The sequence below is a fragment of the Rissa tridactyla genome, chromosome Z (assembly GCF_028500815.1).
Source record: "Rissa tridactyla isolate bRisTri1 chromosome Z, bRisTri1.patW.cur.20221130, whole genome shotgun sequence".
Taxonomy (NCBI): domain Eukaryota; kingdom Metazoa; phylum Chordata; class Aves; order Charadriiformes; family Laridae; genus Rissa; species Rissa tridactyla.
The window spans coordinates 73,557,901-73,702,079 of record NC_071497.1 but is presented as its reverse complement, the minus strand read 5'-3'; the positions used below and the strand labels follow the sequence as shown (position 1 = coordinate 73,702,079).

The window sequence follows — 144,179 nt, the reverse complement described above, 5'->3', positions numbered from 1 at the left end:
AGGGGTGGTTTTGGATAGACTGAAGGAATTGGAAAGGAGAAGAGAAAGTTAAAAGCATTTGGGCAGACATCACCATGTAGATAATTAAACAAAGAGAAGACAATGGCATAACCCAGAGCCGCTGATTACAGGAAGTTCACGGTCACTGAGCAGCAGACAATAAAATTACAACAGGGGAAAGAAAAGACTTCAGGATGCAGTTGTGGTTGCCAGAACAACTCCTGAATCATGGACAGACACAGCGAGAGGGTACAACTGAGCACACAACCAAGGTGGACAACAGATCTAATCGGGAGATGATGCCAGAAGCAAGAAGAATGTGATGAAGATCAGCTGCACATTTATGCAGAAGGGAAGGGAGAGCCTTTCTGCAGTAATTATTACAAACACAGAAATCTCAACATGGCTTTGTAAAAAATTTTTTGCTGCCTTTCTTCCGTAGAGCTCTGAAAGGAGAAAAGCAGGTAATATAAGGCCAATGTTCGTAAGACAACCATCGCTTGATACCTGTGGGGACAATTTCTAATAAAGTAAGAAGCAACAAGAATAAGGAATGAAGCCAACTTTGCATCAGAATCACAGTTTTTAAGTAAATACCTCCTCATTGAGCACCTCCAGATGAAACCACACATCCTGAAATTTGTCACACTGAATATTGTGCCATTTTACAGACTTTTCACCTGAAAATGCTGTAAATATTACAAGAGTTTTAGGATTCCTGTGGCTTTTAAGTTTTTTCCTGCTGACTTAAAGCTTATTAAACAGCTTTTGGTTAACTATCTTTCTAAAATGGCATGTAATTAGTAATTCTACTTGTATTTTTTTTAATAGACTTGTTGAGAAGATGGGCCTTTTAAAATTCCCTTGCAAGAAGGAAGTTTTATTTTACTGAACATCATATTAATTTATAAATTACTCCTTATGCCTCTGTCACTTTTGCAGTCTTTTGTCTCACTAAAAGACTAAATCTATCAATATAAACATACTCATATCATGTAATAAATTATATACAATCTTAATGTATACCTTTATGTATAGTGACATCCATCCCTAATTACAAATTTTGTTTTTAAAAGACTTAAAAATGATAAATTTTGAGACCAGATATGGAACATTTCCTTTACAAATTACTTAAAGCCTTAAAAAAAAATTAGACTTTTGTAATTATTACAGGATTTTTAAATCCTTTCTAATTATAATCATTTACTCCGTCTGATTTTCCTTGTTCATCTGACCATAATCTTGTCCTTTAAAATCTAGACAACTGTAGAGTTCTCTCTTTACAGAAAGATTGGTTTTAACAGTATTCTTTTAATCAGGTGTTGTTCTTACTTCCACATATATATTTTAAAATTTACAGATGAGTTAGATTATGATTAGTTATAAAATATAAACTGGCCAGGAAAATCATGAGTAAAGTGAAGAACTGGCTGGATTTTTAACTGCTCAATGACAGAAAATGGTTTATTTTACTGTTAACAGTTTCCAGAAAGGATAAAGTGTTTCTGGGCTTCATTGAAACACGGTGTCACACATCTTTTACTTAACATTAAGAATTAGCATGCTCTTGGTGAAAAACATCCTGCCTTTCGCATTCAGTTTTCCTTCAGGAAGTTGAGTAGGAAGTGGTTTATAAATGGAACACTCTTTTCATCTCTGATTTTTGGACATTTTAGTAGTTTACATGAAAACTTTTTTAATAATGAACAACTTGTCTGCTATACATTTTGCTACTGTATCACCACATTGGAGCTTTTCTAATCAGCCTTAACAATAATTTATTTGTGAAACCCAAAAGAGATTGGTATCTCCACCTTCAGCATCCAGAGACCTCCAACCTGAGAAAAAGGCATCACAACCACTCTGTAACTGCTACTTTAATTCCTTTAAAATTTTTCTTCTACTGGTATAAGGGAAAGAAGAGGAAATTCAGATATGTAAGCAGTAGATTTTGTATCTGATGATTAACCGCTGCAACTGCACACAGAGGAACATGTTATAAAAAGTCTGAGCAGTGGAAAATTGTGCTGAAAGATGCCAGGATAATATATTTAATTTTTAGTTTAAAGATATCTATTATGTTCTCACTGAAGTCAGTGGCAATTTGGACTGTGACATCAATTGGAGCAGGCAGGGTAGGTATTCTGTATTGCTCCTACACATGTCTTTATGAAGGTGATAATGATTTTTCTGACATTTTGAAACACACAGCTTTTTTAAGGCTCTGGTTTACCAAACCCAAAGAAGCCTGAATCATAATAATATGGTTTTGTATATGTAGAAAGAAGCTGTATGCAAGGTATGCTTCCAGATTTCCACATTGTTTCATCCCCGGTAGATGTAAATTTGTATTTAAGAATGCAAGAAAGCACATGACAAAGAACCTTATACTGCTCCAAGAACTGACAAAAAGTTTCAATTAATGTTGCTTCTCTTTGGATGCTACTATATTTTTTACCTCATTTACAAATTATATCTTTACATTTCCTCCATCGTACATGGATTAGCTTGAGATGATTGATCGTACTGTCTCAGAGATTGCTGAATTCAGTGATCTTATATGCACCCCATTTGCTGTAATAAATGAAACTCTTTGCACTGAAATCTAAAGACACATACTTCAACTTAAGCTCTTCACCAATTTAAAGTTGTGGTACTAAGGAGTTGAAGGAAGCTGATAGTCCCTTCTCTATTCTTTTGCACAGCCAGATGAATTCACTCTTAGAAAATTTAATACTATGATTCTGTTTCCTACAGATCAAATTAAGAGTGGATATGGGACTGAAGAATCTCCACCGTGGTACCATGAGGGTGTTCAAGCAGTCCCAGTTTTCAAAGGAAAAGGCAACTATATTTTCAAAGCTGCCAAATTTTCTAAATTAATACAATTCAATCGGATTCATCTGTTTTCCTTACAACTTGCATTTTGGCTTTATATCTGTGACTAGGAAAACATGACTCTAAACCTGGACCAAGGTGTGAATAATTTTTATGTCAAATTTGGATTCTTAGTGGAAGTCGTCAAGAATATTTGCTTTGAGGTTTCTATCAAAACCACGGTGCTTTTAGCTGGGTTTCCTCTTACATTTTTGTTTGAATTCTCAGTGTATGCAAACCTTATGCAAACTGCAGCCAGAACAAAGTCAGAACTCTTGCCAACAAAAACTGCTGAGTTTCACACAGCTTTAAATATTTTACAAGGTCTGAAGCTTTGTTTGCTCTCATTTGAAAGAACTGTTAGGATACTGCCCACAGTTTGCCTGACCTCAGCCTGTAATTTGGAAGGTTTACTTTCAGGCATACCTGTAACTTTCCACTTCACACTCAGTCTCAACTATTTCGGAAGAATCGAGTGGGCAGAAAAAGGAAGGAGAGTCTCAGTCTATGTCAAAAACGGCATTACTTGTTTCCAAGTCACTGAGAAGTTAGAAAAAAAGTTCTTGCAAGCTTGCAGATCAATGTCCTAAAGGGTAAACAAAGCAATATACTGTGTGGAGCTTGATACCTATCACACTAGTGAACATGATGATCATCACTGAAAGAACCAGTCTTTAATGTGTAGGCTAGAAAGCTGTATTATCACAGGTTGACTTCAATCTGAGAAAAATATAAATAATGTCATGAAGTCTAAATGCAGGTAATGGAGTATTCCCACTCCTAGTGTGAACAGAATGTATACATGTTTATTTTTCCAACTTTTTAATGTCTAAGTATCACTAATGAAATAGTGATATTAATAACATTATAGCAATAATTATCGGTACAAATTTTGTACCTCTAAAGACACTGCACAGACAAAGTAGACCTGGACACTGAAAGAAAAAGTAGCAGTAGTTAAGTGGTAAGAAACTGTAAGTTGAGCAGATTTCCATCGGTGAACAGAAGAAAACTGAAGCTACTAATACAAGTACTTGTATTTATACATCTGTCAGCATTTTTAAAAGGCTAATTGCATATTGCTAAAAGTCAGTGAATCAGCTGCCTGTGAGAAAAATGTGAATGGTAGTGGAAAACATTTTAAGGATATCAAGAAATGTTTGAAAAACAAAGAAATTTTCAGATAAATGTGACAGCAGCAAGGATCTGTATGTATGTCTGGATCTATATAAAAAAATATATACACAAATGGAAGAAGCACAAAACTGTTAGCAAGAAAATAAACTAAAATCTGTGAACTTCAGAAAACTGGTAAAGAAATCAACAGCTCTAAAGAGAAATCTAAGGTCCATAGGGGTAAGGACGATAACAAGATTTTCCATACATTAGGAGCAATGAATAGGTTCCTAATACTGGATATAGACCATTGCCACATAGATACAGTAGAATGTTAGAAAAAGGCAGCATACAATTATTTCTGGTCTGTATGTGTACAAGAAAAAAACAGATGCTTTATGTATTCCAGGAAGATAATTATACAATTCCCATGTGAAAATTAAGCAAGGATATCATACAAACACTAGGAAAAAAAAAAATTAAGTCAGCAGGTCAATGTAATTTGCATTTAGAAGTTTTAAGGAGCTAGAGATTTCAGAGTTATCTGAACCATAACTGTTGATTTTCAGTAACTGTTGGAACACTTCTGTTTCCAGAAAACTGGAAACAAAGCTAATGCTGAACATGTATTTAAAAGATAAGCAGTCCAGATAATTTCATATTTATCAATTTAAGATTGATTCTAACAAAATGAAGCAATGACACAGCTAAATTAATACAGAATCTTTAAAAGGTAGTAAAAATATGTCCCGTCAATAGAAACATAATGAAAATAGAGCCTGACAACCCAACTGACCGTTTTTTTTGCTGACTCCAAGATTGGAGTACTCTTTCTGACACTTCTGTATGACAACTGACACTGTACTGTGCAACGTTTTGGCTAAAACAAAACTAGAAGTATTACAAAGGTTAAGAACTGGTTAATTTGAACAATGTGATGTTTAACACGAATAAGATCAATTCTTTCTCTAATGACTGTTTACTACTATTATCAGTTATCTGGAAGAAAAGGTAAAATTATCATTGCTAAGAACTGTAGATGACACAGTTTGGAGGACTGGTAAGCAATGATAAAGATGAGTCACTAGTACAGTATGGGGTCACTTAATAAAATGGATATACTCAAACAGTATGCAATTTAAGACAGCCAATCATGAAGCTGCATATCAAACTACATTAACACAATGGGCACTTTCTTATCTTACAACCTATAAATTAAACCATCTAGTGAAACTCATCCTTTCAGCTGCTGGGCATGGGAAATCCAGTCAGCACGAGTCAGATTCTAGCCACAGCATTGGATTCCAATTTTGGTATTATGCCATCTGACAGCTAATAAAAAAAGCTGCAAATAGTAACACAGACTTGCAACTCCATTGCAACCTGATAGTAACGACAATACATAGGTAGTCCACTTATCCTCAGTATACCCAAAAAGGACAGGAACAATCTTCCCGGGTTCAGAGTCTTTGCAACATCTGAGAGGCAAATACATGGGTCATACAATTCCTTCTGCTGAAAGTTGTTCCTGACATTGGGAAATAGGGAAATCTCTTCATGCTAGGGAAAACAAACAAAACAAAAAAGATGCATTGTAAGAAGTTACGAAGGACAAGAAGCTTGACTCTAATGAGATGGCAGATGGAAAGTTTGCAAAGATGGGAAGACCGTGTTCAAACAGAGAGACAGCAATATGGCTTTCAGTGCCAGCATTTTTAAAGGATCAGCTCAAGAAAAAGATATCGCAGTAGGCAATGCAGAGTGTAACTGAGGCTTACTCTAAAGATATACAACTGAGAATGGTAAGAAAAAAGGATGCTAAACCAGTAGAAGCACAATAAATGGCCTTAATATGTGAGACAAGGAAAAAAAAATATAAATCTCCCAGTTTGCACAAAAAATAGAAAAGCTGAAGTGTAGAAGGCTTACAAAGTTCAACCAAAATCGAGACCATATTTCCAGCAAAACTGCAGATGTTTTCAAATACCAAGCACTGAATGCCTCACACTGGGCAGAAACATAATACTATTACTAGTGTTCAAGTAAAAGGAAGACAAATTGGTTACATGAGGAGGATGCAGCTTACAAATCTTTGTTAAGCCTTCATACCTTAGATTTGAACTAAATTAATCCTGCTATCAAAGAGTCTCAGGGAAAAAGACTCTCGTCTGGGAACAGTAAGGCCCTGCATTACCACCCTTGCCACCTTCTCCTGTCTCCCTTACTATTCTTTGCATCCATGCAGCACAGTAAAGGAAGGCAGCAGGAGAAGCCACAGGAGAAGACACAGTCAAAACCACCACATGAAAACTTTTCAAAATGGGGTGGGAGGTAAGCTTAGCTGGCCCAGGAGTTTTCTTAGCAAAACAGTAGAGAAAAAAGCAAACAAGGAGAAGGAATCATGGGAATTGTTTTTTCTTCACAGAATCACAGAATGGTAGGGTTGGAAGGGACCTCTGGAGATCATCTAGTCCAACCCCCTGCCAGAGCAGGGTCACCTAGACCAGGCTGCACAGGAACGCGTCCAGGCGGGTTTTGAATGTCTCCAGAGACAGAGACTCCACCACCCCTCTGGGCAGCCTGTCCCAGTGCTCTGCCACCCTCAAAGTAAAGAAGTTCCTCCTCATGTTTAGGTGGAACTTCCTATGCTCAAGTTTGTGCCCATTACCTCTTGTCCTGTCCCCAGGCACCACTGAAAAGAGCCTGGCCCCATCCTCCTGACACACACCTTTTAAGTATTTATAAGTGTTGATAAGATCCCCCCATCAGTTATCTTTTTTCCAGACTGAAGAGACCCAAATCCCTCAGCCTTTCTTCATAAGAGAGGTGTTCGAATCCCCTAATCATCTTTGTAGCCCTTTGCTGTACCCCTCCAGCAGTTCCCTGTCCTTCTTGATCTGGGGAGCCCAGAACTGGACACAGTACTCCAGGTGCGGCCTCACCAGGGCAGAGTAGAGGGGGAGGATGACCTCCCTCGACCTGCTGGCCACATTCTTCTTGATGCACCCCAGGATGCCATTGGCCTTCTTGGCCACAAGGGCACATTGCTGGCTCATGGTCAACCAGTTTTCTATCCACCTTACTTTCCATTCATCTAACCCACACTTCCTAAGATCCCTATGAGGATGCTGTGGGAGACCATGTCAAACACCTTGCTGGAGTCCTTCTTAGCAACTCCAGGAGACTCTTGTTTTCCTTACCTTTCTGATTTCTATTTCTTCTGTTTTCTTCTCCCTCAAAATCTTGACTTAAAAACCATTTTCCTAGAAATGCTTTCTCCTCTTTTTGTCTTTCTATTTCTCCTTACCTCTTCTGTGCCCATCTGCTATGTTCTTTTAATCCTATCTGCTTTAAATAATAACCCTTCAAGGGCAAGAAAATGATCATACTCAGTTCTTCACAAATGCACGTTTAGGCTTATGGGCATGCATTTAGGTGGCAGTACTGAGCTGCGCAGGAATAAAACAGGCCCATCAAACGCAGCAACAGAGCTGGCCTCTGTTCACAAAGCGTCCTGCTAATCATCATGCTCTGAATGGAAATGATTTGCTGTGAATGAAACAAAAAACTTATTACATATTAACAAATAACCTACATAAAATTATTTCAATATAAAACAAATATTTATTTGGTAAGATTGCTGCTCATTATTCAAATTATTGTATCTACATATTTCTCACTAGAACTGTAAAAAGGGATTTTTTTGATTAAACAAAAAAGATTAGACTAGATTTAAAAAAGCAGATTAGTTATCTTTAGTAAAGTAAAGGTTACACATTTCAGCTACCATAAAGAATTGCAAAACTTCAGTATGTGTAGGGTTAAAGGGTGGAAATGTGCTGTAACTTGCAGTGGAAATTTCCACTGCGTGCTTTATTGGCAGAGGAATGAGCCATACCCACGGTAAGGCGGGTGTGCGTGTGTGGTCTCTTCATAAACAGATTGGAATGCTGTGTCACATTATTTTTCCTTCCAGCCTTCTGACCAGTTTTTGTTTTTGATCTTCCCGAGTTTTCTGGGCTCACAATGCACACAGATCCACTAAACGTTGTGGGACATTTGCCTAAGAACAAGCTGCAGGACTCTTTGTTCACTGCTCTACTGTTTTCTCATATTGACACATTGTACTCTCTGCAGTATTCTCCAGTCTTTGTCACCCATTCGGTCATCCTTTTTTATTATTGAATGTAACTGTTTGCCTTTTTTTTTAATTCTGTACAGCCAACACTTAATTATGGATATGGGAAACTGTATGGTTCTGGGGACAAGGACTGTTCTTCTGTCTGTAAAACAGCAGTTCCTATGCTTCCAAGCTGGTAATTCGTTACAGGATACATGAAGAAAGTTAGGAATGTTTGGAGAAAAGTTACATAGAAAGTCCCAAGAAGTTCAGTACTGGAATCTGAGGTATTCAATTTATTTATCAATTAATTGGAAAAGGCTTTGTGTAGCAAAGCAACAATATGTGCTGCACTGTTATTCACAATAGTGAAGAGTAAAGCTGGCTGCAAAGGAACTGCAAAAATACATGTTTGTGTAATGAAATGACAATCACAAGACAGGAAAGGGTTAACAGTAGAGAAAAAAAAATCCCTAAGTATATGAAAAATATAGGTTTGATTGAGGTTTTGGCACGCAGGGAATAAAAATCTTAGTCAACGTGGATAGTTTTCTGAAAGCATTAATTCAGTGGGAATCAGAACATAACATGACGTTAGGGAAGAAATAAAGCAAACATAGATGGCTATGCCTCTTTATAAATTAATTTTATGGGTTAATGAATCCTGAATACTGCTTACAGTTCTATCATCACTGCTAAAGAGAATATTCTGGAAACAGAAAAGGCATAAAGAACTAAGTGACAAGGATGGTGGGAAATTATACAGTTTCCACATGAAGAGAGCCTGAGCAGAGTAGAATTTTTCATCTTAAAAAAGAAATATCTCAGAGATGACACAAAATCATTATTTGAGTGAAAGTAAATAGAAAAGACACAAAATCATTATTTGAGTGAAAGTAAATAGAAAATACTTATTAAATATTTATCTCGATTTAAATACTAGAGGGCACCAAGGAAACCACCCATCAGCAGATTGGATAATCTCAGGAGAAAGTATTTTTTTCAGTTTAACACGGTTCACTAAGGAATTTCTTGCTGTAAAGTGTTGTAGTAGTCACAAGTGACAAAATGCAGTGAATCCAGTGAGCAGTGGTGAAGCTCCGCAGCTTTTGGCTCAGAAAATACTTAGCTGGAGAATGCCCAAGCAGAAGGTACGCCTCCTCTCATTGAGTCTTCCCCAAGCAGCTGCTTTGGAACCACTGTAGGAGGCAGACTCTGACATGAGACAAACCTTTAAAATAAACATTCCTGAAACTAAGCATACAACACTAATTTTAACAATAACCTGATAGTAACACCTAAAACCTGTTAAACCAAGACATTTGTAATGTGAAGTGACAGGGCTCAAAGGCTTGTAGTGAATGGGGCTACATCTGGCTGGCGACCTGACACGAGTGGCGCTCCTTAGGGTTCAATTCTAGGGCCAATGATCTGGATGAAGGAGTTGAATGCACCATTAGCAAGTTTGTTGGTGACACCAGACTGGGAGGTGCTGGTGACTCTCTTGAGGGACAAGAGGCCTTGCAGAGGGATTTAGATAGATTGGAGCATTGGGCAACCATCAACGGCATGAAATTTAACAAGAACAAACACTGCATTCTGCATCTGGGATGGAATAATGCCAGACATACGTACCGATTGAGAGAGGTGTGTCTGGAGAGCAGCCCTGCAGAAAGGGATCTGGGGGTGCTGGTGGGCAGAGGCTCCATGTGAGCCAGCAGTAAGCCCTAGTAGCCATGAGGGCAAACCGCATCCCAGGGTGCATCAAGCCCGGCACAACCAGCTGGTGAAAAGAGGGGACTGTCCCGCTGTATTCAGCGTTGGTGCCACCTCCCCTGGAGCGCTGTGTGCAGTTCTGTTTAAGAAGGATGTGAAGGGACTTGAATGCATCCAGAGGAGGGCAACAAAGGTGGTGAGAGGGCTGGAAGGAATGTCCTGTGAGGAGCAGCTGAGGACTTTGGGCTTGCTAAGTTTGGAGAAAAGGAGGCTGAGGGAAGACCTCATTGCTCTCTACAGATCCCTGAGGAGGGGACATGGAGAGGGAGTGCTGAGCTCTTCTCCCTGGGACCCAGGGGTAGTCTAGAGTGGGCATTGGGAAGCATTTCTTTACCAAGGCAGTGGTCACACACTGGAACAGACTTTTTAGAGAGGTGGTCGATGCCCCAAGGCTGTCAGTGTTTCAGAGGCATTTGGACAATGCCCTTAATATCATGCTTTAACTTTTGGTCAGTCCTGAAGTGGTCAGGCAGTTGGATGATCTTTGGAAGTCCCTTCTAACTGAAATACTTCCATTCTGTTCCATTCCGTTCCATTCCATTCCATTCCGTCACAGACTGAGAATTCCCAAAGAAATGCTAATAGTGCAAAATATGCAAAATGAGAGAGATTTTTAAAATATTTAATATTGATCTAGCACTATTCATCTTGCATCAAAAAGATTTTACCAACGGTATCAGTAAGAGCACAGTTAAGTGGATGTTGAGTGACTGATTTTAAAACTCCCATCTGAGCTGTCTGTGTCACCTTATGGTTAGTAATGGTTAATAATTATCTCTTTGGTGGTTTCTGTGCCTAACCAGGTGTACACAAGTGTATAAAGAAACACCTTTGTGTATTCTGAAAGGAAACATGAATGAAAATATTGCTACCTATCAAGGAGTGTAAATGATAAAGTACTTAGGCTCAGACTATATATAAGTTAAACGTAATATATTTGTATTTTTTGAAGTTGTTTTTTTTCTCCTTGTAATATTTCATTTTATGTAAGTTCTATGGTCTGTGATTTAATAAAATCAGTCTACAGGATTAAGAATCCAAGAAATTACTCTGGCAGGGTCACAGCCAGAGCACATGGCTTAAAGTGCAACAGTTCAACTAGTGTTGTAGATTGTTTCTAGTTACTGTTGGTAAGCTTTCAAAAGCCCTTTGAAAACCAACTTTTTTCACCTATCAACAAAAAAATCATATTTTATATGGGTATTATAGTGATTTTGAGTCCAGGGTGAATGGCCAAGGGACAGGTTGTGTAGCAAAATTGTGCAATTTATGAATATGATAACTGTTATACAAATTGACATTTTTGATCCTCTACCTTGAAAATAACATAATAGAACTAGGCAATTTTGGCACATTCAACACAGATGATGAGACATTTACAATAGAATTAGAGATTAAATAGGTGATGAAACTTGGAAATGTGACAGCTAAGATGAGGGGTATGATTAAGGGCTATGAAATTATGAATGCTATTTGGAAGGTTAACATGGAATGTATTCAAAATTTCTTCTTTTACTAAAAAAAAAATTGGGAATCAAATTAAATTATCAGACAGAAATATTTACACAGACAAAATTTTCCATACAATGAATAATTAAATAACAGAACTCACTACCACAGGATTCTCTGAACATAAACACTATAAATGTAATTTAAAAAGAAATTAGACTAAAAAATGGAGGAAAAAAATCAAGCAAAAGCCTCTAAACACAAAGACACATTGATAAATCGCATTCACAAGTCACATGTTGCCTAAAGCTAGAAGGGCACATCAAAGAAAACACCAGTATATTCCTGTCTTGCTTGCAAACTCTTTCCCTAAACAGCTGGTTTTGGCCATTGGCAAGGACAGGATCCTGGGCTAGATGGACTACTACAATACAAAGATCATTATTTCAGATCTGCGTGCAACATTTGGCCGTGGAGTTTACAGAATGAACATTAACTCAATATGATTAAGTTCATTTCTGAAGATGAAACAGGAAAACCAAAAATAATTAACAATACCTGCATCTCTAATTAGCTCTCAGGAAATATATTAATACATTTTAGGCAAAAGAAATTACAAGATGTAAAATGGGCAACATGGCTTGCTTTAATAAAAAAACAAGGTTTGATTTTTTTCTTAGAAAGCTTTTCAATATTCTTTAAATGTGAGACATAATGTGTGCCAGTGAAAACTTTTGTTTTTTTTCTTTAAGGAGGTAAGTCAAGCAGAATGCAGCAATCCATGCTATATTTCCTTGTGATTTCTTCTCTGATGTCAGAATTTCTTGCATGTTTGTTAACTTAGGATAAATAACAAGTGGCTCCAACTTGTCAGTTACGATTTTTCTGTTTTCTCATGTCTTGGTATATATTTTTAATAAAAAATGTTCTAAAATTAAAGAAGTTATTTAGAGGCATTTGCTGGCATCCTGTGATAAGCTTGCTTCGAATTAATCACCATCTGTCACAAAGAGAGTTGCATCTTTCCTTAGGAATGATCAACAATCCCTGTTACTGCCTATTGTGGTTTGTGAGTCCATTTTCTATTGTTGATTTACAAAGCTATCCAAGCTATCCTTCAGAAAGGGAAATAGTGGTTGATGTGCACTGCTTCAGTTTGGACATCTCTGATGAAACTTATCTCGGAGTATTTACAGTAATTTCCAGCTCTAAGAAACTATGGTATGAATTTGTTATTACCGTGTACCTTACTATGCAGTGTGTGAATTACTTATTCCTTTTTATAATGATCAAGTATTCTTAGGTGAAGATATAAAGAAAAAGTAATGTTTGGTTACTATCTGTTTCAGCCAGTTCCTACCTTGCTTTGTTTTGCTGTTTTGTGGACTCTTAATCTTTATAGAATATAGAGGTAGCTCTTTATTCTATATGTGGCTTCATTTAGCTGAAGACACACAGAGCTCAAAAACTCTGTTTCACAGGAAATTTTGAATTTGGCCTAAATGTATTGTAACTATTTTTACATCTCCCTTTAAAAGAGTTAATTTGGAAAAAATGTTCCGAACAGAGGTTTTCAAAATGAAAGTCCACCCTCTAACTTTAAACACAGCTGAAATAAACTGTCAAACTTGTCAGATTAATTCCGCAAATTGCCAGAAATAGGTCAAGAATATCAGACCTTCCAAACACCTTTGGAATAGAAAAGGGAACTACAGCTATAACTGCGCTTCACAGCAGCTGGTATCCTTAGAATACTGACTTGAGACAGGATTCACAGGTTTTAAATCGACTTTGCCATAGAGCTTTCATCCTCCAGCACAACCCTTCCACCTGGGATATAGAAAGTTATGGAACACAGGCCCAACCATTAGTATTGTTGTAAAATGAGAGAGAATTTATTACTCTGCAAAAATACGAAGAAGCAAAGTCAACAGCTACATCATATCCTCTTGAAAAAAAATCCAGTTTGGTCATAGAAGCAAGGTCAGTGATAGCTAAAGCAATAACTCAGGATGTGAAGTAATATCAAGCATGTAAGTCCCCAAGGATCCGTTTGAGAGGGAGGTGTCGTCTAGGCATCACTGATTCCCTATGTTACATAGAGATGCCTAAAATGTTAAAAGGAGCTATAAATCTCATTTATTTTAAGATTTAAAAAATCTAATGGAATGGTGACAAATATTTTATACTATCTTTGTGTCAGTAGCAACAAATTATGATGTCTTGATCAACATGCCAAAATTATAAGCCAAGCAGAAATGCCTAGACCACTGTTAAAAGAACTGGCTCCTTGGAGCAAGGCAAGCAGGGACATGCATTTAAACAACTTGTACTAATTTCTGTCCAAATGACTTTGAGTGCCATTTAAGCAGATGTATTGAAGCTACTGATGGCTACCGAAAACAACATTAAAATGATAGATACGCTACTCATTAATGATGAAGAGTCAGACCTTTATCCATCCTTAGTATTGTTAAATCAATGACAGCACTAATGAAAACTGGTTTGTCACCTTTCAGTTTAAATGAAGGCTAAGAAACAGAAAGCTTGCTATAATCAAAGCAGGATTCAAAAGCAAAAGTATACAAAATCCCAACACCATATGGGACCATGAAGCTGCCAAGGCTGAACGAATGAAAGATCATGCTTCCTGGGGCAGAAATTAAAATGGTCACAGAGAGTGGTGTTCCTTGTATGATCTCACGTGTCCCTGATGTGACCTGTCATCCCAGATGATGCACATCTGTATGTGAAGAAAAGCAAAGACACAGGATACCTACCTATAATTTGGCCTGGAAGAAATTAAAATTATGCAACAATCACACCTATGGCACACAGTCAGGACATAAACATACCAAATGACCTCTCCACTGCAATGAAATTTCAAAAGAAATTGGCCAGATAATTACCTAACTTGAAAAAGGTGTAAATCTTCTGCTTGGCTTTAGTTCTGTGAATAGGAGATAGGGGAGCATATTGTCTAACAGAATTGGTAGTAAGCTTGGCTAGCCATGTGGTAAGGAATAAATTGACATAATGAAGAAGTAAAGCGGCAGGTAAAGGGCAGGTTCTAAGTGCTGGTACTCCACAGCTCATGCAAGTCCTTCCTCTTGGAACTGCTGCATCATATGGTGCCACACTAAATGCTTTCACAAACAGAACTATCCATACACAGCAAGGTTTCTGCTGAGAAACAACAATGCCACCATCAGATTTCTTAAGAAAACTGTGTACCTGTGGCTCATCAAGAGTTCAGCAAACATTTCCATGCTTCTACTAATGAGATTTCAACCCTTGTTCAGGTCACATACAATTCAGTCATGTCAAGAAAAATAGGGCAGAAATGTATTCAGAACTATGTTTTAATGATGAATCCTACTACTAAATCATAAAAACATTTCTAAACTGATGAAAACAGAGGTCAGAAGACAACATTGGATTTCACATCATATTTCTGATGTCAGGAAAGATTGGGCTTATTTTAAAAAATAACATTGTTGATATGATAAGTTACATTCACCTAAAATTGACACTTCAATGTCTTGGAAATTGAGACAACAACAAAGAATTTGTTGAGTTGCTGGTGTTTGGAAGCCTTAGACCCATTGCAGCTTTCACCTCAAATGTGAATGTGAAGCCTTCAGTCCTTTAAAATATATTCTTCTAAACTGGTAAGATTTTTTAAAAACAGCTCTTACAGTAATAAATATAACTGAAATCATGGCAAATAACTTTTAAGGAAAGATGAAATTAACAGTCCGAAAAAAAGTCCCGCTCAGAAAAAGTTTTAAATTAGTTGTAAAAATTCAGATCTTAACAGATGTGCAGTGACAGATTCTAGTTCACGCTGACGTTTTTATCAAAAGGCCAGAGGCAGGCAGGGTATCTGGAGCTAAGGCACATTAGAAGTGCTACCCTACTTGTGGTAATAAGAAAAAGTTATATCCAGTGGATACACTTGGAAATGACGAATATGGTTACTTTGGATGGAATATTTTAGAGACTTAAAATAAGTTATTACAAATGTGCCTTCAAAGGTTACACGTGAGATTCACTGTTTTTTAAAGGATGCAAGCATCTGATTTACCTGAAACAATTACAAAAGGTGCTTAAATACCTTAGAATCTGACCCTGTCCTCACTGTAGTGATTGTTCAAGGTTTGTATCAGTAGCATTGATATTCTTCATTTCTGATCTGATCACACACATCCTTAAATCAAACGTGTTCTAATCCGTTCTATAAAAGAAAGGCAGTCAGATAGTGTCATATTTTTATTAATTTGATACATACTGTGACTATAACCATCTCTCCCGTATTACTCACCTTGCGTGTTTTATGGTTTACTACACAACTGGAGGGCTTGGTGGATGAGGTGGGTTGAGATGAGGTGGATGAGAGCAGTGAGTGGTGTTTATGTAAATTTCAGTAAGACCTCTGACACCGTCTCCAAAAACATCCTCAAAGACAAACTGATGAAATACAGACTACATAAGGAGGCAGAGAGATAGGCAGAAAAACTGGATGAGCTGCCAGGCTCAAACGGATGTCGTAAGTAGCACAAATCCAGCTGGCAGACAGTCATTTTGATACGGTATCTGGTGATATGGTAGCCTTGAACAGCACAAAACACTGGGGTGGAAGGCCACTCAGGCCTTACTGATACCGAGTTAAAAAGAAAATATGGTTCCCTCCTTACTGGAATAATGTGGCTAAGTTTGAAATACTTTGTAAGCGGATGGGTTAAATATCTGCTAGGTTTAGTTTGATAAAAGGAAGCCTTGAGACATTGTATTCTTGGGTAGAATAGATAGGGAGAAATGCTAGAATAAGCTAGTTTTGCAAAAACAAGAGTTGCAAACTAGGCCAAAAGACGAACTGAGTATGCACGAAGACCACGTTCAGCCAGTGGACATGGTGAGGAAGACTATCGATGACCAGCAGAGGACCCTGGAAGACCACCAATGGACATGGATGCACATGCATCAAGGACATTTACATATATTGAGTTCTAGGTGATAATATGAATATGTTAATAATTTCTGGGAAATGTAATGAATATGTATATTCTGATTGCTTATAACCTTTGTAGTACAGCAACTCGGCGTGCACACTAGGCGGAGTGATCCCCTGTGCGCCCAGCACTGCAATAAAGAATGCCTGCCTTTCTAACACTCCAAAATTGAGTCTTAGAGAGTCCTTAATCACTGGCTTACAGTATCAATTTGACCCTAGGGGTCAGTACTGGCACTACTACTGGAGCGAGTCCGCTGAGGGGCCAGGAAGACAAGTTGGAGTGTCTGAATACAAGGAGAAGCTGAGAGAGCAGGGACCGTTCAGTCTGGAGAAGAGAAAGCTCAGGGGGATGTTATCAATATATATAAATACATGGGGGTGGGGGGGCGGGGATGACAGACTACAGAAAATGGAGTCAAGACTCTTCTCAGTGCTGCCCAGAGACAGGACAAGAGGCAAAGGGAAGAAAATAAAATAGAGGAAATATTGTTTAAACAGAAGAAAAAAAATTTTTACTGTAAGGGTGATTGGACACCAAAACAGGTTGCCCAGAGAGGATGTGGAATCCCCATGAAAACCCAAATGGACCCAGTCCTGGGCAGCCTGCCCCAGCTGACTCTGCTCTGAGCAGGGAGGTTGGACAAGACAATCTCTAGAGGTCACATCCAACCTCAACTATGCAATGATTCTATCATCTAATTCGCATCAAAAATTGCTCTAAACAGGCACCTTACTGTCCTGTATGTTAATAAAGTATAATGTGACAATCTACAGAAAATTCCAATGACTGATTCAATTACACTCTGAAGGCTAGAGGCTGTCTGCCATGTTTCCCTAGCGGGACACTTGGAAAAGGAGAGTCTTGTATTTTCTCTGGTATGCTTTTTTTCAATTATTACCACCTGCAAAATATTAACTGAATAAACAACACCCAATAATTTAAAACATCTGCTTTTTGTGAGCAAATCTGAAAAAACCAAACTGAAGGCTTTCTAATAAAAATACTGTCTTATCAGCATAATCTTGAAGAAGTCTGACAAGTCGCCCAGTTCTTTCAAGGCTGGTGCCTTTTAAAACTACTCCCTGATGTGCAGCAGTTTCTTCAGTTCCTGAAGTCTGTTTTGTCTTGCCAGCATTACTCTCCTTGCTCACAGTTCAAAGACATGCCATGCAAAGCACAGCATTTTTATGACATTAACAATTACCATTGTTTATTATTTTATCTTGCCCTGAATGCACCAGATATTTCTCAGAAAATGTACCACAGAACACATGGGCCTGCCTTTACCTCATTGATACTCTTCATGCCGAATATGGCACATTTCCTTTTTGCCATGTTGGTTATTTGGTGGTACAGAAATAGCAGCTTCTTGTGTTCATGAAATCACTTCCCGTATCGTCTAGAAAACTCAGGACCTGCGCAGCCTTCTCTCATAAGTAATTGCCATCTGAGCTGAGCTACAGACTGGGACAATATAATGAACAGTCATTTTGCTCTTTCCCTGGGATGGAACAAGATAAGACATTGATTCATTCCTCTCTCTCTAGCCCCTGGCTGGTGGCAAGTTCAGTAAACCTGAATTACTAAGTAACCTGGGCATCCCCTTGGACTCAGACTTTGTTCAAGAAGGTTCCACAGTCTTACACTAAGGCTATGTTTGATTGCCACCAATTTTTTTTCTGAAAAGCAGAAATCCCTATTCACTTGTTTAGCAAAACTCTTCAAGCTTTATTACCACATTTCTGCTAGGGCTCTTCTGCCTTTGACAGACGATATGCTCATATGTATGAAGAAGAAAACTTTTTTAACTTGTTATTTTGGCCCTGATACAATGTTCTGGGCAGTTTTTCACTGACAGTTTTTCTCTTCTCTAGAAAATATAAGCCACTGTCCTCTTTTGCCATCTCTGATTCATTTGGGGCCACAGCCCTATCTACCATTTCCCATTTTTACTGAGATATTGACTTCAGTATTCCATCAGCTACCTTGTCCTGAAATATCCCTGGTGCTTATAAGCAACACTCTAAAACAGTCTTCACTAGACTGCCTAGAAAAGCATGATAATTCAGTTTGTGGTTTGCTTATCATACTGACCCTCAGTTTCTCAATGTCCTCTTGTATTTGTCTGATGGTAACTAATGTCACTTGTTTTATATTGTTAGATTTTTGACCAAAAAGAATTACAGGGTGCACTCCAGGTTCATGAATGAGGCTTACTGGCATTAAAGTAATGCTGTTATCACTGTATGAGATAACGTGAGTCATTAGGTAATAATGGTCATTACAACTATATTATTATTAAGTCATCATCATCGAGACATTTCTTTAGCTGTTTATCTTGCTGCAGTGTAAAAACTGACAATATTATAGAGTAATACATTCAAATACAGACTTTTAGTAACAAACAAATGGGATCTCCTCTGTTTCTATAAACCCTGAGAAATACTACCTTTTACCAGGAGGTGGTGCTTATGTGCTACTAAATAAAAACGACGACACGGTTCTCCAATTTCAGGCAAGTTCCCACATAGCAGAACAAAAAATAAAACAATCATTTATGATTTCTGTGCTTTGTTTTGAAAAGATTCACTGAACTGTCAAGATAAGGAAACAATTATTCTACAGGAGATGACTTTTCAAAGTTTTTTAAACGGGCCTTTCATCTCATTTTACGTGCAGACTGACAGTGAAATAGGCTTTTAGTGCTGTCAAGTATTAGTCCATGCACAAAACAATGAGAAATAATTTATAATTTTTTTTTAAAGAAAAGAACATGTAAGGTATTGTAAGGACGGATTATTTATGTTTGTACTACATAAATACTCGATGAGAAGGTGCAGTTTTGATACCTGCTTTTTACTATTTTGGATTAAGAAAATGTTTTTTAAAGCTGAAAAGTGAAGATAAAAATGTATTCTCAAAAATTACCTCAAAAGGGGCTCTTTAGAATTATGTCGTGAGGTGTCTCGGTGTAAAAAGAAACCAATTTCATTTAAAAAACAACATTTTCATTTATGCAGGATCTTTCATCCCACAGGAATACAGAAATTGTTTTCTAGGCTTTGGTACCTAATATTTAGAACTTCAAAAGTTCTATTTAGAAAGCTATTTTGGAGAGGTGAGGATTATATGCTCTCCTTCTTGTAAGTTCTTAAAAACTACCTGTCTTGGTCTGAAAATTTACTTAGTCTGTCTTAAACAAATAGTCTCATTCACGGATTTCAGATACAGGAGACTGAAGGCACAAGATACCAGAAGTTGCTCTTCTGTTATGTCTGTGCTTCCACAGATTAGCTGCTAGCCCAGAGCACAGCATCTCCCCAGGTACCTTATAGTGGCCTACCAATATCTTAAGGGGGCCTACAAGAAAGCTGATGAGGGACTTTTTAGGATGTCGGGTAACGGTAGGACTAGAGCGAATGGACTAAAACTACTGATGGGATGATTCAGATTGGACGTTAGGAAGAAGTTCTTCACCATGAGGGTGGTGAGACACTGGAACAGGTTGCCCAGAGAGATGGTGGAAGCCCCATCCCTGGAGGTTTTTAAGGCCAGGCTGGATGGGGCTCTGAGCAACCTGATCTAGTGGGAGGTGTCCCCTGCCCATGGCAGGGGAGTTGGGACTGGATGATCTTTAAGGTCCCTTCCAACCCTGGCAATTCTATGATTCTATGATTCTGTGATGCATAGCAGTGCTATGGTTACCACAGTTTTTCCTGGACATACACCCTGGTTCTTGCTCTGTAAGCAGATAGCCTTCACTGCAGACCTCTGTGTCTTGCTCAAGTTCTCTACTGAGTAAGCATTTAGTTGAGTTTACAGACTGGATGGAAACTCTGTAATGAATCAGGCAGATACCTCTCCAGTCTCAGTAGGGTAGTGTCTGTCCGTATCTTTTTCTCCAGAAAAAAAAAAAGGTAATTACAACTAAAGGGAAGAAGGCAATCCAGTATAATTTCAGTATTCAGATTTGGATGTTTGTTACACTAACTACCTGCTTTCTTGACAGAGCCTATCATTTTCACACTACTACGTTATTGTCACACTACTGGGCTGAAAAGTTAGCCAAAATTCAGGGCCTTGGTGGGTTGTTTCCGTTAGGATCAGGAATGGGGAATCTGAGTCAGGTAGTCTCCAGACCTATTTACAGAAATATGCAGTTGAGGTTCTGTTTTCTTGAAGATACTAAAAGCAGTAATAGGTAGATTTGTCTGTTAGAAGCTGCCTAATGCGTTACCCTGGGAAGTTTTTTGTTCAGGTTCACATTTACAACTATTTTGCCTCGAATTTAAGTAAATTCTATGCCTATTCTGAAAGTTTTGCCATTAGAAGTTACTTTGACTTGCTGCTGAATATGACCATTAGCCAGAGATAGTAAATCCTGCCCTAGACCCAGGGAAAAGCGGGGAGGTCCCAATGGACTGGAGGTTAGCAAATGTGATGCCCATCTACAAGAAGGGCTACAAGGAGGATTCAGAGAATTACAGGCCTGTCAGTCTGACCTCAGTGCTGGGGAAGGTTATGAAGGAGATCGTCTTGACCACCATCATGCAGCACATAAAGGACAACCAGGTGATCAGGCCCAGTCAGCATGGGTTTATGAAAGGCAGGTCCTGCTTGACTAACCTGAACTCCTTCTATGACAAGGTGATCCACTTAGTGGATGAGGTGAAGGCTGTGGATGTTGTTTACCTGGGCTTTAGTAGAGCCTTTGATAATGTTTCCCACAGCACTGTTCTGGAGAAACTGTCTACTCATGGCTTGGATGGGCGTATGCTTTGCTGGGTGAAAAACTGGCTGGAAGGCCAGGCCCAGAGAGTTGTGGTGCATGGAGTTAAATCCAGTTGGCGGCCGGTCACAAGTGGTGTTCCCAAGAGCTTAGTACTGGGGCCTGTTCTCTTTAATATCTTTATCAATGACCTGGATGAAGGGATTGAGTGCACCCTGAGTATATTTGCAGATGACAACAGGTTGGGCAGGAGTGTTGATCTGCTTGCGGGTAGGGTGGCTCTACAGAGGGACCTGGACAAGCTGAATTGATGGGCCAAGGCCAGTGGCGTGAGGTTCAACAAGGCCAAGTTCCAGGTCCTGCACTTGGGTCACAACAACCCCATGCAATTCTACAGGCTTGGGGAAGAACGTCTGGAAAGCTGCCCAGTAGAAAAGGACCTGGTGGTGTTGGTCGACAGTTGGCTGAATATGAGCCAGCAGCATGCCCAGGTGGCCAAGAAGGCCAATAGCATCCTGGCTTGTATCAGAAGTAGTGTGGCCAGCAGGACTAGGGAATTGTACTCAGCAATGGCAAAGCTGCATCTCAAGTACTGTGTTCAGTTTTGGGCCCCTTACTACAGGAGGGACATTGACGTGCAGAAGTGTGTTCAGAGAAGGGCAAAAAAGATGGTGAGAACTCTGGAAAACAAGTCTTGTGAGGAGTGGCTAAGGGAACTGGGGTTGTTTAGCCTTGAGAAAAAGAGGCTGAGGGGAGACCCATAAGTCCATGGGCCGTGACGAGATGCACCCGTGAGTCCTGAGAGAGCTGGCAGATGTTATTGCTTGCCACTCTCCATCATCTTTGAAAGGTCATGGAGAACAGGAGAGGTGCCTGAGGACTGGAGGAAGGCCAATATCACTCCAGTCTTCAAAAAGAGCAAGAAGGAGCACCCAGGGAACTACAGACCAGTCAGTCTCACCTCCATCCCTGGGAAGGTAATGGAGCGATTCGTTCTGGATGCCATATCCAAGCACGTTCAGGAGCAAGAACTTATTGAAAGTGGTCAACATGGATTTTCCAAGGATAAATCATGCTTGACCAATCTGATAGCTTTCTATGAGGTTATAACTGGTTGGCTGGATGACAGCAGAGGGAACTACTGGAGAAAGTCCAGCATAGGGCAAAAAAGATGATTGAGGGATTGGAGCATCTGCCTTATGAGGAAAGGCTGAAAGAGCTGGGACTCTTTAGCCTGAAGAAGAGCAGGCTCAGGGGAGACCTTATTAATATTAACAAGTATCTAAAGGGTGGGTTTAAGGAGGATGGAGCCAGACTCTTTCCAGTCGTTCCCAGTAACAGGTTGAGGAGTAACAGGCACAAGCTGGAACATCAGAAGTTCTGATCAAATATGAGAAAAAACTTCTTTAAGGTGAGGGTGACAGAGCACTGGAACAGGCTGCCCAGGGAGGTTGTGGGGTCCCCTTCTCTAGAGACTTTCAAGACCTGCCTGGTTGCAGTCCTGAGTAATGTGCTCCAGGAAATCCTGCTTTTGCAGGGGAGTTGGAGTAGATGATCTCTAGAGGTTCCTTCCAACTCTGAAATTCCGTGATTACGTGATTCCATGACCTTATCGCTTTCTACAACTACCTGAAAGGAGGTTGTAGCAAGGCTGGGGTCAGTCACTTCTCCCCGGTAACAGGCAGTAGGACAAGAGGAAATGCCCTCAAGTTGTGCCAGAGGAGATTTAGATTGGATATTAGGAAAAATTTCTTCACTGAAAGGGTTGCCAAGCATTGTAACAGGCTGTCCAGGGAAGTGGTGGAGTCACCATCCCTGGAGATATTTAAAACATATGTAGATGTGGTGCTGAGGAACATGGTTTAGTGGCAACTTAGCAGTGTTAGGTTAACAGTTGGACTTGATGATCTTAAAGGTCTCTTCCAACCAAAACTATTCTATCATTCTATGATTCTATGATCACCCCTATTTCCTTTACCTGCCTCAACATGCACATCCAATGAGTGTGGATACAGTACTTTACCCAGGGTATAAGCAGCTGGACTACATTTTGTCCTTTACAGAAAAAAATAAGAAAAGAAAAATATCCTCAAACAACTCAAATGTGCTATCTCAATCTGTCATAGGGCAGCAGAAAACTACAGAGATAGACAGCACTGTTTTGCTTCTTATCCTCACTCACTGCTTGGTTACCAGCTGAGCAGGCACTGATACCGTTGAGAGGAACTGGGCATTATATGGCAGTGGACTCTGAGCTTGAAAAAGAGTGTCTGCAAAATAAACAGCATTTCTAGCCCTGTATTATTTGTTGTATATGCACTAGCAATATGGGAGTTATGCACTAGCAATATGGGAGTTATTTTCAAACACGGTTTGGTAGAAGGCCAAAGGACAAAAGGAACGGGCTACACGAGGAAGAAAAATTACATCTACCAGAGTTGTCCTCACTTTAGTTTGTTTCCTGGAACCAACTCTTCTTCTTTTGGTAGAGCCTAAATGATTTAAAGACTGACTGACATCTACCTTGACCTTGCCCGTTCCTTGTTAGGAAATTCTTTTCCTTCTCCTTCACCTCTTCACTATGGAGCTCAGAAACATGGTATCTTGCACTGCTGCAGCTGTGCAGTGTTTGCCCCCTTTGAAAGAATGGTATGAGGCTCCCTATAGAAGCAGCCAATCTCAACAGCTGCTCCAGATTTTGGACTGATTTCTTGAGGAAACCAGACTCACAAGAGATCACACTCTTTATACAAGTCCTTGTGAGCTAAGGATTGTCCTCTGTTTAGGCTCTCCACTATCTCACACAATGCAAATTTCAATTTTCCCACACCACAGATATTCCTAGTATTTTTCTCTCATTTTCTGATGTCTGATAACGGCTGAGCTGAAAACATGATTCAGTAAAACGGTTACACAACCAGTGCATACAGGAAACCAGGCTTCACTAGGTCCAGCACACACTGAAATACTTCTTGTTTCACAGAGTCACCCCAGTTACCTCTGGTAGGGATGTGGCACTGCCTCTCATCCCCCCTTTCCACCTCTTGCCCTCAAGTCCTTCAGTAACAGACAGTAGGTATTTCTTTCCCAGAGTTTCTCAGGAAGGGTGGCCTGCACAGTCACTGCCCTCTCCTCACAGCTACTTGATCTACCAACAAAATGGGATTGTAGCATTTGTTCCTCTTTAAAAACTGGCAGAAATGCACTTTTTATTCAAGGGTTCTTAGGGGAGCTTCTGCTTAGCCACACTTCAGCCAGCAGAGCTGAAACCTCTGGCCAAGAGGTTGGCATAAGGTATTGTGGGGTGGTTATTGCAGAATTGTTAAATGCAACAAGAGCAAAGGCATGTCTATACTGGATGTGGAGTTATTCACCCCACACCGAGCTGAGGACTTGCTGCCTCATACGTGGAGGCATATTGGGGTACTTTCTTAGGAAAGATCTGAACTGCAGATTTTGGTTTTTGCCAGTGTACACACAGACTGCTGACTAAACCAAAATCACAGCCTCCCCCTTAAATAAAATGCAGTATTTTTTATAAAATAAGGGCTTTCCCATCCTAAAGTACCCTAAGTAGACAAAATAGCTTAAAACATCAATATACATCCTGTTCTTTCTTTAACTGTAAATCTTTTGAAGGATTCTTTTATCAGCAGTTCTGAGAGGCTTCATAACACTATACATGATGCAGCAGCAATATGAAGGTTACAAGAGTACCCTGTGTTGGACAGTTCTGGATCCCAGTTTGCCAAACACCTACTTCATATGTTTACATGAAGGTTTATACATTTTTTGCTGACTTCTGACTTCTAGTAACACTACATTTGCCTAGTACTCTTATGGTTCTTTTTCATCTTCAAGAACTCCGCACACATTAACTAACATAATCCTTTTAATCCTCTTAATTAATCACTTCCATAATTCTTGTTATTTTTTTCCTCTCCAGAAATGTTAAGGACCAACCTGAAGAGTTGGTGCTACAGCATTAACTCCATGTCTTAAAGAAATTGGCACAAACCTCACCAACATGCATGTAAAACACTTGATTCTATTGCAGAAACATTTGAGGTTTTGCATGAAAGCAGTGGAAATTTGCAGTACACTAAAAAGAAATTTTAGTGCATATAAGATAATGAAAGAGTTTTCAATAAAAGGTTGTCATTGCAAAGGAGTTAGAGGAATTCAAGAAAAAAATCTCTAAGAGAAAGTAATACTCATGAAACACTGGTGACATACACACACATGTAATTAAAATATCATTGTTGTATGTGCTTCAGATTTTACACAATATTTAAGTATTGAAAAGCACTTCATATTGAAGAAATAGGTTCATTCTCTAACCTAATACATAAGACGTTTTCTTCAGAGGTAACAAAGATGAACATGGAGTTAAAAGGAGAAAGGACTGGTTAATGAGGACAGGCAAAGTTACAGGTTTTTCTGAAATTGTAACTTGAGCTCAGACAAAATGCATTAGCCTTTTAAAAACATACAGAATGTTTGATGCAGGAGACTTCTTTGAGGAGAAAAGGATTTTCAGAGAAGTCACATGCTTGGGGAGAAAATGAAACAAAGCTAATTCTAAGAAAAGTTTGAAAGCTTAGAAAAGAAAACCTGCCTATTCTAATAATGTTAAGTGCTGTCAGTGGGAATGTTAGCTTTCCTTTGGTTATAACATTTGGATCAGACTGGAAAATAAAGTGCTTGAATTTTAAAGACTGAGACAATCTTTAGAATATTTTCTGCAATTATGCTCTGCCTGTAATTCTTTCTTGAACTTTATCCCAAGTAATTTTCACATGCGTGCATTGCATTCTAAGTCATTAAGGGTTTTTTTTCCACCTTGTTTTGAATGGATCAAGGACCTGGTCCAATAGAGCAACTGCTGTACTCTAAATCAGTAGTTCTTGAACTATTGTTTGCAGTCATCCACAGAGAGCTGGGTTGTCACATGGTGCTGGCTGTAATGTTGTAAACAGAAATAAAAGACACTAAAAAGATGTATTAAATACTTTCCCATGACACGGTCTTAGCAAATAAAACTGAAGTGACCATGCAGTGCTCTAAGAGAATTGGGAGTGTTCTTTGACAAATCTTGGATGCTGGATGTGATTTTGTGCACTTCTAAACATTCAGAGCCTTCCACTTTTTCCCTGGAGTATCAGAACTACTTACCACAGAGAAATCTGTTATAAGAGTAACAGTAAAGAGCAGTGAAACCAAAGAAAGGAAGGCAAAATAAAAACAATAAACTTCAGGAAGGTAGAGTCCGGTAAACTCAGGGAACATTAGTTAAGAATTTATCGCAGGCAAGTTCATGGGGAAAAGGAGTTAAAGAGACCTGGCAATTCCTCAAAGAAATGGTATTGAGGCACAAGCACAAACTGGCCCAATGCAGAGGAAGGATGGAAAATGTAGAAAGAGACCAATCTGGCTAAGTCATGAGCTTGTTATTAACCCCAAACACAGGAAGAGAGCACAGAGAAAGTGGAAATTAGGTTAGACTGCCAGGGACAAATATTTTTCAGAAGACACAAAACTCAGGCCAAGGTACAAACAGCTGTAATTAGCAAGGAAGACTAAGAGTAACAAGAAATAAATGTATAACAAATAATTACATTAGTAATAATAATAAGAGTAAGGATAATAGAACTTTGCTCCATAGGAGAGATGAAAAGTTACAGGGCTTCAGAATTCACCAAAGAGATAATTTGTGAACAAGAAGCTAACACACTTAATTGAGTGATATAACATATGACTTTAGCTTAAAATAAGGAAAGAACAAGGTACGCAATTTTTAAACATGTTATAAATAAAGCATCTTAAAATAATTTTCACGTTAGTTTGATCCACTATCAAAATACCTGATACAAGCTCAGGGCAAAAGCAGTCCTCTGAGTAAATTTGATAGAAAACTGAGAGATGAGAAGACTCTACAGAGGGAAAATGCAATATACAACTTTAACAGGAGAGGAAGGAGATGGAAAGAAGAATTACATTTTCAATTACTGGAAAAACCCAACTAACAACTAAACAACTTGCAAACATTGTCAAGCATAATATTTTAGGTAGTCCTGTGAGGAGCTGGGAGTTGGACTAGATGATCCCTATGGGTCCCTTCCAACACGAGACATCCTATGACTCTGTGGAATCATGTCAAGTCTTTCACTATAAAGTAACAGAATTTGCAACTGAAGATACAGCAGACAATGCCATGTTTCCAGACACTAATAAGGCTTTTGACAACTGTCCCATATGACATCCTCACAAACAACTTAAGGAAGCTTTTTCTTGACTCTTCTAACATAGAGTGGGTGCATAATTTGTTGGAAAATCATACCCAGAATGTACTTATTTCTGTTTAGCTGTCAAAATGGAAGGAAGTATTGAGTGGTGCCATGATTTGATTGAAGCTCAGCAGGCATGCATAAAAGTACTATATGAAAGCAGCAGTAATCAACCAGATACCAGACATGGAACAGCTGGCTAAGGAGAAACTAGGGGTAAATCGCGGAACATGACCCAGGACTGGCTTGCGGTTACAGAAGAAGCAAAGCTCAGACTAGGTTGTGTAAATAGAATATAGACCACAAAACAAGTGAAGTAATCCATCTAGTCTGATCAGCATTGATAAAACCACTGGGTATGGAGAATAGGGTATCCAGTTTAGGGCACTGCCCTTCAAGAAAGGCTTAAATTCACCGAGCAGACTCTAACAGAGAGCAACAGGATTTTCAGACATCTAGAAAACATAACCTATATAAAACATAACCAAAGAATGAGATAATAGCCAATAATATAACTATTACTATAAAGTGATGTTTTTCTCTATACCTGCATGCAACGGCCATCAGCTGATGGACCAATTTTTCTATGTAAGTATACCTATTTCCAAATATTAGGCACACTCCTATGCTTCCCATCAGGCATTAAAAAAGTACTGTAGAAAGCAAACTGATGTTGTGTTTGTGCTTTCATTACTGTAATGAAAATATCTTACTATATACCACTCATACCATCATACTCAGCTCCAACTCAGAACTGTCACATTCCTCAGCCCAGGCAAAGTGTAATACATATACAAATATTGCTACCAAATTCTTCATATTTATTTAATGCTTCTTCACTTTCCTTTTAAGGCAACATATCACCCCAAACTTAGTAATGCTGTTCCTTCTAGCTTCCTTTCATGTTCCTCTCTCCCCTGCCAGTGGCCATGAAAAATGTTAGCTAGGTACCTTTAATAACCTCTCTTACACATACGTGGAAAGCTCTTTTAAAAAATCTTTGAATAAAATAAGAGTGCTGCTTACTCTGATAGATCTGCTTTCACAGTTAAGTTTGTGCAACCAAAACAGAACAGAAAAAATGGGGAACATTCACAGCAGACCAACTATGAAAATTCTCATGCTTAAATTTCACCTTAGAATGCGATTGATTGTGATAATGGAAAATTTGTAGCTATCTCAAATTCTAGTTTTTTAAGATCAGGTTTATTCACTGGCTAAAGACACTGAACACTCAGGTTTCATGCAAATATAAAGCACTTTACAGTATAAAATGAACTGCTTTTACAACACACTTTTCTTCAGTTCTTCTCAAAGTGTTTTACAAGGCATTAAATTAACTACAACAGAACACAAAGTCAAGTAGCTCACCTGTGCAAAACAAAACACATCTTAAGGTTGAAGGCCAAGCCCACTTTTGTATCTCAGTGTACAAATCCCATTGAATTTTGTGTTAGGGATAATTCTTAGTGTTGGGTTTTTGGTTTTTTTCACAAAGGAATGAGAGAGAAATCCAGATCCAAGAGACATCACTCTTGCAACGGTGAGACCTAAATTACTTTAATTTCCAAAACAGCTAGACTGACAAAGACATTGTCATTGATACATTACACAGTGGATGCACAGAAAGAATTCTTGGAAAGAAACTAAGATTCATGACAACTTTGAAATACTTGAAATAGTCAGAAATGGTTCCTATTTCATAAATTCAACAAGAGAATTAATACAGAATAACTCATACTGTGTTTTGCCTATTCAGGCTAACATCTTTGCTCTTTAAAATCACAATCTGAAACCAAGAAGAAGAATAGTAGAAGAATTATTTTTTTTTTTAAACTGTTACTCATTTAATGTCCTGATAAGAAACGAAGATTCTCAGATCTCCTCTGCTACTGCATTTTGAAGCATTAGTTAACAGATATGCAACCAGGTGCTACAGAATTTGAGATTTCAATATAAACTACTACTTTTTCTGCTGTCACCAGCAGGTAGCAAAAATTCAGCATCTCACAACACATAAGTGCAAGAGCACATATAAGGGCACGCACACATGAGTGCAATCATACAGGTACAAGAGCACAATAGAGCTCTGCTTATTGCATGAGTGATTATTGTTGTGTTCTTGAAAACAAGGGGCTTTAAATACTTAATAACAATGCCTAAACAACAAGCAAATGAGTTAGATGCAGTAGTTCTATATTTAGGAAATAGCTATGAAAACTTGACTAACATTGCAAAATTCAAGAACTGAAGAATTAGGAAATCCCCTCTGCAACCTTAGCTTTTACAAGTTCACAGTATTTTCACAATGAATATCCTCACAGACATCCTGCTCCAACAAATGGCATGTTCCTGACCCAATAGGCTTTGAGCTTTTGTAATAGGATGTAAGGAAAAGATACATTCTTGTAGTGTCATTTTGGCAACAGCTGAGATGACAGTCCTACAAGAAATTCCAGACCAAGACTCTTAGAGTTGGGAAAAATTCTGAGCATTGAAAAAGAAGATTTTATTAAGTTTTAACAGAAATGTGAGGTAAATTTGTTTATAACAATTATGTAACATACACACAGCTGCAGGCACAGACAGACACAACTCTTCCAGGTTGGCAGTAATAGGAGAGAAACTTTGTGCCATTCTGGCAGTTACAATACTACTGAAATAGACAAAGGTATCTTTTGTAATTTAAAAAATATTAATGAAGTATCCCTAACATAAACTTGTTCTGTAGGTAACATCCAGGCAGCTTGATTTTTGTGGTGACACTTAAATTCTGATTGGATATGATAAATACATTTTTTCAATTTAGACCAGTGTTACCTATATCATGCAGCGATCTGTGTAATACAGTATTCATATTTTTTTTTTTTTATTTCTATGTGCTTCCTTTCTCAAGGCTTTGTTCTCTTTTTCATGGTGAATCACTTACAAGTACCCTGGCAGTGCTACATCTTGCAAATAATCGGAAGACTTACGCTCCGTCCCTTGTTTTGAGGGTCTGTAATTTGTGTTTGGTGCAAAAAGGATGACAGTTACTTTATGTTCAACTGATTTTTTTAAGGACGGATTTACCGATTGTCTAAGAAAAGGGTAAAAACACATACCTGCTACTAAGCAGATCCTGATAAAATAAGGTCTTGTTCTCCTTCAGACACGAGAACAAGCTGTAGCCATTTCTAGTCAACAGTCATTTAAGAGAATAGCAGGGCTCATTTGAAGTTTAATCCAGGAGGATCACAGTAACAGCACTAGTTCCAGTGTGCTGGTCATGTTTCTGTCCTCAGAGTGACCCTACAGGGCTCCTGTTCCCTGTCTCAGCATCAATGCAGGTGGTCCCCTGAGGATGGACACTCCCTGATCCACCTTCGGGAGGCTAGAAGGATTAAATAATAGATGCAAGATTTATTTACAGGTAACTGGGATGCTGCAGTGTTACATTTCTGTCCCACATGGTTCAAAAGGTCTTACATCAGATGATAAGGCTGGCAATGAAAGGAGGCAATTCAAGTAATTTATGTAAAAAGGAAGGAAATAGGTTTTCTGAGGTCAAGTCACAGTTCCTGCAAAATAAATTGATTCGGTGTGAGCAGCTATTCACTCTGGTAAGGTAACTTTAGTTGTTTGTAAAAGTAGCTCTAGTGCGCATTTACAGATTAAGTAAATACAACTGAAGTTCATATCCTAATATTTAGAGTTTTCCCATTGTTTTGGTGAATGAATACACACACTATTCCACTATTCCTTTAGACCTCAGGTCTTATTTTACTTACTAAGGACATTTTTGAGGAAACGAAACACTTCATTTTAGCAACAGAATTCTTATATACTAATATTTCTCTTCAACTGTAGTCATGACACCAGAACAGGCACAGCAAGTCTCTGAGCTGGAAAGAACTGAGTGATTGTTAAGGGCACATTTGGCTTCTCTTTCCATTCTCCTGGCCTTCATTTATGACAACTGCTGGAGACAAGAGTTGGATGGACGCTTTTGGTGTGGCACAGAATGGCCATTCCGATATTCTGATGTGGCCCTCCTTCCCTTCAGTAACAAAGAGCAACTGCTGTGATTAGGTGCAGTTTAGCAGACGGAAACTGCAGTGCAATATGCTAATCTTTGGTTCAGTTCAGACATTTGATGTTGCCTTAGCTGTGTTAATTTACACTAGTCTCAAATCCTGGTCTGTAAAAATGCAGGTTATATATCTGGGAGGCTTAAATCAATTCATGACATTATCATAAAAACAGAGGTCCAGCTAGTGGTTGCTTCTGCTGTAATTCCACCTGTCAAACCTAACTTGCTATGGGAACATGGGTTTATGTCTGTCTACACAACTTAGAGGTAAAAATGTCTGTGCTACACAGAGGAGTGTTGATTTATTGTACTGCTCCTTGTGGTGTCATTTTAGTAACATACTTTTACTGTACTACTGAGCATAATGTAGAAGAATAGCTATAATTAAAGACGAGAGAATGAAAATTAATCCTAAGTAAAAAGATCTGAAAAGTTTCTGAACACATGGCTTACATAACCACCTTTTTCTAAAGAGACTTCTGAGATATTCACTCTGTACATCCACATAGTCATTGGAATAAAGTTAAGATGCATGTTTAGACATAAAAAGTTATCCGCAAGAATATGTTAAACACTGTCCAAATCAGGTACTTTTAATAAAAGTAAATTAAAGAGCATAACGTTGGAAATGGAAGACTATTGGAAGCTTTAGAAAAGTACATATTGTGAAAGGAATATAGTCACAATACCTTGATTACTGGTCGTTTTAGGAAAATGTTTCGCAGTGCAAAAGGAGCGCAGTGTTCCATCTCCTGCCTAGCATGCCTAAAACTTCCAACTTCCAAGCAATAAGAGGAAATATCTGAAGGGTCCTACAGAAGCACAGATCCACAGTCTTTGTTTGTCTTGCATCTCTAGTGTGACACTTTTATCATTTATTTGAATGAAGTATTTGAATTGCTTTTATTGCAAGCGTTTGCTGCCCTTAAGAGTCGACAGCTCAGTTCCCATAGCGCTGTGTACTTTCTTAAAAGATGTTTCATACATACAGTATCACATTTCTGTGGTTGCTATGGTAATGAAAGTACTTGTCTTTTACAAAACTGCAGAGTGAAATACAGGGATATAAACCACAAAGACTAAAGAGCCGAGTTTTAAGCTAATTTCTGAGGGGCGTTGGCTAATTTGATAACTGATGTATCAGTGGACTATACTTTTTTTCTGTTTAATATTAACATGAAACTGAAGTAATATAATGAAAATAACTCCTTTATCTAGACAACAGGAGTTCTGTCTGTTTGGTTCATGGATTATTTGCACAAATGCGTACTTGAATGTGTATGTTTGTTAAAAATGTCTCAATAACTAGTCAAAAAACAAGTATCTCATTATTTCTGCATTTGCCTGTACAATATACTCATCCCATTACTTTCTAATGCATATCTTTATTAGTGTGTTTACTGAACAATGGCGATGCAGATATTTGGTCCAAAGCTAGAACAGAAAGCAATTCCTGCACTATAAAACTCATACTGTGAAACTTAAATGCTCCACCCAGTCTCATGTAAAGAGGGGAGCACAGTGCCCCTCATCAAAGGTTACTAACCTACAGAGGAAGAGAACCAACTGGGATACTGTATTTTGCAAGAAATCCAAATATCAAAGGTGGTAAGGAAACAAAGGACAGGGAGGCTGACAAACCAGAAGTATAAATACAAAATAACAAAATAAGATCTATTTGGGGAAAATAAATGCGAATCCATGGAAGTGATTCAGCAGCTCACACCCACACATTGTTATATACCTTCTATAGAAACACACAGAAACACATGTAATCATAGTCCTATACACACAACGTATAAATGCAGCATATACCTAAAAAGGAATGAGAAAAAGTGGCAATACAGCCAAATCAGATAACAGATAGGAAATAAGCTATGAGTGTGCAAAGAGATACAGCTAAAAAACTAACACTTTTTGAAGTGCTTATACCAAAGTAAGCTGACATTAAGCAAAAAAGGACTATTTACACTCTGTACAGTTCTATTGCAACCAAGCCTGTAATACCGGATTCACCACATTTGGCTGTGCAGCACACTAAATCCTTTTTCATCTGTTGGAAACAGCTTTGTCCTAGAAAAGTTTTCAACAATCTAGAAATACATTACCTTACACTTCATACTATCACATTTCTATTACTCCGGTCTCAAGGCCACTCAATATCTTTGTGTATGACCATAATTAACATCAGATGTCTCCATCTTATGGCAGTGCATACAGGCATTATAGAGGTTCTTGCCTTGGCTTTATGGCCTAAAATTATTCTGTAAAAGAGAAATTATATGAGAAACTAGATGAAAACTCAGGCCACTGAGTCTATGTGAGTTAACTATAGTGTCATACAGCATGTCTGTAACTAAGCCAAGACGTGACCCCAGATCACCAGGGTCTCACTGCAAAACACTGCTTTGTGGGTAGGAATAATGCTAAGCCAACAGGTCCCTAACACCATCACTGGCATGACAAACTTGGTATTTTTTTCTTCCTCTTGATGATATCAATGGTAACAATTTTATTTGCAATAAATATTTGTTACATATAGGCATTATCTTGCATTGTTTACAAATCACAAACATTTTTTCTGCTCATTGAAATAATAACGGAAATGTTGCTTACTTAGTAGTAGTTCTAGAAATCATTCAGCACACACTACTAAAATCCTGTCTGGCAACAGGAATTATTACTTTCCTTGTGTCTTTTTCTCTGGCATTTATTAATATAATATCTAAGCTGTTAATTCTTGTTAATTTAACTTTTATGACACTCATATGAAATGAAGGGGGGATGTATCACTTTACAAATACAATATAGTGGTTCAGTAGATATTTACTAATTCTAGGCAATTACTCTGAGGCATGCATTATTTCAGGCTTTCCCTGAAAGCAAATAAGAAACAACAAATAAACAACAAAAAGCCCCCCACGGTTTCATCATGGGGGTTCTCTTTTTCTTTTTCTTCTTTCTTCTTTTTTTTTTTTTTTTGTCAGTTTGTTCTTCTACAATTTTTAAACCAGGAGAACAAGAATTTTAGACTTAATGGCACAGCAACTGTGCTAAAGGAGTAACTCACATCATTAGCAATTGCTGTCCTTAATAAGTCCCTGAGAAGTACCAAGACAACCTGCTACTTGATGAGATACATATATATTTGTTGAGAGAGAAACAGTGAAACACAGAAAACGTGGACATGAAAGTTTGTTGATATACTTTTTTTCACATTTTCTCCTGTTGTCTCCATATTGCACTATGCTAAAGGCTGCTAAATGAATGCTATGAAGAACGTCAGGTATTCATACTCACAGACCTTCCAAAAACTGTTAATCAATCTATATTTCATCCACCCTTTGGAGGTAAACAGTTCTAACGATATACTGATATTTTCTTAATTTCAGTCCCATTGCCCTTTCCTTACCCAGTCTATCAAAAACTGAATGGTGTTATCTTTTGTTCTCCCCTTTTCATTTCCTCCATGTTTTGACTTATGGTCCCTAAGTATACAGTGATAAAATCAAAAAGGAAGTGAATTCACACTGGTAATTCACCATTACCAGCAAAATACCTAAGTATCAGTCAAATCCCATTGCCTTCTTAGACCTTAACATTTGTTGTTTTGTTCCAGTCAAACTTGCTTCCATACTAAATCTGCTGAGATTTCTCTCCCTTGACCTGCAGCCCATGCCCCCACCATTACCCATACCTTTGATCAGCCATTTCCAGACGCCCAACAATTCCCTTTGTGAACTAAGTTCCACAAAATACACTGAAAAAACTGCCACAAAAAGGGAGATTTTCTCAATGACTGCACTTTATTATCCTCCCCTCTGTGCTATGGACTACATCCTCCTTCCACTTACTTTATATTGGAATTGGCAATTGTTGGACCCCTTGAATGGTCACTTTAGTCTCCTAAAGTTGCTTAAGAAAAACTGAATAGGAAAAGCTGGGTAGGTTTCTGCTGAAAGTAGTGCACTAAGGCAGCTAACAGTAGCATCATCAGCGTTAAGGCAAGGAACAGCATGATGTACAGAATGCAAGAAGGGGAAGGGGGGACAGCAGGAGGGGAGTGGGAATTAAGGGATGTGGCACAGATGATCTCAGTCTTGGTTTGCTCACTCTCGAAAGGAACTGCAGCCTAGATCTTGTTTGTAACTGTCTACCTCAGTCTTATTTCTTATCAGTTTCCTGCCCATAATGTTGTGTCATGTGAGTGTCCCACTCCCACCCCCAATTCAGTATTCCATTACCCTTGCCCACCTGCCCCTCGAAAGTCAACACTCAGCTCCCCACACTGCCCCTGGTTCAATCCTTGCCTCCACTGCAGTCCAGCCAGCTGTCTCCTGCCCCTGCACTGTCTGCGCAACCGAGTGCAGGATAGACCCCACTGCCCCCAGCATTTGCTTGCCTGAAAAGTAGCTGGCCCACGAGCAGATGGGAGTAACTATGCCAAGAGAAGTTTTGTGCCTTGGCCACTACACAGCATGCACAGCTGTGTTTTTGGAGTGATGTGTACAGGCTGGCCAGCATCAAGAACTGAGGTCGTCTCCATCAATCTTCAGATTAAGGTGCTGAACTCTTAAGAAGTCCTGGAGCATGTTCCAAGTGAGGCAATTCAAAGCATATCTTGGCTATGTGTGGGTGGAGCTCCATGGGAATAGTTATATGCACACTCTGCTAAACTGCAAATACCGTAGTAAAGAGAGGGCAGTGCTTTTCAAAGAAAAGGTTGATAGATATATTTTTTAATTTGAAGAAGTTTCTTCTGTCTGAATAGAAGCATTACATACAAAAACATTTCCTCAAATATGCAATTTATGTCTGAATATGTCAGTAATGCCTTATGTGTGAAATGTGAGTAAAAGCTTGAAAAAGATACAAGCAACCAAAGGCTGATTCTTAATAAAAACGTCAGTCAGCTTTCATAAATGAAAGTGCTACCAGCCCTACCTATAATTACAGTTGTATACGTTACAGCTATGTGGTTGTGTGTTTTCTTGCAAGCTTATACAAGTTACCGCCTCTTTCTTGCAAGTTCAAGGAAGTGGGTCTCATGGAATTATCTGATAAGAGAAAATAATTTTACAGGAATTAGTTTAGGCAGAGCATTCACACAAATTTAAAAAAAAAATACACCACCAACTGTGATGTTTTAAGAAACAGTCAAATCCACAGTAGAAGTCAAGACCATCAGCATTTGTAATGGGGCAATATGATATAAGTCTGTGCAGACAAACAGGGAGTTTTCATAATTATGCAATTATGAAGGACCTGAAATGCATGGACAAGAACTGTAGATGATGGGCAGAAGTTAGATGATGATGTTATTCCAAAAGATAAGTAATGTTGACAGACAGTGAACTAGAAATATTTCATTAATTGCTTTGAAAGCTGTAAAGGGTTATAGTGTATGTACTCACAAGGCTTGTTTTACTACTAAAGTAGTCTAGCTTAGAGCAATTTACAAAGCATACTAAGACAGCATTTTACATTTAAATTTTACATTTAGACCTCCTTAAAACCAGACTTTCCTCCAATTTTTAATAGCTGACCTTCAATATGACCTGGAAAACCAGCCTACCTATGTGAAAGGTTACCTCTCTTTTAGACTTGTTGCTAATAAAGTTTGTTCATCTTCATAGATGGAATTTATGGGAACTAGACACCAATGACAATATTCTTGGTATAGGCATAAATTAAGGGAGGATTCCACTGACAGATGTCTAAAGCTTTGGATGACACAAGTGGAAGCAAGGTAAGCTAAGGCCAATATTGACTGATTTTGAAAATCTTTGCCAGATTGTTTACACTCCTGGAATTTTTATTCCTTTACCAGCCTGGCAGAGCTTTACACCAACATAGCATAAAATCAATCTGTAGAACTGAGTGAACAACTCATACTTTGGTTCACTGGACAAACAGAAAAGAGACCATTTTGGATGTATCGAAACGATTTGTTGGCTAAAATAAAATGCTTTCAAGTGTTTTACCTTTTTTCAATTAAATGTAGAGAAGTGAGGCATTTCAAAACAATAACAGAAATAGGAAATATACTTATAAAAATCTGCATTCCGTTTTCAAAATCCTTGAAATGACTTGCTGAGTCAGACAAGTTTCACCTGAGATTAGTATTTCAGATGACGCTTTACTTTCTAATTTTTCCCCAGCTGTATCCATTTGTTGACTTCTGTTTTAAGTCTTGATTAAGCTGATTGTGATTATTTGAAAAATCACAGATTTAAATAAATTCTATTTGGAAAAATGCAAAGTGGAGACTTCTCTTGCAGCTTTAAGAATTTTGTTCACCTGTAAGCAGTGATAGATGTAGTGGAAGGAGTACAAAAGAAGAAAATTCCCAAATATAACAAATTAGTTTTAAAATTTTTGTTACATTGATTGTCTGTGTTCTGCATTTCTCTAAAGAAATGTATGATGAATGAGGAAAGCTAACAAAGATCAATAGCAGTAGGCATTGGTTATGAAAAGTAGCCAGCACTCTATGACTGAACGAGAATCTTTTTTGTGACAAAACCAAAAACTGTATAGTTGTAATGCTGTTGGTCATGAACTTGATCAAAAAACAAAATGTGACCTAAGATGCTCCAATCTTTTTCTTGTGAAAGTAACAGAAGTATTCATGTGTACGACACTCCATTAACAGAGAAAATACTATCATCCATTGTGGCCAGAGTATACACGCAGTCTGGATTCTTTTGAATTCCTATTGAAAAAAAAAAAACCAAACCAAAACATGATGGAATGAGATACTTGTAATGTTCCTGTGGGTTTTTTTAGTTTTTATTTATTTTAAATAGAGTTTATGAGAAGTCTCATTTTGTTGAATGTGGTAAGATCAAACTACATCAAGTAATTCCTTGCTCTCGAGTCCAAGATTATCTCTTCTGACAGCACGCAGAAAAAAATCTCTTATGCTTTCTGCTTGCTTGTATCACAGTATGTGTATGTTTCCACCATCCCTCTGCTCTTTAGATATTTTTAATACATACACACACCTTCATCCTCACCTTCCCTTTCACAGATATTGTATGAGACACAGCAAGTACCCAAAATCTCAGCGATCTACAAACAACTTAGCCTGAGGGCACTCAGTCATCATCCTTCATCTGCCCAATTAATCGCTCACATTGTAAAACTCAGCATCACTGAGAAACAGCAAGAGAAGCTGGAGTCCGTATCGCACATTAGCAGCATTTATGCTTCAAAAATTTCTGGCAAACTTTTCTTTCTTAAGTGGGGAAAACAGAGTGGCCTTGTTTACAGATGAATCCAAATCATCCCACAGGTTTTGTGTTTGGATGATGTCTCTCTCTGTTTTAGCCATCAGTCAAAGAACAATAAATGTAATACTTGTTTCCACATTTTGACTGAGTGGGTGGCAGCTAACATACCTATCAGTTTGACTGAAGTCTGAAACTTCCCTAGATCAAAAATGCACTTAAAAAAAACAGTTCAACATCTAGCATAACACGTTATATTTTTTCGCTAATGAGCTACAAGCAAAATTCCATCTGCATATTTGTCTGTATTGGAAAAGATGAAAGTCATGGGAAATACCTGACAAAAATGCAAACTCAAGCTGATCGAAGTAATTAAACTGCTTGCCCAGCCAAAAGAACTTGCTGCAAGACAGGAAGACCCAGAGTTGCACAGAACATCTGGGGAGAAAATGAATCATAGAATCATTTAGGTTGGAAAAGACCCTTGGGATCATCGAGTCCAGCCATCAAACCCACTCCACAAAGTTCTCCCCTACACCATATCCCTTAACACGACATCTAAATGACTTTTAAACACATCCAGGGATGGTGACTCCACCAACTCCCTGGGCAGCCTATTCCAGTGTCTGACCACTCTTTCTGTGAAGAATTTTTCCCTAATGTCCAGTCTAAACCTACCCTGTTGCAACATAAAGCCATTCCCTCTTGTTCTATCACTAATTACCTGTGAGAAGAGACCAGCACCAACCTCTCTACAATGGCCTTTCAAGTAGTTGTAGGGAGTGATGAGGTCTGCCCTCAGCTTCCTCTTCCTCAAACTGAACAGTCCCAGCTCCTCCAATTGCTCCTCATAAGATTTATTCTCCATGTCCTTCACCAGCTTCGTTGCCCTCCTCTGCACTCGCTCAATACGACAGATATTGAGGTGCCCAAAACTAGACACAAGGTGTGGCCTCACCAGTGTTGAGTACAGGTCGACAATCACCTCCCTACTTCTGCTGGTCACACTATTTCTAATACAAGCCAGGATGCCATTGGCTTTCTTGGCCACTTGGGCACACTGCTGGCTCATGTTCAGCCGCTTGTCAATCAGAACTTCCAGGTCCTTTTCTGCCAGGCAGCTCTCCAGCCACACTTCCCCAAGCCTGTAGCGATGCATGGGGTTGTTGTGGCCCAAGTGCAGGACCTGGCACTTGGCCTTGTTGAAGCTCATTCCATTAGCATTGGCCCATTGATCCAATCTATCCAAGCCTCTCTGTAGAGCCTCCCTATCCTCATGCAGATCAACACTCCCGCTTAACTTGGTGTCACCTGCAAACTTACTGATGATACACTCTATGTCCTTATCAAGGTCATCAATAAAGATGTTAAACAGAAATGGTCCCAACACCGAGCCCTGAGGAACACCACTTGTGACCGGCCGCCAGCTGGATTTAACTCCATTGACCACCACTCTTTGGGACCGTCCATCCAGCCAGTGCTTGATCCAGCAGATCGTATGCTCATCCAGGCCATGAGCAGCCAGTTTTTCCATGAGAATTCTATGGGGAACAGTGTCAAATGCTTTTCAAAAGTCTAGGTAGACAATTTCTACAGCCTTTCCCTCATCCAATAATTGGGTCATCTTGTCATAGAAGGAGATCAGGTTCATCAGGCAGGACCTGCCTTTCATAAACCCACGCTGACTAGGCCTGATCCCCTGGTTGTCCATTAAATGACTCGTAATGGCACTCAAGAGGATCTGCTCCATGACCACTGAAACAGAAGCACCAGTCTGTTCAAGTTTGAGACCAAAATGATGCTTGAGACTGAATGGACATTGTGGAGACTGAATACCATCACACGTTCAGCCACAGACATGTTGAATGTTAACAAGTGCCACAACTTGCCTGCTGTGCAGCAGCCATGACACTGCCTGGGAGAGAAGCTGGGCTGGTCAGTGTAATGGTTTCTCACACGACCTCCCTGTCCTTCAGCAGGGCACAGCACGATCTAGGAGGAAAGTCCAAGCGGGCCCATGCTGTCAGTGCACACGAACGGGATGGGGCTGCAGCGTCGCCCCTGCCACCATTAGCCCTCAGGGGTCTCTGCTGAGTCACCCCAGCAACCACAGACGGGGCGGAGAATGCCTGGTTCTGATTGGCTCGAATTCCCACCTTGCCTGCCCATTGGCTGTTGCCATGCTCACAGCCTGCCCTTCTGGAAGGTTCTCCACACATCAGCAAGGCCACAGCAGAGGGCAGCCTAGGTAGAGGGGGTGATTTGAGTGATCGTGGGGGACCACGGTTTGTACATTTTTGTTCACAGGCTTCATTTAAGGAGGGTGGACCCTCCGCGACACGGAGGGTACATTCACGGGTTTGGGTTACCTTAGCAAATTACTGCCCGTTGTCTGACCCAGGGTGACTGACAGCTACGTTTCAAGCTGTTGTATAACTGCTCTATTAATAGTTACCACAATTTAAAAAAACTAATAACTGTGTTAAGGTATGCAGTGTATTATGGATGAGATAGCCTGAGACCCACCTGAACGCTCATCTGCTTGAACACCTTTTTCCATATTTGAGTCATATTCAATAATGCTGTTACATTTTTTAGATAATATTCAATATTTGGTATATGTTATGAACATCCTTGTTTTCAGCTGTAGAAAATACAACATACAAACAGTCTGAACTCTATTCATCCTTTTCGTTTGCGGTGTTACTGTGTAACGTATGAAAATCTTTCAAACTAAGCTACAAAATAGCGGGTAATAAATTGCAATTCCTGCCATAGGAAGGTGAACAGAAAGCTCTCGGACCAAGACTCAAAGCCAGACACTGTACTTCCTGTCTTTTAGATCTTCTAACATGTAAATCGACCGTTACAAAGAGGATTAACTACTAGAAGTGTACGACTGAAGCCCAACATTCAGCCCCGCTCTTTATTCACCGCCAGAGCAGACCAGGTGTCCAGAATCCTAATGCTTAGCTCTGCAGTTGGGGTTTATATGATCTGCATACTAAACACAAGTCGCCATTGTTTTCAGGCTTTAATTTATTGGTGGCCTTAACAACTGGCTATTTTACTGCTAATTGTACTTTAAATTGCTAGTACAAAATCAAACAGCAACTGGGACTCTAAACACACACTTTCATGAAGTACAGTTATTTTTAAAAACATTTTTTTTTTAATCAGAGAATCAGATTTATCGTCAGAACCCTCAGGCTTTTTCACAGAAAATTACCTTGTGGTATTTTAGTTATGTTAATGGCTTAAGCTTATCATTATTTTCTTAGGAAAGCTTTATAGTATGTACTAGAAATGGGGTGATGGTGTAAGAAAGCGTTTTCAAAAGTCGCAATAATTTAATCACAGGCATATCTGTGTCATTGCAAAATGAAGCCTCAGGCATTTGTGAATCTCTTAGCACTTCTGGCAAAAACAGGCCCAACTATTCTGACAAATTATATTTTGGAAAATCTCTTATTTTCCAAAAGTCACCACATGGCTTCAGTTTGTAGTTTTCAGTATATCTTGTCCTGGTGGCTGTGGGAGCCGAGGGTTTGCAGGGAACATGAAGTCCACCATGTCTGACTGCAGATATGGATGTTATTCTGGTACAGTCTAGTCCATATCTTCTAAAAACTAACTTCCACTTGGAGGAAGTGAATTTAAACTACATGGCTTGCCAAGTATTTTGGGATCTGTTGTGCTGAAAGACACAATTAAATAATAGGTAGCTTCTCTCCCTGGTGCTCAGAGCATTTTACAGGTCTAGAAAGAGATGACTCTTATTAGTCCATTTTTGTAGATGAAAAAAGCCTTAGGTTTAAAGATTGTAAGTAAGTTATCCTGTGTCACGATAAGCACCCGTTGCAAAGCTGGAAGAAGACACTCGATCTCTCGTTTCTATCCTGTGCTCCAATAACAAGACCATCATTTTCCAGTAAAAACTGAGGGTCATCTTGACCTACCAACGTTGGCACATAACTCAGAAACAAGATCCACACTACAAAGTGCAAGACTGCATGCCTACTCTTCCAGGGCCTGGCTTCATTTTTCCAATTAAAAATACTGTCCAGACAGAGTTGACAGAGTCTTTGTATTTCTCTATGTTTACTAGATGTGCAGTTGCCCATGATGAAAGTATAATTTATAATGTTATGGGACTACAAGATCAGAAAAATACAGCGAAAACTATGGCAGCCACGTAGTCAACTCTTGGTTATATGTGAATAGTTCCCTGCGTTGATCTGTACTCAAACCTTGCCAAGCAAGCCTGAGTCCTTCTGCTATCAGAATGTCACACAGTTGTTCTTTCCATCCTGTGAAATATCATCCTCATGTTGCAAGCCATGGAGTAGCCTGTGATGCTTCTAACAGCAGTGAAGCCGTTTAAAGTGCTTGGTATAAAAGAATGAAGAAAATGAGACTATAAACATGAAATTTAACACTGAGAAAAAAAATACTAAACCCAAATTGTGTATCAAACATCAAAAAAGTAAAATCCTGGTTGCAAGTACCACTTGTAAAATTACAAATTCATTACAAAATACTTCAGAAGGATATTTTAATGAAGTTCTTAAAAACATCAAACCTCGCTTGAAGTCTGTAAAGATTTGATGGATTTTAATATGTGATAAGCAGCAGATTTAAAATTCTCTAGGGAATGTGTAAGCTTGAGTATGGCCTGCTGCTTAGCTCCCAGAACTGAAATCCTCCCCAAACAGATTGGAATCTCTGTAATGTACTTAAATGAACGCACCCACTGATGAAATGCAGACCTCCCTCCTCAGCCCCTGCCCCGTGAAGAGGTGCGCAGTGAAGAGTGGGAAAAAATTGTACAGTTACTTCAACAGATAGTAACCAGGCTGGATTTTCTTTTCTTTTTCTTTTTTTTCCTTTTAGCCTTGGTTAAGACACAAAGGTAATAACCATACTTTTATGAATAGTGCTGTAAATATTTTAATCATTCAGATGAGGGAATGGTCTTGATTTCATACTTCATTCCAGTGGTACCAGCAGCTAGCATGCTATAACATTGCTGAGACTGTATGTAAGACAATATCTAGCACAGAGAAACTGCTACAAGCTGAAATGCTAACATGGTAGCCACAGCAGCAACACTTTTTCCAAGTTATGATGTCCGGCTATTGAACCTATCAGAATAATTTGACTGACTGACAGAATAGATTACAGACTGACATAGGATTTGGTTAGCCTATGTAACACCTATAGCATTTTCTCCAATGAGAAAGGGTTGAGCAGCTGCAAGGTGACACTTTAAAAAACAATGTTAGGCTTGAAAAAAGTTATTAATCATTCTTGCCGCTATTCCACTTTCAGAGCAAGAAGAATTAAACCATCATTATTTATAAACCCTGACAAATGTAAACAGAGTACTGAAAGTTTACTGAACTTAAGTTTTCAAGATTCTTGGTTATTTGTCTTTAGAAATTTGATACTGTCGCGTGACAGAGGCTTGGCAGAGCTCTACTTTGTTCACAGTCATTCTTTTGTTGGTATCTAGAGCTGAATTAAGTTGTAAGCACCAACCTGTGATTCTTTCCCATATGTTTAAAGTGTGTTGTGTGTAAACAGAAATGAGGAAAAAAAGCCTGGAACAGGGATACAGTGATTCAACCTGCTAAGATTGAAAGATACACTTATTTTATGACAGCTTAATTTTAAAGGTCAAGAATTTATTTTCAATGTCAAGAATTGTACCCTTTTTCAGCCAGGGAAAAAAAGGTTAGATTGTCACTCTGGCAGATATATGTATTTATATTTTGACTTTGTTGTCACTTTTCCTGTTCTGTGTTCCTTACTTTCTCTCTGAAAACCTTAGAGGTAACTCAGCTACTGTTCAGGTTACTTGCTGATAATTCATGTGTCTAAATTATGTGGAAGAGATTTCTGTCTTTATAATCTGGAATAATACACATTCATGTGGCACTTCCCACTGGAGGAGAACTAAGTGCTTTTCAAAGATTTGTGATCTGAGGTGAGGAAGATTTTTTTTTTTTTTGTTAAGGAACAATGCACAGAAAGACTGTATTTCAAAACTTTCCCAAATAGCTGTGAATGGTTCATTTTTCAGAAAAATCACATGAAATATTTATAGGGAGAACCTGAAGCTCAGCCTCTATCTCATTGCTTTGTTTGAATGGCAGCTGCAGATACTCAGTCCTGTTGAAAATTAAAGAAACAGCACTGTCAAATGATCTATAAAAACAGTGGGCACTTTTGAAAGTTTTGAGCTACATGGTATCTCAAAAAATACACAGGAGTTCTGTGAAATATTCAGGATCAGAACATAGCTCTTCTGAGTATGATTCCAGCTCCAGAATTCTCCTATACTGCCTCATTATTGCGCTCAAAGAGCTTTTAAATTTCCTCTGTGGTGGTCAGCAAAAGGTACAATGCACTTGACGTATGCAACCCAGCTGCTTTAACAGAAGGAGTCGCCCCTTTCCATTATGATGTTGGCATTTTACTGCTGAACAGACTGAGTGAAGGGCCTTCTCATGAAAAGCTATTTAGTTTAAGGAGTCAAACAGGAGAACAGAAAATGTCTTTTTCTGAATCTATAAACGCACTTTTGAAGTCCTAGTTCTTACCAGTCATTTACTAAAGGATAATCTTTCACATCCCCTTTTTCAAGTCCAGTGATAAAGCCAAGTCAGTGAATATGGTAATTTTAATAGCACGTTTGAAAGTGGTCTGAAATAACAGGAGAACATCTGTCTCCTATTTATGTTAGTAAAGAGATACATATGCATGCCCCAAGTGATTTATATGGTTGGGGTTTGTCCATATCTTGTAGAAAGAACTAGAAAGATTATCGTTGAGTAAGAGAATTTTACAAAGGGAAATTTACTCTCTAGCTTACCCAACCAACACTGGTAGATTTCAGTGGGAGTCACGCATTCATGCACACATGGAAAAGAAAGAAATAGAGAAGAAGCCCAGAAACATAAACACTGACTCTATCTGTCTGTTTAAGTATAAAGAGTTATACTAGACACTGGTAATCTAAATAGAACACTAGACTGAGGAATAACTTTATAGAATTGCTAAATAAATGAGAAATAAACAAAATTAAGACTGCAGAGACTACATCTAAGTTTATTCTAAGCTATATACTTATTTGTATTATAGATATAGCTTCTATTTCAGAACAAACTAAGCTGCTTATAGACATGCAAGAGCATCATAGTTTAAAAGCTAAAACACTCAAGTTTCTCATATTTAAAAGCCTGTACCTCAGTACGAGGACTCTGAAATTCTGTAGAGGTGTCTTTACTCAGGGGGAACAACTCAAGAAGCTTCTTTTAAAAAAGTCCATTAAGTTCTGGGTTATAACAGCTGCAGGGGCTAAAAATGTCATAGATAACTAGTCCCTTCTGTATCTGGGTGGTTCTTTGATTATTCTGTTTAAATGGCTGCAAGTCAAGCAAACCATCTTTATTTAACAAAAAATTAATTTTTTCATTTTAGTTAGACCACATATTCAAAATCTTTGCTGTCATGGGATTTAACTTCTGTTCATTATCAGTCCAGAGATCTCCAAAATATTGGCAGTGTAACTCAGATAAATGCAGTTTACAGGGAAACAAGAATGTAGCTAAGCTCTCTAGAGATTCCTATTTCTGTCCTGCCCATTCACTACCCTAGCCACACATCTAAATTTTTACTCAATTTAGAACCAAAGTTAGCTTACCAGCACTGTAAGCGTGCACCCCCTGTTACTCTCTGTTTACTGAAGTCGTAAATTTGAAAGGGGGATGCCTCATTTCCATAATTCTTCCCTCCCTGTAAATACTATTTGTGACAGGTTATTTGCCAAGTTGAAACTTGTTCTTCCATTTACATAGCAAAACCAGTTTGTGACATAAAATAAATGAAGCCACCTATGCTAGAGAAGTGCTAAGAAATAATCAACTCCAAGTCCTTTCTCCTCCGTTCATTATGGTTTCTCCATCCGTAAAACGAGTAAAAGATACTGAGTAACTTTGTGAAACGCTTTCAAATCTGCAGATGGGAGAGTTACTTGAGAACTATGTATTATTTTTTATTATAAATAATGCTAGTAATATTGAGTAAAATCTACATTTTGGGAGACTAGTTTACACACAGAAGTTTTGTTAATTTAGACACTCTACAGAGACGCAGGCAGATGTATATATACATTTACTTTAATATCCTTTCACATCATAGCCTGCCCCAACAACTCTAAAGTAAGTGAGGATTTAACAAACTGAGCTTACAGCAGCATTCTTTCAGACTCTACTAGGAGACAGATTCTAATGGGATTTTGCTTTGGTGTCTTGCTTTTACATGTTTGGACAAAAGAAACGTAGTAAACACTTGGGTCATAAATAATTTTCAGTCCATTCTCTTGCCTAATTCTTTCCACCAGATTGACACTAATCCACGGACAGTGCACATGAAAGTATAGCCTATCGAGTCAGTGAATAGAACAAAAACTAATCCATACTTTACTGGTACTGGAAGCTATAAGTTCTGTGAAGTCTCAACTGTGACTTTGTTAAAAGTTCCAGGTAATTGACTACTGTGCAGGTATGCTGCCTCAGAATCCCATCTGAAATCAAAATATAAATCAAAATACTGCAAATCAATCACTAGGTTTCTTCCATTCCATCTCTTTAAAGATGTCAAAAACATTACCCATGCCTTCGGCAATTTTTGTACCATTCTATAAATTTGCTGAACATACTTTTGTCTCAATGCATATAAACTGTTCTCTCTAAATTAAATGAGAAACTATACATAACATATACCACGTCCCAGATTCAGATCTACTTGCAGATTCAGATTGCAGTTAAATTTAGATTTATTTCATGAAAGGCTTTTGAATAACATAAAAGTTCATGCTTTGTTCTTTCTGAAGATCAAGAAGATTTTTTTCCATTTGAGAAGGCATTATTTCTGACTAGCCAGGTGAAGAATTTATAGCAAAAACCACAATGCAATTCAAACATTTTCTGCCAAGAGTTATCTGTGAATTATAAGACATTAATAGATTTGTTTGTTGCTTCTGATATTAACTGCTCAGTTCTTCATAAAATTACAGATTTCAAACTGATTTTCCAGATTCTTTTAATATTTTTTCACTAGAATGATTTTTATTATTGGCTGGTACACAAAATCACATTGAATCATTTCTGGGTGGACATGTATTATACAGAAACGCTTTTAGCATGCTTCATGAATATTCTGGGGTATATATTGGTGAAAAAATTAAACTGATACGAATCTTCTCACTGCTGTCTTTTTTTTCAGAAATTTTCTGATGAAGCAAAAGTATCTTTCATGTGCCAGTCCAAGCAAACAGTACTTCATGACAGATATAAAAATCTACCTTCAATATATTATCTGCTGCATATTTTGTGATATTTCCTTTATGCTAGGCTTCATAGAAATATAGGACCTCCCTGCCATCTAGTTTACTAGTAGACTGTGCTAGTAACGGATGGAAACACACCTAAGCAGAGCACAGCGACATACTGAATGAAGCTGCCCTGTGGCAGACCAACACATATTATATAAAATTACTGCAGGAATTCAGCCAGTGAAGCTGGGTTGCCTGCAGCTTCTAAACATGGCTGAAAAGCCATAAAAGGTAGGCAGAATTAAAGAGGAAAATGAGACAGGTATGTAACTTCCTTATACGCTCTGAAGTAGAACAAATACCACCAGAAGGGTGGGGATGTCCTCCAGTAAACTTTGCTGCGCTAATATTTTAGTAAATGAACAATAGTGACAGTCCTTAGTAGAATTTGTGTCCTCCAGCAATACAAAATCAAGAATTTACACCTACTACCTATTATCCAAGTTGTCAGATATTACATTTTTATGTGTTATATTAAGTGTAAGTCACACATATGGGTTTTGTGCACCTCTCTGATGGAAAAGTTTTACAGAATTTTATATTCGTGTAGGAGGCCTTGAAACCATGGATATAAATGGATGCAAATAGATGTTTATTTATTTCAAAATTATTTTTATATAACTATATCTGTTTCACCCTACTAAATATGTTGATACTTGCAGCTTCTTTTTTAAATAACTGGGCTTTTTCTGAGATCTTTGTTTCAAAATTAGAATCACAGAATCACAGAATGGTTTAGGTTGGAAGGGACCTTAAAGCCCATCTAGTTCCAACCCCCCTGCCCTGGGCAGGGACACCTCCCACTAGACCAGGCTGCTCAAAGCTCCATCCAGCCTGGCCTTGAACACCTCCAGGGATGGGGCATCCACAGCTTCCCTGGGCAACCTGTTCCAGTGCCTCACCACCCTCACAGTAAAGAATTTCTTCCCAATATTGAATCTAAATCTACCCTCCTTCAGTTTAAAACCATTATCCCTTGTCCTATCACTACGTGCTCTTGTAAAAAGGGATTAGAAGGCATTAAATTCATTAATGTTCAAAAAGCGTCTCAGATAAAATAAGACGTGGAAAATTTTGCCCATGTTTGAATCTTCTGGATTTCTTCTTTATAAAGCCATTAGTACTAGCAAGTCAGAGCATGTCTCCCATTTATGTCCTGACTTTTTCAACTGTAATTTCATTGCAGTATTCTGCAAATCTCCCTGCAATGTCAGCCTTACGATTGATTTTTTTAATAATTTTTTATGTAAGATTTTCATTTCAGCAGCAGAAAAAAACCTAGGACAGAACCAATCTCCATAGGTAGAACTAGCACTTGATATTAATATTCAGATTAGTAGAAAAGATAGGGTCAGGTTCCCTTTTTTCGAGGGAGTTTAATTCTGAGAGTGGTAGCTCTTGTTAGCTCTTGTTCCTGGCATACTATAATGATTTGCCCTTTTAAAATACACTTCTATGTATTCAAAACACACTTCCACGCTAAAGCAAGCACAAGAATCCACAAAGAGGAATTGGGGTGCTTGGTTCACACACCTCTTCCACACACACAGAGGCTATCCAAATGGAGCAGCTACATAGCTCTCTTCCAGCCCCAGCAAGTCAGGAAACTGAGGGAGAATACATTGTGTCTGAATGTTTTCAGGTTTCAGGTGCATTTGTGATCCCTTGTAATTTATTTTTTTTTCAGATTCATCTAAGCATCGATTGTTTCATACTGAAGGCTCTTATACCACATTACATCTTTGATATAATAAAACCCTGGGCATAAAATGCAGCTAAATTACCAAGAAAATGCTAGACTTTTTTAGTTGATTTTTGTATTGATAAAAACTGCAACTTCTGAATGTGAACTTCAGAATCCCTAGGAGAGGAAAAAATGGAAGAATTATTCGTGGAAGCATATGGGCCTATGCTACCCTGTCACAGCAACAATGAGGGGCAAAATCATGAAGCAGGTTCTAATAACTATTATTTTTCTCTGTGCACTGGTACATTACAAAGCAGCCTGAATGGTAATTCCAGAAAAATGCAACAGCAGAAAGTGCGATTTTTTGTACAACAACTGCAGTTTTGACTATACTGTAACTGAATCCTGTTCCTCACAATGACCCAGGGAAACCCTATTCATTTTTATGTGCCCCTTAAGGATGGTGAGTACTCATTTAAAAAAAAAAAAAAACCACAACAAAAAAACAAACAAACCTTTCTTTCACTCCTCCACTCCTCAGTAGAGACAGGAACTGCCCACAGGGCTGCTGTTTGTGTGCTCTGCTGCTTCCAACTATTGGTCACATAATTCAGTTGTTTACAATGACTATGGCAACGATGACTGCTATGGCAACTCCTAGTAAACTGTGAAAAGAAAAGAAAGGAAAAGAAAAAAAGAGAAGGGAAGGGAAGGGAAGGGAAGGGAAGGGAAGGGAAGGGAAGGGAAGGGAAGGGAAGGGAAGGGAAGGGAAGGGAAGGGAAGGGAAGGGAAGGGAAGGGAAGGGAAGGGAAGGGAAGGGCCTTAGTTTAAAATCAGCCATTATCACTGTTTTTACAAGTTACATGGTTCATACAAGTACTTAAGTACTTGTTTGAGTAAAGTATCAGACACTTATCTGAGTGCATACAGTGTAGTGAATTGCAATCAACAGCAAAGGCACAATACCACTTTATGCATCCTCCTAGACATGGCAAACGTGAATTCAGGGCATTAACTTATAGTTCAGAAATGCTGCATGAGAGACATCATGGTATCTTAAAGCCTAAGGTAGAAGTCATGGAACTCAAATCTACTACAGGAATGCTTCATCACTACTGTGTTCAGTCTCAAAAGGCTTCAAACAACCTGTATATAGTATTTTTGTTCATGTAGTAACCGGTTACAAGCATGGCCATATTATAAAAGTTCTGAGTTTCAATTTAAACTTTAAGTTTCAAATTAAACTCCAGCTCAGAGGGTGGGAAAGACTAGTATCCTTATTAAAAAAATTGATAGTGGTTCTGTCTGTTGCCTGAACAGACTTTTCAATCCAAATAGGTACTGCTGGCTTTAGATCTTCTATAAACTATGTAGAAGTGGTAAACACTCCCCAGAAGGTCCTTATTAAGGTATGTTCACAGAAATCCTAACTGAAGATGAGAAGGGTGCAGATTAAGTCTGAGTAAGAAGGCAGTTTGAGGGCAGGGCACTGCATTCTTATGAGCTTTGAAAACTTGAACACAGGACCCTTCTGAGAGCACCCAGTATCTCAGTGAAAATCTTAAGGGTGTCCAGGAGGTAACAGCTTCAGCTACCTGCACAGACAAGTCTGGAGGCTGTTATATGTGAAAGGGAGATCTTTAGGTGAGTAGGCTAGAGGTTCTTTGACATCAGTGTGACAGCAAGGAAAGTACCTAAACTCCAAAAGTCTCTCACAGAGAGTTTGCAATCTATCATGTCTCTTGGATAAAAAAACAGTGGGGTTTTTAGTTTGCCAAAGAGAAAACCAAGAAATGGCAACTTTTTTTCTTCTCATAACCATTTTCAAGAAATCTTTATCTGGTTTACAGAATAAGCAGCACAGGAGTATCACACAAAGGTATTTCTAGAAGTAGCGTATGCAACTATTAAGAATACATGTTTTGTTAGTGTACCATTTAGTAGGTCTCAGTCATCTTGGAAAGAAGATACAATTATGAAATCAAGCAAGCAATTTTACAACTCACAAGCACAATTAACAATAGTTAGCAATGGAATTATAAAATATAAGGAGTCACAGAATTGCTTGCAAATACAGTACTCTCTGAGTTCCCCAGTATTTCTCCAGGATATCTAATTGCACTGCCCAACCAGACATTTTTTCCATGATTTATTATATGTAAAGGAGCTAATGTTACAAGAATAGGATGCCATACAGAAGTCTAAATAGAAACTTTGCTTTCTGCATCATTTTAAATCTGTGAATATAGATTGTCATTACACATAAATCATTTAAATTAAAACCTGTATGAACATGAAACAATTTTACTGTCACTAATACCTACTCACTGCTCAAAAGCTAGTGGAATCTAGTTAGTCAGGATCAGCAGAAGAATAAAGATGTTCATGTGAGAGCAGGGATGAAATCTACAGCCTAATGTATGATGGCTAAGTAACGGCTGGATGGTGATACAGGAGAGATTTAAGGCACAGAATTATGAAGAGGGGCGACATTATTGTATGGTCATGAAAGGACACTACAGTGAAAAAGCTCCATGAAAGTAACTTTGCTATGGTCACGGTCTCTTGCAGAAAACATTTGAAAGTAGCTGAAATAAAATAGTAATACGCTGTAGGAGACTGACCTAGATCCTTCCCTCTGCCTGCTGGGTATATATGAGAAAGCAGTAAAAGGGAAGAATAAAGAAAGAACAATAAATAAAATCCACGTCATCTCTTTCCATCTTGTTGAGAATTCCTAAAGCTGTAAAAATGGGGATGCTCTGTGGAGCAGACCTATCAGCCAGAATGACTCCTGCACCTGTTGTGCTCTCTGGAACTCAGCTGGAGGTGTGGGGTGCACAGAGTCATGCAATCTCCATTGAGTCTTCTGTCTATCCATGTTGGGGGAATACGCACTGTTCTCAGTTTTTCCGACTAGGGAGCATCCCTCCCCTACAGTCCCGAAAGAAGAAGAGTTCACCTCCGCACATCCTTGCTCAGACTCTCCTATTCTGCCACCTTCTGTTGTAAGGAGATCATATAGGCAAAAAGTCTCTCTCCTCCATCTCATCTTTTCGGGTTATTTCTAATTGCTCTCCCCAGCTTGCACACTGTGCCTCATTCATAGCTGGCTCCTATCAAATTCTTTAAATGCTTTATGTTCATCACTTTCTTAAACAAAACCATACTACTTGCATATATCCCAGCTGCATTAGTAGGATAACCCCACCACTAAACACACGCACTCCTACATTATTGAAGGAAAGTTTGTGTCTTTCCAGCATAATGCCAGGTACTTTCTGCCTTTTAGATGCTCTCATAAAATAAAAGGACGTGTTGTTAGGTAATACTTGACATTTACCTCAGGAAAACAACACATCAGAGAGAAAACCAAAAACTGAAATTGGGAAAGTACCTGTGTCAGAACGAAGACAGTATAAGAGGCAGACAGGGAAGACAGTTGTTACTCTGCATCTTCTGCCTCTGAACAGCTGTTATGCCTGTATCATTTCATATCAATAACTAGCAGTGGCAAATAGAGTAGCAAATCTTTCATCTGCTCATCAAAAAGAGATCTTTCCAAGGGGTACTGGTATGAGAGGGAAAATCCAGCTCTTTATACCCGGATTTTCAGAATGCTTAATTTACGTACAATGCAGGTGCAAGTTAATTAATTATAGAAAAATTAATATTTTTTTCAAAGCATTGTGACCAAGAGGGTAATTTTTATATTGGTATCTTTGTAGACAGGAGTCTAAACTCAGGATTTATGCATAAGATTCAGGGAGGCTATTTATTCCACATATATTCATATTATGCTGTTAGCAAACAAGCAATCAAACAACGCAAACCCTAGTTGAGAAAGTAATATAGACAGTAAGGAAAATCAGATGATGTTATAGTTTTTATATGTTATATATAATGAATGTATTATATCAGATGATGCCACATTCTGGTATCAGCATTGTTCCAAACTATAGGCTTATTTCAAGAACTATTCTCTGAAAAACATCTTTAAGTGATGTCAGGTCTGAGCTGGCATGATACAAATTACCTGAACTTCTTTATAGGCAAAAGTAATAACACACAAATATTCCATTCCTTTTCTCCAACCCCCTCCCCCAATAAAATGAGTCACTAAAGTTTTGGAATACTTTCTATAATCTTTCCTGAGCTGTCCTCTAATCTCACTCATTGGGTGAGATCCAAAAAATGAGTTTGGTATTGAGATGCTTAATGCTTCATTGCCTATGAGTTAAAATCCAAGATACTGATAAATTCCCTATATAGTGACTGTGAGGCAGTTACATATCTAGACAGCAGCAAGTGTACAGAGAAGGCAATACCTAGCGCAGGTGGCAGGAAATGCTAAGGAAAAAACTGGTCTGGAATGCTGTCCCTTGCCTGTCTGAAAGCTGCAGTTGTGACACTTCAGTTCAGAGCTCAGAGCCCTTGGGCACATGTTACAGCTGGCACTTAGGCATTTGCCTGGGGAGCCACTTTCAAATCAAGGAGGTGACTGACCTGAAAACTTGCAATCTTGTTATTGATGCCACAAAGTTATTTCTCAGCCAGATCAGTCTCCAAAACCGTCCAACTGTTTAGCTTGGCTAGAATTCATTCTGGCAAATAAGACTTTGGGCAGCAGCTTGAGCAAAGGCTTAAAGAAATCAAGAAACTGCAGCTTAAGGCTATGGTATGATGGTACAGCTAAGTGCTTCTGATAGCTGAATACTGCCAACGGGCAGAACAGCTCTCCCTTTGGCCCCTGTTGGTATCTTTCTACTCCTTCCTTTGCATTAGCAACGGTGCTTCTTGACACATCAGTGATTTGGGTCAGGAAGCTAAACTGACTTAAACTAATATTACGGGGGAAAAAAAGTTGCATCCCTATCAGATCTCACCACTGTCCCTGTATCCACTTAGATACTATGCAAAACACAGAGGAGGGTGATGGGGGTCAGAGGAGTGGGGTGAGGGCAGGACACAGGGAAGAAAGTGGAGACAGGCTGGACTAACTGCTGGAGCAATCAGAACTGTTTGATGTAGATGTTAGATCACTTCAGCTGTTGACAGCAAAAAGCAAAGCCATGCATTTGAGTGGCTCACAGGCCATTGCTTTCTCCTAACGATGTAAAGAATGTAAGTAGGGACTGGCAGTTTTGCCTTTAAAATGGCAGTCTAGTGATCTGAGCATTTTCACTGTCATTATAAAACGTTGGTCATGTTCAAGGTCCCCTGTGAGATTTTCAATGATTGTGGCGCTTTTTTATTTCAGTCTTGTATCACACTTGAAAGACAAATGTGAAATGAGTACATGAAATGTTTAGGAGTATTTTGGTCTTCATAGAGTGATTAAAGATATTTAACTAAAGCATTCAACAGTTCATCAGATGGTAAATGAGGTAACTGCAGAATCATGTGGGAACCAGAAATGAGATTTTTTAAATGCGTACGGAGTCCATTCTGTAAAGACCAAAGCTCCCTCTACAAAATAAATTCACTTTGCATTGTGCTTTCTATAATGTTTTAATGTTTGTTCTGTCTAGAATTACAGTCTGTCCCAATACAAGAACAGATACATCTAAACAGATTTTTTTGGATTCTGACCAATCCGTGCAGTACAGCTATGACCTTATCTTCCTGTTCTTTGGGCTCTTGCTTTAGTTTGGATACACAAATCCCTGAATAGCGAGTACAAAATAGCGTCTCTTTTTCACTTTCCCTCAGTTTTGCAACTTAATATGCAACATTAGTTAGCCCTAAAAACATTTCTCCAGGTTTTAAGGCATTCAGCCCACTGCCTACTTATTGTTAGGAGTCTTTATAGACATCCAAGTGCTAACCAATGGAAAATAAAAGAACCTGTTTTTCATGTTGCCAGAGGAAAACTTCAGACCAAAGGAAAAGCAGGAAAAGGAATATTTGTTCAAGATTCTCTAAACGTCATTGAGAACGTGAGTTCTAGTAATTGAGTTCCAGTAATGGCATTTCCTGCATTTTCACACACATCCCTCAACTGACACAATTTATGTGGAAGTAAAATTATAGTATGTAGTCATTGCTAATGCTTTAATCATGTTATGCAGATACCAAAGTCACAGCTTCTAGGATTTCTCATTTTACCTCTTCAGAAGAAGCAGCAGAGTAGCAGTACATTTCAAACATTAATTAAATAAGCCCAGTTTTCATTTTTGCATCTCTCATGACTCTAAGTGTGGTTGCAGGAAAAGACTTGTAGCCCTAACAACGTTGGGGGAGGGCTGGTAAAACATATTTAAACCTCTTCCCTTATTAGTCCGCATCTTTGGCAAAATCGAAGTGCTTGTCGGCACTAAAAGTGTAATTTGTGCAGAATTTAAAAGCTTATGTTTCTGACAAGAAACATCTGCAGTATCAAATATTTTAAGCCAACACTTTTTACCTGTCCAAACTTGACATACTCTGCATTCCAGATGCACTGTCAGCTATTCAGCTCTTGCCTGAGGCAACCTGGAACTCACAGCAAGACATCCCTGTGTCTATGTCCTCAAAAGAAAAAAAAAGCCGGGGGGGGGGGAAGAAAAAGTGTGCTCTGCAGTAGAAAGAATGAAGCTAATATTTGCCCTGAGATGGAAATTCTGAGTGAAGGGAAGAATTTGTCCCGAGGGTTTATGCAGCACAGAAAAAGGTGTAAATTATCTCATTCTTATCTTCTCCAAATTTGCCCCAGTAATTTGAATTCCTTCTAGACCACTGAATTAGGATATCTTAGCACTAAATTATTCCTGTAGCTGGCACGACTAGTTCCCAAGCCTCTTTTATTCACAAGATCAGACTACTCCTGATTTATTCCATGATGAAATATGAGTTTACAGAAATACAAAGACAGAATAGAATTCTCTCTCTAATCCTGTCTCCTAAAGACCAATATTGTCCAGGAACCTTAAAGAAAATACAGTGGCAAAATTTTTCTAATTAAATCCTGTTGAAAATTCACTTGTTTAGAGCATCTATTTTGTATATATTTAGATCAGTCTCTATAAAAAATTTTAAATTTGATTTCTATAAATTAGAATCATAGAATCATAGAATCTTCAATACTGGAAAGGACCTTTGAGATCACCGAGTCCAACCATGCACACACAAAAAAACCCAAATGCCTACAATCTCTGCCAGTGGAGCATGCCCTGAAGCGCCAAATCTACACGTTCTTAAATACCTCTAGGGATGGTGACTCACCCACCTCCCTGGGCAGGCTGTTCCAGTGCCTGACCACTCTTTCAGTAAAGTAATTCTTCCTAATATCTAATCTAGACCTCCCCTGCTGCAACTTCAGACCATTTCCTCTGGTCCTGTCATTATTCACCTGGGAGAAGAGGCCAACACCCACCTCTACAACCTCCTTTCAGGTAGTTGTAGAGGGCAATGAGGTCTCCCCTCAGCCTCCTCTTCTCCAAGCTAAACATGCCCAGCTCCCTCAGCCTCTCCTCATATGGCTTGGTCTCCAAGGCAAACCTAGTTCTTTTATTTGTGAATTACATGTGCTACTACAAACCTTCATGCACAAATGGCTGAAAAGGACCCAGCCAGCAAACGTGCTGAAAGAAGTTACCAACCAACCAAAGGAGTTGTTAGCATTTAATAGTTATGATCTGACAGATGTGTCTAACATGGAAGAACAGAGCAAAGAACCAAGATGTTCACGGTAGGTGTGAAAACTGAGATCTAAAAGTTTGAGAACAAAAGGGACATGCCACCTGAAAAAAAACAATAACAAAGAAAACACTATAATCTAAGAAGGAGGCCTGAAGCAAGAGGTGAAGTCTGTGTGAATGTTAAACACTGAATGGATGTTTTACCAAATCCCAACAGTGGAAAGGAAACAGAGACACAAAACTGTATATAGGTATTTCACATATTACACAGTTTTCTCTATCTTTCACAAGACAGCTGAAATAATTCCCCCCTCCTCTAATTCTAATTCATTGTTAGAATGTGACACTAGCTGTACTGCGTCAGACTGAAGATCTCTCTAGAGCAACATTTGTTTCTAGTAGTGGCCAAAAAGAGGATCCTGAGGGAAGTGTATAAGAACAGAACAAACATCAAAGCACAGAGCAAGCACACAGTGACTTCACCACATACTCACCCAGTGTTACTGCCTTATACTTGCTCCAAGTATGTCTTAGAGGATTGTACTAAAACCCTAAGGCTCCACCGTGGACAGGGTTTGTTTTTTAAGCAAAGCAGGGAATTTGCAGGGTGTTCAACCCTACATGGCAAATATTAGTGGTGAAATGTAGGACTCTCAGGGAGGTGTCACACAGAGGATCTGTGATTAAATTATGAGACTAGTAACCAAAAAAGCCCTTGCAGGCCTTTGGTCATTCAGAAATCTCATGTATTTGTCCCCAGAAGGAACACTCAGCCCGCGTTCTAGTAGGAGCCAGATGAAACTGGTAATTTCCCTTGAGCTTTCCAAGTCCTAGGCTTATTCACAGACCTACCGTAGGGGAAGGAAATCTTACGCGGGGTTTTGGCCAAAGTTATTACTTACAGATTGAAATTGAACAAGTAACCTGGTGAATATGGATTTTATTAAACGATGTGGCTGCACAGTTTCATGTAACTCATGAAAAGATGGGAGAGTATAGATTTTATGCCTGTACAGAACTTCTTAGTGTGCAGACAGCTAGTAGAAGTCCGTAGCAAATTATATAGGAGGAAAGTAGCCAGCACAGTCCCTCCTTCCAGGCTCTGCAAAAATCTTTTGTAAACTGCCAATAGAAGAGAGATAAAGAGACAGAATCTAATTTGCTCTGTAGTGGCAGACCCAGTAAAGGTCGATGTTATCTAACTGCTGCCTCCATTGACTCACTACTTTGACCAGTACAGTTTTTCATTACCATCCTAAAATTTACCCTGATTTTATTTTATTTTTACAGACCTTACGATGATGGAAAAAGCTCTGAAAAACTGTGTGAAACCTGGGGAAGAGGAAGAAGGACAAAATATGGCATAAAGGCCATATAGTGCCTCAGCACAACTCTCATCCACATGATTAAATGCCCATCCCTCTTAAAACAGGGCAGTGTAACAGTTTTGTTATGCAAGTTTTGCATCCTGACCTGTGCCCAGACACAATATATGGAAAAGCATATCCAGACGTTCCTGGCACTTAAATACTGTATTCATGTTTTCTTGACTTAGTGTAACAATTATGAAAATTTGTTACTGCATCACTTACGCGGGCAAACTTAAGCAGCCTCTGTTACACTATGACAATAAACATATAAAGATGCAGAAGAGCATTTTAATTTTTTCCTTTGATAAAAACCCAGAAATTTATAAAATAATTTCTAATGTCATTCATGATGGAATCATGACCAGTACCAGAGGAATTTTCTTGCACATGTGATGCTCCTCTAATATTCTGTACAAGTAAATACAGAGAAACCTCTATAACTACCCACATCAATCCTCACCTTGTACTTCAGTTTAATTTTGTACAAGCTTTCATAGAGAAAAAACTTTACAGGTCAATTTAAATCGATGCAACTGGGATGATAGCTAAAGGCAAGTTTCACTGGATATATTGTATCCCTGTATAAAATACTTTTGTTATTTCAGGACCAAACTGACTCACTTTTTTTCTTCATCACATATTTGCATTGGTGTAAGTTCACTAGCACTGTGAATAGATATTGTTATAGTGACTGAGATACAATTATATCAGTGGAAAAATGAACATCTGGAATGTAAGAAGCAAAACATCAGTGCCCTGCAAGATCTGAGCATGTTTTCTTCCTCAGTTAATACCGAAGGTTTTGCTTTGTGTATTCCTTCTGTGTCACCCATTACATTTTCCAAAAGGCCAGTATGGCAGTCCAAACAGACTATGGCCAGCACAAGTACATCCCCTGTGGGCTACACACTGATGCCTCTGTCTGCCCTGCTGAAATTCAAGAGTGAGAATGGAAGGAGAATTTGAGTCCATTTTACAACAATGCACAGCTCAGGCCAAGTTTATATAACATTACATTCATTTCAGCAAAATATAAATAAATTCAGTAGCTCAAGACAGTTTTGATCCCTGTTACTCTTTTGAGCTGGCTTATGGTCTTTATCTGTAGTCTGCTGCTGCACAAATTGCATCCTACTGTGTCTTTCAGGTAATGCCCTCAACACAATGACACTGTGCAAGGTCAACGGTATGTCAACAGAATGACAGACCTGTGTGATTTAAGGCCTTTCCACTCAGGGCCTCATCCCATTGGATTTTGAATATCTCTACTGATGGAGAGTCCACAACCTCTCTGGTCCCCTGTTCCAAAGTCTATCACCTTTGCAGTAAAAAAAAACACCTCTCATATGAAATCGGAATTTCACTTGTTCCAACTTGTGTCCATTGCCCTCTTGTCTTTCCACTGTGCACCTCTGAGAAGAGTCTGCATCCATCTTCTTTACACCCTCCCATATTTGAAATATTTGAAGTTAGCAGTAAGATCTGCCCCCTTTTGTCTTCTCTTTTAAAGGCAGAACAATCCTAGTTCTCTCCTCATCTGTCATATGCTCCAACCCCATGACCAGCTTCATACCTCTCTTCTGGACTTGATCCAGCATGTCAATGTCTTTCTTGTACTGGGGAGCCCAAGGCTTCATGCAGTAGTCTGACAGAGGTATCACTAGCGCTGAGGAGAGGGGAAGAAGTTCCCTTGACCTACCGTCTACACTCTAAAAGGCAGTGTTAATGTGGTTGGCCTTCTGCAAGGGCACACTAACATATCTGTGAAAATACATTTCTCCTAACAGAGGTGAAGATACGTACGCACTGACACTGAGTTACAAGGCCAGTAAAAACAAAGATTCTCTTTTGATTGTACACTGAAATGTATCATCAGGCCTTTCTTATTCAAATTCCAAACAAAACAATTATGCATCTCTCATACTTTACTGTTCAGATTAGGAGACATTCTCCATTCAAGACGGCAACTTACTCCTTAGCCCCTAAGGGAAAAATAACAGAAACGGTATTTGATCCCAATGACTAAAGAGTGCAATAGGAAGAAATGGTTCAAGGGGCGAGATGTAATGAGAAGCAGCAAGGAGAAATAATGGCATGGGAAGAAAGGAAGAGGGACTAATGAAAGGGCAAATTGAGAAAAGGTGGGGAAAGTGTTATTTCTAATTATTGTAGAGGTGAAAGGTAGGGAAGAAATAGTCTTTAGTCTTTATAAGCATCTGGAAAGTCTGGCAACACTAGCAAAAGCCTCTTCTCAAGCTCTAGAGCCTACTGCAAAAACAGACCCTGCTGACCTCCTCTTTCAAACCCTTTTAAGGTTTTAAACGCTATAAAAAGTATCCTAGTGTTTCAAATAAACTCAATGACTGCTTGCAGTGCGTGAATCCTTGATCAGTCTTTTGGCTCTGCACAATCAACTTTCCGCAGTACACTGAGGCTCTGGCGTTGCTTCTCAGTGGCCAGTGCCAGCAGCAACCTGAGATTCAACCATTTTAAATTTGGAAGGATTAAGAATTTAAATCTAAATCCAGTGACTTGTTTGGCCTAAAGGGACATTTTATACTTCAATTTTATTTTTTTTTTAACAAAAACACTCAACAAGTCTAGAAGTTGTCCCCAAACCAGCTGATTTTCTGTTAATTTCACTTTTCAGCTTTCAAACTTTGTGTTCAAACTGCCCCTCTTATTTTTTAGCCATTTGCCCCAATAGGATCAAACAGGGCATTTTTGTGTAATGAACTCCTTTCTCCATGACCACAGCTTTCACTGTGGACAGCAAGAACGTTGCAAATAGGGCTTTATTTATTTATTGTATTTGTTATATAACACCCATCCCCATGTATCTGGCTGCCCTACAAAAGTTAAAGACAAGAACAAATAAAATAAGGCTATACCCAGTGGCCAGAGAGAGGCAGCTGTTCTGCCAAGAGAAGAGCCAAGAAAAAACAACTCAGAGAAAAAGAGCTGTTGAGAAAATCAAGATAAAATGATCAAAGATGCACTGTCCAGAAAGGTCAGCAGAGTTTATTATCGAGGCTTTTGCATGCCTTGTCTGCTTGATTGCCGTATATAAGCATTTTACAGTCATCCCTGGAGGCTAATGCAGGTGGAGATGCTGTGCAAACCTATCAATGGAGCCAAAAATGCTCTGCAGCTGTCCAAAAGTCACAGCAGTGTGCAAAAAGAAAGAATCACGGCACTCAACTGTAGCTGCTTAACAAAGATGAGGATGGCTTACATTCATTTGTTAGAGTCACCACCATAAACAGTCATGTGAAAGTTACTGTGATTGCATAGCAGGAACCAGACAAAAGGAAATTAAATTTTCCTTACTACTAAAATTAAAAGTTAATATCAAAAGTACTGTAGAAAATTAAGTTCTCCATGGCACAAAAACCCCATCTAAATTCCAGAGAATTAAAAAAAATTATTAGCACTCTATTTGTCTCCAATGCTGGCGAGTCTCTTATACAGCCATTAGTAAACTGTATTTGAAATATGTCACTCCAGAAAACAGTGGGGGGTTGTCCGATATTCTATTTGTTTAACATCACAGAATGCAGAAAATGGATTAATTTTGAACCCCAGCAGTACAGCCACACGATATTAAATTCCTGGACAGTGCAAATGCCAGCCAGATCCTCCCAGTGCTGTAGTCAGTGTGACTATATGAAGATGTTGAACCCTGCCTGGAAGACATACAGACAGGGTCAGTTTACAGCTGAGCTGAATTATGTCATTTATACCACTGGGCAGGCAAAGAGACTGTTCTGCTCTTTTGCTGTTGCTTTTCCCTCACATTCTCTGCTGACCTGGTGCGTTCCACTGGAGATATCTACTCTTACAGCAGCAGAATATGAGGGGTTTTAGTACACACGTAGAGTATGCATCTTTTCTGGCAGCGGCTGTGCCAGCTCGAACAGCTACAATTCCTGTCCACTCCTGGCAACTCCCTGGTGCACCCCTTGCAGCCTTTACCACACTTTCTGTCCTGCCAGCAGAGCTTGTCTGCTAGCACCTCCTAAAATATTTCAGTCAAACTGAGTCAAATTCACAGGATTCAGTGGGAATCTTACATGTGTGCCTAGTTGCTAAATAAATCATAACAGTTCAAAGCAGCATGGGTCCAGGCTAATTTATAGCAAATAAAATACACAAAGTCATGACACCATAAATATTACTTGATGTTATAAGAACTTTACATTCTCTTCTTTTTAGCTTTCATCACCAAAATCCTAAGCACAATTAAAATTCCTTCTATGATGATACTGTGCTTTGGAAAACCTTCCTCTTAAAATTCCAATAAATAATTGGAAGTTACTTTATTTCCACCAAATGCCTCCGTAAGGCCTCAAGCTCCTGGCAAATTTCCAGCTATAAAGCTTTTGTGGCTGTTTCCCCTCCCTGTACTCCTTTTAATGCTCCTTCCTTCCCAGTCTCCAGACTTAGAAGAAAAACAGAAGAAACAGAGTGCATTCCATACAGCTCTGAAAGCAGGGCAATTCCCTAACAAATTGATTTCTTGGGTACAATCTACCTTTATTCTGTGTCTTCAGAGAGAAAGCCCCTCAGGGCACAATCTGTCTCTTTTCTGTGCTTAAAGGACACAAAAGGCCCAACCCTCGCTGGGAACCTGGATGCTATCTGGATTCTAAGAGGTGATTTGATCTCCCTCTGTTATCAGGCTATCCCTACAAGACATGGGGCCCAGACTGCTGAGGCTTTTCTACATCTGTCATCAGACATGAAATCCATATACAAACAAATGTACATCTCTTCTTCTTTTAAAAATACTCTTTGACCTTATTCTCCCTGTATGCCAGCCCGAGCACAATGAGTCCATCCCTTACAGTCACTGAATCTGTGCTCACTATGCACCACACACAGACCCCTGTAGTTGCATGCAGCCTAATACCAGCTGACCTCGTAACCAGAAACAAAACCTCCCAATACACGCATTCAAGTACGGATTTTTGAGCATGCAAAAATTGTAGATACAATAGTCATAGTGTATGGTAGCCATAGTACATGGAACACAAATCCCTGCCAGCGTTTTGATTCCACTGTCCATGTGGAGTTATGAAATCACCATGCAAATACAAAAGGTGTTTTCTAAACTGCTCATCATGCTAGGCCCAAACTGAACTCATGCAGAGACTGAACTACCTCTTGTCCATGAAGAAAATATTGCTTTTGATCGCAGGGTTGAGGTTTTTGGCATGGTACCAGGGAGCTCCCAGTGTGGCTGCCTGTATCACACAGAACTGTACATGGCTAGAGGGCAAACACAAGATTCCCACTGTGACAACATATCAACCTTTGTAAACAAAAATATGGAATGAAAAATAAGAAGCAGCAAGGCTATCATGCCAGCAGTACATGCCGTATTTATTATTCTAGTGCATATGCTCTGAATAAAAAGATCTTTGTAGGGGTTCCGCTGCCATTCTCCTTCAAAATTAGGCGTTTCTAAATGCACAACAGCTGATGAGAACACTTTGCAACTTGAAAAAGATCATATATGGAGAAAAGTAGTTTAAGAAGTCCATGGGACCCGATGGGATACACACATGGGTACTGAGGGAACTGGCGGATGAGGTTGCTGAACTGCTCTCTATTATATTCCAAAAGTCATTGCAGTCTGGTGAGGTCCCCACTGACTGGAAAAAGGGGAAACATAATCCCCATTTTCAAAAAGGGAAAGAAGGAGGAACCAGGGAACTATAGGCCAGTCAGTCTCACCTCCGTGCCTGGTGAGATTATGGAGCAGATCCTCCTGGAGGCACTGCTGAGGCAGAAGAATAACAAAGAGGTGACTGGGTACAACCAACACGGCTTCACCAAGGGCAAATCGTGCCTGACAAAGCTGGTGGCCTTCTATGAGAAGGTCACAACATCAATAGACAAGGGGAGAGCAACTGACATCATTTACCTGGACCTGAGCAAAGCCTTTGACGCTGTCCCGCATGACATCCTGGTCTCCAGGCTGATAAAATATGGCTTTGACAGATGGACAATTCAGTGGATAAAGAATTGGCTTGACGGCCGCACCCACAGAGTGGCTGTCAATGGGCCCATGTCCAAGTGGAGGCCAGTGACAAGTGGAGTCCCTCAGGGATCAGTACTGGGACTGGTCTTGTTTAACATCTTTGTCAGCGACATGGACAGTGGCATAGAGTACACCCTCAGCAAGTTTGCCAACGACACCAAGCTGTGTGGGGCGGATGACGCGCTGGAGGGAAGTGATGCCATCCAGAGGGACCTTGACAGGCTGGAGAGGTGGGCCCACGCCAACCTCATGAAGTTCAACAAGACCAAGTGCAAGGTCCTCCATCTGGGTCGGGGCAATCCCAAGCAATGATATAGGCTGGGCAGTGACTGGCTTGAGAGCAGCCCTGAAGAAAAGGACTTGGGTGTGCTGGTGGATGAGAGGCTCAACATGAGCCGTCAGTGTGCACCTGCAGCCCAGAAAGCCAATTGTATCCTGGGCTGCATCTGGAGAAGCATGGCCAGCAGAACGAGGGAGGTGATTCTAACCGTCTACTCCACTCTCGTGAGACCCCACCTGGAGTACTGCATCCAGTTCTGGAGCCGCTACTACAAGAGAGATATGGACGTGCTGGAATGTGTCCAGAGAAGGGCCATGAGGATGATCAGAGGGCTGGAGCACCTCTCCTGTAAAGACAAACTGAGAGTTGGGGTTGTTCAGTCTGGAGAAAAGAAGGCTCCGAGGAGACCTTATAGTGGCCTACCAGTATCTTAAGGGGGCCTACAAGAAAGCTGGTGAGGGACTTTTTAGGATGTCAGGTAATGGATGTCAGATGTCAGGATGTCAGAGGGAATGGATTAAAACTAGAGATGGGTTGATTCAGATTGGATGTTAGGAAGAAGTTCTTCACCATGAGGGTGGTGAGGCACTGGAACAGGTTGCCCAGAGAGGTGGTGGAAACCCCATCCCTGGAATTTTTAAGGCCAGGCTGGATGGGGCTCTGAGCAACCTGATCTAGTGGGAGGTGTCCCTGCCCATGGCAGTGGGGGTTGGAACTGGATGATCTTTAAGGTCCCTTCCAACCCTAACAATTCTATGATTCTATAAGAATGTCTATGTTTTTCCTACAGCCTTTTCAGTTTTTATTTTCTCACTATAGTATACCTCAAATCACTGTCAGCAAATTCTATCCAAAGGGTACCCTTGCAATGCAGCGTTTGAGGGCAACAGCTCTCACAGCTCTTCAGTCACCAGTGTCCTGCTGTTGAGCAGGTTACGGAGAAGGTGCATACTGTAGGAATAGAATTTCACATAAACCATCCATGACAAAAGAAATGTTAACCCTTTGAATTGTCTCTTTTCACAGTAATAATTTAATTAGAACTTTAATTTGAAACAGATCTGAGGAAAAAAAATAGTTTTCTAAAGTTGTTTTGATTGTTCCATTTTTGAATTTTCATAGAAGACATCATAATGATGATAATTGGATAAATGTTTCAACCCAGTTTCCCTCTTTCAATTTGCTTACATCTAAGTTCTATATGAAATTTCTTCACAGTAGCCCTGGGAAGGAATTCATAGGTCTTACCGCAACCTAAGTGAAATGTCATTTTTTTTCTCTGAGTTTGCCCAGAGCCTGCACATTTTTCTGAAAGTAAAACAGCAAATTTCTATACTTCATCTGAATTACAACTCTCACATTCTCATGTGCTCGAAGACTCTACTTTTTACTTTTCATTCACAAAGAATCTAGAGGCGCCACTGGAACGAGAGCTGTGCCAGGGGTAACGCAGCTTCAGGATCAAAGTGCAGATTTATCAAGAAAACAATGAAGACTAGGAAAACAAAACCACTTTAATGATACAAAGTCATTGTATGTTCATACCAAGAAGATTTCACTCATTACCACATTTGTGAACAAAAGGGAGAGGCAGGCATAAAGAGGAAACAGAGAATTACGTTAATGAGGTTGCAAAAAGGTAGCTGAGAGATTTTTCCCTCAAGTTTCACATGTGTGTAATATAATCAGTGATGGATTAACATGTTGGAAGTGAGAGGCTAGGAAGCTCTTCTAAACCCAGAGGAACATCTGTTTTAAAAACAGTGCTGCAGCCATTTGGAACAGTCTTCCCCAAAATTTTTTGAGGGTACCTATGGCAAAAACATTGCAGTATTAAACTTTTCTAATAACTTTCCTGTTTTAATCTCAGTAGAATTGGCAATGAGAAAATACAAGAGTACTTACAGGGAGAAGGAAGTTAATGTTTTCCTGTCTGCAAGACTCTTGTTCAAATATGCTATAGAATACTATACTGATGGCCCCAAAATACTGTAAAAACATTTTCCAGATGACACGATCAAGTCAGTTTAACAGAATAAGCTATACTGGCAGCAAAACTAGAGAAATAGTATGTAAAGGTGGTCCTAATGCATTTATTCTTTGAGGATTCCTTTTAAGACTTTTCTGTCCCAAATCCATCAGTCCAGAACTTTTCTATTTGCATATTTGCTGACCAGTTGTGCAGTTTGCATGTACTGACTTCCCCGTGTATGAGTACAGAAAAAAGCCGGGGAATTATCTTACGTATACTGTTAGAAAAGGAGAAAGCATTACTGGTAAGAGGGAGGCTCTTTTTGCTTGTTTGTTTAGGAAAGGCCAGGCTGTTTGTGATCCAAGTCAGGAAGAGAAGGATATTATGAGGATAGCAAGGTAGGCACGATGTAAACTACTCGGGTCTGCCTGCTTTCATTAATTCCACGTAAAACTGTGTCTACTCTCTCTGCCCTGTGATAGAACTAACGTTTCTGTGCAGAGACTGAAAGACCTTAAAGATCTTAGCATAAGAAGAACAGTTTTTAGATTAACACATGTAGCTTATTTAAATATCCAAGCCAAGGTGCAGAGTCACAACATTTGTACTCACTCTATGGCAGCATCCAGATTTCACTGAGTATTTCTCTCGCTCAAGAGCTATTTGATCTGTTGATAATGGCAAAGAGTGGCAAGTAAAGATATAAAGCCCTCAGCATTTATCCCGTTTCAGAAGCAGAAGCAGATTGTTGACTAGAAAGATGATAGCCAGGTACCCCTTTATTTTCAAAAACGTGCACAAGATCCTGTTTCACTAAGTATTAAGCATATGAGCTAATAGGTAATTTCCAAGTTCAGGAAAGTATACATTTCTAGCGACAACCATTTTCCAAAGAAGCTCTGACTCTCAGCTGCCTAATAGGATTGTGCTCATCACTGCTGGTTGTGTTTTGTCTCTCTCTCTGCTCTTGGCAAACACATGCATCAACAACTACAGCCTGTCAATCCTGCAGCCTCGTGTGTATAACGCGCCAGCCCGTTCAACACAGCCTCTCATGGGAATCTTCCACCTCAGCTATCGCTTTGGGCTGCAGTTCCTGTTCGTTCATAAAGGAGAATATGACTATTCCTTCGTTACCATCTTTTTCAAAAACAAAACCTATGACATTAAAATTTTCTATTATTATCATAGCAAACACAGACATTATCTTATCTATGACCAAAAAAAAATCAGCACTTGTCATTTATGAGCATTGTAATTTCAAACCAAATGATAAAAACCTGTACTACCTAGGGATATTAAATAAGAAATTAATAGACTTATACATATAATCAACTGTTTACAGCTTTCTGAAAGATATATTGAATTTGCTTTACGCACGACACCAAAGCTGCTTTTAAAATGAAGTTCATTCGAAAGGCATTTCAAAAATTACATGAATGACATTTGAGAACTGTTAAGGCTAAGTCTTTGACATGAAAGCATTTAGTATTGTAGTCAAGGACTGACATACAAATAAACAATGAATAAATAATGGAAAACCAGTGCTGTGAATGTCAGTAACCACAACATATGCTTCAACATGCTCCTTTGCTTCCCTGGAAATATTTGCATATCCCATATCAGTTAATTTCATATGATGGGTGAGACCACCAAAGAGCACAGCTCTTCCAAAGGGTCATCTTCCCTCAACTCTGCCCACCTTCCAGCTCCCAGCTGCACTCTCCTGTCTTTTATTCTTACCTGGCTCTGATGCTTGTTGGATCCTTATGTGATTTTGTTCATGTTACAAAGCAGCAAGGAGTTTTGAAATAGGAAAGTTCCTAAACAATTTTTAGATGACTTTGTAGCCCAGGTTATATTCCGGTAATCTTACTTGTTGGTCAAGGATTCATTCAAAAGCCACATATATCTCTTAATACAAAACTGCAAATTTTGCAGGCTCATCAAAGGCAAATACGGATGTCAGAATAGTCTTCCCCTCTGCAGACTGTCCCTAGCAAATTATGTGATCAAATGGCCACCTACAGAATATTCATGAGGGTAATGGTCTTTTTTAAAGATCTTTTCTTAAGAAATATCCAAAGCAATTGATGGGTACCTTAACATGTTATCTCAGATTCAAGAATATCTTCTGAACAAAATACAAATCAGCTACTAAACAGAAGTTTCACAGCACCCTTCACAGTGACACCTTTTCATAACATCTAGCTTTCAACACAGGCAAAGATACTGAATTATACTAAAATCATAAGCTTTTATCTTGAAGGGATCTTAACACTACAGTGTAAAAAGTTGGATTCATCTATACTAGGAAGAATGGACAGTTTCTGCTATTTTTCGTTATGCTTAAAAATTACCTAAAAAACATCTAACTCTCAAATTAAATTTAACATGTGGTAGAAGTCAGCAGATAATTTCACCATAATTTCTCTCATTTTACATTTAAAAAGGAAAAGTTCATACCATATAAGGATTGAATAATATACATTCAAATAGTTTAAATAGTTTCAATAGTTAGGCCCCTGGGTGAATGTGTCTTGTGTCTTCTTGTTTAGAAACTTGTCAAAATAGTGTCATATATGGATAACATTGAATTTTCAGATTGAGATGATTATTCATACAGATTTACACCTGTGTGGTTTGTTCATACAACACTTTCCATGTAAAGAACAAAAGTCGCATCATATATAGAATATAATTGCCAATGTTCCACAGTAGATTGAGATTTCATCTTACTATTTGATTTTACTCAGCTTATGCAGAAATTTTATACTGGTTTTCTTTTTAGTAGTTACTCTAAAGTCATTTTATTATAGTAGTTACTCTAAAAGGCATTGTTTTATTAAACTTAAAACTGCTGTAAACTGCTGCAGGTTCTAAGGTTCAAATCTGAAAAAACAAAACACCAAGAAACACACAGCTCACTATGATTTAAATAGCACTTCCGCAGTTCTATTTTACAAAATATCAACCAAAAGAAAACCCATTTTCCCGTTTGGGCTCCTTTTGTGGCAATAATATTTACTTACATATATTCTGAGACCTAAGACCTACTGAATGTTACTCTGTCTTCAAAAATGTTCTACAATGTCAAAATGTACTTGACTGCTTTATAGAGACAGCTTTACTATAGATAGCTGTGAAGGCTACATGCTGTTTTGCTAAGAGTGAAAGATACCAAAGTGCCATAAATGGCAATTTCATTTTTTAAAATTTAAAAATAACTTAGTGAAATATTATTACTATAGTTTATAATGTCTGTTATTAAAAAAATAAACAAAACAAGAAAATAAAAAATAATGAAAAAATAACTGAAAATTTACGTTCATTTTGCTACACTCTGCTGTACCATAATCTACAATGGATGGAAACCTGATACCTGGCAGATCTCCACCCCAGAATACTGGGTTAAATGCCTTTCCAGGATCACCTAAAGATTCCTATTTAATAAATTCCACACTAATACATTAATCCGATAGATAAGCAATGGGCTTGCTTCGTGACTCCTACACTGCGCTGGCACTTTTGAGGCTTTGAGGGGCTTGTACTAAACATCTAAATTTTTACTGTAATGCAGGGCGAGTTCTGCAGTAGGCAGAGAGCTGCACTTTGTGGATCGCTGCTCCCACATCTTACAGAGCAGTGAGTCACTTGTGGAAGATCGGTCTCGTTGTTACAGATGGTTCCTGGAGTTTCTGGTAATGCAAATGAAATATATTAAGGGTTGTGCTTCATATCTATTTAAAGTATAATTTTATAGTACATTGCGAATGTGTGAAAACCAGCCTCCGCTCAAAATGTTCACACAATAAAAATTAAATACACACAACCTCCACAAGCATTCACATCAGCGGACGTAGTGGGAACTGAAATTAGTAGCGTTTTGCACTTTTGCACTACATTTAGAGAACCTTCAGGTATCAGAGGAGAAAACAGAGTGAAGCTGTTCATACATCACTAATAAAAAGGGGGAAATAAATACAAAATAAAAAAAATTTAATGAGGCAAAGCATATTTGGTTTTCATGGTATTCACACAGGTCCATCAAAGTAAAATATTCCTACAATTTAAACAAGATTTCAACTGTTCTAACTGTGTTTTGTGTGCAAAGGGGAATTCTGAGTTTTATTTGTTACTGAACCATTGTAGACTTTAATAGCTTGTGATTATACAAAGTTCACATAACTTGTTTTAAGCTGTTTGAATACAGCATGACAAAAGCAGCTTAACGGGATCTTCTCATTTCATTCATCTCTCATATTATTCTCCTATTTTGAGTTACTGAATCACGGGAATTCTCTCTTTAAAAACTTATCAGGAACCCGATAAAAGAATTAAATGCTTTCATATTCCTGGGCTTAGAGGAAGTCAAGAACAGCAAATACTTTTCAAGAAGTATTCAGATCTCAGAAAAAATACTGCTTTATGGATACTTTCCCCAAGACGACACATTCTCATAATGTTGTGTTTTTAATGTTTAGGCTTAAACAAAATTCCTGGCTAATTCTACAAAGAATTTGATAGTGATTTTACAGAATTCATTAATGAATCATCAGGAAATTAATATCAAAGCACAGTTGACTGGGTTCCTATTCAGCACTTGTGAATCACTGCTCATTGAGCAAAGCAATCACTGGACAATGGGGGTTTTGCCTGAGCAAAATGTGAGTCAGGAGACCTGGACTCCCATTGTCTTCACTGGGAGTTTTGCCTGCATATGGAGTGAGCTGGGACTTCTGGTGAATGGGAGCCATTCACAGAGTAGCTAAGTAAAGCACCCAATACATCACCATTTTGAAGTTAACACTAGGTGGTAGACATAACTGGAAGAAATACAGACATTTTTGGAGCCATGTGAAAGACTTGTATAAAGCAGCACTTCAAATGCATTGTCTCTTATTTCCCCCTATTTTGGCCTAAAGGTTTTTATTTTGAAAGGTATCTGGCTGTTTGCTCCGACATTCCCTTTGGTTTAACAAATTAATTAAAATAATATCCTTTTTGCATCCAGTCTGTAGGCGGAAGAGGCATCCCTGTTTGGAGGGGAAGAGTTGACATCCTTGCAGCTGAAAACAGAAATCTGTTCCACTGTCCATACCCCCTAACATTGTTTAGTTATTTAGAGATTTCTAACTAACCAGTTCTCGGCATGCTGCTATATGAGCGCATATCCAGATCTATAGAGACACTCACAGCTAGAGATTTGTGATAGATACAGCCACCTCCATGAACACATGTCAGTATGAGTGAGACCTTCAATCCCATTTCCCAAGCCAGTTGAGAGCTGGTATAAGCAGAACACAGGGAAAGGCTAAAGGTGAAAAAGGAAACTGAATGAAATAAAGAAAAAGAATAAAATAGCAGGACAAGAAAGCCTACAGGGAAAAGAGAACATGAGAGAACAAAGAGAAAGGAGTGTTACAGACTGCACACAGAAGGAGCATAAAATAAGGGATGGTTTGGAATAGGTGACTGAGAGCCAAATAGGGTCAAGATCTGAACTCCCCTCAAAACTTGGATTCACCGATTCAAATGAAAACAAGACCTAACTTTAATCATTTTACTCTGACTCAAAGGAAAGTGGTGTGGGCTAAGGAGTAAAAAGGGAGATAGTCTTAACGGAAGTAAAGGGAGGAGGACAGCAATGAACCTGCAAAAACATGAGGAATAGTTCCTCTACCAAGGAAAAGAGGACAAGGGGGGAAGGTAGCACTCTCTTGGGGTGGAAGTTCAGAAGGGAGCAGAAGGGTGGAGTGAGTGACTGCATGAAGAAGCAAACCTGTTACGTATTATATAGTGAATCTACAAACGAAGGATAGGATACTATACTATGGCTGAAATATTTGATTTACATTCTTCTTTTAACAATTTCTGGGTGGAATGAAAAGACTACTGTTTGTGTTCTTTGTACAGATGCATTTATAATGTATTTCAGAAGAGCTTTCATTGTATACCAAATAAATCTAAATAAAAATAATGTACACTGTATTAATATTTTGTGTTCTTACAGAAAAGACAGTTTTAAAATGTGTACTCAGCACATTTTTGTTTCTTTATTTTTCTTAATTTTTCAATTGCAATTTTCTGAATTTCTTTTGTACAACAGTAGTATTCATATCCTCTCAGATACTAAGTGAAGAATCTAGTCCTTCCAAACAGAACAGATTTCAAATTTTCTTTGAAATATACTTGTTCACTCTGCTATCTAACGCTTAATGTTTCTATAGATCTGAAGGCAGGCATTTGACCAAGTTTCAAGAAAAAAACAATGCGTAACAAATGTTAAAGGACTGTTCCTATTTTTAGTAAATTTTAAGTAAATTGCATATTAACAATGAGTTCTGTGGGCCCTGGATCCCAACAGAGAATGGAATTTCAGAATGAAAAACACAGCAAGAAAATAAATGCTGACTACTGCACAGCCACAGTGTCTGGGTGCCAGGGGTACTCTGAAACACAGACATTTTGAAATCTTCCGCGGGGTCTTAAACAGACATCATCCAGAAGAACCTAATGACTTTAAATCGTCTAGGCCCTATGCGAACTGGAAAGACAGAAGCAAAGAAGACTTTCTGCCATTCTGTTTTCCAAACCTGATGCTGCTTTTTCTCTTGCTGAAAATTTGCATGTTTTCTCAGAGCCTGTTTCTTTCTCACAATAAACAATGCAAAGCCATCCTGCCAAAAAAATGTCCAAATGCTAAACAGTTGCTATTATAGTCATTATTATAACAGTAACTTTGAGCTGTGTGCTTTTAAATTATAATTGTTTTTACAAAAGATTTTATGTGTCTTGATTGCAGTAATTATGATTCCATAGTAGTAAATGTGTATTTAAAAAGTCACGTTACCTTACTGATCCAAATGAATGGGTTTCCTTAAATGAACTTCATACAAATGAGTGTTTTTCTTTGTATTTATCTTACTTGCTATGCTAACAACACACTAGGATGTATTAAACAGCTGATAAACCATTGTTTCTTTATAAAAATTACTACAGACAAAGATGTCAAACAAAAAGCAATGTTTTACATGAAATGTGTTTTACACAGATAATACCAGATTCTAATTCAGAAATGCGCATTACTCTTTACTCTTGATTCTTACCTACCTGCCTTTACTTTGTTTAAGGAGACCATGCCAAGAAAATAAAGCGATGGAAAAGGGAAAAGGAATCTGAGCCCATGTTTGTTGTATGGGCCAGCACATGTATTGTGATAAGCCTGTACCCTCTGTAAAGAACATCCAGTATAAAGAGCACCACAAGATCCAAGAAAGGGGCTTCTTCAACAACCAGTCTGGTAGGGAATAAAGGCAGAAAACAGTTCAGCCAGTGGGACACCCACCAACGGTGCTATTATCCCAAAATAGGACCTGTGTGGGATGGTTGCTCTGTTGCTACTGTGACCAGCAGGGATTGGAGGTCACGATTTAGAGTACCCGTGACAGCGCGTACTTCCAGACAGAGCTTCCAGGGGACTCACAGTAGCTCAGTTGATTCACAAGCTACTGACGTTTACAGCTGATCAGAGAAAAGATTTGAAAAAAAAAGAAATCAGGAAGAGGAAACAGAGAGGAACCTGAGAGAAAGAGGGTAGCAGGTTTCTGGCTCCAATGCCACGCTCTTTTGTGACTCACCACAATGCTGTATTAACTTTTCAAATGAACCTGTCTGTCCCTCAGCACCCATTTAAGTGGTTGCCAGTAGCTGTGGGAAAGCCAGTGAAGCTGTACTTACTATACAGCGGTTTGGATCTGAACTGCAGTCGGCTATCAGTGCAATCCCATTAGATTTCTTACAATGACACAATCCCATCCTATCTCCCATCCCTCCTAGACAACCTTGCCTATTCTTCGGTGAGAATTGCTCCATTGTACATACAGATATTCACATTCTTGATAAGACAGTCAGGGGAAAAGGTCATGAGCCACATCCTCTGCTGGTATAACTTTATTTCCCTTCCCCCTTCTTCCAAGAGTGAGTGGGTGATCTGACACCCTGTGTTGAAAGGAAACAAGGTTGTCTATTCAGCTGCAGTCAGACATACAGTATGCGTTAGGGCCCAGACAGCCGGTGATGCTGAATGGAGATAGTACAGGTTCGTGTTTCTCTGCTGGGAATTTTCACAGAGCTGAAAAGGAATGCTGCATTTTTATTGTAAAACTTCTGACTGACAACTGACAGAGCTCGAAAGCATAAAATCACAATTATTCTCATGGCACAAGACCTCAAAATGTAGGGAAAAAAAAGACCAACAGAATTTATTGGCTGTTTTGAGTGAGTGATGTTAAGACTGTAATGGGACACTAAATAGAAATGTAGAAACAGATCACTGAAAATCTGAGACCTGCTGATTAGACTGGACATTAATACTAATCATTCCACCTAATCTCAGGCAAAACACTTTGCTTTTGAAATATCAGTGTGATGGAATAGTGACATTTTATAATAATAACTTAATCTTTAACATCAACAGAACATTTTACAACATAAGTTTTATTGATAACTGAGCTTGACCAATAACTTGCAATGTATCAAAGGTAAACTCAAGTTCAGCGTAACCAGTAAAGGAAGTTTCCTACTAAAAGTGACCAACAGGAACATTCTTTGATTCATATCATAGAGTCGTCTTAGAAGGGAGAACTGGATTCCTTTAGGAGAAACAAAATGAGATCATATAATCCAAGCACTAATGGGTGTTTGGGCCACAAAGCAAGGTCAGAACTAATCCCAAGTAACACTCCTGCGGCATGTACACTGCAAAAGTCTCGTCCTGAATACTAACTATTGATCTACAGATCTTGTCCTGCAGATCTTCAAATTTGCTAACAGAACATAGCCTATGTCTTTTTTGATCTATGTAGTGCACATGCAAGTATATAAATTACAGCTCACTACCTCTTCCCACTGTCTTCAATAAAGCAATGTGTTAACTTTCATTGCGTCAGATCTTAATAAAAAATAAAATATTTTTTTCACAGTTGGCTGACTAAAACTGAGGTATTTGTCAAATCCCACTATGATAAACAGAATTGAAAAGAAACAAACACCAAACCTCAATTTATCATACTCACTTTAGCGTGCTCAAAAAAGCAAGAGCCAACCAAGTATCTCAGGAAAAAAACATACCACAGTCCTGTGGAAATACTCAGGAGCCCAAGCCTGTGTTTTAGCTCTGCCAACCATTTGCTAACTTGTATGGATTAAATTTGACTTCTCAGAGACTCAGTTTCTTCATTGGTACAACAGGGTATAATGGTAATTAACAGTTCTAAGCTGAATTGGAGCTTGCAAGGGAGTCATATACATTCTTATTTTGTCCAACTTAACTGAAGACTGGGGACATACCAACATACCATTTACCATGAATAAACATATTCAGTCACAAGAATTTTATTCCAGTTTTGCCATTGTGGTTTCAACAGTGCTTCACTGAGCTTCTACCTAAAACTCCAAAAGTTCAAAGATTCAGACAGTATTATTTTATAAGGCTGATTTATTACTGTGAGGACTGGGTTTCTTTGAATGTTAAAAAGCTTATTTCAGCTGGGATCCATGCACTTTTCATACTGGATTTATTACTCTCTGGGAAATGAAATGGTTGTACAACTTGTTGCTTCATTTCCACTTGTGCATTTCCTTCAACTGACTTCCCTGGGTTTTTGTTTGATAGCTCTACTCAGATGAAAGTAACAATACTTTATGTTTGAACAGCAGCTTCCACTCTGATACCTTTACTTATTTTACAAAGGCACTCAGATACTTTGCCGACATGCAAAATACATTTACTGGCTGATTTTGTTAGCCACTAGCAAACAGGGCTTGAGTTTACCACGACATGTGATTTCAGCTGGCTGAACCCACACTGCTTGTGAGGACGAGGTTCAAGTTGAAGCCAGTCCTTACCCTATACTTGCATGTCCCTGCTTTGTAAGTCACCTGGTGCATTGTCAAAGAAGGGCTGAAACTGAGACCCAAAGCACAGTTAGAGGGCTGGGCTAATATGACAACACAGACAGGCTCATCAAGGCATTAGGTCATTCCTTGTCAATTTTTATGAAAATGAAGCATGTAGAAATAATTTTGTCGGTGTGAAATTGGTGGTAATACCAATGGCTGCTGCTCTGTGTTGCTCTACAAAACATACCAATGCTTTTGTACACACTTCGTGTTGGACAATCCAATCTAAAGTCTACAGGGTTTCTAGTCACTCTTATGTTTAAAGTTGCTCATCCTAGAAACTAATACTACTGAAACTTTAGTTAGATAGAAGCACTTAACAAGTAACATTTTAAATTTGTCCTAGTCCTCGTATTAAGTACTGTATACTAAATCTGTTAAATCTATTATATATATAAAAAGGAAATTCCAGTAAATTGTAATTTCATGTATTGCAGGTTGACTCTGTACTATGAACTATGACTCATTTATTGCTATCCAGGGATCTCTAAAATACCTGTTTATTATAATATAAAAGGTAGTACTCTTTATATAGTATGGTTTCCTTATTTCACCATCAAAGTTAAAATCAATAAAAGAAATGGATGTTGGGAAAGGAAGGAGAGAGGAAAAAAGACAGAAAGAAAATTTTGAACCAGAACATGTTGCCAAAAAGCTCTTAATGTTCTTTTTTTCTAAGCACTGTTCAATAATGTCTGCTGCTCACTGAGAGCTAATAAAAGTATCACTGCTGAAGTTAAGCTAAGCCGTGAGACTGCTTTTTGTCTGTTTTCATTTTATCTCACTGAATAGCTAATTCTCTTACAGGATTATCCTCATTTCTCACAGACTACATTATAAATGAAAGCATTAAATGATGACATAATTTTGGATCACCTCGTTTGGGGCCTGACCCCCCTCCCATTGAGGCAACTGGAACATTACTACTCATATGAAGAGAGGGCAGAATGAAGTCCTTATCTGGGAGGTTTCACAGAGAGCATGCCATACTCCAAAAAGAAAGATGAAACATGCAGATTGCTAAAGGCCAAAGGTCAGTTACGAGGTCAGTTCCCATCTCCAGGCAAAATGGTGAAAGTATTTGAAAACTGCACTGTGAAAAATAAGAATGAGATAGATATTAAAGCCACCAGGTGTAAGAAAATCCAACATGTGCTTCTAACTTTGCAACACAAGCTGTCAACATTTATTCTTGCTTTTTAAAGTCAATTAATAACTTAATTTAGATGTTTACTTCCTTTCTTAAGCTAGATAACTAAGATCAAGATTCTGTGGTATACAGTTCAATCTCAAACTGACATTAATCATGAGCAAATTTGCATTATACTGTAAGATTATTTTTCTCTACATTATACATCATTATTTGAAGCACACTTAAATTAGGAAACACTTTAGCAACACCATTACTGTGATTTTGTGGAAGTAATGCTGCTCTTAATTTTATTTCTCACCTAACAATTTTGTGTGTGTGTTGTACATAAAATAATTCCTGTACACTTAAAATGGCTTTCCAGGAAAAAAAATATTAAAAGCCACAACATCTATAAACAAACTTCTTAAATTATATGTTTAGCATAAATGTATATAAATTTCCATTTACGGTATTTGTTCCTCTTAAAAGACAATATACTTAAAAATCTCATGAAAGGTGCACTGAAAGGTAATTATTGAATATTTTAAACTGACTTTACCAACATTTAAAGCAAAAGTTTTCCTCTAAAAAGTCAAAGATGGTCTTTGGAAATTCCCCTGACTCTCTTCAAGTATCTTTTCAATAGTACAAACTTTTAAATGCTAAAAAACCTGAAGGCCACCGATTTCTCAAAAGTGGATGTTTTATGCGTTTCCCGTCATCATTCATTCCACGCTATTGAAACAGGCTGAATGGCGCTTAGTACCAGTGAGTTTGAATCGCTGAACAAGAAGCAAGTCCCAGCGTGTTTTTGAATATCTACAAGAAACATACAAAGAATCATAGCTGATTATGTTTTTCTCTGTTCTTGATAATGCTCCAGTTGCTTCTGAGAGATATGTTTGGTTCTTCCCCACCCTGGGAAGAGTACATCGTGAATAGCTGTCTTTAAGAATCAGAAAATATGTGACAGCTTCACACCATGTCCCTTTTTAGAACAAACTCGCATGCTCGCACATTTTACCATTTATTTTAAAAAGCACAGGAATAGTGTTATATAATTATGCTTAGGCTTTTCAGATTTCCAGTCTGGAATACCTAACGAAGAAGCGCCTGCCCTGCTCTGTGTGTGTGTGTGCGTGCGCGCGCGCGATCCTCCAGTTCTTCCTGGCTTCTGATTTTGCATTTCTAACGAAGCTGAACTGACAAAGCGCGAAAGTGGCCTAAAAGGAAAAACAAAGAAAGTGACCCTGCTTTCACTGTGCCAAGACTAATCAATATTCAGAAGCTCAGCTTTCCCCTCTCTTCTGATGTGTTTTTATTTTTTTTCTCAGAGTTGGGTGAACAGTCTCCTCCCCTTTCCTTAAGTTGCGGTGATAGTAAGCTGCTGCGTTCCAGAGCACATGCAGATTGTCAGTTTTCTCTGTCTCCCGCTCGCTCCACTCTGCAGCTCGCTTCTATCTGCTGGGAAACCCCTACCTTACCTGCCACCATCCTGTTCCTAGAGAACCGAAGGTCTGAAAAGGTGAGACGATCGTTTCATTCGGTGGGTTCTGAGTAGGGAGTCTGAATTTTTCACTCTCTGCCTCTGTATGTTACTTCTATGTAACGATCCTTCTGGCTGTATCCATGTTGTTTCTTGATCTGAATTAAGTTATAAAGGACAGATTATCTGCATTAATCATCTTGGAAAGAAAAGGCACTGTAAACGAATCTTTTTTTTTTTTTTTTTTTTTTTTTTTGCAAAATACTAAAACAAATTACTCTGGAAAAAACCCTGCTTGCACACAGTAGTCGTGTCCAAGCTAAAATACTCACTAATTTAAAAATCTAGCTCAGTCTTAGAATGTTTCCTCTCTGTAAAGAAGCACAACACGTAGCATTCTGTTAAAATTTGGAGACAATACTGCGCCGAAGCGTCAAACTTGAAACATATGGTAGAAGCAGCAATCAAATCCCATCAAAATTAATTTGTTACAACACGGTATTTGCTTTAAAACAGACTGCTTGAAAACCCTGTGTATTTATATTCTAAGTGTTTCCTAAAAAAAGGACTTTTGGGCACTAGATTTATTAAAAGTAAGATGTTAGAGTCGGGCTGTGTATAAATGGAGTGAGATTTCAGTGGAAGCATCTAACTGTATCCATTTATTAATTTCTGATTTCTTCATAAAAACATGCCAGTGTATTAACTAAGTCCTCCGAAAATGGGATTCTCAGTCTAAAATTTTTCTGAAACCTTTCTGCAGCTCCGTTATTAAATGAATTCATACCAGGCAGCCACCAAAGAAAAAGAAAAAAAAAAATAAATGAAAAATAATGTCCTCGTGAAGGATTTTTAATATTAAAACATTTTAAGGTTGATTCAGTGTTTGATTTTGTAAAATCAGATTATATCTCCATAATTGCCGTCAGGTCAAGCTAAGCATTACTTTGCAATGTGAATTTGTATCACAGTCTGAAGCGTCAAGCTAAGTGGGATATAACTCCTGATGTTTTACAGATGTGCTCTGAATAGTTTATACACTTCAAAGATGAACGTTATCAACATAAAACTGTCAAAGGCATATCTTCTAAATAGAGGTTGAGGGATAAATAAACTATTCCTGCTGCGTTTTGACATGTGAAAAAGAGGAATTCAGCCAATGCATTCAACCATTTAAAACCATCTGAAATGCAGAACATTTTAAACCTATCAGTTTAAGCAAAATATTTCTCTTCAATGGTTAACGTGAAGGTGAGCCAGAATTTTTTTCAGATAAAATGGGCCTGCTAAACAGATGAAAAGCAAGCCTAACAGATAGTTTTAAATATTATAGCACCTTATGCTTCTACAGATTGTACCAATTTGACATTAGCGTATCTCTAGCAATTGCCAAAAACAAGTTACTCCTGGGTTTTACAGCATGACAGCAATTCAGATTAATCTCTGAAGACATGGGACACATCTGATCACTCCATGTAATCCTTCTTTCAAAGAGTTCTTTAACAGTCATTGAGGCTATTTATTAAAAACTGCAAGCAACAACTTCAATATTACAAATAATGTAAGTTTTACTGAAACATGAAGAATATTTACTTCCATGCAAACATATGGCTAATCATTCCTCTAAAATCTTACTGCAATATTTGGTATTTCTTGTCTTGCAGGTTTCTCTAGTACCTCCCACAGAAAAGTCTTCCATTTTTTGAAGGGATATTGACAGAAGTTATTTGTAGAAGAAAACTTTCTTGAAGATAGATGACTAAAGGTAACGGAGAAGAGCCAAAAACTGGAAGTAGGATGGAACGCATTCAACAAGGAGTCCGGAAACGTACACTTTTGGCTAAAAAAAAAGTGCAGAGCATAACAAAGGATGATGTTAAAAGTTATTTATTGAGGAATGCCTTTGTGCTCTTCACCGTTGTTGCCGTGGTTCTTGGTGAGTAATTTGTTCAATAGGAATATTCTGTTCTCCAGTGCATTTGACAATGACGATTTGCCTGAGCGATTTGCATTACAAATGAGATCCCAAATGCTTCTGCACTGATAAGAATGTTCTGGCTTGGAGAGTTTTGGCTTTGACAGCTGCGTGTTGAAGTTTAGGGAAGAGGCATTTTAGTTATTCTAGTATTCCTCAGCTGAATTTTGGTGAAAAAAAAAATAGCTAGTTTATGGATTCTTCTCTTAAAGAATCAGATTCAATAACTGAATTGAATGTTTTCAATGAAGTCTTTTTCTATGGAAGCCATCTGCCGCGAATGCTCAGGATGTAACTTTCATTTACCTAATCTATGAAAAAATAACACCTTGCAATGACAAACAGAAATCCTCAATGAATGAAATGAAGTGACATTTCTACACAAAAGTATATATTAGAGCCTCAATCTTTTCAGCTTTCCTTTGATAAAAGCAAACCAATCAAACCTAAGTACAAGTTTATGCTCTCTCAGTCACTCACAATCTTACACATGCATCCTTCAGATGCAATTGGGGCAACAATGGCAATGCTACCTATTCAAAGGACTGCAAGATAGCACCTGATTAAATGCCTTTTTACAGTATACGGAGAGGAATCCAGGACATCAAACAGCATGTAGATTTGGAATGCACCAAAATGTAAATTTAAAATATTGCTAAACATTTTGATAAGAAAGAGAATCTTCAGAGAAAAACATACAATTTTTTAAACACGTTTTCCTTTATATAATTACACAATCACTTTTGGTAATTTTCCCTTAACTACAGATTTTCTAAATGACACCATGTGTTTCATGAAATACCCTTCTTTATGGTGTGACCAAGAATATTATGGCTTTACTGTAACACTTTCATTTTTATTTTCTAATTTCTATGAATCTGCTCATGAAAACCCAAATGTTAGCACTTAAGGGTATATATCCTACACCTATGTAGGCCCTAATGTCCTTGATAATGCTGATCTATATAAATCTGCTTGCTATGGTTCTACAGCTTTTTTAGGAACTAAGATTTTAGGGCTTTAGCATTATTGTTGCTTGATACCACATCTGCAGGGTTCTTTTAAATCAATTTCAGGTTTGATGGTCTTTTTCTGGGAGACAACCATATTAATTTGCATATTGGTAAAATAAAGTAGTTTTTTGCTATAACAGAAACGTGAGTTTCTCATATTCATCAAGAGTATTTTATCACAAGTGCTTTTAATTCCTAAATTAGAATTTGTTCAATGCAAAAACCCCATTAATATCAGGGGTAAAAAATGTGAGCGTTTTTTTCTACAGTGGTCATGAAAGGCAGAACAAATTATGCGGATTTTGAAATACTGTCCAACCTCAAAGGAATGCAATTCTTAGATTGTTGCCTGTCTATACCGCACAAGACCAATGTGCTCTTGCAATTTTTTCACTGTCATCTAGCTCCAGTGTGACTCCTGTAAATTTGGCAAAGTGGAAACAGAAATGTAGGCTGGACAAGCGTTTTTACTGTTATTGCATGTTCCAATTAGCTTTAGATGACTAGTGACAAACATCTGCCCACAGCTCCACTGCCACCTACAGCAATGGCAGAGTACCAGTAAGGCTGGAACACAAGTTAGGGAAATCATGAAAATGATGAGCTGGCTGCTCAAATTCTGCTCATGAACCTATAGACGTATCTGGTGTAATATGTGGAAAAACATCTCCTCATTACTATGAGAGAATACTACAAAATTTTGTTACATTTTTTATTTGTGGTGTAATTTTACAGTATATATATGATTAGAACAGTAAATTCACACTTGGTGGCTTATAAAAAGGTAAAATTTGGTTTTTTGAAGAGTTTTTTGCTGTTGTGGAAATATTCAGAAGTAGGGAACAGTTGGATAAGGAGTTTGGAAAACACTCAGCGGTTGAACTCCATCTGTCTAGTTTGGCAAGGACTAAATTGTTGTAATCTCTCAGTTTGGTGATCTGTGGAAAATCAGGCGGTGGGCTTGATCACTTTCCTAGCAAACAGTAACCAACATTGCGAAACTAACCCACCAATTAGCAGCACTGGCTGTTTCATCAGAGATGCTTGGATGTGAGTGTAGGTGGAAACCAAACTATACTCAGGCCAGGGTTGAATCATTTACAAAAAATGATGCTTAATACTCGCTGTAATCTAAACAGACACATTACACCAGTTTTTAGTTCTGTCAGTCGAGCAATTTTCATAAAGACTAAACTCAGGAAAAACAGAATTTTAGCTTTAAAGAGCAGAAACATTTCTTTCAGGCCTCTTTTGTCAAGGGACTGACATGAATAAGCCTATCTAATAGGGCATTTCCGATTTCTTTGCTGAGCAGGATCGATGCTGGTAGAGGTTAAGTGGATAGGATCATATGTCTTAGCCCAATTTCATGACTCTAGTTTATAACAGGCACTTGAGTTTGTGTCTGTGGAAACATGCACTTTGTAATGAAGTGGGTAGCTGCAACATGCATTTGTTTGAGAGTAGAGATTTTCTGGCATTCACATGATAGAGGAAAAATACAGCCATTTACCCTAACTTCTGCTGTTACTCTGATTCTGCACTGAATTCATTAGCTGCTATAATACAAACCCAATTAGTCTTTAGAAACCTAATGATGAATATGCGAGAAGTTATTCATGTTGAGAATCACTTCGTGCTATTCTGCATTTCCCCAAACCCTCAGGAAAGGTCCTTCTGAGTGCATACTCTGCATGGGCAGGGTCTGTCCAGCAGATCGTCATTATCACTGCAGTTGCTATTTTTGGTGAAATCTAAACTGCTTTCAAGTCCTTTAAGAAACTTCGAGAAAAGCATGGTTAATAAGTGAGTTGTGATGCAGTTTTTCAGATTCTTCTGGTACAGCTAGAAATATTAAATTAGTTTTCTGCAGTGGATCTTGGCAGGTGCCAACAGATGAGACCAATTATGTGAGGTGAATTTGGGAAGCTGACCACTGGTAAATTCAGAGTGTCACGGTGACCAGGAGCAATTTAAGGTAGGGTTGGGGTCATGGTGGCTCATGGAAAATCTGCAGGAAGTCTTACAAACTTTGAAGTGCTAGCCAAATTACTGGCAAAATCTCAGGCAGTGCCCTCTCTCCCACGCTACTTAGCTCCATCATCCTGTCCCCAAAATGCCTTCCTTTCAGATACCCTTCCTTCATCAGACTGTCTTGATTCTCTGCTGCTTACCTCCCATTTTCCAAAAATGCCACAGGAGTCCAGACTTTACTCTGGCAGGACTCCCAAATGCCAAAGAATCTCCTGTGGATTCTGAACCTGTACAGAAGGAAAGATTGAGACACACAGAGCTGCTGAGCAGAGATCCTCAGAAGCTGTTCACAGAGACATACTGTTTTAGTTGAGGGGCTCGGCGAAGTAGAGGAAGGTTGTGGAGCAAGTATGACAAAAAGCAGTTTCTGCATCGTTAAGAAGCCATTATAGCTCCAAATCATTAGCTAAAATCCTTATTACACTGCCGAAGTTATACGCTGCAGTTGTCCACTGGGACATTCAAGGGAGATGGGGATGGATCCAGTTCTGTTCTCTGGTTGCCTGTCCACTGAAGGGAGCTCAAGACTGGCTGTATCCTTGAACCCAGTCTTCTGTAATTGCGGGCAATCTCACAACAGATGTGAGATGTAGATTGGCCTATACAACATCTGCTCTACAACAGCATGCACCATATATAAGATTCCAAAACTTTCCAACACCTTTATAAAAAAAATCTAGTTAGAAGTACAGGAAGAAGACAGGAGAGATGAAGGCGTTGCTAATGTCCCCATGACCCTGAAAAAAGCAAAGAGTTAAATAAAGCCTGCAGATGATCCTTTATGATACAGAAGGCAAAAACCCCACAAAATCCCCTAAAATACCTGAACAGTGAAAAGCTGTCCAGAGTAGCAGATTCTCCTATCTCAACACACTCCTGTTTAGTTTAACAATAGTTTAAAATGAGCCCTAAGAGGTACAAGTCTGTAACCCACAGGTAGACAGAATCCTGGATAACGCCCACAAAAAAAAAAAACAACAACGCGGTCTCTTGTGTGTTGAAGTGACATCTTTTCTACTACTGTCAGATCCCCTGCATCCATTGAAGACTGAGGCTGACATACCCAGAGAAGAGTATTTGACCCCATTACACACTGACAATGAACATGATGACAGTGCCTAAGGCAGCCTTGGTAAAATTTGCATGAGAACAAAGCAAAGATCCATCACTATAGGAGAAACAGCTGTGGGAGGTGGGTCCTAGGTGAAAGAATATGTTAAAACATAATTAGGGGAGAAATGTGGTACCGTACAAAAGATCAAGATACAAGAAAATCAAGACAGTTTGGGGACAGCTAAGGAGAAATTAATTCTATTTACATTGAACTCAGGGGCTGCCTCTGCCCCAGTGCTCGCCTAAAGAGCCTGCCCAGCACAATTGCTTTCCCACTGAGTGACAAAACCTTCCTAAGTAATATTCTGAAAAAATTGCTACGCAAAACCTGAATTCTTTTTTGACTTAAGAAACAGTTACAATTTTTTGGGGCGGGGGGGGAAACAACACAAAACAACCAACCAACCAAAAACCATAAAAAGACACTGTAAGATCCAGAGTAACACTTAAAAATTCAAAGGAGATGATGCTTTTCAAAAAGCAGAAGAAGTATAGAAATAAAAAGTGCTTTCGTTCTGTGATTAAGTAGCTAGTAATATAAGTCAGGCTGCGAAATATGAACAGTACAGGACTGTAGCAGTTACTTGCAAAATAAAATTATGATATTATCACAGTCTTAATTTGTTAATGTACGGTCTGGTATTACTGAAATGAAACAGCACTGGTTGTTGGACATAGGTGGTACTGAGTAACAATAAACTTGGCTACTTTGTGAATCACAATTGTGTATTCTGGAGACAGCAGCTGTGCATATATGCACAGTAAAGATACAAAATGTGCTAAATGTAGCCTTGCTACAACAAAACAATGCAGAGAAACATACACTCACTGAAAAAAGGAAGGTGAGACTCTCACAAACCTCTCTAGAAATTAAATTTTAATTTATTTATGTAATACCACTTCTTACAGTACAGATTTCAAGGCTGTCCTGGGTGGAATGCAGGACAGTAACCGCATGAGACATTTAGGATGTTTATGTGGTTTGTCAGAGATTTTACAAGAAAATTCCCCAAATGCCTGTAGAATATGATGATCATGCTATCAAAAGCCATGTTACAACAGTAACAGTGGTCATCCCAAAGACTGCAAAAAAAAATATAAATTTGTGTTGAGCATCAAAGGGGCCTAAAAAGAGGTTTTAGCATCAAGTGAACTAGTATTAGGGCTTGCCAGTCCTTTCCTCTTTTCAGTAGGCAGGCACTGTAGTCACTATGGTGACAGCAGAGCAGTACAAAATCATAAGCAAGGTGCCAATGATTTGTATGCTGAGTAAATGTTTAACGTTGTTAGATCCTTACTAGCTCCCTAGCTATTTTAAAGCCAGAATGAGTTGTCATCTGCACTGGAATGCTTTTGAGTTGGCCACGATGAAGGTGTAGCTGAAGGTGGTATGTTCAGTTGTTTATGAATTCCTGAAACTTTCATTCATGTGGCTGAAATTTCTCACATAATTTCTTGAAATAACCAGGCATCTAAAAGCTTCTGGGGATTTTATGATACCAAAGAAAAAAATGTTTTTATAAAATACTTATCTTTTTAGGTGAATCAAGATAAAGTACATTTGAAAAACTCTACAAAAAATCTAATACTAATGAGAGAGAAATAAAGAAATTAGATCTTCTGGATGTTAATAAGGCTGCAAAAAAAAGTAAGGTATAAATGCAGGCATTGTGATAATTTGTACTGTGGCATTGACTTCTAGATCAGCAGCTGAAAGATATTGACTTTTTTATTTTTTTTACGCCTTGTTAAAAAAAATCAGGTGTCTGGAACCACCACCAACATAAAATAATCCATGCAGTCACATTAGTTGTGTATATCCTCCTTCCATCCTTCCAATTCCTTTCATCTAGTGTGCATTCCCATTCAGTTTCAAATTACAACTCGGCTTCTTTGGGATTTAGCGTATTTTGTCATATATTTGTTCCTCAGCATATTACAGCTCAGTTCAGCCTGGAGCTTTGAAGCAATAAGGCAATGTAAGTGTAAAATTAAAAAAATACTAAGGAGCTAAGAGATTTCTTCCTCCCATACTAATTTGTCCCAGCTGTGTTGTTCATAGAATATACTATGGTGTCTACTGTGTATATTAGAAAACAACTAGGGTCCTGACCAAGGAGTTTTAAATTAGTCATTGATACAAAAAAAAAAAAAATACAGGATATGGAATTGGGAAGAAACAACAGAAAACAGGGAAAGAAAAAATGGAAATTATTCCAGAGAAATTATACTAAAAGTCAGATTATTCTATTTATTATGTCAACCCAAGTTGCACTGACACTGTACTTTTAATCAACAGGATGAAACCAGGGGTGTGTAACTTTTTAATATACATACAATTTTGAGGATAGATGTTATAAGGCATTTTTTAACAAAAGAGGAACATAATACGTCCAGTGAACTGTACAACAGTGAAAAGGAAAACAGTTAAAAGCAGGAAAAGAGGCAAAGAAAACCACAAGGATAACAGGAGAATCAGGAGGATAAGAAAGTGTTACCATTACTCATATTTTGTGGTTGTCCTCCCATATGTCCACCTTTTCAATTCTTGTTCAATTCTGTACACTGAAGAGGCACCTTTTCTTGCTTGAAATTTGAGATGTCTATGTATTTTCTATTGGCATGGATAGAAGATCATAAACGGAAATCAGCTTGACAGTTAGGAAGTGTGTGCTTGGTTTTCACCATTTACTGTAGCTTGGCATAACTGAAAATTCTCTTATTCAAAAAAAGTCTGTAAAAGATGGGACTTAAGTGTTAAGCATTATTTACACTGAAACATAAGCTGGTGCCTCAAAATGGCCCTAGCAAATGCTCTGGGTCTACTGTTCAGAAGGACTAAATTAAAATGAGAATAAAATTGCCTTTGCATGAATATAGCAGGACCGCTAATCAGGGAATTCCTGGGAGTACTAACTAAAGGCAGTAGATAAATAAGGCTACTGCATATATTTTGATGTCAAGCAACAGAAGATGCATATCTCAGAGCTGAGTGTCTTTTTGGTGCATGAGCGAGGGCTAGAAGACTCAAAAGGGTAACACCACAAGTCCACAAGCTATGCACATAACTGCCTAAAACTTGCTAGGAGGTAAAAAACCCCAGCAAACAAACAGGTTTGCATTCCTACTCCCACTCCTTTCTGAATGAGTCTGGACCATGCCAGATATTTTCACCCAGTCAAGATCCAGAAGCACAAGAGCCCTCACCTTGGGAATGGTGTCAGCAGCACTTGAGGAATTGGCTTACTCTTTTCCTTTCAAAAGGCAACTTAGAGGAGGATGCAATTCCACCATCCTTTTCCAAGTTGTGTCATAGGCAGAAGGAAATGCAAGACTTCTAGAGGCAAATACATATGCCAAGAGAGCAAAAGGCGGCATGATGTTTAAACCTCATGGCTAAAACACTATCTGTAACAGGGAGCCCCAGGTTGTCAAGTAATCCTTTGAGCAAGAACAGGAACACAGGGCATCCCAAATCCAAGTGATTCTCTGCATGTGTTGGTTGTGTTCAGTTTCTAGATCCGCAGGACTTAGCTTGGAATTAGGCAAATAGCTGTTTGGGTCATGGCAATCCCTAGAAAAACACAAGCAGAACAGTGAAAAGTGAGGGATCTTCCAAAAACGAACAGACAAGTCCCCATTGACTGTACAGATTTCCAGAAATAAGCTTTTTTATCTAGACAGACTCTGAAGCTCACGATTTGGACTTGGGTACTTACTATGTAATTAAGTATTGTTCCAGGTGCCAGTTTCCCTTTGCCGTTTTTGTGGCCTTTAAGCTAGGGAAATTCTGCCATTCTGAATAACACCTAACAGTGAGAAGAGATGTATCATAACCTATATGGAGGCTACATCTAAATTAATTATCTATGCTACAACATATCCTTCAGATGAGTTAAGTCTATTTAATGAACTGAAATAAAACATTTTTGGAAATTCATGTTTTGAACGAGGCTCTTGACCAGAAAACTAAATAGATGGAAGGTTTTATTTATGAATAGTTTCATAGTCATATTGAGGTTTTTAGGGATGAAGTGGGTCAGGTAACAAAAATCAAACAGCTAGGGGCTGAAAGCATCCTAGCTTATCTTTTTAAAAAGACCATAACATGATTCCATGAATTTCAGTGATGAACCTGATATCCTTATCAAGAGAATTCACTGAATGATAAATCAAACATAAATAAAGGGTTCCGGTAGTGCTTACACCTGATATGGCAAAAATCTTGTATTCTGCAACAGGAAATGCTTCCTCTCAGTCTGTCCAGGTTGTTTCCATGTGTCAGCAAGATACTGGATAAAAAAGATTCTTTAAAACCTTTTACAAAGTCTGCCACGTGAGTTATGTTCCATGACCCAAACAGTTCTGGCATAGGCATATCTTGATTCAACAAAATACTTAATCCTCAGTGGCAAACATCTCAGTTACAGATTTAGACTATCACCACTAAGCTAAATTAACAGGTGGTTTTGTAGGAATGAGAAGTTGGGCTAGCTCCATAGAGATATGAATGCATAATTTGAATGTCCCGCAAATGATGGTGTAAAACTGCACACCAAGGAAGCCAAGCTTACAACGAACCTTTGTAGTGTATGTCAAAGGTGGAATTAGAAAAAAACCAAACAAATAAAGGCAACTATCAAGGTCTAACCTCAGGCTCTCTATTAAACTAGAAGTTATTCAGAGTAGAGCTCTGCTTTCTGAGCATGTTTGCACGAAGTTCTTGGCACTGAGGGATCTCAGTCTCATTGACCGCAATTCCTCAGTGTTACTATACTGTAAAAATACAAAATAATACAGATGGGCAGCTGAAACTGTAGTAGAGAAAAACAGAATTCAGTGCTGTTAAGGACTATGTCAGCTTCCAGTTGAGGAAAAACAGGAGAGAAAGAAATGTAAAGGTAAGAAAGGAACTATGTAAACTTTAAGAGAGCAGCTTTGTTATCTGTTGGGAACTATTCCTTATGCGAGCAAAAACATTAACATTAGTCAAGAAAGTGAAGCAGCAAAGTAAACCCAAGCATGAAAAGAACAGTTATTACAGTAACTTTGTAAAGCACTGGGTGGTACCATAATTCTAAATATTACTTTACAAAAAATAATCTGGCATATATTGTGAATGTCTGATCTTTTTTCTAAGCATAGTAAGAGAGAATTCCTGAATTTTTATGGAATTATTTGTTATTTTGGGGATCACAAGTATTTTTTCTATAGCTCAGAGACTAATAAGAGTACATAAACTAGCAGTAGTTTGTCTTTCAATAAAGTCTTTTGTCTAAGGATGAAATCAGAAATAATGTCCCTATTCCATAAAGAACAGTCTGCTTCAGGGCCAGCAGTGAAAACTTCTTCATTCCATATCCTCCAGGAATGGCCTGCGATTGCTTGTCTTATAAATAACAACAAAAGAGAAATCAAAGATGATAAATAAATACAGAAACTGTTCAAGGAAAACAAGGAAAAAATTAAGAAAAAATTTGAAGGCAAACAGAGAAGCGTAAGTCGGACAAAAGGAGAACAATCTTTTGAACATGTTCTCAAAGGAAGAGAATTACCTCCTAATTGGGGAAGAAGGGCAAATGAACGAAATAACTTGAGAGAGAAGGGAAAAAATGTATCAGTGTAACACTAGAGCCAAGAAGCAGCAAAAGACAGATTTCAGTGATTTTTATAAAAAATTTTGAACAGCACTCAGATGCTGTTATATCCTCAGATTTGGTATAAGAAGCAGCCTCATTTAGGCGGTACCTCATAGAACAGTGATTTTACTCATTCCTTAGTTACATCAGTTCTTCCTTACAGCTTCAGGCTCCCCACGAATACTATAAAATGCTTCTGGATCTCTGCAAATTGTAACTGAATAGTGATGTTAGAAGTCTGGTGTGATTTTTTGGGAAGATAATAGCTCTCACCACATAAAGCGAATCGTCAGGGATTCAGGTCCCTTCAGGGTTCGGGAGGCAGGTGTTCCAGACACACAGCGACTGCAGCACCGTGGCTCTGTCTCTCCTCAGGGCAGCTGAGAGCGCCGTAGCACTCTCATGACCCTTGAGCAAAGGTAACACACTGACTTCTCTTCTGATGCAGGGAACAACTCTTTGACATCAGTGTAGCTCTTCACTACACATTGGCTTTTCTCTGGACTTGTCTCTTTTTACAGCCTTAGAATTCTGTCCAGGTGGAATTGGAGGATTTTTTTGCCTGATGTTTTCTGATCTTTCACAGCTTAATTGAGGCGGGAGTTTCAGCTAAATTTCTTGATAGCTGGAGGTTTCAGAGAGCCTCAGTGGTCATGTGTGCATGCACAGTAGACTCTGCAGCATGTAGGCAATAACTTTAGCACTCCCAGAAAGTGTCAGGCCTGCCACAAATCAGTACGTGCCATCCAGAACTACCATGGGTGATGGACATTAAGTATTGTGCATCCTGACTGAAGAAGATACGTGTTTTGTATACAGATAAACCAGGTAGTTCATTCTTCCCAACAGAATTAATTCAAGTTGTAAGGTCTCACTTTGCTGCTAGAACCACCCCATGACACAATATATCATATCATTGGGATCTTCTGCTTCCCCATCATGACTAAGATATCTAGTTCTTCTACAGTCCTTCTCCTGTGACTCCCCTCGTGATATCTCTCAAGCAAAGGAAAGGTAGCCATTTGTGTCCAAATTAGCCCATATTCCACTTCAATATAGCCACCTATAAGAGCTACTTAGAGCACACGTCCTTAAGCTCTCTAGTGCTGTGGCATCATCCAGTTAAAAGAGAAGGAATATACCACACAAAAATATATACACTTGTACACATGAAATTCTCTGCTGGGTCGATGTCAAATGAGCCCTGTAGTAGATGAATAACAGCTAGTTTATCAAGCCAACTGATACTTGGTCATCTTCAGGTCTGAAACAGAGAAGCAAGTTCGTGTGGAAAACATTTGCTCTAAATCCAGCCTCAGAAGAAGAGAATTAAAGGAAGTTTAAGCTATGTATTAGCTCAAATTCTGTATTGCCACAGGAGGAGTGACTGGTTACTTAAGGGTATGTTTCTGTGATTGATTAAGCCGATCTTACCTTCGCCTCTGGCTGCATATTTTGACCCCCAAGTATTTGCTTTCCTCCTTTGTCATCACACCAGCACCACCATCATCTAGCACATCAGTAAAGCTGTCCAGGGAACTAATCTGGCAGAAATCTAACCCAATAAAAAATAGTTCCTTCCTTGTTTAGCACCCAAATAAGCTCATCTCAGTATATGACAAGTACAAGTGCATTGAAGTAAGGAGTCCGGGTTTGTCTAGTGTGGAGAAAAGGAGGCTGAGGGGAGACCTCATTGCTCTCTACAGCTCCCTGAGGAGGGACGTGGAGAGGGAGTGCTGAGCTCTTCTCCCTCATACCCAGTGACAGGACACATGGGAACGGTTCAAAGCTGCACCAGGGGAGGTTTAGACTGGACATTAGGAAGCATTTCTTTACCGAGAGGGTGGTCACACACTGGAACAGGCTTCCAAGAGAGCTGGTCGATGCCCCAAGGCTGTCAGTGTTACAGAGGCATTTGGACAATGCCCTTAACAATGTGCTTTAACTTCTGATCGGCCTAACAACGTGCTTTAACTTCTGATCGGCCCTGAAGTGGTCTGGGAGGTGGACTAGATGATTGTTGTAGCTCCATTCCATTTCATTCAAAAGATCAGCTTAAATTGTAGTCTCTTTCTAGCTGTAGCAATTTGATGCTTTCCATAGCATTATTCCCCTCAGTTTGATTCCATACGTGCCCTACCTTTCCTTAGCTATTTGCCTACCACAGGACTTGGACAAAAGAGCCTGTAACTGTTTCCCCTCAACCAAGGGCATTTCTCCTTTTTTGGAATAAAGACTCATAAACGGCTTTTTAGGTTACCCCATGAAATATACTTTGCATGAAGGACCTTTAAGAGAGTCATAATCTTATACCTTTAGGATAAAAAAGGTCAAAGAGATGTAATAAGACAGCACTGTGACCGTATAATACAAGAAGTAGTTCTCAAATGTTTAGGACTGCTGCAGTCCTAAATTAAATTAATTGAGTAGAAAAAGTAGTTAGCTACTAAACAATAAGTAGCATAATTAGAGCTAATCTTTAAGATAAACTTATCAAAAGTAACATAACAATCACAAAAAAAAAAGTCTGCTGCAGTATTTAGGTGTTGAATATTTCAGTTAGGTACACAGTATTTAGGTTCACCAAAATGGTTTCAAAGGGAACATACCTCCCTACCTACAAAAGGAAGACCAGAAGGAAGAAAGGAGCAGGTGCTGTAGAAGGGGGGTGAGGGTGGGGTGAAGGTTCAACATAAAATTGTGAAACAAAAAAAAGATGAAAATCAAAAGCATGCAAGTGAATTCGTGAGTCTGTAGTTCTTGTGGCAAGCAAAGCAAGAGATTAAGAACAATTGTGATTTTTCGGCAACTTGAAGTATTTCTTATCACTAAAGAAGTTATTTATCTGTCTGTCTCAAGTAAATACAGTTGTGGCCTTATCTAAACGGGTTGTTAGAAGAAAAGGTGTCAGAACAAAATGGTAAATTAAGCAGAAACAAATGACCCAAGGAACAGAAGCATTCATTCCAGGGCTCTGCAGGACCAGAAGAATGAAATGGCTGTGCGGCTAATAAAAACATACAACGTGCCATTAGACTGGTAGGAGCCTGATTCTCTCACTGGCTCCAGCCCAATTTCTGTTATAGAACAAAATGTTATTTGCCTGCTGGTTACAAGGTTTTCTGGAAGAGCACTATTAACAGCTGTTACTTCTGTGCACCTTTCCACCTATCTTTTCCAGTTATTATGAAGTCTTCTGTTTCCTGCTGGAAAAGAAAAAGTAAGTCTGTACCTCATCTGTGAAAAACAAGGATATTGATACAGACCTCATTTGACAGTGTTTTGAGATTTACTGGTAAAAAGCAGAAGTATATGTAACTCTATATTGGTGTGTTCTTTTTGAATTGGCAAGCGCTAATACGGAAAACACAGCTCTTGCACTGTCATGAATAAACCACCTAGTGATCTCCTCTTGAAATACGCTAGGAGTGACTTTTATCAGTTAAAAAGTAAAACTGCTAGATTTTCTACTTTCTGCATAAAAATACAGTAGAGAGAATGGACATTTAAAAACATATGAACGCCAAATGATGGTATGGTCTCAATTCCTGCGTGTTCCTGAACTAAGATAGAGACCAGAAGCACATAAGGATTCGTTTTAAAAACTGAGACTTCACTTACTTAACAAAACTGCTGTTATTGTTCACTTAAAAACATCATGCCAATTAGGAGCTCCCTTATTCTCTTAACATTACGGATTATTTGAAGTAGTGAAAAAACACAATCCTCTCTATTAATTTTTTTTTAAATCTAATTCTTCTAAGTAGGCCAAGGAGGAGGATAGACTTTAGCTTTCCTAAAGTCCTTGAATGAGCGTTTAGATCTGAGTAAAGCTTCACCTCTCATCTTCTAAGAGTTACGGTTCTTTTTTTTTTTTTTTTAATGATGTGGTGTTTTAAACCCATGTGTAGGTGAGCAACCTATTTCATCTAGGCAACACAAAGAATCACGTGAAATAGCCCTCTAACATTGTGAGAACAAGGCATTTTCTAAAACAATTAAGAACTTCATTTTCTCCATGCAGGATTTCAAAGTTCATTTTCAAATTCAATTTAGGATATTATATATAAGTTGATGATACTCTGGTAGATCAGTACAACATTATTTTTTTAAAAAAACAACCAAACAAAAAAGAACCTTTCTGCTTAAGGCCCTGATTTTAATGCTCACTTCATCACACATTGATGTTAATTCATTTAAGAAATTTTATATAGAATGTTGTATGTTTCTTAGCAATTACAGGTATACCCGTAGTTTTTAAACCCTGTCAAGAAGACTTTATTGTTTCCTTTCTGGTACTGCAGCCTAAAAGTGAAAACTGTAGTCCATTCATCAGTGTCTTCCTATTTTAGGAATACGCAATCCCAAATCATATCTACCATTTTTTCATCACATTCCCATGACTGTCAGAATTATTTTCATCTTCTTCTCTCAAGTTTTAGATCCTCTGTGCACTGTATTCATACAGATTTAATTTTATTTTTAACATCTGCATTGGAATAAAAATGCAATAAAATGGTTTAGTTCAAGAATTGTTCTTATTGTCATCAGGATTATCTGCAAATCAAGTTTTCCATAAATTTAATTATATCACTAACAAGAAGACCTCAAAAATCTTTTTATAACTCTAATCTGATTTGCTTCTTCATTATGAACTGTATAAATTATTGAGCAATATGGTTCTGTTACAGAACTATACACATGCATAGAATTCAGCTTAACTTAAAAAAGCAGTACTGATTTTTGTCCAGAAAAAGCCTAACAAATTCTGTCGAGAAATCAACTCTTCCCTGCAGTGCAGAAATGGTATAACATTTACTGTTTGAGAAGTCAGGCTCTGATAGCGTTGATTAGTTGTTCTTTTCTGTTACAAAGGGTAGACAGAAACCTGCACAACAGGTTGTGGGAGGTTGTTTCACACAAGGCTTTGTTTCATTACAATTTTCAGAATTAATCAGAAACTTGAAACTTTTACTGAGAAAGGCCAGCTCTAGTATTTAAACTTCTCACTCTTGCTTGTGGAGGGTGCTAAGCACTACAACTCTTACCACACACAAAGACGTGGACACACACCTTCCAAAGGTTTAGTACCTCCTACCAGGTCTCACTTCCCAAATTTATTTTGACACTTCGTCATTGTGTCCATCTTTAATTCATCATTGTATGCTGTTTTCTCACTGTTTAAAACCTGTGAATGTTGGTTCTGAGAAATTAATTCAATGAAGTCAAAGCTACCTTGCCAAGTCTGACTTTTCTTTTTCAAGTTCATAATTTTTGTTGATAAAACTTTGTCAGACAGCCTGTAATATCCAGTATCTAGGTATTTAAACTCAGAACAGAAAATAAAGTTTCATCACCATATATCCTAAATCAAGAGAGACTGGTAAAATCATGCTGTTCTGTTTTCATTGTCACAGAATACATTCAGGGAATAATTTGCTTAAATTGCTTCTTGCACTGCTAAGGTCACTGTGTGAACACAATTGCCAGAAACGTCTGTGAAGCAACTACTACTATACCTATTTTACAAGTAGGGAAACAGAGTCAGAGAAAGGTTCTTACCGCTTAGGCACAACTGCGTATAAATTAACAGCAGTGCTAAGATCAAGGCTGAAGAATTAGTAACTATCGTGTGTTTGACCCAGTTCACCAGAATACACTACCAGGGCACATTTTTTCCACATCGCAGAAATTCTTTTTGTAAACTGTAGTGCTGGGCAACCCTGTAATTATGCACAGAGCACTTTAGGACAAAAAAAGCAATAATTTTTGGCTCAACAGGTTTGCATGGAGCTTCAGAAACTTACTCTCACTACCGATAATATTCATTCAAACAGCCATCTACTCAAGCCCTGATTCTCTCTTAGGCCACTTTGTGCTGTTTGAACAGTAGTGGACCAGATAATCAAGCCCTTATAGCATAGCATAAGGACTAGTTCTTATAGCAGCCTCAGAAACCCTTACTAACTTCAGTGAGGCTTTGTACTAGTGCAGAGATTAATTCATGCGGAACTAATTGCAGGACTGTAGCCTAAGTAAGAAGCTGGTCTAGCTCTATTTGCTTGTTACCCAGTTGTCCAAATGCAGTGCTCATTAAGTGCTGAAACAAAGGGTCCAGATGGATTCTTTATATCTGAGAAATGTGTTTCCCATATAAAAAGAAAATAATCAGTAACACTGCAGTGGAATTTAAAACCTTATTAAAAAGAAGGGAAACTCCAAAGCAGGTCTTTTAAACAAGACTAATTCAGAGGCCCTCCCTCTATGCAGTTTATGATCCACTTTTGCCTAAAAAAGTAATTTATGTAAAATGCATTTTGACTACCTGAGTCCATAGTCCCACCGCTCTCTTCCATAGTGTGAACTCCGTGCTTGGTTCCAATTGTGCTCTAATCACTTTCCTTCCATTCTATAGCACTGAGATTTTCTGCCCTACACAAGACATTTCTGGACTCCTCTAACTCAACCAACCTGCTGAAGTCCCTAACAGCATGATCAGACAGGGGTCACTAACGTGACAGTAACAGCTGTTTCTTACATCAGCAGATGCAATAAGCTAGCATAGGAGGCATAACAGCATATTTTAGCTAGTAAAATTTGGCATGAAGATATCTGCTGTATGAATGTACCAATCTAAAATATGATTGAAAAAAACTAAACCACAAAGAGATTAAGAATTGGAAGTAGCAGTTCCCCCCTAGACAGCGGGGAAGAACATGGCGTCATGAATGGGAAGGAGGGATAGTTGAGTTTCACCACCTGTATGGTTAAGGAGCGTTCCAGATCCTGGCTGGATATAGAAAACCTGCATCAGATAGGCACCAAATCATTTAACATTCAGTAAATTCTAACTAGTTGGGTCAATTAACCAAATAATTAACCAAATAAGCAAATAAAGCAGTTGGTGCCAAGTACAGGACAAAATCTGCGAAGTTCTAGCTGAGAAATTTAGGTTGCCACATGTCAGCCCATCTATGGCTTCCATTTGTAAATGTATCTCAAGCACCATTTATCTGTTCCCACCAAGATAAATGGATCCAGGCACTCCTTACCCCACTCCCTCAGGCACTGGAACCCACCACTTAATTATCTGGTAACACCTTCCAACCCTGATTAGCTGCTTCTTTGCAAGTGCCTGCATTTCTGAAGGTAGGCATTGGGTAAAGCTACTTACATCCCGATGCTGTTTTGCCCTATAAAGACCTAACCACAAGGGGATTCTCAAATACGTCTGCCCTGGTTATCTCATCCAATCTGAAGCACATCTACAGGACCAGGCCCCACAGAGTAAACGGGCATGGACAAGACTTCTGAAGGTTGGTAGCTAGCATGTACATGCATTGCATATATGATTACACTCAAAATCCCAGAAGTCAAAGCGCTTGGCTGCAGTAGCAGGGACTGTTTCCTTTCCGTTAATGCTCGAGACGTACCCTTTCACTTTAATCCCGATTTTAAAAAACAGAAGCACAAATAACCTCCTGAATCTGTTACAGTGAAAAATAATTTATTACCTTCAGTAGGACTACTCATAATAGTAGTTGAGATTTGAGAAAGGAGTGCAATCCTGGGAATAACCAAAACAGCATGTTACAACCAAATACACCAAATAAGTGCTCTACAGATACTCGTGTTTGTATGTTACTACTACTTTAGAAGAGTAAGTCACGATATCCTTTCCCTCTTTTCAGGTGTAATCCTTGGATTTTCTCTCCGATCATATAAGATGAGCTACCGGGAAGTCAAGTACTTTTCATTTCCAGGAGAACTACTCATGAGAATGCTGCAAATGCTGGTCCTGCCGCTAATTGTATCCAGTTTAGTCACAGGTAAAAAAAAAAAAATCCAACAGTTTTTTTTGTTCTTTTAAATAATTTGATAAAGATGCACACACCAAATCTTAAGAAAATGAATGTTCCATGCCTTAGAAGTGTTAAAACCTGTAGCAAGAGATCCCTTTGCTATTGCTGTTTAAAAGACAAAGTAACAAAAGGTTTGAATTAATATACAAAGAAACTTATAGATGCTTCTCCCAATTCCAAGACAATCTCACTGTACAAGTTACTATGCGTAGCTACTATGAAGCTGATTCTGTACTCCACTTTCTTATCTTACTTTCTGAACAGATATTTCCTCCACAATATCCTATTGCTATCAAAGATAATGTATCTCAGAAAAATAGTTCGAAGACCCAAGAAAGTTTAAACTATTGATCGTGGGCAATAACACATACCTGTAAACTTTGTCTACCTCCTAATCTTTTAGCAACAGATTAGAAAAAATAGGTGATAGGTGGGATAGACTGGATACTTTGGAAGAAACTTCATTCCATCAGCTCTGGTTTCCTGTCTTCCGGTCAGCAACACTATTAAGCTTCAAGCCCTCTTTACTAAGTTGTTCCTTAAGATAGAGATATAACAATTAATTTGTTATGATGACATATGCTTTGTCATTCCACCTAAGTTTCATGAAAGAGCTCTCGGATTTTTTATGAATGTTCAGGATGTACCTGTGATATATTTACCTTAGTAATTATCTGAAGAAAAGAAAGTACGGACTAAGATCTGTCAGCAAATCGCTGGTACAGCTTGGAGAACTTAATCAAAACCAGCCACTGTGCAGTTCTAGGATCTAAATACCTCATATACTACCTTAACTGTTAGAGGATCCACAGAATATAAGCTGTTTTCTATTTAATTGATTTTAAAATATTTTAATATTAAGACCTCCTCTTACAAATGCAAATGAGCATAGACCCCCATCTTCACAGATACCAAATACAGTATATGCATGTCTATAAACTGTTAATACCACAGCAGAAAAATAGGGTATTCACAGTTACAAAATCATTTGCCTTCACATCTTTCAAGGAGAAAGTAATAGCTTGTTAATATACACACATATTATAGGGATTCTGAAAGCTTAATGCACACTGAAACTAGGGAGAAATTTATAAATCTTTTTTAGAAACAATGACAGGTTTTCTTCCCAACCAGTGTATAATTCTGTTACATGTCATGTCTCCTTGCTGTCTTCTTGTCCCTTTCACTGCAGAACTCCCCAGGTTGGCTGGACACTGATAGAAGAACCATTAAAAGTAGAAAAGGAGAAACATTTACCTTTCGTCAGTGTCAGCTGCGACTGGCACTGCTGCTTCATTTTGTAGGAAGAGTTATTGCAGGAGAAATTACCTGCTCGGTTCGTTGTAACTCTGCATCCATGTCGGTTCTCTGACAGAGCTCACAGTAAAACAGGAAATTAGGTAGACCATCCTACACAAGGATTTGAATCCACTTTCAAAATTCTAAGTAGAAACGCTTTGTTCGGGTAAAGATCAGCAAATCCACCTCAGAAAGTCGCAAGGAGCTGGCCTTGTGATAAAACAAGCTCATTTGCTGGATCACCAAGTCTCAGTAGAGATTTTGTGAAATACCAGAACAATGGGTTTCCAACCAATTCTATTCTTAAAAGAATCTTCCATCTCTGGATTCAAACAATACCCTTCTTTTTGGTAACCTTTTTTTTCCTTTTAAATTCTTTGCAGCCATTTTATACTTTTTTATGCCCTTTTTTTCATAACAATCATTTCCTTTATTATATAAAGGCTTTTGGCAAAGAGAAATCGTATGTATCTATAAGATTTGTTGTATTATCATACAAGTGCCTTGCAGTATTAAGTGGATTATTCTTAGAGTTAGCTTTGAAATAGTGACAGCAATTTTCAAGGTGAAATTTTAAACTTCTTTAGTCTGGCAGGGAACCATCAGAGAAAACTCTATGCCATTCACAAATGACAGATTTCATCTTTCCTGAAAACTGTTAAATGCAACAGGACTATGTCTTTTTCCATGGGATTAAAATACATTTTTCAGTTTATTGCTAAAAACTGTGGAAAAACTGTTTCCTATAGTGAACAACACCTCATTTAGTGTATAAATTCTTTTGTTTTAAAAAGATGCTCTTACATATTTGCTGCAGAACTCTCATACTCAAAGTATTATTGAATATCCAAATAATAATGAACTGTAACATTTACAGGTGTTCTACTATGCAATTTTACAGATGCTATTGGCTTCTTTTTTTTTACATGTTATAGGATAATTCATTGGATAAAACTCTTATGCTTCTCAAGCCAGTCTTAAGACCACTCTTGGCATCCATGAGCCAAATCTCTTATTTCCTGTATTTTGTTTGGTAAAGCAAATTGGATGCCTCTTAACTAACCTCAAAAAGATTCCTTTGGGGTCTTGCACACTGATAACATAATTGCTTCTTCCACTTGTAAATGATCTTGAATAAATATTTTTGCTGTTTGCAGGCATGACACTGTCTCCCAGATATGAAGTTCTGGGTTTCCATTTGTATTTATGTAAGTGTGTTCAATATAACTGGTTATGACAATATCAGAACATATGGTCTCTAGGTATTAGAAATAGGCTGGGGATGACTACATTCCTTTGCAAATTTTGTGAATGTCAAAGAAATTAGAACAATAAAAACAAAGTAATAATTATAGAAGCTATAAGCTGTTACGTAAGTGAAAGATAAGTTGAGAAATGAAAGACTTCTATGCAGGTAAACAGGTCTGATGGTTATTCACAGGCTCTTGGGAAAATAAACTGTAAAAGGTGAAGTCAACCCAGTCACATTTCTCTATAGCCTGTTTTGGCACTTTCATGAAAGAAACAATGCAGAATCACATTTAGAGGTTTTTACTCACATTTGCCTGATGACTTACCATTATTGCACACGGCTCAAGCAGGTATAAAGCTTTCTCCATGAGATTCTATCTTCTGATGTGTATGTTACCAGGCATGTACTAACAACTGCTTGGGAGAAAATAGAGGTTATTTGCATACCTTTTACCATCTTTTACTGTTTATAGGAAAATATGATTATATGAATATCTGTATTCTTCATCTTTTCTGGTTTAGACACAATTCCAATTCCAAGACCAATATGCTGGTCTTTATTCTCTACAGTCTTGCAAATGGGAGAACTCCTAAGTGAGCATTCCCAACCATTATCTCTTAGAAAGTCAAAGGCAAAATTAAAGCACAGTATATGGGTAGTAGCACAAATAACCAAACAAATAGATGAAATTCACATTTGGATTATTTTATGGCCAAGTCTGGCCTGAATTCTTACACAAACACAGGGCTGACAATTTTGCTCCATTTCTATTTTGAATTTGCTGCAATTACAGGAATTAAAAGTATTTTGAACCTTCTTATTTCATTATAACTTGAAGCATTTGACATAAACAAATTGCTTGACAAAATTATTCTAAAATATGTATTGGCTCTAAAAGGTATATAAAATAAATGTATACACATATGATAACAATTCAACTCATCATGAAATAGGCAAAGACTGCAAGATTTGCACCAGCATTAAGAGCACTATGCATTAACATTTTGTGAGTTGTTACAGCAAGATCATAATGAAGTTGAAATGCCAGCCCTTAAAACTGGCACACAAATTTTATCTGTGTATTTCAGTTATTCACTGAATATAAGGGCATCAAAATGAGTTATCTTTTCTTAATGAAACTACATATTTCCTGAAATCACAGTCACAAAAATGATTCATGAACAGTCTTTACAAAAAGTGTAGTTGGAGCATAGCGTTTGTGACAAATATTAAAGCTAGAGAAATTTTATAATGGGTATTCGCAAATATTTTGCACAGTTATGGTCATAGCTCAGTTTAATATAGAGGCTGTTTCTCTTTCCCCAAAATTTTGGATGCTTGGAATTTAGTTGTACAGAGACCCCTGCTTTCAATTGCAAGTAAACTAGAATTAAATTCTGCGCATTTCTTTCAAATATGTTTGTATGCTAAAGTATAGCAAAGCACAAAAAGCCCAGTCAAGATCTGACACTAATATTTGATGCACGTTACATGAACAGTAAGACAATAGTTTATTTGCTAACATAAATTAAGCTGGGGAAAGAGAAAAGGAATGTAGAGGCAGTGAAAGAGCGAAGTCCACTGGCTTGCCACAGATGATACAGCAGGTCAGCAATGGTACAATCAAGCAAATATCCCGATCATGAACACCAGTACAACACACTGTTCATTAGATGCTAATGCTTGCACTGTTCATTGGATAAGTTAATGCTTATCCAAACTGTTAATGGGAGCAGCAGTAATATGGTATAAATTAATCTTAATCACAGACCAGGATTCTGTGTGCAAGATTTTGTACAAACAGAAAGAAAAAGACTGTGAATCCTCCTACACAAAAGAAGGCTGTATCATAAAACAGTTTAGAAGACTGACTACGGAAGGTTTACCTTAAAGAAGAAAAACATCTAGTATGTAGTTTGTAGTATATTTTTGTTTATATTCTGTCCCCTTTCTAATTTCAAATAATGTCATGACTGTCTTTCCTGGAATCTGGAAGATCAGAAACTTTCGGCCTCTGATGCAGCCTTTCAATAACCGACTACCACTGACAACTGCAGGAGACACAAGTCACTCTCCTTTGAGCAGACTCAGAGACACAAGGTTTTGTGCCCAGACTTTTTCAACATGTTCGTAGTATTTATCACTAGAAAAACTATAGAAAGTGTTGACAATGTGCAGAAATGTGGAATTTCCATGTATGGATGCTTCTTAACTAACCTCAGATGTACATATGAAGCTTTTGATTTCAGCTATCGAAGGAGTCCAATGAATGGTGACAACGTTAAAAACAAGTAGTAAGGAACATGGTCTGTCTCCTCACTGACATACAAAGGCACATAAAATGACTCAAGTAATAAACCAAAACACAAGTAGAGATCACAATTAACAGCCAACTTGCAGATGCGGTTGCTTGAAATTACCTATAATGAAATTAGGATAATATTCAAAGAAACAACTGAACTTGAAGTAGTCTCCAAGCCGCTCCCTTCTGTAAGTCAGGAAAAATGCAGCATCTGGATATGAACAGATTCAACTGCTGAAAAGCCACATTTTGCCTAAAGCAATTTATGGATGTAAAATGTGGAAAATTAATGCTGTGACATGTTGTATAAGCTTAGGCAAATCATGTTTCCCTTTTATATCTCTGCTTTCTTGCTCCTTTCAGGTGTAGTGCTGGTGAAGTTTTTTTTTGTAGCTACCAGGCAGAAAAGCAGATGACTATATATGATGGAAATTTTAATGGAGACACGTAGATTAAGTTGTCACAGCTCAGCAGACACAGAGTATATAGCTATTTTAGTTACATCGCTCTAGAGATGGAAATAAACTTAAGCAAATAATTACAGCAAGAATGGTATATGGGGCCATAACTGAGATAGTTGCTGTAGAAAAACTACACCCAAAGTTACCTAGTGACCGCTTGCAACTAGCTATGATGATATCACCAATAATCAGATAGACATAAATGGACCATATTTTTTTTACTAGATACAACTGTTTAACAGGAATGTGTTATCCATGAAGTAAAAAAAAAAAAGTATCGTGAAGTTAGCATAAGGTGTGATGGACCTAAATTAGGTTTTATGACAGGGAACTGTGATACGATGGCACAGCCCCCACATCCAGATAGCGGCTGTATGCATTCTTCAGGAAAGATATCATTCTAGAAAATAATACAATTTCATGTTACTAAATGTAAGAAATTAAGTTTCATATTTGCAAACGAGGCAGTAAATGACCCATCAAGTGTAACCGGATGCAAATGCTATTAAATCTTATCAAAGCACCCATCCACTAGTAAATTACTAGCATTTTTCATTTTGACAATTGTAATGTTCTTTACTAAGGTATTAGTAGCAGTAAACATAGAGGACCAGAATTTTGACTTTACTCATCCTAACCCTTCACATCAGAGCGCACAACAGGAAGGTCTCATAAAGAGACCTGCACATCACCTCCTCAAAAAAGAGGCTGGGAATCCATCCTGTGTCTAGGTTTGTGGAAGCAGGAGCCATACTGCATGAAGTCTGTGTAGTTCCAGTGCTCTCCTGCCTACTCACTGACAAGTCTTTTGTGGAAAAAAGGCTATCGCTTACTACAAGGTCCCAGGTGCTGTCTCATATCAGCCACAGATGTTTATGGTAATTTCAACAGATGGAAGGTCTCCCATTCATCAGGATTCCAGAGAGGGGAACAAATGCCGTGGAGCCAGCGTTATCCTTCTCCCAGGAAGAAAAAGGAGAGATCTAGCAGTAATTCCCTTTAATTCATTCTGTCAGAACAGACCTATAGCTAGTGGCTGTGCAACATCGTGCGTACTCACAGTAAAGATGGAAGCCAAAAATATTAACAAAAGTCAGTCTTACTCTTCTGTCTTTCAGTTTAAGAAATATAGCATTCCTGATACAGCTCATACATGAAAAATGAGAAATAATTAGGCAATGTTTGCTCAATTTAGCTGGTCACCAGAGCAATGAACGTATTTTCCAAATTCTAACAATCAGAAATTTTCTGATTTTCTCAAATTCTCTGGTTTTTGCATGCCATAAAGAAATTATTTTAGAAGTCAAAGTAATCAAACCCCATCAAATCAATGAAAAGTTTCATACTCATCTACATTGACTCTAGTTATAGGTAAAAGAAGAAAACTGACAGATTCTCTATGACTGAAGGACCTTTTGTATTACCAGTGTATTTGAACTGCCTGCATATCTGTATTGGAAGCTTTCTACAGAGGAACTCTGTAGTTATTTCCTACAGTAGTAAGCCTGCTATGAGTAAGGTCCATGAAGATCCTAGGAATGTGTTATTTTTTACTCAAGCCTTTCTTTAAATATATAAAACGTTATTAAAAATGTAATTTACCCTCTTTTTCAGGCAGCTCTGCCCACTTTCTCCCCGACCCAATACTACATATGCATGTCAACATTGTAAAAGCTGGCAGCTTTAATTTTATGCACTTGTACATTTCACGCCCGCATCAGTTTATGCATTCATATAGGTGTCTGCATATGCAATTTGCATAACTGGACGACAGTGCTATTTAATTTGAACATCCAAATACCTTTTTCCACAAATAAAGGAAAACTCATGCTGTGACCTGTGTGTCTCCAAAACAAAGACCAGCTAAAAGTGTGGGCATGCAAGTTACCAAGTTTGTAAAGATCCAGTGATCTTGGAAATGGATTTCCTGTACTGATAAACTACTGAAGAAATATTACTAGTGTTGACCCGTGTCCTATAACAATTTCATCTCAAGCTAATATCTGTATGGTAGATTTGGGCCAACAGCAGCAAAAAATATACAAACACAAAACTTTAAACACATAATTGCTTTAAACACCTCTTCGGTGCCTGTATTACTGTATAAAACAAATGTCTATCAACTCTGGCCTACAACCCCTAATAATCATTATTCAGGCAGGCACTCAGAGATGAAAAAATTGGAACCTTCTTATACTGTTCCCCTCCACAGTCTTTAAGGGAATGTGGGCAGATAAGTTTAATAATTATGTCATGTAATTCTGAAGTATTTTGGACAAAAGAAGTTTTTAAAAGTTTAAAAAAAAAAAAGAGTTTAAGTAGCACACAGCTACATTTTGGAAAATCAACAAGAAAAAAAGATAGGTTGGAAATTATTCAGCACCTAGAAACATCAATTTTCAAGTCAAAACACAAAAAGAACTACGTGCAGATTCAGTGCATGTTGGCAATAAATTTGACTATGATTTCCTCAATATGTTTCCTGAACAGAAAGTGCTCCAGAAGGAAACAAACTATACCCAGTTGGAAGTCAGAAAGCATTGTGCAAGGATGGATGTTAGAAAATCATAATGAAATGTCATACATATTTGTACAATAAATACAGCTTTGTGTGGAACTTCTTACTCAGAAAGTGCCATATGTCTTCATCTATGCAAATACTAAAAGTAAGGAGCTACAGAAAGGATCATAAAATGAAAATATACTTCTGAAACAATTTCGCAATAGGAAATACATAGCAATCTATCTTCACAAGAGCCTGAGAGAACAATTCTAAGTGAGCAGAGATCCCACTAAAAATTAAAATGCAGTAAGAGCAGAGATTAGATTCCTGCATATAATGGCACTCTGTATAAGATAAAATTTGATTAAATCTTAAAAGAGAAAACCTAAGCATAATATGCAACATCCAAAAGCAGAAACTATGCATCAGTGTAGTTTTTGAAGTCTTAGTCTCTGCAAGCAATAATGCAAGGGTGTTGAAGAACAAATTCTGCAATCATTAAAGGCAGCAAAACTAAAGAATACCTCTAAAATCACTCAAGTTTGCTAGAAGCAATTAAAGGTTGATTTAAATTTCATTGGAAAATATAGCTTTTCTTAGTGGACGACTACTTTTAGTTGTTTCACAAAGCATCGAATAACAGGTTGTTACACACTTCCATTCAGTTTGCATTCTCCACGGGATTCCAACGGAATTCATAACAGGTAACAACCTCCCATCCTCAAAGACTTAGTTTTGATTTTTCACCTTAGTTCAAATGCATAACATCAAGACTTTGCTTGCTGACAGGAAAGTCACTGGCAAAATAAAAAGCAAAAACTATTTGTAAGAACATGCAAGAGTTAAAGCATCTTGCTGAGCACTTATGGACCATTGTAAATCTACACTGTCTCTTTATTAACATTTCTATGTCAATCAACGGCAGAAGGATTTAAAATATCTTAGGGACAGTTCAAAACAATTTTTTGAGTTTAATAGAAGCAAATATGAATTAGTTACAGAAAAAGAGCACACCTGAAAATTTAAAAAAAAAAATAAAATAAAAAATATTACAAAATATAAAATTAGCTACGTTAGATTGTAAATGGCAAAGACTTGGGTTTGTATTTTGTACAGCAAAATGTCCAAAACGCAAAATCAAGTCTCCTCAGTGTTTTGGGAATTAGGACACTGAGAGAAAGCATTTTATTCAGGATATTGAAGATTGAAACTGTAAAGAACAATGTTTTCAATATTGAACGACTCTGTGAGAATGTGACAGATGAGCTAGGATGTTGCCAAGTGCAAAGTAATACACCTGGGAAAGGGGAACGTACTACACCTATACTACACCTAATCACAAGCTCTCCGCTGGCCGTTAGTACACAGGCAAGAGCTCTCAGACTCACTGTGAACAATCCAGGGATGGTGACAGGGCTTATTAGTGGAACGGAGTTCCAGTGAAATGCAGGGATTCAACAGACTACAACTCTTTGGCTTGAAAAAAATACAACTGTGGAAGATCACCATAAAAGCCCAAAGAAATCATGAATAATTTGTAGAGCCTTAGATGGAGTAATGATTAATTATTATGTCTCATAATTATTTTTCATAATAAAAGAAATATGGGGTGTCCAATTAAATAACTAATAAAGAAAAGGAAGTGCTTTTTCACACAGCACACAATTAAATTGTGTTGTACAGTGCCACAAGCCAGAAGTTAATAGTTTCAAAATGAAAATAGAGAGTTCGCAGATGCAGCCATCATTGACTATTAAATTTGGGGAACTAGGAATTTAGGAATCCTCACTGGTGGCTAGATGCAGGGAGGGCAAGAAAGGGCAGTGAATACTATCTTTTTTTGGTTTCTCATAGTCTTTCAGTATGAATCTGTTGTCAGGTAGAGCTGAAGACAAAGAAATGGGTTGGCTGACCATCGGACTAACTAATTTTTCATAGGCTTATGTTATTCTTGCATTCCATAGAATTTCATATCAGACTGAAGGGGTGTCTCTGTCTTCACTTGTTAAGATTTCAGCTACCAGTTTCTCTAGGGCAATGACTGCTGTCAAGAGTTTCAACTTTCTGACACACGTAGCTCTTTTGAGAGCTGGTTCAAGACCAAGGAAAAACTCTTCCAGGATCTGAGAATCGTCTCACCTTCAACAGATGTAAATTCACTCAATTGAAAGGAAAATAGACTTAAAAATAAAAAAGATAAGACAAACCATATGTCAAGAAACAAGGAAAGAACTATGCACAACGATATCAGCAGCTCTTAATTATGCCACTCTTGGGAAGCTGACAAACAACAACAGTGTAAGAGCTATATAAAAGTATGACAAAAAGCAGTCTGAAAACTTGTGAAGAGAGAGTTTATGCCCAGAGACAGTTAGGTTCACAGAGGCTTCATTCAGGCTTTAACAGCTTTCACTTTCCTACTTCTTTCACCTCATTACCTCTAGCCTGAACGCCATGATCTGCATCCCCATTTCCTACATGTGAATGTAGCACAATTCCATCATATTTGCTTCCTTGTCAGTTTGTCTCTGGTATAACTGCTCATGAAGACCAGAAGAATCTAATCAAGAATGCTCCTGAGGCTGCATTTTGGGAACACCAGGAACACTACTGGGAGTACTTGCACACCAGCAGAAGTAACATGGCTCATCCTTTCATCAATGCTGCAAAACCTGACAGACACAAAGTACTTCAGAATCATTTCAGCAGCTACACAGATCATTGCAGAAGGACCAACTGCAGACCAAACCACATGCAGAAGGTTGTCATGCTTCAGAAACAGGAGACTAATGCTATCATTAGGTCCTCTACCCTTGTTTTCACCCCTGACTTTTGTCCCATGTTTTGATAATGGGCGATTGTTGGTCTATAATATATTATTTCCATTTAATTCTCAAAATTAATTGCTAGGTCGGCTATATGCTGTCCTTCAGCTATATATTTGGATTATAAATTTCTATAAGATATATTCATCATTATCATCGTTACTGGAGGCAGAGATACTGAATACTTGTCTCTTGATAGCACTGCTGGATGCCCCACCTGTGTTCTGAGCAGTGGAGAACAAGGAAAGCCACTGTGTATCACAAGAGCTAGAGGACTCAGGTCTTGGGTCTGGATTCCTGTAAGATACTGGATTGTCTGGAAGAGGAGGAAGGCTGCCCAGCTAATCGTTCATCCTGGTATCCAGCTGCAATGACACAGCTCTTGCTGGTGATGGAGGACAAGAAGGAGAAAACAGAGACATTCAGCATAGAAATCTCTAATGATTTGTTGAGATTACAGATCTGATCTGCAATATCAGCAGATTTCAACTGCATGTTAGAGTCATAAAGCAGATCCTGCATCAGCTATAATTCCTTTCACCCGGACATTCCTTTTAGTGCATATTTTTTCTTTTCTCTTCCAGTCTGTTTCTAAATACATTCTATATCCGCCAGTTCAGACCTTGAGAAATGAATGCAACAAAATATAAACAATGCTGTTGTATATGGCATGAAGAGTCACTCCAAAGATATCACTGCAAATATTTAAGAGCTTGCCTGGTTGCTAGGAATTGCTTTCCAGTTGTGTCATAGCTCCTTTTCATAGTTGATAACTTTTTGCAGAGATGTGACTGTCACAGGGTAAAATACATTTTCCTTATTTCTGTGTTGCAATTTTGTCTCCAGCTGAGTGCCCAAGGCAGCCATGAACACAGCAAAAAGTTTGCTGAAACCTAGAATCTCCTTACAGAATTGCCAGCCTATTTTAACTGGGTGGAAAGTCTCTTGATGTGAACTTTTCCAGGCCCCAGTCTGATCTGGTTTTCTTTATGCAAGTGAGTCCAGAGTGCTGTTATACTGCTGAAGTTTGGTGCAAAACTCTTGTAACATACCACCAGCCACAGAAATGACTGGGTTTTGTGGTGATGGCTTATTTCAGAAAGCATCCTTTTTGGCTAGATCTGGGCATACTCTGCCACTTCTATGCACTGCCTCAGGTGTTTTACTTGGGCCACCCTGGTGACATTTTTCCCCGTTTACACAAGGCCCTTTTCCTTAGATTCTCTCTAGGACTTGATCTTCTCAGGTTTGACTGAATGGTGCCACTGATACATACCACAATAAAGTTAATTCAGTTTACCGAAAAACCTATGTGTCTCTGGAAGGTAGCAAGTGCCATCTGCATTCCAGAAATGGGGAAAAAGGAATTTCTACAGGCTCCCACTTGTTCTCAAGGTTGGCCTTTCTTGAATTGCCTGTCTCAGTGTTTCTCAGCTCAACAAAGCTGTATATTTAGAAATTCTTATCTTGGCCAAGAATTCATCATTGTAAAGCACGGCATTTCCATCTGAAAGAGTGACATGTGCAATCAGTACAAACACAGATTCCTCAGAGGTTTGTACACTTAGAAAACGGGACAGTTTAGTACACCATAAACTTTCGGTTCTTGCTACTGTGAAGAAAGGTATATCTAGCAAAACGGCAAGAAAAGTACCTGGGATGGCAAGCTCTTCCATTTTGTTTCCTCAGCGGACCAGATACAAAAGTTCCCTGTATTCCTTCTATTGACAGTGCATTGAAAGGACCTTTTTCTCTGCAGGAGTCTAACAAAACCAAAAATACCACTGTCGATCTACAAAGAGAAGTATAAGCCACTAGGATACAGAAAGACTTGTGCAAAAAATATTCTCATTATTTATGGGGCATTATCATATGGGAATTGAAAAGATAAAATTCTTTACAGTGCCACACAATTATATAGCAATCAGTTCTAACACTGAGTAAGAAACATGCAAATAAAGAAAACAGTCAAGTGCTCAACTGTCATTACAACAGAAGCTTTCAGATCTTAGTGTTATTCTTAAAGACCCGTTATCTCTGGAAGTCAAGTATCAAAGCAAATTGAATTCCTGGCCCCCTGGTTGTGAAGAAAAGCTCAAAAATAGATCCTGACTATATCGTGAAACTCAAGAGTCACACAACAAAGAGCATTTATTCAAAAAAATGTTGGGTTTTAGGATATTCCAGTATTTGGAGAGCATGACTTCTGGAGTAGCTAGAGTTATCAGATCTGGTATTAATCTTTAAGCAATATTCATCTTTTCTACTTGCCTGAAGAGTTTGAAAGGCTTCAAGCATATCGCAAGTTGTGAAGAGTTTTTTGGACTAAGTACATTAACAGAAACAGTTATTTAGATGCCTCAGTATGTTTTCAGGATCAGGCTTTGGTTTGTAGTAATTATGTACTTACTTAAACAGAATTAATGTTTTTTCAGATAATTATACCATTTCATCCTCAGGCAACTATACCTCTAACTCCTTACAGGTGGTAGATAAGAAAAAGAAAAGTACAGCATAGTACTAGGAGTACACTATTTGCACTAAAAATTAACATACCGATGCTGATTCTTTCCTCCATAAACAGCTCTCTTTTTTTCTCTCTACTCACATGCAAAGCTAAATACTTACTTTATTCTGACATTTCACCACCCACTAACTTAGATCTGAATACTTAGATAATATCAGAGATTCTCCAGTGAATATAGTTTCTTTTCAGAGCTAGAGAAAAAATACGTTGTTGTCAAGAGTTCACCTAATGAATGGCTATTTCATTAATGAATACATTCTTGCACTGAAAATCAGCTTTGTCCAGTATTTTCAAATGCAGTATGTCTTAACTCCCCGAACTCTGAAAAGAAAGTTAGACAAGATTAGTTTACTAACCCTGGCTAATATCTGTCTGTGTAAAGGGCCCACTTCCCTAGAGAAAATAAAGCTTACAAATTCAAGATAGGATTTTTAATAGTTCATTAAAAAGTAAATAAGTTTCTTTTCTGTTCTGCAGAACATCAGAGTGATCTAAAAAAACCCTCTTCTCTTTCATCTGTTAGTTTAAAATCAGCTGATATTTTCTTTGGTACCTCAGACCTCTCATAGAAATTCATATCCTCAGTCCTGCGTGAAAGCAGATGATGCCCAGATGGCAACTGTATAACGCTTGAATAGTGGAAGCCAAAATCTATCTTTCAGCCATACTTAGCACTGTAACATCTTGGAAAAGAGCTGAATAGTATTAATAAAAAGCACTGATTGCTACTATCAGACATTTCAGAGGAAGACTTATCTTCTTTCCATTGCCTCCTAGAAGTCTGTAAGGTGGACAAAGACAAAGCAAAACATGTACAGCTTTGATGTTGCAAGGCTGTAACTGAATCAGTGACCCAAAGTTCAAGAGGTCATTGAAACAAAGGAGAGAAAAGAAGGAAAACAAAAGCCTGTTCACATGAAACTCCAATTCCACACTTTCATAATGAGTTCTCAGAACAGCCTTAACATAATTACTGGATTGTGAAAAAAAAACCCCAACAAAATTATAATGACAATTTAAAATGTAATAGACTAATTGCAGCTAAAGTAATGACTCCTTAGTGTTCATACAGCATATGAGTAGAGGACCTTAAATTCACAAATAGGAAGTATTTTTTCCTAAGGTTGATTTGATTCTTACCCATTAAATTCTGGGGGTGTATTTAGGGTTTAATTAAATAACGATTTACTCCTATGGTCCATGAAGAAAAAAGGAAAAATGCTTAAGATGTTATGCATTAGGATGTTCTTATTTATTATTAATATATTAATTTATGGATTTTAAGTGTTTTAAAACGCTGCTAGTTCAAAAAACGTCTATACAATTTTTTTCAAATTATGTCTGCATCAGATCCCATACTCTTTAAATAGACTCTGCTATACTGGATAAATGAAGTCTCAGATTGTTTCTAGATTCTTTATTAATACAAGATTCATTTTTTGATGCCATATAAAAATGTATAAATTATATAAATTTATAAATTTATTTAAAAATTTTTTTTAGCAAATACAAGTTAATGCGATTCTTTGAAAAATAAGAATCTAGAAGTACTCTGTACTGTCAAATTAATTACTGTTCTGCAATTTTTAGTGCAAATAATGACTTAGAGACATGAAGGAGTTCCATGCATTTCCTTTAGACACAAATAGATATTACTATGTAGTGGTGCATCTTATGTGTACCTGAACTACCAGAGGGACCGAGGCCCCACTATACTAGGTCCTGCACCAAAGCCAATACAGTATTGGGGGTAATGTCTTCCAGGACAAACTTCCGCAGATTGAGAAGATATTATATCAACATTGATGACTTCACTGTCGTAGATAGATAACTGGGTTAATTTTATATCAATATGAGGAGCAGGATAGCAACAGCAGCGTGGAGACCCATTTGAAGTGATTTATGGTGCTTCAGGTGAATGCAGACAGCACTAGAACTTGGTGGAAATTAAAATCATACTGGAAGTGTGAGAGGAGAAAAGTCAGCAAACAAAGTGTGAATACATGAAGAACAGCCCATGGAAGTATACACACTGTTGCAAAACAGTACAAACTGAAAAAACGCCTGGCACATAGGAAGGAATGTAATAAACTAAAGGATTACAAGAACATGTAAACACCAGAGGGTGTGTGTAACATAGACAAAAAGGAAAGCGACAGCTCCACGAGCAGCTCAGATAGATTCTCCAGAAGATCAAGGGATAAAACATCAGTAGATCAATGAACTGCTAGCTTGAAAGCAAAATGAAAATTTATCACTTTTAAGTTGGACACAGATGCACCAATCAGTGTTGTGTCACTGAGAAGATTTCTAAAAAAAAAAAAAAATTTCAAAAATTCGGCAATTTTGGTTACTGGTAAACCTGGTACAAGGATAAATAGTTGTTACTGGCACAACAAAAAATAGGCAGGATTCTTTAGTGAGTGGGCCATTACTGAAGTAACCAGAGTACTCAAAAAAATCAAGTCTTATTGAACGTCTCTAAAGGCAATGCCACAATGTTCTTTTCCAAATTACCTTAATATTGCTGAATTAGCAAAGAAAGATGATCTCAGGGGTTTAAAATTTGTGCTAAAATTAAAATTCCAAGCAGAAATCCAAAGAGCAGGTTTTTACCAGGTGCATTAGTAACACGCTAACATTATCAAATCAAAATTATCAGATCTTAGTTGAGTCACATCCAACTGGGCAAGACTTCCTTCCTGCTGCTGCATGAAGTCTATGAAACTAACTGATGTCAGACCCTAGTGGACAATGATCCAAATAGAAGACACTATCACTGCAATAGTTGCTATTATTGAAAGTTTTAGTGAAGATGCCAAGAACTGTTTGGCCAACAATACTGGATCACATTTTGAGTGAAAAGGTGATGCCTCCAGCATAGAGTTGTGACAAGTTACAGATCAATACAATCCCATACCCCAAATCCCGTATCATTTTGCAAACAGATAGGGATATGTCTCTATCTTTTTTTAGACAGGCAACCTTAATTTTCCATTCTTCACATCTTGCACTTCTCTGACTAGAATTACGTTCACTTCATTTTTCTAGCAATTCAACAGAAGTGTCTCTTCAGACATCTGTTACGTTTTGAAGGTGTAAAAGCACATACATTTTTAAATGAGACTGCATTAACGCCAGTTATGCCTTACAGTCCTTTTAATGCAGTCCCTTTACAGATATCTCGAATCTCACATCTGTATTCTCAAGTATGTCATATTGTTTTTTTTCAGTAGCAGCTAAAGTAAGAGTTTACAGCTTCATCACAGGGTATACAGCCAGTCAGATAACAGAAGCACTGTACATTTCTGGAATGTTGTTTAATAAGTGCTGCACACACAAAAACATGTCTTCAAAGGGCTCCAGGCACAGTCTGCCAAAACTCAGACCAGCGTTTTAGCAGATTAAAAGCTTCCACATGTATTTTAAGGAATTATGGATTTTTATGGAGCAGTAAGTAATGTGCTTAACACCATCCAGAAGGCAAAGGTATCTTTATCAGTGGTATCTGGCCAGGATGTGGTGTGTTTCATGTTTAAAGTAGATATTTTTGGCAATATGTTCAGAATAAGTGAAAATTAATGTTTTAATCCTTGGGGAATAGATGCTTCGGTAGCAGTCTTACAACTACAAGCATACTTATTTCAGTCTTGTAACAACATGTCTTGTAGGATTCAAACTAACTTAATGTGCTTTGGCTTATCAGCTACTACAATGAGCTTTTCTCCTAATTAAACTGAAATAATTTACCATGTTATGTTATGCTTTTTCTTAAGCAAATATATTCATTTTTTCAATCCTGAAACAGAAAATAAGCAGCTTTATGGCCAAGGGAAGAATCCCATTTCCAGGGAAGCTTAATCCAAATGTCTGGACATAAAAGGATGCCTTTTTAGAATTGCACTGTGCAGGTAGCAGCAGTGTTTTATTACCAAAAAAATTGTGAGCTGCTATTTTCTGTGTTCCTGGGTCTCCAATTCTTGGCTTGAAGACAGTCAGCCCTTTGTACTCTGTTATTACAATGAGGTAACCAAAGAAAGAGAGTCTTGGTTTGAGACTGTCAGCTGTTACTAATCACTGCTCCATGGCTTGCTGTGAATCCCTGCTTGCCTCTCCCTCCTGCTCTGCTTAGCACACATAAAGAAGATAAATTACTCCCTAGTTTCCCTTCAAAAAGCATATTGTTTGGCACATTCCAATACTGTGAGCAAAAGATGGAATAATGCGAAGAGTTAAATGGGTATCTAAACAGCCCCACAGCAGGGTCCTTCTCAGGCAGATGTGAGTTTTAGGAAATGTACTTTCCTACTAGTTCTCCAAATGTATTCTGTTACCTTGCAAACCCAAAAAATAAATCAATTATATTTTTCAGAAAGTAGAGCATATTCCTGCAAGAGGTTTCCTGTAGTAACACAAACATCACTGACACTCAATACATGAAGCATCTAAGTGTACCACATTTACATATTTCACTTTACTGCAAGGTGTAATACTTTGGTGTCTATAAATTATTTAGCAACAAGCAGCACAGTCTGGGGAGGTTTACGGAATTCTTCCCTGCCCTCACTGGCTGACACTGTCCTGATACAGAGAAGAATTTTAAAGGGAAAAAAATCAAGTTATTTGTGCTTGGAAACAAGAAAAGTAAAGAGGTGAGCAAGGCTGTGGATACCCTACCATGAAAATAGTTAGGCTAAAAATAACAACTGATTTGAACCTCAAGCTCAACAAATTTCTTACCAAGACTGTATAATATCTTTGCCTGCTGTATCAGAATGCTATACTTGATGGCCCAGGAAATACTTTCCAGCATAGATTACTGTCATATTTTTTTGTAAAATCACAACTAATCCCAATGCGCTGAAATGAAGCAGAGTTTCATAAAGTGAAGTTATTCCACTGAAAGAGCAGTATCAGTGATTAATAGTAACAAAATGGTCTTTTGTTATTCACGGTTAACTGAAAGGTAAAAATCACTGTAAAGCCACTAGAGATTATTTGGGCCTCTACCATTTACACCAGCCAGTGATGTTCTGAAATTACCTTACTATGGTTTCACAAACATTTTCCTTCTAATGACTAAACTGTGGCTAGAAGAGTGTGTGTTTGCTACCAACAGGATGAAGGATCAAAAACCATGGTCAATTACAAAGTATATTCCCTTAACAAGGGTTAGAAAGGGATGGAGGAAATATGCTTTAAGCTAGTACACGTTACACCTACTTGCTAGCATATTTTTATACTGTTTCCATCAAGAAATATGGGACTAAAGAAAGAGTGAAACGTTCAGTTTGCATCACTTTTGCATGTGCAAAAGCTTTCAGAATCTCTGAGAGGTATCCAGCATCCACATTCAGGTATGTTGCAAAACAAGCGCTCTATGAATAACAGAAATAAGTGTATATGGCAGGGTTAGGTTAGCATCCTCTAGAGAAGGTCTCTTTTCATTATATACAACCTTTCTTCTCACTGTAGTAATGGAGAATCCCCAAAGAAAGGTACGTCGCTTTATTTAAGTTCTTATGTGGGCTCTTCCACGTGTTGTTAAGTCCCGCCTTTCTGTTAAAGGCTGGGATTTCTCTGATTCACTCATGCTGTGAGCTTTTTTCTTACACGTAACAGGAAAATGTGTGTATCTTTATAAAAGTGTATTTTTGTGCGATCTTTTTTGAACGCAGTGCTGGTTTGAGTAGCTGTGGAGCTCTCCTGAGCCCAGGTGCTCTTTCACACACCCTTGTTCTCTCCTTGTCATCAAATGGCGGATGGTGTTTGCTCAGATACCTGCTGAGAACAGAGACAGCTTAAAGATAAGCAGGTGGAAGTAAGGAATGCTTAACTTGCTTTAGCAGTGCTGCAGCCAAAGGGCAAAGGATGCAGTTTAACTGTACAGATAACTTGAAGTAATGGCAAACTGCTGCCAAAATGCTATTCTTCTGCTCACAGAAATGGTCTCCTTTTTCCCTTGTATAAGTTCTGGTGTTCACATTACATGAGTCTGAGATAATTCAAAATGACAAACTGGCAAAAAACCTGACCCTACAAAACCCAAAGTTAATAGTTACCTGATGGCAAGGGATGGGGCAGGATTACAAAGCTGCAGGGCAGGTGTAGTCCTTTAGGAGCCGTTGAATTGGCTCACTGAGCTGTATTTCTATATCCCAGCCATGGGTTTCATTAGTCAGTTTGGCTTAATCACAATTATGTAATTTTGGAACAAATAAAACTACTAGTTTTCCTGTGATATATTTGCCCAATGTTCTTAATGGTCCTGGAAAAATTAATTAAGTATCTAGCTTAATTATTTAGATTTCCATATTCAAATAAGAATAAATTAAACCGAGATTTGGGGGCAGCTTGTCCCATCAGTTCATGTGAAACGCATACAGACCTGTTTTTGCAGACGTATTTTATATGGCATCAGGAAGTCATTAGCTGTATTGATTTAACATTAATTAACTTCATCATTGCATATAGTTCTTTGAAAATGTTATTTATCTCTTTTCTTTGCAGTTTTATTCTTTCGCTGCTACTGCTGTTAAAAATACTAATCCAGAGTTTCGACCTGGTCTTGTGAAGGGCTCAACTGACAAAGCTTTAAACGTTATTTAACTTTTGTTTTCTGGGAACGCTCAGCACCACTTAGGACATGCTCAGCAGCTAGCAGAATAAAGCTCTAGAACTTAATCATGTTAATTAAACTGAGGCAATACTTCCACTGTCTTTACCTAACTATTGCTTTCCTTAGAATTTTTCTGTCAGCATGTTTTACCGTGACCTTGCACAGTGTTATTCATTTCCACAAATCCTCATCAACATACACAAAAGGGATTGTTCTCATGGTCTCACACTGAGAGTTTACTCATCACACAGTGCTTAGTGGATGTAGGGGGTCGGGAGTAGCCCATTTAAGACTGCTTCATTAGGAGAATGAGAGACAACCTTAAAGAAACAAAATTAGGGCAACACTCCTGAGTCAACAGTTGTCATTATTGCTGTTCCACCATAGGGGTCCTTAACAAGCAACTGCAATGTCCTAATGATGAGGCTATAAAAAATAAACAGGAAAATAATTTGCAATAAAAAGATGCCCTGTCCATAATATTTTGTTTTTAAAGACATCTAAAGGAAATTTATACAAAAATCTACATTAGCAAGGAAGTTCCATCAATTCAGTTCTAATACATTGAATAAGGAAAGAATTCATAGTCATAGAAATTATCTCCTTTTTATTTCCAGTAGTCAATATGTATGAGGACCAGAATGCAGAGTTTGATCTACACACTCATTCAGAACTGGTTCATCATTTTATGTATTTGCAACAACATATCGCTACGTCTCACCAGGATTCTGACTGAGAAGCCTCCAGTCATCTGCCCACAGATGGCAGCCTCGCACCAGTGGCTCCTCAGCCAAGTGCCTGCACCAGGGGTCTGAAGCTGCAGTTCCTCTTCTACTGAGCAGGATCACTACTGTCCTATGAGGAGCGGCTGAGGACTTTGGGCTTGCCAAGTTTGGAGAAAAGGAGGCTGAGGGGAGACCTCATTGCCCTCTACAGCTCCCTGAGGAGGGACGTGGAGAGGGAGCACTGAGCTCTTCTCCCTCATACCCAGTGACAGGACACACGAGAATGGTTCAAAGCTCTGTCAGGGGAGGTTTAGACTGGGCATTAGGAAGCATTTCTTTACCGAGAGGGTGGTCACACACTGGAACAGGCTTCCAAGAGAGCTGGTCGATGCCCCAAGGCTGTCAGTGTTACAGAGGCATTTGGACAATGCCCTTAACAACGTGCTTTAACTTTTGGTCAGTCCTGAAGTGCTTAGGCAGTTGGACTCGGATGATTGTTGTAGGTCCCTTCCAACTGAAATATTCTAGTCTATATTTAAAATTTTCATCTCTATGCATCAAAAGTAATTTTAAATAAACCAAATGTTCAAAAAAATTGTGGGCAAAATGTTACATTTTCTTCTTACAAGCACAGGAGTTTTAGCACACAAAAGCAAACGCATAAACTTATGTTTTCCAAAAGTTTTTTTAAGGGCAGCAAACAGATTTCAGAAACAGGGACTTTCAACATGAAAAGCAGTAGCTGAGCATTTTAACTATTTTCAATCTGAAATTATACACACACAAATGTGCATACACTCACATGCACGCCCCCTCCCCCAGTAACAGAGTCTCCCTTGCTCTGACAAATGATAAAATCACTGAAGATACAGGATTAGTCCTAAGTAGTGACTGGGTTGGTTTTTTTTTTAGGAAAAACCAAAGAAAATGAATCCTACTACATGCCCATTTCTTTGGTGGCATACTACTTTACTGTTGAGTGTAAAGAAAAAGATCTCATTTAAAAACTGCTAGTTATGGGCACTCATTCAGCAAACCATGCTAGTGATTAACATTAAGGACAAATATAAAACCAAGAATGCTTTGCTGACTACAGGTTTACACACAGAAATAGGGCCTCAGTCATACCATCTGCCGACCCAACCAGTTATCCTTGTGGTAAATATTCATATTCTGTCTAATTGTGTAAATATGTATATTCCTTTTTTTTCTAAAAAAAACCCCACAGGCAGAACCTCTTAAGTACTGTAACAGGAAAATTAAGGTATGTGATTAAACTCAAATCTCAGACTGAAATAGCTCATAACGTGACCTGAGGACATTGGACTGCTCTGCAAGAGATCAGTTGATGCAGTTGCACTAATTAAAGGCAGAAAGTGTTCTGTAGTTGTGGGACTTTCTAGCATAGGTGCTGCTCTTGGGTTTTAAAGTAAGCCCTTGGAATTTATTTTTGAACAAGCAGATCCAAAGCTATTATTTGTTTAATGTTATCTAAAGAGAACATGCTCAATGTATTTCGCCTTTGATCAGACTGAGGAGTACAGTACCATCCCTCTGCATTAGTGTGCCCTAGTATAATCCAAGATTACACACATATTATGTACAGCATGCTTTCAACGTCAAGAAAATTAAAAACAATAGAAGCAACTCTGGATTTGTAAATTCTAGAATTCTGCATAATCTAGAATCATAAGTACAATATAAAAATATCAGTTGAACACAAAACCAGTGATAGTATCGTAGCTATTCAGGAAAGTTGCTGCATCATTAGTTCATGATAATTTGCAGAACCATGATCAAGTCAGGTGAACAATCAGAACTATCAGATTAACTATTCAGAATTTTTAAGAAGTTGCCCTAACTAGATTTTTCATCCATTTTCCTGCATCCTTTCTCTCTCTTTGTCCTTCTTTTCCGATAACCCAACTTCTTGCTACCTTTCCTACATACTGAAGTATTTTCATTTCTTCTCTAACACTTTTGTTAAAGACCATCGTAGTGGTTTGCTTTTTGCCCTAAGACTCTGGAGAACACCTTGTCATGTCTTTATTTCACCCACAGTGTGACTGATTCCTCACTTATTTCTCAAGAGAGAGAAAGAGTAGGTGAAGGGAGAGGACGGGGTAAGGGCTTGGGTTTGTTTGCAGTTTTACAGACTTATGCCTGCCCCCTTCTTTCTTCTCTTCCCTTCCTCCCTCCTTGCTTCCCTCCCTCCCCATCAATACTTAAAAAATCATTCCCATTCATGTTGTGTGCGCGCACACGCTGGGAGAAATTACAGGCCCTCTGCTCCAGGTTGCCTTGACAACTTCAAGGCATCCCTGTGCGTGGGGACCGGTGGCACAGCAAAGTTTCCCAGGCCCCCTGGGGAAGAGGAGGGGAGAGGAAGAGGGGAGGCAGAGGTGCCGGAGCCAGCAGCCATGTGGAGCAGAGAGCAGCAAGCAGGATGAAAGGGGCACATACATCTCCCGTGGGACAATGGGAGTTTTGCTGGCTGGCTGTGAAAGGACACACTGAGGATACAATGGTCTGTGACACATGAAAGCTTTGGAGCGAACTTTATTGCTTCTCCATTAAAGACCCTTCCAGAGTCCCATTCAGCTCTAAGAAATCTCGTCAACATTTTAAAATGTAAAGAAAACAAACACCTTCATTTTCTCATGTTTTAAAAACAGATTTAAAATATTTTTTGAGATTATTCTTGTTGTTGGTATGCTGGAAGCTTTTGCAGTTTCAGCCCTGAATGGTACTGAGCGTCCCTCTTGTGAGCTCCCTGAGTTCCCATTAACCACAGTGGGAGGGAAGGCTGCCCAGCAGCTCCCCAGTAAGGGCTCTCTGAGGTGAGAACTTGCTTCCTCCTCATATAGCTTTTGTTCACACTTAGACTTGTCATCCCTCTGCTTTGAATGCTTACTGCTATACCTGCCACGAGCGGTTAGAGCTCAAGAACAGAGGAATTGCTGTAGCCTACTTTCAAGCTGAGAAGTCATTTATATGATAAGCAAGAGCAGGAATGAGACTGAGCAACCTAAAATAAGGGGCCGTGTAGTCACAGCCAGAGTGCATAATAGGAAACCAAGCTGGAAAGCAGCTTATAAAGAAAAGAGCACGACTCTTGCTCCTGACATATCACTTGCACATGGTTCACCACTCAATACCAGAATCAATCCAAGAAAGAATAGGATCACAAGCTCTAATCCTTCAACACAGCAATCTGTAGTGGTAAGATGTGCCCTACACTGATTCCTAGTGATTTCTGGAGCGTAGGAGACTCAACCTAGTACCAAGTGTGGGGTCCAAAGAAAGATCAGGCTTGGTTAAAGCAGTAAGCACGTAAGGCTGTGAACCCTCTAGAGACTGTTCAGCATCTGGTGCTGGATCTATTACCTGGCAAGGGCAGGATACTGGGAACTGACTTATTTAACATCTGTGCATTTCCAAATCTCCCTACCAAACTATATAGGTTAACCTTCTCATGCTCAGGATGTAAACCAAGTTTAAAGCTGATCTTAAGTAAAATGAAAAAATACACAGACCATTGCTGCCACTTTAGAAATAGCAAGTAAGAACACAAAACGGCAATTAAAGTACATGAAGTTGACTGGACTAGGGTGCATGGATTCAATTTTTACTTTTTAAATTGAACTTCTTTTTAAGTTGTGTACTGATACTTTAAAAATAAAATTCGTAACAAATGCTGTCTGTTATAAACATTGTGCAACTCCGTAGCAGATCTGAAATTCTTTAAGAATTATTAACTTCATTTTTATGTATTGGTTAATCATATTTTCATTATTTTGCATTATTTCGAGGACTCTAAAAAAAATCAATCCTCCATCCACCAACAGGAGGGCTACAGGACTTACTTCCTGTTTGCAAAGATAAAAAACCTATTTATTATTTGGTAGCATTTACCATTTTTTTCACTGAATTTCAAAAAATAAATGTAAACTTACCCCAAGCATTATCATCCAGTTTTACTCATAGGAAAGCTGAGCAGAGAAATGAAGGATCAAGTGCTTCAAATATTGGATTCCCATTTTCAGTTTCTTTACTGTGCCGGTAACACTTTGCTCTTCTACCACAACGGCACAAGTAAATCAAGCAATTGAGGGTGCAAATCTAGTCATCTCCCTTTGCAATTCATTTTGTGAGCACAAATCCTACTGGGTTTAATAGCTTCTGCTGAAAGGAGAGGCAAACACTAGGTGAAATGAAAGGGTAAGTATGAAGCATGTGATTGGTTTTATACTGTGAAGATTTGATCAGAGACTGGAACACAGCCTTGATCTCAGTTACACCAGTGACCACAGTACTTTTGCTGGAACTGCAGTAGCACATAATTCCTCCTTTGGAAGACAGACAGAAGTATGATACATCTGCAGTGATTTGGGAAAACATTTAGTTTTGCCAGGTCATGATTCAAGTTTTGTATTTCCATATTATTTATATTCATGCAGTCCTGGTGCCTCATTATAAATGCTTTCTCCTCTGAGACAGGTACCCAGAGCAGCAGGTGGTCAACTTTCATTATATTTTGTATGTTCAAAGATGGCATCTAGATAAATGTGTGGGCAATCCTCAGGAGTCTGGAGTAAACACTGCCATACAGGCATCCACAGGAGGAGGTGATAAAGCAAAGAGATCTTTTCCTGACCTCTTTCTTCACTCTGTACTTCAAAAGCTTGATTCCAACAAGAAGCATCAGCACTGTTTTGAGACAGTTAGTGTAGCCTCCAAATGAAATATGGGCAAGTTATGGACTACTTGAAATTTTAAGGAGAAGGAACAAAGGGGCATTTTAAGGAGAACACTAACTGCACCTGCTTGGAAAGAGAAAGAGTATCTCCATTTCTGACAGTCCTCATGAGACACTGCTTCTCAAAGATTCACAGCTCACTCACTGGCAGAACTGCACCTTCATTTAAAAAACACAGTGCAGCCCTGTTGGTGCAATCTGTTGAACAAACACTTTAGCAGATGCCATAGTGAGCACCCTAGTATTCACATTAGATCAGATGCATTAAGACAAGCCAAGAATTAGGATTAATGTCACTAGTTTTCCAAAGTTTATAAATGACTCTAAATGCTTATTCATACAATAATGAGGATTTTCTGAAACAAACTAACAGCATTTAATCTGTTTTAAACTTCCATGGCTTGGGACAGAGGTAAACTGAGGTGATTCCATTAGGAATTGAAGAAAACTCTTCATACACCTTAACTGTAGCAAACATTATCAACATTACTTGAGAGTACTCTATTTTCTTTCTTACTATTACAAATTAGGTGCAGCACATTTCTAAGGCACATTTTTCAGACTACTGTAACTATGCTAATAAAAAAGCATTAATCAGTTCACTGGAATGCAGGGAGAGCCACACTGCATCAGACCAGTAATCTTTGCTTTTAACCAAGTGTTAACAAAGCACTAGGTTGTAGCTTGTGACTCTTGTAATAGAGGAACTCATGTAACTCTTGTAATAGAAAATTATGTAATAACAAGTATTAGGGGTGGGATGGGAAGACAGTGTCTGTATGAGCTGCAAAAGAGGGACAACTTACCTTGTGTAGCTTTAAATGGACTGGTCATCAAAACTCTTCCCACAAAATAATTTTCATCATGCTGAGCTTACACTCTTTACTCGCAACTGTATGAGGTGAATGTCCTTGTGCTTAAATTTACTAGGAATTGCTGCCCTGGATAGTAAAGCATCAGGGAAGATGGGAGTCCGAGCAGTAGTCTACTACATGAGTACTACGATCATTGCTGTACTGATTGGTATAATCATTGTGGTCATCATCCACCCCGGGAAAGGTACTAAAGAAAACATGCACAGAGAAGGCAAAATTGTGCAAGTGACAGCAGCAGATGCCTTTCTTGATTTAATCAGGTATGGCTACGATATTGCACATTTTCTGTACCAATAGCAACAACAGTAATATTTAGATTCGTATGAACAAAAGTAGAGAATTTTAGATAGTTACTGCATAAACTAGCCCAATTTCTTTCAACTATGTGATACCAATATCTCTAACCTCTACAGTGCTACAAAGGTATACGTGGATTTATTTTCAAATCAAGCTGTTGCAAGGGAAGAAACTGCTTTGAATATTCAAAGAAAGATTCTTTCTTTTACGCACAAAAGAAAGACTTCTGTTCTGCTATCTGCATGGGTCTTTTCCCCTCCTTCCACAGCACAATCCTTATTACCAAATTCCTCTGCTTTCCTTTACTTCCAACTTCTGACAGTTTTCTCACTTCACCTGAATCCTTGATTTAGCCAGGAATCTTAATTTTGAATTGTGGCCACCAATCTGGGTGCAACTACTCAACTTGTTAAACTGTATGGATGGGAAATAAATTCCAGGAACAGGCAAGTGAAATGCTTGAAATAGAGGGGCACAGGTATAAAATCTTGTTTTCTCCTTGCTCAGAGACTCTGCAATGTCTCTTTTATAGAGCTAATATGTCACAGATGTATTCCAGGGAGTAGGGAAGCTGAGGTTTTGAACTCGGGAGCTTTTTCACAGGTAAAGCCACCAAAATTTTGTGTTCCACTAACCCATTTGGAGAAGCCAGAGACATGGAGAAAAGCCTCCAAGAGTCATGCTGCCAGGAAGGGGGACTTCAGAAAGACCCATGAAGAGGTTTGCACTCAGATTCCTCAAAATTTATTCAGCTAGGCTGCTTCTAATTCCCTCAGAAATGTCACCATTCTGGAAAGCAAAAAACAAACCCCCATATGTAATAAGTATACACACACATATATAAATATATGTGTATGTGTTGTTTTTAAAGAATAGTCTAACTTCAAAAATATTTATTTCTTAATCACGACAAGACTCGAGTGATAAATGTCATGATGTACTAGGGTATATGACTGCAAATATTGTTTAAGAAGTAGAAATGCATTAAATATTAATAACTTCTTTATTAATCTGTATTCAGAAAGCATTAATAAATATAAAATTAAAAGTCAGCACTGACCCAAAGAGCTTTGTTCATTTGGTAATTTAGCTAATATTCTGTTCCATAACCAGATCTACTATACACTATTGGATACAGAGATCGCAATTGCCAGGATCTATCCAACCCTACTACAACCCTACTTATAAAGCTAACCGGGCCAGTTCCATATGCAAAGCTCTACTCACTGTATACATGACTACGTACTTGTCTTAGGATTCCTTTGAAAATTAGCCGGTCAATTCTTTTATTAGCTGTGCCCCTACTTAAGGTCTTACCAGAGTCTTATCACTTCTCATGCTATTTTCTTTCTTTTTCACAGAAATATGTTCCCTCCAAATCTGGTGGAAGCTTGCTTTAAACAGGTAAAAATGTTTCATTATTTCCAACTAAAACATAAAAAAGCAAGTAATTAAAATGTTATAGCATTTTCTTTAGGAATATCATGCACTTGTACTTACAGCAGAAACAAATCTTAGGTATGCTGCCAGCTGTCAAAAAACCCAAACCAAACCAACCAAATCTGTGTTTCGTTTCCAATTGTATTGTCTCAGTATTTGCTACGAGAAGTGAAGAAAACACACATGGCATAGCAAATCAAAAACTAAGTTTTTTCAAAATGTCGAATTCTTAAGTCTACAACAAGCTTCATCAATGTCATTACAGAATTTACTTTTCAAAAATAGTCCTATGTTAAATTAGAAGACACTGAGATATGCACTATCTGTACAAAGACTGGAAGATGTTCAAGAATGTCATGAGAGAAATGTGCATATGTTCAAAAGAGAGGCAACAATTTTGTGGACATCAATAACAAAATCAAACAAGGGGACTTCCTGCCACCTATATTAGGAGCACGAGAGAATGCTCTTTCTACGTTGCTTCCCAAATTCCTCTGTCATTAGCCTGGTCTTAACCTTAACTGTTCTATGGAGAAAATAACAGTAACAGTTACATTCCTTTTTTAAAAGGATGACAGTATAGATTCTGTGAAACCTACAATGTGTATTTCCATAATCTAATTGCTTCGTATTGACCCCACAGACAATCTTGAACTGATATTATTTACCAGTTATTGCTGTAGTAATAAAAAAACAGCTGAAATGTGGAGGTCAAGAAGGAAGAGGATAAAGTAAAAATGTTCCAAAGTCCAGCTGAGTTAAATCTTGCAGAAGAATTGAAAAGAAACAGTAACATTTGCTTTAGTTATATAAACAGAGACCAATAAAAAGCAGTGACTTTCTAGATTAAAGATTTGGTCAAGATTAAAGATAAACTAGACCCAGGTCCAAAACCAACAAATACTATGCCTCTGTTTTCAGTAAGGATGATGATGAACTCAGGACAGTGATGCAGAAGAGCAGTATGGAAAAACAAAAGTCCATATCTAAACTAGAAACAAAATTCAAAGAATTTAATGTAATAAAGTCAGGGAATGATATAATCTTTATCTGAAAATAATGAAAGAATTAGGGCATACAGTTACAGATCTAGCAGCAAATATTTTTAATAAATCTCTCAAGTTGGGAATTTATTATCTATAACTGGTGAAAGCAATTATAATGCTTTTTTTTATGACACAGAAGTGCAATGGATTTAATGGCTTTGGACTTCTGTAAAACAGAGTGTTTAATATGAGATAACTGAAACAGTTGAGCAGGGGACAGGATTATTGTAAAAATGGTAAGATTTGTGTAGATAGCAATGGAAGTTGCTGAAGGATTGGGTGTACCTCAATTGATATTTTTATGAATGACATTGCCATAAAACGCACACAATGAAATTTACGGATGACAAAAAAGTCCAAGCACTCTGTATTGATATATATATAACAATGCCAAAGGATGTGGTATGTCCCTGGCACACTGAAATACACAACAACAAAGTGATTAGGCTCTTGCAGACATTGCCAAGTTTGGTTATGTCCTTGTAGCTCTTCATCACATGTGAAATAAACATTTAGAAATTAATAGTAATTTCTGCTTTGAGATGGGAAGTCACCATCAGGAAGAAAAAGAAAAAACAACTAAAAAACCTCTAATTCAGCTCTACAATATATTAGGTAACATAACTCCAAGAGAGGAAATAAAGTCAGAGGAATGTGACTGTCCGGAATACTTAGTATATTCTGGTCATTACATTCATAGGAAGATTCATGCAAAATGAGCACAATGGAGAGGGCAGTTGCTGGGATTATCAAAAGAACACAGCATATAAAGCAACAAGAAGCTTGATTTAAAAACTATTCAGGTATAAAAAACGAAGTCGGAACAGAACTGTGTAAGATAAAAATGGTTATACAACAAATGGAAATCACCACGACTGAATTTAAAGTCATAGTTAATAAGATTTTTAACTTTCATTACCCAAAAGGTGAGGTCCTGGAAAAATCTTCAATTAGGAGTCATGGAAACAAACTACCTCATCAGTTTTAAGATACAACTTGAGCAATTATTTTGATAAAATATCCGACAGCAACAGGACATGACTTAGTGACTAGAAGTCCTAAATCTATGTTCTTAATTAAAGACGTCCTGTAGATTCTGTTTACCTTAAGTATACTGTATTTCTCGTGTGTTTTACAGCTTAAAGACGTCTCTGAAAAATGGTTCCAAAACCAGGAAATATTTCTTTAAGGTTTTTTCTGACTTTTAGCAGCACCAGTGCTTACTGAAGCTCCATGATTTTAAATCTGTCATACTGATACTATTACTTTTTGAATCAGGCACCAAAACCTAGATTTTTAGGTATAAGTTACTTTGTTGTAGCAGATTTGTTAAACTAAAAATATTTTACAGGAGAAACAAGTCAGATGTGAGATTCATAGGTGTCCATATGACTGACTCCATAACTTTATTTTCAAAAGCTTACATCCATTTTTTCACATGTTTCACAGAAGATTTATGAAGAAGGGTGATCCACCTGGCACTAATCTGGTTCTGTAACACCATGTTTGCTGTCCAAAACAAAAACCAGACTACTACTCCCAGTCGTCCACACTCAAAGATGTAATATTAATCCAGAGCTTTGCACACCTGGAAATCATCAATAGCATATACAGTCCACATTCAAATCACATATTTTGATATGTTAGGTGCTCAGATTCTGTCTCGTAGTATCCTTAGGAAGGTTTCTTTCTTGGAACCCACTGGAAGGCTTTTCTTTCTTTCTCAGCATGGCCAGCAAATAGGTCCTCTAATGACTGCGTTAGTACTCACAGCAAGGTTTGAACCTCTTACTTTCCCCATCAATAGCAAGCATTTGCCAATGCAGCACCACATACACCAACACATAGAACCAACTATCATTTCCAAAGTTTTTAACCTCAAAATATCAACTATTACTCAGATTTTGTAACACCAAGACACGGAAAATTGTACTTTACTTTGCATAATTAATTTTAGTGAGGTAAAGTTACTTTTCTGGATGTGAAATTGCTCTCCTGCAACACGAAATGGATCTGTGTGGAGAGGGAAACCAAGGTGGGGAGGGCATCTAGAAGGAGTTGGGAAAGCTTTTGTAGAATTGCTGCTGGGAGAAGAGTCCTGAACGAAGACTGGGACCTTAAGAATTAACTAAGAAGGATCTTTCTAAATTTTCTACTGCTTCTCGTTCAGACTTCTGGTTCTTTACATGCCTTTTCCTGTTCTTTTTTCACTGCAAGTCTGTGAGGCAAACAAAGCTGCTTCCTCTTGCTTCTTTTTCTCCTCCTCCTCCTTCTTTGCACATTATCTTCTCCAGAAATAAGAAGAGTGGTGGAAGAAAATACCCCTCCCCCTCCAAAATGGACCTCCCATTGTGGATCCTAGAAGCCAGGAGGAATCCCTGTAGGAGAGAAAGAAAGGCCACAGAAAAGTTAAGGAAAACGCTTCATTCAAACCTTTCAGCTGAGAACCGGCAGAACCATTTCAGGCTTTGCGGGTGGCATTCAGCCCCATGCCCCAGGAAAGCATATAGGGACAAAAAGCCACCCTTGCCTAGCAGGTCAAGTTAAAAAGAAGAATCTGGAAAATGTTGGACTTCAGTCTCATTCTGTTCTCCACTTACTCCCTCTCTCCCTGTGAAAGAGCAAAGTCCTGGTGGCACCCTGTCTCTATCAGGACCTCCTCCAATTAAATCGGTGGCAGGTAGGGATCACTGGAAACACCAGACTGTTAATCCAAACAGAATACCTTCTGATGATGGCTATTTCCATACAACATATGTTGCCGCCTTCACTATGTACTTATCATTTGCAGGCTTTTTTACTGATTTTTATCAGTAACAGGAGAGTCTGAAAAGACTGACTGCAGATAAATATTCCACACTTACCTAAAACTACATTACTTTGTTCAGAATTTGCTCTATACTGCTATATTCACCCCCAGTTCAGGGATACCTAAAGAAAAGTTTGGATTTATCTTTCAGCTCTGGCCATTATCTCTTCATTTGTCTTTCTCTGCCAAATTCAAAAGAGCTACCTGTCCTGGGGCTAAGCAGTCGTAATCAGTCTGCTTCTTAAGCAGACACTGCTTTTAGCTGCTTGTGCTCTCTGTCAAAAGACAAAAGAAACAGAAGTGAACTTGGGACATCAAGAGAAACAGAAACAGTCTTACAATTTGGGGAGGGACATTCTGTGGTGACAAGGTGGAATTTGATGCCAGCTGAAGCTTAAAGAACGGAAAGGTGTATCCAATAACTGCATTTCTTGTGAGCTATTTTTGATTAAATTTTCTTTCCTGAACTCATCAAGAGGATTGGAAGTGTTAATCACACATCCAGACGTGAATACTAACTAATATATGCTATCTATTCCTCATGATAATTTTGGCTAGTTAAGATATATTTTAAACTGTGTCATCAGCTCTTATGCAGACAATTTAGAATGCTTTCACACGTGTCCATATGGAAAGAAAAGAAAAAACTAATTAGGAAGATGGGATGTCACTGCCTTATTTTCATTTCTTTTCATTTTTTAGGCTTGCATTTATGCAAACTTGTTGCTTTTTAAAACATCATTCACTAAAAACTACATCATCATACAGACCTAGCACAGAGTTCTGACAGTAAATGATGAGTTTTCAGAGCAGCTGCCCATGCAATTACCTTGTCTGCAAGTTAAACGCTGGAATGTGCTACTGCCGCTTTATAAAGTTGCTTCGTAAAAAGTCATGCAGTATATTCAAGTCAAATGTCTGTGGGTATCTTGTACAACTAATGAAAACAAAATAATAATAAAAGTGTAAACGACTAATTCATTATGTTATGCAATAAACATATCACGTTTGTTGCAACATGTTGCAACAAATCATATTGTCTACTTATAATGAGATAACTTAATTAAAATTCCTTTTAAGGTTTTCATTAGCACCATGCTTTGCAAAAGAGTCCAGAATTGCCATTATTTTTACATTTTACTTGCAGATAAAGTTGTTCATAGAAAGCTATTAGTATTAATATGTTCCAAATATTTACCTCGCTGCTAATTTGTTCTCTACGCATGAAATTATGGAAAAATTAGGAGTATTTTGCATTTAAAATTTTACCAGGCAAAAATACCTCTGGAGACAAAACCAAACATCCTCAGAAATGACAGGTGTTCAGTGACGTTGTCTAGCCCATTACAGATTATCAATGTAGGTGTGTTGTAAAACAAAACCAACTCTTCTGAGACCCTTAAGCCTACAGTCTATTATATGAGCAGTTTTTCTTTGTCTAAATTCTTCCAGAATTAAATATTGCAAAAGAACAAGGATCTTCAGAATCACAGAGTGATATTAAAATATGTTTAAGCTACATGAACAGTTGATAACTCTGATTCCCACCACAGAGATCTGTCTGAAAGCATAAAAGCTCACAAAATGATCTCTTATTACCAGTTTCTCTGCAGAGCAGTAATAGTCAACTCTGCTATTACCTCATCTATTTCCAAAACTTTGACATTTTCTATCATCTTGAAGCTGATCTTTCATCCTGTCACTTCCTGTAAACAGTTGGCTTTTTCACCATTCTACACACAGAAAATTTGTTTTGTGGTTGTCAAGCAAACTTGCTTTTAATGTCATCTGAAAAAACACTAACACGAATAAGGCTCAACCTATGCTTTTTTCCTTTGTAGATATCTCCTTTGCATTTCCTGTATTTGGTTTTCCTTAATTTGTGTTGCTTCACCAGGAACCTTCTCATGACTTTTGACAGACAACTTTGGGCGTAAGAAAACAGACACATCCACAGAGTTATCCCTAACCTCCATTTAGCAGTAATGAAAGAAAGGCTAGCTCAAGTGACTTTCCCAGAGCAAATAAAGTTGCTCTGATTCCTGTTGCTCGGATTCCCATTTTGAATCTCACTCTAAATAGACCACTGCCACTCTAAATTTCTCCACTGCTCTGGAAGGGGTTCTAGAAAGACTATTCTCCCTAGTAACATTTCTGAATACTTAAGTCTGACCAACGGGGTGAGTCAACAGATAAGATCTACATCTCTATGTACCAGTCTAGTAGCTGAAATGGAAATGAACTTTGCTAAGTGAGGTCCTAAAATATGTATTTTGCCCCTAAAGAGACTTATTAAAGGCATCTTGCTGCTCGGACAGAATTCCAGAATCAGCACAAAAAAGAAGGAATATGCTTATTACAACCTAAAATGATTTCTAACTGGGGTTTTTAAAGGTAAGAAACTTCATGTGATTGTGCTTCTCTCCTGTAGCTGCCCAACTTCTCAGTCCCATCATAATTTTTGAGCCCAATGGCCAATTCCAACCTAAGTTTACAGAATTGGGGAGTAGGGGACAGGCAGAGTTCTCAGACAAATGAAGGCTGTGCTGCTACGGAAAGAAAATCGGTTTATGACTTAGCTAGGAGCCTGTTCCAACAGGCAGCAGCCAACCACATGGGCAGCACGCACCTAACACTGTTTAACAGACATATCACACATTGCTTTTGACCTAGTGAAATAGGTAGGAATGAGAGAAGCACCTGAGGGTAATGGAGGAGAATCAGGACAAAGGCAGTTATGACATGTCTAGGGAAAGTAGGAAATTAATAGGAAATTCAGTAGGAAATTAGGTTTTAATTCCAGTCCACATTAAGCAGCTTGCTTTTTTGTTTTGTCTAATCTGTATGCCCACAAGTTCAGCATAATTACACCCTTCAGGTATTTGCATTAAGGAATTTTTACCTAAGTTTTTTTTTACTGAAAAACAGTAATAAAAATATACATATAACATAATTATCATACCTGTACATATTAAAAAAAAAAAAAAAAGAAAGAAAATAAAGGGAAAAAAAGAATTAGAGGTGTTTGATGTACAGTGTTAGGCAGTATTTTAACATTCTTCTCAGGACTGAATTAAAAACACTTTAGTGAGAACTTCTAGAAAATTTCTATTTCCACAGTAATATCTCTCTGTCACTTTAAGAGGCAATCCCCTACCCTGTTCCCTGGCTGTGTAGTTCCAGCCTCAGTGTTTTGCCCTCTCTGGCATTCATCGGCCAGTGATTCATGTCCAGATCAGTCAGCCTCACCTCCATAGCCTTTACCCCCAAATGGCCACTTTTTTTACTTGGTAAGTTTTCTGCCAATTTAAAAAGTAGAATTGGCTCACTGAGAGATCAAAGTAGAACTGACACAGAGAAGAAAGTTGGATGTGAGTGGATAAGGGAGTGAAACTCGTTTTTTCCATGTCAGCGAAGTGTTAAACAGCTCAGCTGTCTCCTTTAACCACAGCCCAAATCTTAAAAAGTTTTAGCAAATTTCATTTAAAACTCAAGAATATCTGACCTCCATGGAGATTCATTCTGCTACACCTTATTCAGAAACTTTCCATAAATCTCCTGTAAGCAAGTTTTATTTGAAATTTGGAAAGACTTAAAGCTTTCAGGGGGATACAGGAAATATGTGGAAGGAGTGCATCAAAACTATTCAAGTATGGAAAATAACGGGAAATTAGGTCAGTGTTGATAGATGTTTATATTCAGGTTTCCCACCTTAGTCACAAGTACTCCATTTCACTTAAATGCATGTGGAATGCACAACAGACTCCAGATATTACTAATAATACTACAGCTCCTGGACTTCGTATTTGTCTTTTGTTGGCAGGCCCAAAGGAATAGAAATCCAGAGATGCTGAATAACCGTGATATCAGCATTCCAGGGTTTTAATAGGGTCTTAAGCATCCTGAGATATATTAGAAACATTTTATAATGTTTATATATAGCATTATATATATATATAAAATATGTATGTAATCTTTTATGTTCAGCAGAATTTAATCGGTAACAGGGCTGCAGGGCTTTTTGAGCCCAGATAGAAATATTCAGGATGCACCTTTGTCTTTGGAAAAGCATTAGGTGGTGAAAGACTGTTTTTAGGAGCATATTGAGATTTCAAAATTCATTTGCCCATTCCATAATGGAACCATTTAAGGTAGAACCCTTTTCTTAATTAAGAAAAGTGGTGACTTGTTATTGCAAAGCATAGAAAACTAATGGCTTTGACATAGTGAAGGAAAAAAGAGGTATGTTATATTTAAGTTGCTTTTGGTGTAATTTTTTTCTAATTCAAAAAGATGAAAAGGTAAGGAAACTCCAGAGCACATGAAAATATTTTCACTAGCCAAAAAAGACCTATTTATTTAACAGTTGGAAATATGCTGTTGGGAAAAATAGCAATTTATAAAAATGCGAAGTAAGAATCAATAGTTTTGTCACACAACTCATGACCATGACAAATCTGTGTCTTTGATGTTAGCAAATTTCTGAGAAAATAAGTTCTGGAAGCTAAAGGTGAAGATTTAGCTCTTGAAGATAATATGGATTTTTGTTCCTTTCAGGAAAGCCAGATTTTCATCACAGTACCTTTTACCAACAAATATTACACAAAGAATTCAAATGTCCTATAATAGTAATTAATAATTTAATGTGTGATTTTTACCTTTGTTTGCTATAACTCACAGAATCCCTATCTTTCTTTTATTTTTGTTTTAACAGTTCAAAACTAACTATGAAAAGAGAATGTTTAAAGTAAATATTCCATCTAATGACACATCCACAGTGGCTTCCATAATAAGCAATGTGTCACAAGCAATGGAAACCCTCACTCAAATGAAAGAGGAAATAGTTCCTGTTCCAGGTTCTGTAAATGGAGTGAATGCCCTTGGCTTGGTGGTTTTCTCAATAAGCTTTGGCCTGGTGATTGGAAGCATGAAGGAGCAAGGTCAGGCATTAAAAGACTTCTTTGATAGCCTTAATGAGGCTATCATGAGATTGGTAGCTCTAATCATGTGGTAAGTGCCTCTTCGAAAAATTTCATTTTAAGTTACTAAATACTTTTTCATTACAGTCAGGCACTGGATAGCAAGAGTCTGTTTGGCAGGAAGTCAGACAATAAGATCTTAACTACCTTGTAGCTTTTTTCATAAATGAACCCAAGAACTGTAATTCTGTGTGTCAATAATTTGTCCGAACATATCTACTCTTCCAAAGTGTTTAGCTTCTGACATAAGAAAAAGCAGGGTCTATGGCAGAACTTGTTAAGCCATTCTATGTCTTCATATAGGTAGCGATCACAACACCATGCTATCTAAGTTTGCTTATATCCTAATCTGACTTCACTAAAGAAAACTGACAAACCTCTCCCATAATCTTATTTCTACACAGCAAGACCTTGTTATCATTAGTTTCCAACACAATTGGTTCCTGCAGCTGTGTAGCATATACCTATGTCCTTGGATTGTAGCTGCACTGTTTACACATACACATAATTTTCCTACTTATTTTTTTGTGTTCAATAGGTAAATAAAATCCATACATTTTCCCTCAAACATTATGTATGAAGTCTTTTCAACAATGAAGATTCATTATGTCTCAGGCAGAAGGTTAATTATGAAAAGAAATTATGTTTTGTTGCCTTCTTTCCTCCAGAAAAAAACCAAACTATCTCCAAAAGCCTACCCGAGAGCAAACGCACATATGTTGCAGTACTAGATACAAAGCTAAAAATATTTTTCCAGTAACTAAAATTCTATTCTGTCAGGAAAACATTTATACAAAGCAAAAATCTTTTCTCCTTCTTTACAAGAATGCTTAAGATGATAAGGAGTGGATGAGAATTGTTACTTCTGAGAAATTTCTACATGGATTTGACGGTTTAAAGTGCAATTGAGATATGCCGGATAAATTTTGTTCTGTGGTAACTTAGTGTCAAAAGACAAGTGGACATTTATGGAAATAATGCTGTACCAAAATTTCAGCCACAGCAGAATTATATTATATTTTTATGGTTAGCCCTAGGTCTTTCTTCATCTTCAGCTGTGCTTACCGATAGGAAATAGCAGATCACACCAAATTTGTTGCTGCCCCACAATGCAGCTAACCTCTGCCATACAAATGGCTTCATGCTAAAGTATTTACCCACTGCCCCACTGGATAAAATGGGGCTTGTAGCTTGAAATCATCAGAAGTTATCAGCCTTCTGTGTGGGTTCCTTCCCCAACATGGGAAACAGCACTGGTGATATAATAGAACTGAACACTTGGCATAGTCTACAACTATGTCAGTTGAGCCTTCGTTCATACAGACTGAATTATAACAGAATTGGCTAAACTAGCTTTTAAATCACACTTGAATTTCAAAGGGAGCTCATGTCCCTACATGTCTGAAAGGCATGCTATACCTCTTGAAATCTTTACCTGATCCTGAATCCAACAGTGCCTATCAGAAACATTCACTGCTGTGGTTTCATCCAGGTTGAACTGTTAAGAGTTAAATGGTTAAACACTTGAACTGCTTCTGAATAATTGCATTCATCCTAACAGTGAAATCCTACATTCATGCATGTATATAAACACAAAAGGTATGAACGGAGAAGTGAATTTCTACTTTGTTCAGCACAATACCAATGTGGTTCCTAATTTGCAGGTACGCTCCACTTGGAATCCTCTTCTTGATTGCTGGAAAAATTGTTGAGATGGAAGATATGGGTGTGATTGGTGGTCAGCTTGCCATGTACACTGTAACAGTTATCATCGGTTTGCTAATTCATGCTGTCATTGTCCTACCTCTTCTCTACTTCCTGATCACTCGTAAGAACCCTTGGGTATTTATTGGAGGCTTAATCCAGGCATTAGTCACAGCTTTGGGAACGTCTTCCAGGTATAATACAATTTTTAAGGCCATATTTTTTTTTACAGCATTACTGGTTTGAGAAATGATTTTGCCTAATGCAATCGGCTAACTCTGTATTCAGGTATTCCCTTGGGCACTTTATTTCAGTTCCACTGCTCTCCAGTAGACATAATTATTATCATTGTGTTGACTTGAACTCTGTTTTCTATTGTCCCTGAACCCCTGAACAGAGATGAAACGAGTGTGGTGATGCAGACTGCATGGCCAGAACCCGTGTGACTTTGATTAGCCTTGGTGTTTGAGATTTTTAAGTAGTTTGTAATGGCTTGCTGGTAAAGGATGCAGCTGATGAAGGATGTGCATGCAAAACGGAGCAGCAAACAGGAAAAATCAGCTGGGATTCTGAGAAGGATTAGGAGCCCTTATTGGCAGACGACATTGTGTGCTCAAAATCCTGATAGCCAGTGATGGGTATATGATCTGCAACAGAAATGCCACTTTTGCTCTTTGTTGATGAAGTCATAGGTACGTCATATGAAAAAAAAAACTGTTTGCATCTATGCTGAAAGGAAATATTACTGTAATCAAGTATACATTTCTATACCATATGACCTTTCATAAAACACTTTTCATGTTGATAGATTTTAAAAGTGTTTCCTAAAGACAGATGTTTTAAGTCAGATATCCTGTATTACCAAATTCAAGTCCCTGGTGTTTGAGATCATTTTGAAAATCTGGATGAGAAGCTATTGTGATCATTACTGTAGAATCTGATTAAATTTTGTGTAATTGAAAAAGCTCTTGAGGATTTAAAAAAATTATGACAGTATATTAATGGGTAGAGAGGGACAACTACTAATTTCACATTTGACATTTTGATGTCAATCCTTGCAAATTTCTCGAATGCCTAAAAGGAAATTTGATTAATAGGGATTTAAAAAAATAATGATTAAAAGAAGATAATAAAACTAATGCCAGTCAACATAGTTTAAGAGAAAAAAATAAATGAAACTACAGCTTTGGTGCGTAACAGCACTGGTATTAAGAGGATATGTTCCAGCTTCTGTAAGACATTCCACTTGGAGCTGCTCCAGATTCTGAGTAAAAACCGAGATTGATGCAAGAGAGCATACTATACTGCAAGTGGATTTAAAAGCTGTTTAAAATTCAACTGCAAGTTGACCGTCATCAAAGACATTTTCTAGCACAATCTTCCGCAGCCCTTATTTACTTTACATTCTATCAGTATTTTATTTTATCAATACTGATAAAGTTTTCAAAGACATGAAAGTCTGTTAAGTAGTTAGCCATGAAGAGGTCACTGAGATAGAGTAATCTGAATTGGTGGGTCTTGAAAAACCTCTTTACTTTGGTGTGATTAGATGTAGAGATACGTCTTTAAGAATAAAGATCCCAGGCAGCTCTTATAAAATGGCCACCTTTTCCTTCCTTCTGAGGCAGTGTCTCTGAAAAGGAACGTGGTGTCATATGGGCTGAATGGGCACTCCTGTAACGTATGAAGGCAAAGTGTTCTGTTGGGTTGGTCTTTAAATGAAATTATCATTTGTGTCACAGTTGGATGTAGCAGCAGGGGAATGGTGGTGTGCAGGGCCTGGCTGGGACAGAGGTAACTTGCTTCATAGCAGCTCATATGGTGCCGTGTTTTACAATTGTGACCAAAACAACACTGATCACACACTGATGGTCTAGCTATTGCTGAGCAGTGTTTGCACAGCACCAAGACCTTCTCTCTTTCTCACTGTGCCCCCACTGTGAGTAGGTTGAGGGGCGTGGAAAAGGTTGGGAGGGCATACAACCAGGCAGATGACCCAAACTAACCAAAGACATATTCCATTCCCTAGAACATCATGCTCATCAATAAAAAAGGAAAGAGGGGATTTGAGGGAGACAAGCCATCTTTGACTCAGGAAGTGGCTGGCATTGGTTTACCTGTGGGAGGTGTTGAGTGATTGTCTTTTAATCACTTGTTTTGATTTGTTTTCTTTCTCTCTTGTTCCACTTATCCTTCACTTAATAAACTTACTTTTTTTTTTTTTTAATCTCAACCCCTGAGTTTTCTTGCTTTTACTGTTCCTTTGCCTGTCCCACTCAGGCTGCAAGGGCAAGTAAGCGAGTGTCTCTGTGGTGCTTAGCTGCCTACTGGTGTTAATCTACAAGTGGTAAAGAAATGTAATCACCCATCAAAATGCCCTTTCCAAGGGAGAGAGCAAATAAATAAGGGAAAACATGCTGTTTACTGAAGGTTGAATAGCTCAGTTTGTATAACTTCAGGAAAACAATGCTTACGGATGACTCAGTCATAACTCCAAGACAGAAAATTGAGAAGTGGGAACTTTTAAATAGGCAGAAGAATCTTGTGACAAAATACTGGTTAGACACATTCAGACTAGGGACTACATAGACGGTGGCAGTAATTAACCATTGGAAAAACTTTCCAAGAGTATTAGGAGAAAGTCCATCATTAGAGGTGCTTAAATTCAGTCTTTGCATTTAAAAAAAAAAAATCTGGTAGATCACATAAAAACTAAGACTGTTAGAACAATTTCTCTTGTCATCACTCTTCTCATTCCACCTATGTAGAATTTATATCACATATTATCTTATTTTTTTCTGTTTCAGTTCTGCAACACTACCTGTCACATTTAAGTGTCTAGAAGAAATAAATGGAGTGGACAAACGAGTTACAAGATTTGTACTCCCAGTCGGTGCTACAATTAATATGGATGGAACTGCTTTATATGAGGCTTTGGCTGCAATTTTCATTGCACAGGTTAACAACTTTGATCTGAACTTTGGGCAGATTATCACAATCAGGTACAGAAGCCATTATTACCTACATCTAATAAAAGCACCTTTGTGATGACTCCTTCTTGCTGTTATATGTGGGATTAAACAAAAGTGTCTAGAGCTAAAAACAAGAACTGCTGCAGAAGCTGAATAACTGTAATGATTTACATGCTCTGCACAGAAGAGCCCCCCCCAGCACATATTCTCTATTAGGTAAACCCTTAAAAACTGTAACATGACGCACTTATCACTGCACTTAGAGTCAACAAGAACAGTTTTTAATGGCTTTTAAATTTTCTTTCTTAAGAACTCACGCAACTGTTGGGAGCTATCGACTTACAATCAGTACCAGGTAGCTTATTATGCACGTACAAAGCATTAGCATAGTGCTAATGCTAGCAGAGGTAGTGTTTTCCTAGTCCTGATGGTCTCAGGATACAAGTAGAGCAAGCTGTGTAAGGAGCAGTAATACCTTTTATTACACCAGCTGATAGAGGTGAAGACAGGTATATTTTCAAGCACACGAGCCTTCATGTTTGAAATAGAACAGCAAACAACCCACTACGTAGCACTCGATGATAACTGATTTGCCTTAATTTCATTATGTTACTCAAACAGTTTAAGACAAAAGGGTGATGGGTACACATTCGAAGAAAGAAAAGTCAGCAAGGGGAGAGAGGGGCACTGTGGGACAGAGACACACATATCTTTCACTCAGGAACACTGAAAGTTCAGATATGGTGAACTTAGGAATGTAGAATATTTTCAAGCAGAAGTGCTTCTCTCCATAAAACCCACCAGCTTAATTCAATATTCACCAACAGAAGGCAAAACTCTGCCTTCACACTCAAAGGCAATCGTTCCACATTCATTAGTACTAGAGCTGCTCCCTACCAAATCACTTGACAAAACAAATTATTCCTAAACCAGGTGTGAACACGCATATTTCTGTCAAGTTACTAGACTCCGTGACTCAGTGTTTCTGGCAGCTTTCGGCTTTCTGATGGCAGAATGCCAACTGCTGGAGGACAGATACTTCACCTGGCATGAAGTTATAGTGAGATGGACAGAGAATAAAAGTTCTTGCATAAGATGTGCCAGGACAAAGTTACATTCTCAGCTGTTCTTTTAATGTGTTTGAGATTGTGGACTGAGTTTGTTTAATGGATGGGGGCTGTAATGTTTTTGTCTGGCCCTTAGCATGTAGTAGAGGATTTACCACCTAACAAAATCATGTTTTGAGGGTTCTAGATAAAGGTTTAATGTAAACATTTTGGATTAAGATCCACACTCGCCTGTAGCTACGCAGTGTCCAGATAATGGTCTGGGCTCATCTTTTTATCTACTACTGAGCAAATGCCTTCTTGCTTCATACCTGTGTTTACTGTTTACCAGATAATAAGGAGAGTTGACTGTGGAAGTCAATTAATTGCTCTTGCCATCTCTTTGCACAGCATCACAGCTACAGCTGCCAGCATTGGGGCTGCAGGCATTCCTCAAGCTGGACTGGTCACCATGGTCATTGTGCTTACGTCAGTAGGTTTGCCTACAGATGATATCACTCTCATCATTGCAGTGGACTGGTTCTTGTGAGTATTTTTATGGAGTCACTAAGGGCTTAGACCGTATTTAGAAGTGTAATAGGCAGTGACATTCTGGCAATACTGTAATCAGTGGTGTACTTCTTTTGCTGTGTAAGGCAGTTTGAAAGAAGTGTTAAAAAGAATCATAATTTCTTGTGATTAATGTATTTTCTTAGAGCAGATGGTGAGGGGTGTTACTTTATGATGGTTCCTCTTGCATGCAAAAAGGTTACTTATCCAACCACCACAATGTATTGCCCCTCAGTTTTTCCATTCCTCTCTCTGTAGAAGACTAATGACACCTCTAGGAATATGGGGATGTCCCTTAGGTCCAGGAACTAAATCAAAGGCAGAAGGTTTCCTCCGACCTCCATTTTGCCTAACCCCTATTAGTTATAGTTTCCAGGGGCTTTTACCCTTCAATCTTCTCAAGTGATCTCTGCCAGAAGTTTCCCATGTTGTTAGCAGTACATAATGCTTTCAAATTATTACCTAACCACATGCCACAGCCTTATGCAGGTGGATACTTATCGAGTAACAGTGACAGTCGCTCCTTGTCAAGCTGTCTCCTACATCTGCTGGGCAGAGCCTTCTAAGAGGGCTGAATTGTTGTCGTGTGATTTTACTTATTTCAGCCTAATTCCACCCTAAACTACTGACTGTAGTTTATAGTCAGGAAGGAAATGACCCTAACAAGATACATTCTCATTGGCTTACGTGTTCAGAGGATATAAGGGTGATCAGATGATCAAGGGAGCACCTCGCTTATGAGGAAAAGCTGAGACACCCGGGTCTGTTTAGCCTGGAGAAGAGAGGACTGAGAGGGGATCTCATCAACGCTTATAAATATCTAAAGGGTGGGTGTCAAGAGGATGGGGTCAGACTCTTTTCAGTGATGCCTGGCAACAGGACAGGGGGCAATGGGTACAAAGTGGGACACAGAAAATTCCATCTCAACGTGAGGAAAATCTTTTTTACTTGACAGGAACAGGTTGTCCAGAGAGGTCGTGGAGTCTCCTTCTCTGGAGATATTCAAAACCCTCCTGGATGCATTCCTGTCTAACTCGCTGTAGGTGACCCTGCTTTGGCAGGGGGGTGGACTAGATGATCTCCAGAGGTCCCTTCCAATCCCTGCCATTCTGTGATTCCGTAATATAAACCCAAACCACCAGAGTATAGAAATGCCTCCAAGAAGCATCTGCCATATGCTTACTTTGTCATCTCATCACACAGCTGTTTCTTGCTGTGTAGTTGCCAAGAGTATTAACACATTTTGTGACTCCAAATCATAGTATATTTATTAATTTCTGTAGAAGAAATCATGACATTAATAGTTCAGATAAATGAATATACACAGAATCACTGAATCATCTAGTAGCTATTTAAAGGCCATTTTAACAGCTAGTCTGCATGCTTCTCTGAACAAGTGGTGAAATCAAGGCTGACTTACTATTTCTCCTTAGGGATCGTCTCCGTACCACTACCAATGTCTTGGGAGACTCCATTGGAGCAGGAATTGTTGAACATTTATCACGGCATGAGCTGAAGAACAGGGATGCTGAAATGGGTAATTCTGTGATAGAGGAGAATGAAATGAAGAAACCATACCAACTGATCTCACAAGAAAATGAGAGTGAGAAACCATTAGATAGTGAAACCAAGATGTAGGTTAAAGAAAGCACGAGTCCAACACTACAAGTGTGGAAAACACACTTTTTTTCCAGCCATTTATATCTTGAGTTCACCAAGTTCACTTATTCCTTGTTTTCTCCCTTTATGCTAGCACTGGGAAGAATTAATGAAAATATATTCCAAATTAGCAGTGATCATGGTATATGTTGGCTTCCCACTTAAAAAAAATTAACAGGCAACACACTGGTCCTGCTACACATGTGCTAACTGAGGACAAAAAAGACAGACTGTCAATTAAATAAA

General features: G+C 38.2%; 1 protein-coding gene across 1 annotated transcript; it reads left to right on the top strand.

The window, feature by feature from the left end:
• Nucleotides 1-79,557: 79,557 nt before the first annotated feature.
• Nucleotides 79,558-143,912, top strand: SLC1A3 (solute carrier family 1 member 3). The gene is made up of 10 exons (XM_054185676.1): nucleotides 79,558-79,667; nucleotides 81,293-81,564; nucleotides 99,094-99,231; nucleotides 125,467-125,671; nucleotides 127,070-127,112; nucleotides 135,718-136,013; nucleotides 137,647-137,880; nucleotides 140,494-140,688; nucleotides 142,116-142,250; nucleotides 143,708-143,912. The coding sequence occupies exons 2-10, from the start codon at nucleotides 81,384-81,386 to the stop codon at nucleotides 143,910-143,912; spliced, it is 1,632 nt and encodes a 543-aa protein (XP_054041651.1). The 5' UTR covers nucleotides 79,558-79,667; nucleotides 81,293-81,383.
• Nucleotides 143,913-144,179: the final 267 nt, after the last annotated feature.

Excerpts from the sequence above, each read along its gene's own strand:
- SLC1A3 (XM_054185676.1), top strand. The coding sequence starts at position 81,384 with ATGACTAAAGGTAACGGAGAAGAGCCAAAAACTGGAAGTAGGATGGAA. Across the intron at positions 137,881-140,493 it reads GCTTTGGGAACGTCTTCCAG|TTCTGCAACACTACCTGTCA; the intron begins GTATAATACAAT and ends TTTCTGTTTCAG. Across the intron at positions 140,689-142,115 it reads GGGCAGATTATCACAATCAG|CATCACAGCTACAGCTGCCA; the intron begins GTACAGAAGCCA and ends CTCTTTGCACAG.